General features: G+C 39.9%; 2 protein-coding genes across 3 annotated transcripts; both read left to right on the top strand.

Annotated features, from left to right (window-relative positions):
- The first annotated feature begins 16853 nt into the window (after positions 1 to 16853).
- TMEFF1 (transmembrane protein with EGF like and two follistatin like domains 1) lies at positions 16854 to 111743 on the top strand. Its single transcript, XM_027105356.1, has 10 exons — positions 16854 to 17410; positions 43366 to 43475; positions 60083 to 60212; positions 64037 to 64063; positions 66244 to 66340; positions 81327 to 81475; positions 83881 to 83946; positions 95961 to 96084; positions 106991 to 107149; positions 110642 to 111743. Exons 1-10 carry the CDS (start codon positions 17215 to 17217, stop codon positions 110724 to 110726), a joined length of 1143 nt encoding a protein of 380 aa, XP_026961157.1. The 5' UTR covers positions 16854 to 17214; the 3' UTR covers positions 110727 to 111743.
- Positions 110976 to 122626, top strand: CAVIN4 (caveolae associated protein 4). Of its 2 annotated transcripts, none has more exons than XM_027105357.1 (3): positions 110976 to 111076; positions 112187 to 112661; positions 120230 to 122626. In XM_027105357.1, the coding sequence occupies exons 2-3, from the start codon at positions 112254 to 112256 to the stop codon at positions 120908 to 120910; spliced, it is 1089 nt and encodes a 362-aa protein (XP_026961158.1). In that variant the 5' UTR covers positions 110976 to 111076; positions 112187 to 112253; the 3' UTR covers positions 120911 to 122626. The 2 variants fall into 2 exon arrangements, with proteins under 2 accessions (XP_026961158.1, XP_026961159.1); XM_027105358.1 differs by having other exon boundaries at positions 110983 to 111076; positions 112299 to 112661.
- The last annotated feature ends 1356 nt before the right edge of the window (positions 122627 to 123982 follow it).

Below are 123982 nucleotides of genomic sequence, written 5' to 3'. Positions count from 1 at the left end.
TTTTTTTACTTGTGGCACACGGGCTTCTTAGTTGCGGCATGCATGTGGGATCTACTTCCCCAACGAGGGATCGAACCCAGGCCCCTGCATTGGGAGTGTGGAATCTTACCTACTGGACCACCAGGAAAGTCCCTCAACTGGATTTCTTTATCTTGAGCTTCAATTCTTTTCTAGCTGGCATCCACAAATTTCAGGGTATTTTTTAAGTGTCCCATGTTGTGTAAAGGTACACTGGCTGAGAGGGGATGTTAATTCCCATGTATCCCTATTACAGTCTGTTTCCAAAAATCAAACATAGAATCCTACCTTATTAATGCATTAAAAATTAGCAAATATTTTAGGAACTTTTCAGGGAGAATCTTAAAATGCATTGGCTTTTTTTTTTTTTTTTTTAAGAAGAAAGAGAACAGAAGAAGAGAGGTATGGTGGGGCAGTGCATTTGAGTTGTCAACAGCTTCTGCAGTGTCAGGTCAATTACATCAACACTTGGTCTGGACCAGGGGAAAGGAATGGTTCTGCCTCCTGGGAATGTCAGAAGGACCTGATAATTATATTTGGCAAAGCCAAGAAGAGTGGCTCTGTAATGTCATTGCTAAGAATTACCCTTTTAATAGTATCTCTGGATGTCTGAGCTGTTCAAATGGAATGACGCTTCTTTTCTGCTGTGGCTTTCATTTCTGTTGGGCTGCTTCCCAGCTGGTCCTTTTGTTCTTCCTTGCCCTTTTCTATCTTCTGCCTTCCCAGCCCTGTTTCTCCAACCCCTCCTTCTGCACCCACAGCAGTTTTCACTGTCCCCCCTTTTACAGTTGGAGTCATGTGAGAATGTGTGTAAGGGAGATACTTGCCCAAAACCAGCATATTCAACATGTGGTATCAATAAGGTGAAGTGTAGCCTTGGACTAGACAAAATATCGACCATCTGCTTCCCTGCTGCATCCGCTACTTTTGTGTTGGTGGGACTCAGAAGTCACGGAAAAGGTCACCAGTGATTCATGTCTGTGACAAATTCTTTTCTAATTGTGCCGTATATTATGCCCTTCAATACAACTTACTAATCTCTGCCTCAGTTTTTCCATCTGTGAAAGTGGTGTAATACTTATCTACCTCCCTTGAATGTTGTAAAGATTAGTCTATGTTAGTAAAGCACTTTTGAAATAAAGAGTGATGTAAAGCATTTTAATATTATTGTTGTCATTGTGATGTGGATGCCCCCCTGTAGAGATGCTGCTCTGTAGGGGAAGTACCCCATGGATACCACGGTTTAGGAACACCCAGTACAGAAAACGTCCATAACAGACACAAGAGTGATTTCTTGGTGTGTGTGAAAGTTTTCAACATAGTATTTCCTTAAACAGCCCTTTGGTTCATTTAGAATGAGATTTGATTATAGAAGAGTGATTTATGTAAGATTTTTAAAGAACATATCTATTGAACCTTTATTACCCAGTATAATAGGGTTTGCAAGCTGATTATTAACCTAACAGTGCAGTTTGTCAACATTAGGTGGAAAACTTCCATTTCTACATTATCCAGATGCCCAGATTGTGCGTGAAGGTTTTTTCACTGTTGACACTGATTAGAGTGGACAGAATGGGGATCCTGCTACTTCTGAGTGAGGGGATCGCAGCTCCAGTTCCACTTGCAAAATATTCTCACAGCACCTCTAGTGTGGGGGGAAAAGACTCACCATGTGTGTTCATCAGAGTAGGGGGTTCTCTAGGCATAAACTTGGGCTCCCTTTCTTAACTCCCGATAACTGCTAAGAGATTTAATTAGGTTCTGGTCTGAATTTTCTCTTTTGTGGGTTTGTTGGGGGGAAAAAATTCCAAACCCTGTTATTTAAGAAATCGGTTATTTTTAATGAAAAGGACACCTGTTACAGTGGAACTACTGTAAATAGTAGCAGAAGTTAAGGTTCCAGTTCCTTTTTTTTTTTTTTTTTTTTTTTTGCGGTACGCGGACCTCTCACTGTTGTGGCCTCTTCTGTTGCGGAGCACAGGCTCCGGACGCGCAGGCTCAGTGGCCATGGCTCACAGGCCCAGCCGCTCCGCGGCATGTGGGATCTTCCCGGACCGGGGCACGAACCCGTGTCCCCTGCATCGGCAGGCGGACTCTCAACCACTGCGCAGCCAGGGAAGCCCCCGGTTCCTTTTTGTCTCATCATCTGGTTTAGCTTCCAGAGTAACCAAGAAGGAAACTCACACTGGTGCTCTGCTGATGAGGTGCATGTGGTTCTAGATTTTTATCCTTGAGTCTCAAAGAGTTTTGGGATGGGCTGGTGTTACACTTTCTGCAGGAATGGAAGGTGGTCACTCTAGTCACTCAGCCTTTGGGAAATCCGGGAGGCTGCTGGGGCCCATCTGCTCTCATGTGGTCACACTGAGCCCAAGGCTGCAGGGGCAGGAACTGCCCAGGGGAACCCCTTCTCATGGTGACGGCTGAAGTACAAGAGGGCAAGCCCACCTGTGGAAGCACATTTCAAGTTTCAGTGTCATATCTGCTAATATCTTCTTGGCCAAGGCAAGTCACGTGGCTGAGCCAAAGGTCAAGGGGAGGGAAGTAGACTCCTCTTAAGAAGGTGAGGGGAGGGTGTGAAAAATTTGAACAATAATCTCATTTACCACAGTGTCACAAGTGGGGAGGCAACGAGTGGAATACCAAGGAGTTGAGATTATATTATTAATTGAGGAACAGAGAATCTAGGGGGGAACTGCATCCCTGTTCCTTCCTCTCTTTCTTTTTTTGGAGGGGAGGCTTTAAAATAGTGATAATAATAGAATATATGTCATAGGGATGTTGGATTAAATGAGCAATATGTATTTAGTTATATGTATTTAGAACAGAGCCTGGCACACAAACACTGTAAGTTTTAGCCACTATTTTTTTCTCTTAAGGTCATATGGCTTCTAAATGGGCCAGGGATATTTGAACCCAAGTGGCCTGGCTCTGGAGCTCATGCTTTTAAGAATCAGAATGCACAGTGTTTCTATTCAGAGCCTGAGTTCACATCTTTGCTTTGCAAAGAATGTGGCCTCCTGAATATTAGATCATCATCTGTAAAATACTTTCCAAGACTGCTATAACGATTACATGAGAATATACACATGAAAGGGCCACATAAACTATAAAATCACCCCCCCCCCCAAAATCCCTAAACCTTTCTTCTGATATTCTGTGTTACGGGACAGTCCAAGACGCTCTTCTCCCGTTACAAAACTTCACCTTAATCTCTTCCTCCAGCCTCCCCACTCTGTGACAATCCCTGAACTCACTTATCATCTTGGTTTCAGAACCAGGCTCTGTGAAATTACTTCTGTTGATCCCTCTAACTGAAGTGCTCTCAGCATCTCTACAACCCCTTCCCATCACCTGTGCTGCTGAAGTGTCCATCCTTCAAGGTCAAGTGACACCAGGACACGCTCCTGTAACCTGAGCTCTGGTCCCAGCTTTGCTGGTAACTCATCACTCTCTGGATTAATATAATTTCCTTGTTTGTAAATTAAGGGTGTTGGAGGAGAGGATGTCTACATTCCCTTCCCCTGTTCTAATTAGTCTAATTCTGAAGTTAAACTAATCTTTTCAATTTACTGTATGCAACACAAGTTTTCAATGTAGCATTCTCCTTAAAAGATAATGTGTACATAAATGGAATTCTAATCATGCATCCAAGTGGATCAGCCCCAAGGTTGAAAGTGGTATTTGTGAAAGTTATTGATATTAGCATAGTGATTGTACTTAAACTGTTTCTAAAACAATCTAAATATAGGCAACACAAGAATTTCTATATAATGGGCACAGAAAGGTTGTTGCTTCCCAAAATGTAATTTTCCCAACAAGTTGTAACTGGCTGCTAGTTACTTTGGCTCTTTTAAATTGCCCATTTCTATAGATTATAGAATAATTCTATTTTACAGATTGCCCTATTCTAAGGCAATAATGTGCCCAGAATATGTAGATTTTTGTATTTGTTTTTAAAACTTTATCAGTTGATTTCAGTAGATGGTATCTGTTGTAAACATCCAGGGCTGCCTGAAAACCTACTTCAAATGGAAGGAAGTTAGCATTTATTGAATATTTTCTATGGGTGCTAAGAACATTCATATATTAGTTCATTTTATTCTTAAAATACTCCGCAGGAGTAGGTAATATTCCATATTTTAAAGATAATGGAATGAAGCTTGGAGAGGTTAAGTGTCTTATTCAAAATCACATACCCAAAGTTTTGGAGGTAGTTGTACAACAATGTGGATAAACTTAATGTCACTGAACTTTACACTTAAAAACAGTTAGAAGGGTAAATTTTATGGTATTTCACCACAGTAAGAAAAAAATCACATAGCTAGCTTAACTAGATTTAGATCCCGAGTTAGTATGCTTCGATTAGTCTGCTTATGGCTGGTTATGATTATCATCTGCTAGGACTGATGAGAACAGTCCTAGCAGAGAGAAACAGAGAGAAGAGCTAAGTGAGGTTAAAGGTATCAGCAACGGCAAAGGTGGTACCCAATTCTGTCTGACAGCAAGCTGAGAATCAGTGACCAAGGCAAAAAAGAGAGGTCGCCCATCAGTCTTGCCATTTAGTGCTTCTCAAACGTTAACGTGGATAAGAATCACCTGGGCATCTTGTTAAAAATGCAGATTCTGATTCAGTGAGTCTGGGCTAGGGCCAAATTTTACATTCCTAACAAGCTTCCAGGTACCAGTGATATTGATGATCTATGGACCAAACATTGAGTAGCAAGGATTTTAGATCACAGGAACTTCCAGGGCGGCTCTCTAAGTGTTTCAGATCCCTTGCATCAGAGAATCTGGGGTGCTTTCCCAAAGCAAGTTCTGCGCCCTTGCCCAGACCTGCTGAAATCAGAATCTCTGAGGGCAAGACTGGGAATCTAAACTTCTAACAAGCTTCCCTGTTGCTTGTTAGGTGTAATAAAGTTGAAGAACCGCTGCTAATAGGACATCACCATAGTATGATAACAAAAATCACTTTATTTCCATTCCCATTTCCAGTTTATAAAGTCTTTTTATATCCTGTTTCTCCTGTGCCTGTACAGCAGGATAATGAAGGCGATACAATTAGCCCCACTTTGCTGATGAGGAAACGGACACCTCCGGTGGTTAAGTGCTAGACCCAAAGGTCTTCAACTCCCAGAAAGTTTTCTTTTTATTATTTCATGGCTCTCTCTCCTACTTTACCATATCTTCACTTATAGTCCTACACAAATTAGAAGTTCTTTTATGTCTAAAAAGCTTTGCAGAGCAATTTTCTTTCTATGACGCTTTTAAAGATTTCAATCTAATTTAGCATATTAGGAAGCACAGTTTATGCTTAGAAGCATGAAGCTATCCAAGGTCATGGCAAAAAAAATGTTTGAAGTAATGAAATAGATTGCATAGAATTTTTAAAAAATCCTTTTTTTACCCCTCACCTAGATTCACCAGTTGTTAAGTTTGCTTTTCCCTCTCTTTGAACCACTTGAAAGTTGCAGACTTTGACACTTCACCCCTAAATTCTTCAGCGTGCATGTACTAAGAATAAGAACATTTTCCTACATCCACAATCCCATTATCCCACGTTTCTCCATTATCACACTGGAGAAAATTAATATTAACTCAGTAATATCTTCTATATGTAGTCTACATTCAAATTTATCCAATTGTCTTAAGAATGTCTTTTATTGCTGTTTATTTTCTCAGATCCAATCAAGGTTTATTGCGTTTGGTTGTTCTGTGTCTTTAGTCTAATTTAATCTAGAAGAAATCTCTCTCCTTTGTTTTTCATGACATTAAATTTCTTTTAAAGTCCAGGCCTCATCAATGTGCCCCACATTCTGGATTTATTTGATTACTTCCTCGTGATTAGGTTCAGGTTAAACTTCTTTGGCAAGACTATCTTATAGATAACTTCACGTACCTCTGTTTACATAGTTTCAGGAGCCACATGGTCGAAAGCTGCCCCACCGTTGGTGAGGCTAAATTTGATCACCTGGAGAAGGCAGCATCTGCTAGATGTCTCCATTATAAAGTTACTTCCTTTCACTCATAGTTAATTAGTTATATGTGGGGTGATAGTTTAAGTCTCTCTGAATATCCTGTCCCCAGCCACATTTCACCCCATGGTTTTAGCATCCATCAATGATCATTACTCAAATCAATTATTTCATGGGGATTTCAATGGTGATTAAACCAATCTTGGCCATTTGCCAGCATTTATACAGAAAGAAGGTATGCCAGATTGGAGAAAATCTGAATTTAGGTCACCTCAAGTCACGCCTGGCTACTCGGAAAGCACAGGGTCCACTTTGCTCCAACTTTCATAAGAGGCCATCTTCCTTAGAACTCCCGAGCCAGAGGTGAGTAATAAGAGGTGTTGTTTTCTTTTCCCAATGCTAATAAATGCCCACCTGAAAGGAAAGGCTCCCGATTTCCTTCTAAGCACGCCTACTCCAGGGTCCCTCTCGTGTCTGCCTCTGGTGCTGTCGATCTCTCCTGAGCGCTACTGGGGAAAATCATGTGCTTTCTCTTCCTTTATCATCAATAACCACTTCACAATTTTCTCTTCCTTCTCAAATCTGACCTCAAATTGCTGTGTAGTAGGGACTTGGGGCAGTAATCCAATTGAAAGGGAGGGGTCAGGGTACTTGATCTGAAGTGGTATCTGTTGTATATATTGCATGTCAGAAGTCAGTTTAAAGAGAAGTAACTTTTTACATAAGATTGAGAGGCTGCAACTGCTCACAGCAAAGATGGTAATGAAGATTGGGGTGGAAAGGCTGACGGAGTTGATGGAGATTACAGGGGGCCAAAGCTGCCTTCAGCTACCTTTTGATGCAGCCACTCCCCCACCCACTATCCCCACTCCACGCTGCCCTCCTTGCTCTTTGGAGAAAGAGACCCTGAAGCCAAGATCCAGGATGTTCCTCAGTGTCTCAATACCATACATACAACCCCCAACCCTACCCCCATATCAGCCTCCACTCTTCCCTCTTGTTTCAAAGAAGAAAGTGTCTTCCCTTAAAAGTCAGTCCCTCCATCCATGCTTTGAATTCCACGCCTCCTTGTCTTCTCAAGAATCTTACACATCTGATTATCCTTTTTCCTGTGTTGTATAGTCAATTCCCCCATCCCAGGATCTTTTCCATCATTGTTTAAATATTTTACAGTCTCATCTCAAAAAGTCCCTCCTCCACCCAGTCACCTCTAGCTTTGTTTCTCTTCTTCTCTTCACAGCCAAGCTGTCCAAACGTTCTGTCTCCACTTCCTACTTCCTACTCATGTCTCGGGAGGCTCCAGTCTGGATCCTGCCTCTACCACTTTACCAAATGGCTCTTGCTAAGATCAACGATGACTTCAAGTGACTCTATCCATTGGACACTATTCAGTACTCGTCTTGCTTGACCTTCTAGCAGCATTTGACCAGTTAGCCATGTCCTCCTTCTTGAAACATTTTTGTTCCTTGGTCTCTGTGACCCTGTTCTTTCCCTGGTTTTCCTCCTAACTTTCTGGCAGTTCTTTCACATTTCCCTCCATTGGAATTCCTCAGGGATTCAGGCTAGACCCTCTTCTAATTTTATAGGACAGTTGACCTTTGAACAACACGGGGGTTAGGGGGACCAACCCTCCTCACAGTTGAAAATCCGAGTATAACTTTACGGTTGGCCCTCTGAATCCACAGCTCTGCGTTGGAGGAGTCAACCAACCTCATAGGGTGTAGTACTGTAGTACCTATTTATTGAAAAAATTGAGTGGACCCTTGCAGTTCAAATCCATGTTGTTCGAGGGCCAACTGTATCTCATATACTTTTAAGTTGTCACACCCACTTCTATGACTTCAATTAATTTTTTCTCTGATGACTCCCACACTTACATGTCCATTGTAAATCTCTTATGAGCACCAGACTTATACATCCAACTGCTACTGGATGTCTTGTTACAGATGCCTCAGTGGCCCCTCAAACTCAGTGTGCCTACAACTGAGCTTCTCATCCTCTCTCCAAACTGGCTTTTTCTCCAGAGGTGGCTATTTTAGTAAACACCCTTGAACCTAGGGATAACCATGGCTTGATACGTTCTCTCCCTCAGCTCCCACATCTAGTTCGTCATCAAATTCTGTTGATTTTACCTCTTTAACCTGTCTAATTCATTTACTTATCCCCATCTTCCCTAGTTCAAGCCACCATCATCACTTACCCAGACCACTAATAGCTCTCCCATGGTTTTCTTGGGTACCTTTTGGCTTTCCAATCCATTCTGCACACTACAGCCCAAGCTATTTTTCAACAGTGTCATTGAGATACAATTAACATACCTTACAGGTCATGCATATAACAAAGTAATCTTTTTTTTTTAATTGAAGTATAGTTGACTTACAGGGTTTCATAACCAAGTAATCTTCTAAAAACATAAATCTGAGCAGGTTATTCCCTATTCATAATCTTTGGATCAAATCTGAATCCTTATTCTGGCTTAAAAGGCCCTGTGTGGTCTGGTCTCTAACTTCATCCTTTGTGTCATCTGACTCCTCACTCTCCAGGCTTCAACCACAGCTGCTGCTGGGGGCCTCTCATTGTTGTGGCCTTGGGCCCTGCTGCTCCGCGGCATGTGGGATCTTCCCGGACCGGGGCACAAAGCCATGTCCCCTGCATCGGCAGGCGGACTCCCAAGCACTGCGCCACCAGGGAAGCCCTTCCCTGTTTCTTAAACTTGCCCTATTCTTTATCATTCTTACGTGTTGAACTTTCCTCATAGAATATTGTTCCCTCTCTACCCCCCTCTGACTCTTCACCAGTCTCCCAGGTTTGGCTTAATATCACGTCTTAGGGGAAGCTTTCCTTGATACTAGTACCCAACCCCTAGGAGGTAGGGGTCCCTGTCTGGTGCTTTTACACCTCCTTTGCAAAACCCTTCATAACTGTAATTGATTGTTTAAAGTCTGACTTCCTGTTAGACAACAGGACAGGGACTGTGTCTATCTGATTCACATCTGCATCCTCACTGCCTAACATGGTTGCCTGGCACATAATGGGCAATCTCTACATATTGTTGGATGAATGCGGCTACTGTCACTGCTTTCCATGCCCTGCCCTGACCCCTGCTCCCATTGTTGTTGAAGTCACCACTATCAGAGCTGCCCAAAGTCTCATCACTATTGTTCTGCTTTGAGAGAAACAGCTTTAGAATGTGGTCTTGCTGTTTCACCTTTACAACTCTCTTAATTAGGAACCCAGATTAAGTGCCAGGTCTAACTATGTTGACCCTGATGCTGAGTCCCAAGGCCATCAGACTGTAGGGAATGATTTTCAACTGTTTGCCGAGGGAGAAGAGTTAGAAAACCACCAACTCAATTCAAGTTCACATGTACATGTACTGATGAGTTGCTGTATACAGTAATGTGTGCACGGATACACACATTTAAATGTGCTGCATGTACAAATACAGGGTCCAGCTGTCACACTCAAATATGCAGACATACACACTCTCCCAGAGGCAACCTCATATATACTCATTCCCTACATATGCACACAGAGAGTAAAAGGACATATGCTTGGCACTTATGCATATGTACAGAGGCAAGCTGATATACTCATTACATATATATATACACATAGGCAAATGACATATGCTCAGTACATATGTGTACATACAGAGTCAAGCTGACATACTTAAACATACACAGTGGTAAAATAGAATTATTTAGCTCCATTTGACTCACTCTAATTCCTCCGTGTACTTAACTCCTTGCTTTATCTCTCCTTCCTGATTCTTAGCCCAATGGATGCCATTCTCAAGTTCCCAGGCTCTTGCCTGTAACCTCATGTCCCTTCCCTTTGACCTACCTGGCTAACTGTCACAGCTTGCCCCTCCAGTAGCTTGGCTGCCCCTGCTAGGCACCAGGCTGCCCTCCTGCAGGTCTCTCTAGTAGCCAGCCAGGTCAGATGAGCTCCTTTGACTGCTGACTTTAACTCTTAAGGTGACCATAGGCTTTGGAGTCAGACAGACCTCGATTTGAGTCCCAGTCCTACGGCCCACTAGCTGTGTAACCTTGGACAAATAATTAAATGCTCCAAACCTCAGTTTTCTCATCTACAGAATGAGGATAATATTATCATAGCACCCTCCCCATTAGGTTTCTGGGTGCATTACATTAGATAATACAAGTGGCGCTCTTAGCCTAGTATATAAATGCAGTTAATGGCTATTGCCACTCATAACAGCTTACATTTATTTGCTTATTATGCCACTACTACCTCTAGCCAATTACTTATTGAATACTTACAATGTACTAAGCATTGTTCAAAGCGCTTTACCTGTGCAAACCCATTTTATCCTTACAACAACCCTATGAAGTAAGTAAAAATTCTGTTTCCATGTTACAGATTATGAAACTGAGGTCCAGAGAATTGAAGTAACTTATCCAAGGTCATTAAACTAGCAAGTGGCAGAGTCAAGATGCAAAACCAGATGCTTTGGTTCCAGAGCTTACACTCTTAATTACTATGCTATACCTCTTACTACAATTTATGTGATTGTCTTTGTCAGAGAAGCTATTTCTTTGGTACAATCCTTTATGAGTTAAACCCTTGGAGAAATTTTTGAATTGCATCTGAAAATTTCCATTTGCTGAAAGATGGAAAAAATCTTCATTCTGTATTCAGCGCAATACCGAACAACTGAATGACAAGAAGACCTGCAGGCAAAACCCAGAGATACCTCTTCAGTCTCTCTACCCACTCACAGGGACTGTTTGGGTGAGAAGCCTTTCATATTGACAGAATTATAGTGCTGAAGTCTCTTCTCCTCAGGCAGAGTAAGGCTACTCTTTGAATTCCTACAGCACTTTTTTGTTCAGACGTCTGTAACCCTGGCCTCCTTGGCTTCTGCCCGTCTACAGAATTGAGGACCATTAAGGCCATGTGGGTAACAAGAACGGTGCCTTCAACTGGAGTTGTAATTACAAGCAATGTAATCACAATAATCCCTGCATGTAATCACAAGAAGCCCCAACAAAAGTCTCCTGACGCGCTGGCAGGGGGCTCAGGATGACTTGTGCACACCCCTTGGTGGGTGTACTATTAGTGGTGCCAGTCTTTGCTCCATCTTGTATCGGGTGATGATGCCTCTCCACCTGCTCATGCTTGTGATGTGGTGGGGCTTTGGAGTCAGATGGGGCCAGGTGACTCCAACTTCCTAGCTTTGTTGTTTAGGTAGGTTACTTAACCTCATGAGCCTCAGTTTCCTCATCTATAAAATGCAACTAATACCTACCAGCAGGGTAGGTGGGAAAATCAGTGACAACAAATAGGAAGTGCCTGGCAGTACCTGGGATGTAGCAGGTCTTCAGTGAATTATAGTTACTATTGTCATGGCTCAACCCAACAATTATTCTCTTCCACCAATATTATTATGGAGTCTCTCCGACTAGACTATAAGTTCTGTGAGAAGCAGAGACTTTGTTTTGTTCAGTGTTGTTTCTCAGCATCTAGAACAATGCATAGGCCATAGTAGGTGCTCAGTAAATATTTGTCGAATGAAGTTTAAAGCCGGTTGATCTTGTTCTCTGTCCCCACTGTGCTGGCCAGCATTCAGACCCTCTTGTTCACAGGCCCTTTGCTCTGATGTTCCCTCTGCCTGGAACAATCCTTCTTCACCTAGTTAACTCCTACTCATCCTCCTGATCTTAGCACAAGTATCACTCTTTCAGATTTTGACCTTCCCTTTCATAGCCTCTGTCAACATTGTTGCAATTTTACTTTTTTTTTTTTTTTTTTTTTTGCGGTACGCGGGCCTCTCACTGTTGTGGCCTCTCCTGTTGCGGAGCACAGGCTCCGGAAGCGCAGGCTCAGCGGCCATGGCTCACGGGCCCAGCCGCTCCGCGGCATGTGGGATCCTTCAGGACCGGGGCACGAACCCGTGTCCCCTGCATCAGCAGGCAGACTCTCAACCACTGCGCCACCAGGGAAGCCCCGCAATTTTCCTTTTATTCGTATAACTGTTTGATTAATATTTGACAGTAAACTTCATAAGGACAGGGACCAGATCTGTTGTACCCATCACTGTATTTTCAGGGACTAGAAGTAGACTTTCGGTATAAATTTGCTGAATGAATGAATGACTTTATCCACTCTTTCCATTTTTTTTTTGTTTTGTTTTGTTTTTTGTTTTGGTTGTTACTGTTGTTTTTGAGGCTTGTGGGATCTCAGTTCCCCCACCAGGGACTGAACCCAGGCCACGGCAGTAAAAGCCCAAAATCCTAACCACTAGGCCACTAGGGAACTTCCCACTTTTTTCATTTTTTAAAAAGACCCCCCCCCTTCTCTAGGAAGTGGTGTCCAATTTCTTGAGTTGGGTCAGAGGTCAGTCCCAGGCTTGCACTGGGGCTGCACCATAAATCATTCCAGTGTTCCTGGACTGAACTCAAGTACTGTGATCCTCTCCTACCAGGGCCAATTTGTCAGTCTCAGAGTTCTCATTACTGCTTATCAGGGCTTCATTATGCAGCTAGACCCTCCAGCAGGAGATCCAGCAAGGCCAGAATTTTGGCTGGGTTGGGAGTGTGAAGTAGGATTTGCCACTTACTCCTCCTCTCCGCCCCCACTCTATGTCTGTTTGGTGTTTATCACACTGAGTTGTAATGATTAATTTTTAGATGTACGCCCTCCCCCTCCCCCAGCAAGGAAGGACTATCTCTTTCTCCCAGAGGCTATTGTGATGCCTAGCATGCAGCTGATGCTCACAAAGATTTCCTGAAGGAATGCAATGTTTTCCATGAATGAAGCTTTACTGGGGACAAAAACCAACTCGCAGGAGAGGGCACTACCTATGGCTTTTTTTTTTTAAACCTGAGCCAATAAATCTCTTTTAGTTTAAGTTAATTTGGGTAGTGTTTGTTTTCTATTACTTGGAACTGAAAACATGCTGATAGAGCATAACTAATGGTGTTCAAGTATGGGATCTCTGGTAGATTATTGTTGAAAAATATTCATTACATAGTCACTCCTTCTTACCTCCATAAAAAGAATAGACTTCTCTACCCCTTTGTCTTTGGGCTCAGCTATGAGACTTGCTTTAGCCAGTGGGATGTTAGCAGACATGTACAAACAGGGGTGTGAAAAGTGCTTGCACAATTGGGCATGCCCCTTGTACCACTACCACCTCCATAAAAAGAGGTTCCCCCAGGTAGCTTCTGCCCTTTCAGCTGGGACCCCAAAGTGAATATTCCTGGAGAAGATCAGAACTCAACCTGTACACAGGAGCCAAGACAAGCTGAACCTGTAGTTTAGAGCAGAGCCATCCAGCCAAGCCTATAGTCAACCCCCAGCCCTATGAGCAATGAGTGTTTACTACAGTACATTGCTGACATTTTGTGGTTGTTTGTTATGGAGCAATAACTGGTTATTAGGTTAGCCCAGGGGGTTCCAAACTGGCAGTGTATGTGAATTACTTAGAGAACTTTAAAATAAATAAGGGATACTTGAGCTTCCCCCAGAATGTCTGGAGTGGTATTCAGAAATCTATATTCTTTTAAAATTCTCTGGGTGGTTTTTATGTAGTGAGTCCCCCACTCTTTTGTTATCTGACATTTTGGGGTCACCAATATTAAAGCATATGATGGGGGTTCTATTAAACGACCACTAAGATTTTTTTAATTTGGGAGGTTGGGATTGACATATATACACTAATATGTATAAAACAGATAACTAAGAACCTGCTTATAAAAAAATAAAATAAAATTCAAATAAAAAAAGCAATAAAAAAAGAATTTTATTGAGTTATAGTTGATTTACAATATGAGTTTCAGGTGTACCACATATGGATTCAAAATTTTTATAGATTATACTCCATTTAAAGTTGTTATAAAATGTTGGCTATACTCCCTGTGCTGTACAATAGATCCTTGTAGCTTGTTTATTTTATACATGGTAGTTTGTACCTCTTAAGATCTTTTTTCGTCTCTGAGACTGGATGATTGAAGTCAGAGAACTCCTGTTTCTGAAGTACAATCCTTTTCAGTTTGAAAACTTTTGAGAAATCTGTGTTGAATTTTTCTTAGCTGATTTGGAGAAAGATGCAGAAGTAAATTAGCTGTGATTTATGGCCATAGGAGTTTTGTTTTTTATTTAAGGATTGTCTCCTCTTAGTATTTCTGCCTGGGCTATGGTTAGCAGTCAAATGAAAATTAAAAGCAGAAGACTGGGGCTGGGTGAGTCAAAACACATGGCAGGAAAAAATCACTGGTGAGGTCAAGTTTAGGGGAGAAGCTGCTGAAGGAGTGGTCTGAGAGGAGCCTTCAGCTGTGGCTTAACAATTAGGAACCTGAGATCACACCTGATGCAGAAGCCAGTTGAAGTTTAGCTGAATAATTGCCATGCCACTGCCCAGTTTAGAGGTTTGAGGCAATCTTAATAAAATGTTACAAATGTGAATTTATATAAAAAGCATGATAAAAGTATGATTTAAAAGAAAATAGCTTTTTAAAGTTATAACAATAAAAATTTTCATTGACAAAAATTCGAAAAATATAGAAAAGTATAAAGAACAGGAATCTTTTTTTTATAGTTTTTTGTTTGTTTGTTTTTAAATTTTATTTATTTATTGATTTATTTTTGGCTGTGTTGGGTCTTCGTTTCTCTGCGAGGGCTTCTCTAGTTGCGGCAAGTGGAGGCCACTCTAAATCGCTGTGCGCGGGCCTCTCACTACTGCAGCCTCTCTTGTTGCGGAGCACAGGCTCCAGACGCGCAGGCTCAGTAATTGTGGCTCACGGGCCTAGTTGCTCCGTGGCATGTGAGATCTTCCCAAACCAGGGCTTGAACCCATGTCCCCTGCATTGGCAGGCAGATTCTCAACCACTGCACCAGCAGGGAAGCCCCAAGAACAGGAATCTTTTATTCATAAGCCCACCTTTCAGAGATAACCACTGCTAATATATTGCTGTGTATTCTTCTGAACTTTTTTCCTATGGAAGTGTACACACACATGCCTATTTCAGAAAAATAGGATTTTCTTATACATACTCATTAGGATTTTCTTATTTTCTTATACATACTCATTAGTATCATTTTTTTTCCAATCATTTTTAACCAATCATCACTGTTAAAACTGCATAATACTCCATCGTACAAAGAGGTACCATACTGGGACTTACCTGGTGGCGCAGTGGTTAAGAATCCACCTGCCAATGCAGGGGACATGAGTTCGATCCCTGGTCCGGGAAGATCCCACATGCTGCGGAGCAACTAAGCCTGTGCACCACAACTACTGAGCCTGCGCTCTGGAGCCCACGAGCCACAGCTATTGAGCCCTCGCGCCTAGAGCCCATGCTCTGCCACAAGAGAAGCCACCGCAATGAGAAGCCCATGCACCGCAATGAAGAGTAGCCCTCGCGTAGCAACGAAGACCCAACGCAGCCAAAAATAAAGAAAGAAATAATTAAAAAAAAAAAAAAGAGGTACCATACTTTAGTTCCCACAGATGGATATTTAGAGTACATTTACTATTATAAAAAGGCTGTGGTGGATATCCACACAGACATTTTGTGTATTTGTCCAGTTATTTCTTTAGGCAAAATTCCAATATGTGTAATTGCTAGATTAAAGGATAAGCATTTTAAAGGTTTTGATACATAGTCGAATTGCCCTCCTCAAACATATAAATTAATAATGCTAGGTTTTGTCATTTCTTTTAACTCATTAGTCATCAACAGGAAAAAAAAGTTTTGTAAGTTTAACCTGCCTTTTACTAGTAGTGGGTTTAAGTATCTTTTCATATACTTATTGTCTGTATTTTATGTGAATAGGACATTAGCTTCCCATTTTTCTACTGTATCAACTTTTTCCTTCTGATTTATATTAAGCATATTGTCTCCTATTTATATTGAAGACATTATCCCTAATGTGGCTTTGCTTGTAGTGGCTTTCCACACATTAAAAAATTTTATGAGTCAAATTTATCAGTTTTTCAATGAGATTTTAAAATTCCTTCTGAGGTAAGAGGCAGCATAATAGAATGAAAAAAGTAGAGGAATTTCAAACAATTCAGTCCATACTCTTACTGCCTGTGGCTGGGTCTCATTTTGCACAATGGGGTAGGAAGAGCACTGGATTGGGAGTCATCACTTTACCTCTCTGGGTCTCAACTTCCTCCTTTGTAGAATGGGGATGAGAATGAAAACTCCCTTGCAGGCTGTAAAAAAGAACTGGAGGGGATTCATGTAAAGTACGTTGTCCAGGTCTCGTATGTAGCAAATCCTATCTAAATATTAGCTATTATTAGGGGGAGAGGGCAGTATAGAATTTTAAAAACTATTTTAAATTCATTTGGCGTTTGTGGGAATAGGGTAGGGATGAGGATCCGAGTACTTTAGCCATTTATCCCCATCTCTAAGAACTACAAAGCTGGAGTCAGAACTTGAGTTCCAATTCTGGGGTCCTGCCCGTTTCCTCGTAGGTGACCTTGTACAAGTCACCTTCACTTCTCCGCGGCTCAGTTTCTTCACCTAGAAAATAGCGATATCATAGACCACCTGCCCTTTTGCTGGGCCAAAGAAACGCTTCAAAAATGCTCACAAAGGGCGGCAAAAACGTCTGTTAGGGTAATGCTTTCGGAGCCTCCACGGCGCCCGCCAGCCCCCCGTGGCCGGACCGAAGGGCGACAGCACCTCCCACCCCCCTCGCTCCCGCCCCGCCGCAGGAACAATAGCTCCCCCGGAGGCGGCGCCGGCCGCGGGCGGGGGCGGAGCTGCCGGCGCGAGCGCTGGGGGTGTGCGCGGGGCGGGGTCGTAGCCACCCCTCCCGCCGGCGGCTCTGTCACGCTCCCCTCACCGGGCGGGCCGGGGTCTTTGTGACGCGGCGGCGACGGCTGCGGACACAAAGGGAAGGCAAGCAGGCGAGCGAGGGGCTGGGCCTGCCCCTGCCCCGCGACCCCCGCCCCACGACCCCCTCCCGCCGCGCGCGCGCCCGCTCGTCCCCCGGCCTCGGTCTCCCCGGCGCGGGCTCGAACCCTCGCGCGCACCCGTCCCGACCCTCCGACTCCGTCCCGAGCGCGGCGGGCCAGGGCCTGGCGGGCGCTGCGGGTGGGGCGGGGATGCTGGGGGACTGCTACCGGGCGCAGCGGCGCGGCTGGTAGTTGGCGCCGAGGCAGCGGCGGGGCTCCCGGCGCGCGGCTGGATGCCCGGGGCCTGCGCTTCCCTGCGCTTCCCGCCGTCCAGGGGCGCCAGTCATGGGCGCCGCGGCCGCTGAGGCGCCGCTCCGGCTGCCGGCCGCGCCCCCGCTCGCCTTCTGCTGCTACACGTCGGTGCTTCTGCTTTTCGCTTTCTCTCTGCCCGGGAGCCGCGCGTCCAACCAGCCCCCGGGTGGCGGAGGCGGCGGCGGCGGGGACTGTCCCGGCGGCAAAGGCAAGAGCATCAACTGCTCAGGTAGGACTGGCCGGAGCGCGCCCCTGCGGCCCCTCCCTCCCTCCGCTCCCGCTGCCGCCTCCCTGCAGGTCCCCGCGACCCGGCTGGGCCGGGCCCGGGCGTGGGGGTCCCGGGAGCTGGGCCGAGGGTGAGCGAGGGCGCGGGGCAGGGCGCAAGCGCGCGGTGCGGGCTTGGGGACCGGCGTGGGGCCGGGGAGTGGCTGTGCGTGAGTCCGTGTGTGCCGGGTGGCTGGGCGCGGGCGGCCGGGAGTGTTGGGAGGAGGTGAGGCCCGGCCGGCGAAGGGGAGGCAGCGGCCGGGGCCGCCGGTGTGATCGTGGGTGTACACGCGGGAGCGCGTGTTTGTGTTGTGAAGGCTCAGGGGAGGGAGGGCGGCCCCAGGCAGGGATTTTCTGTGTGTATGTGTGACGGTGAGGGGCCAGGGGAGTGAACGTGAGCTGGGGAGATTCCTTCTTCGGGCACTCGGGTCTCAGAGGGGTCGTGTGGGTAAAGGGAACGGGTGGCCCAGAGGACGCAGATTGACCAAGTAGAGTGATAGTGGATGTGTGTGTCTTTTGGGTTGAGAGGTGGGCGCTCGGAGCTTGTAGTGACCCCGGGTCTATGGATATGAGCAGGGAAGGTCCTGGGGCCCGGGAAGTGACCCTCTGCTTTTGTGTGTTGCGCTGGGTGAAGCCAGGAGCTCAGAGATGTGCCGGGGGTATGCACTGAAGAGGAAGGGTGCGGGTCCTGGGGTGAACCTCGTTTGTGTCGATTCAGAGGGAGGGTAGCTAGGGAATCATCCTGTGTAGGATTTGGCTAACAGAAAGAGGCAGTTAGGTCTCAGGGAGTGCCTCTGTGTAGCAAGGTGTGAGCCTGGTTAAGGTGGTGTGGAAAGAGGGAAGCGGTTCCGAGGGAGTGATCGTGTGCGTGCGTTTGTCTGCTTTGCGGGAGGGCCTGGAGGTTGGCAGCCACGGGAGCACTGAAGTGACCTCTCCCCTCTCTCCAAGGCCGTCTGCACCCCCGCAGCTGCTGGAAACAAAGAGCCTGCTGGGGACGAGACTGTGGAGGAGGGTATCCTGGCCGTGAAGTTCCCTTTTCCTTTCACAATGGGTCCCAGAGGAGCCCTGGGGCAAGGAGAGGCTTCCAGGTCTCATTTAGGGGTGGGTAGGTCCTCCTGGAGCTGGCCTGGCAGATGCTAGTGATCGTAAGCCACAGCCTTGCTAACTTGCCCTTTTATCAGTTCTCATTCTCCACTTGTCTTCTTTGAACCATGGGTGGGAGAAGCAGCATGGGGGGTGGGGGAGAGGGGGAAAGAGAGGGTGGACAGGCCACAGGGAATCCGGGTAGTCTGCCTGCCAGACAACCTTTGTACCCAAAGGGCTCTTGAAGGGGCATTTTTTTGGGGGGAGTGAGGAGGGAGCCAGAGGGCCTCAGCACAGATGCTTATGCTACCCTGCATGAAGAAAACCTTTGGCCTGCTGTTAAGGTTTGAAGGTCTAAAATTCTTTTAATAATTTTCATAATGACATGTTTTATGATCGGGGAGGGGTTAGCATAGTAAGCAACAGTGTGTCCATTAAAACTTTTCCACCCATGAAATAACTTTTACTTTATTTTTCTAATTTAAAAAAAACTTTATTTTTGGCTGTGTTGGGTCTTCGTTGCTGCGTGTGGGCTTTCTCTAGTTGGGGCGCACGGGCTTCTCTTGTTGCAGAGCACCGGCTCTAGGTGGACGGGTTTCAGTAATAGTGGCACGCGGGCTCAGTAGTTGTGGCTCGCGGGCTCTAGAGCGCAGGCTCAGTAGTTGTGGCGCACAGGCTTAGTTGCTCCACAGCATCTGGGATCTTCCCCGACCAGGGCTCGAACCCATGTCCCCTGCACTGGCAGGCAGATTCTTAACCACTGCGCCACCAGGGAAGTCCCTATTTTTCTAATGTTAAGTGGAATATGGGATGATATTTTAACCATTAATCACACTTTAATGGTTAAAAATAAAAGTCATTTGTATATTAGAGTGCCTTTTTGTAACAAATACTGGTTATCAAACTAGTAAGTGATCACACCATGTCAAAATATTTTATGGGCTAATGTGCTGTGGTTATTTGTTCTTGCTGAGATAATTTGTCCTTAGCAAAATAAAGTGTGTATTGACGGATGTTTTTGTGTATGCATTCTAACTCTTTATGGATAGTACAAGTTTTAAGAAAGGACATAGAGGGCTGGAAACCCACAGGGTGTGGAAAAAAGGGACTGATTTGGGGATTTTGGCCCTTGCTAAGCAACTGTGTGATTCGGAGCAAGTTACTTAATTCTTCTTAGTTTCCTCTTTTATTAAAAGAGGGATTTGGATTTAATAATATCTGAGTCTTCTTTCAAGGGTATATTGATATTTTGATATATATAACAGTAAATTAGGCTCATCAAATAAAATGTTTCCTAATGCTAAGATATACTTGAATAACTGGGTCTAAAGCTAGAGTTTTAACTAAATGATATTTGTAGATTCTTGTCATAACTCTTTCTAGGATGAAGATCTGGGAATGATTCATATGAAAAATAAAATTTTAAAAAATAAATTTATTTATTTTTGGCTGCGTTGGGTCTTCAGTGCTGTGTGTGGGCTTTCTCTAGTTGCGGCGAGAGGGGACTGCTCTTTTTTTTTTTAATAAATTTATTTTATTTATTTATTTTTGGCTGCATTGGGTCTTCGTTGCTGTATGCGGGCTTTCTCTAGTTGCGGCAAGTGGGCTACTCTTCGTTGCGGTGAGCAGGCTTCTCATTGCAGCGGCTTCTCTTGCTGCAGAGCAGGGGCTCTAGGCACATGGGCTTCAGTAGTTGTAGCACGCGGGCTTAGTAGTTGTGGCTTGCGGGCTCTAGAGTGCAGGCTCAGTAGTTGTGGCGCACGGGCTTAGTTGCTCCATGGCATGTGGGATCTTCCTGGACCAAGGCTCGAACCCGTGTCCCCTGCATTGGCAGGCGGATTCTTAACCACTGCGCCGCCAGGGAAGCCCCGGGGCTGCTCTTCATTGCGGTGTGCGGGCTTCTCATTGCAGTGGCTTCTCTTGTTGCGGAGCACAGGCTCTAGGCGCATGGGCTTTGGTAGTTGTGGCATGTGGGCTCAGTAGTTGTGGCTCGCGGGTTCTAGAGCACAGGCTCAGTGGTTGTGGTGCACGGGCTTGGTTGCTCTGTGGCACGTGGGATCTTCCCGGACCAGGGCTCGAACCCGTGTTCCCTGCACTGGCAGGTGGATTATTAACCACTGTGCCACCAGGGAAGCCCCGGAAAATAAATTTTTTTAAGTTGATTAATTAGAGAGCTATAATACTCCAGTCTGAACATAGGCATCTATTAATGCAGGTTGAGATTGTGCATAGATTTTTTTAGTAGCTTTTATTACCTAGGTATTTTCCACAAAGTTTACTCCTTTACATGTTTGAGTTTTAAAATCTAAATGCTGGCCTTGACTCCCTGTTGATTTTCATTTTGGGTTTTGGACCGTCATTTCAGCCTACTCTGACCTTTCTGAAGCCTGATTCTGTCTGGCTGTGTAAGTTGGGTCACTCACAGCTTTGTGGCCCTTGTAAATGTGAAGAGCAGATCTGTGGCTTTATTAAATTAATAGAAGTTGTCTAGATTGTGGAAAAGAATGGAACTATGTGATATTTTACTGCTGACTTGCTTCTAAGTCGGTTGATGTTGATACATTAATCAACCAGATGTTCAGCCAGCTATGCATCCTCCTAGTCGCATTTGACAGATTTTTGAGCTTCTGCTGTTCAACATTTTCCCATTTTGTTCGCCAGCCTATCATTAAAAGATTCTGTCAGATTGTCTTGTTTGAATCAGTATATATATATGTCTGTATCATCCATTTTCCATTTTAGTAATCATATCAAAAAGCAAATGTCATATAGTCTGCCTTAATCAAGAGCACATGGTGGCCTTTTCTTTTTATTGTGTTCAAAAACTTATTTACCCATTCTAGAGTTTTTCAGTGGATATGTGGCAACTTCACTTATGGATTTTTTTTCTGGATTTCCATTTCTCCTTTTTTGAAAATTGAGAATGCATTCTCTCATTTCTGGTCTTCTGGCACCTTGTCAAGACAGCTTAGATAATCAGCAGTCAGATCTTAAAGTTTTTTCAGTACCATAGAGTATGATTTGTTTGGATCAGAAAGCAAATTCTTTTGAACTAGCTCTCTATTCCATTACTGTCCACTTTCCATGCCACTTACCTTAGATGTTAGCTTTGTTTTATCAGAGTTCTACCTTTCCTAGTTTGAAGATCATGCTCTTTGGAGAAGATTACGTAAACAAAGAAGAAACTGAAAGGATCTGTATTATCCCTGTTATTTCTTGATATTACAACATCTTCCCTAAGCAGTGGGCCCTTTGTTTATCTCTTCTTGTTCTAAACAAGACTTAAAAAAAAAATTGTCCTCTGTCTCAGTTCTCCACTCATTGTGGACTTTATACTTACTGTTTTGATTTTATCTTTTTACTTGTACTTATTCTTTTAAAAATTTAACTTATCAGAAAGCTTCATGTTCATCCAAAGAGAAAAAAGTCTGGGAATACAGGATTTATGTGAAGAAAAATGAACCTTGAACCCAGGAGACCAGGTAACCTTAGACATGCCCCCCTCCCCTTTTTCATTTATAATGTGGAGATAATGATAATAGTCTTTTTTGGCTCTAGGGTGTTAGAGAAGAAAAAATGAGGCTGAACATGTGAGACATAGATGTCTTAGGGAATGGGGTTAAAGAGAAAGAAAAACATTCAGAGAGACCAACAAGCCGCACTGGTGAGAGAATTTGAAGTAGGTTTTTAAAATGTCACGGGAATTAGAAGTGGATCCTCTGGATTGTGGTGGTGGTAAGGATGATATAAATGGATGATATAAACTTCAGATTAAGAGAAGTGCCTCGTTGAGAAATTAAGGAAACACTCCCGTTTACCATCACATCAAAAAGAATAAAATACCTAGGAATAAACCTACTTAAGGAGGCAAAACACCTGTATTCCAAAAACTGTAAGACGCTGATGAAAGAAATTGAAATGACACAACAGATGGAAAGATATACCGTGTTCTTGGACTGGAAGAATCAATGTTGTTAAAATGACCATACTGGGACTTCCCTGGTGGCACAGTGATTAAGAATCCGCCTGCCCATGCAGGAGACATGGGTTTGATCCCTGGTCCGGGAAGATCCCACATGCTGTGGAGCAGCTAAGCTCGTACGCCACAGCTACTGAGCCTGCACTTGAGCCCGTGAGCCACAACTACTGAAGCCCACGTGCCTAGAGCACGTGCTCTGCAGCAAGAGAAGCCACCGCAATGAGAAGCACATGCACCACAACGAAGAGTGGCCCCCACTTGCCACAACTAGAGAAAGCCTGCACACAGCAACGAAGACCCAATGCAGCCAAAAATAAATAAATTAAAAAATAAATAAATAAAATGACCATACTGTCCAAGGCAATCTACAGATTCAGTGCAATCCCTATCAAGTTACCAATGGCATTTTTCATAGAAATAGAACAAAAAATTTTAAAATCTGTATGGAAACACAAAAGACCCTGAATAGCCAAAGCAATGTTGAGAAAGAAGAGCAGTGCTGGAGGAATTATGCTCCCTGACTTCAGACTATACTACAAAGCTACGATAATCAAAACAGTATGGTACTGGCACAAAAACAGACATATAGATCAATGGAACAGGATACAAAGCCCAGAAATAAACCTATGCACTTATGGTCAAATAATCTATGACAAAGGCAAGAATATACAATGGAGAAAAGACAACCTCTTCAATAAGTGGTGCTGGGAAAACTGCACAGCTATGTGTAAAAGAATGAAATTGGAGGGAATTCCCTGGTGGTCATAGTTAGGACTTGGCACTTTCACTGCCGGGGCCCAAGTTTGATACCTGGTCAGGGAACTAAGATCCTGCAAGCTGTGTGGCATGGCAAAAAATAAACAAACAAATAAATAAGAGAATGAAATTAGAACATTCTCTAACCCCGTGTACAAAAGTAAACTAAAAATGGATTAAAGACCTAAATGTAAGACCAGATACTATAAAACTCATAGAGAAAAACATAGGCAGAATACTCTTTGACATAAATTTGAAGCAATATTTTTTTGGATCCATCTCCTAGAGTAATGGAAATAAAAACAAAAATAAACAAATGGGACCTAACAGAAGTGCCTTGTTAGTGGCAATTCAGGATTTTGGGGAATAAAAAGTGAATTTTTCCTAATTAGTATAAAATCTTGATCAGGACACTTCTAGATCCCTGGTATGTAATATGTGGGTGTTTATTAACTTATTTAGTGAAACTTGATTGAATACCTGCCTAGTATAACCTAATATACTAGATATTAAGGGAAGATATGAGAGGTCATCTCTGCCTTCAAGGGCCTTATGTTCCAACAGAGGTGGTTAGTTAGCCTCTTACAAATATACACAGGAAATTTCTATTTACTAGACCTGGGCTTTCTCCCTCTTCCCTCCACCCCACTTAAAAGTAAGCTGACAGCATTGGAATTTTTAAAAGGTGTACAGTTAAGTGATTTTTAGTATAGTCACAAAGTTGTACAATCATCACCACTATCTAATTCCAAGACATTTCACCCCAAAAAGAAATCCCACACCTATTAACAGTGATTCCATGTTCCTCTTTCCCCCCAGCCCTTAGCAACTACTAATCTTATTTCTGACGTTATGGATCTGCCTATTTTGGACGTTGCATATAGATGGAATCATACAGTATGTGGCCTTTTGTGATTGGCTTCTTTCACTTAGCCTGACATTTTCAGGAGTCATCCATGTTGTAGCATGTATCAGAATTTTATTCATTTTCATGGTTGAGTAATATTCCACAGTATGGATGTATATGGCACATTTTGTTTTTCTGTCAGTTGATGGACATTTGGGTTGTTTACACTTTTTGGCTTTATGAAAAATGCTGCTGTGAACATTCATGTACAAGTCTTTGTGTGGACATATGTTTTCAATTTTCTTGTTTAACTCTAACATTTTGAGGAACTAGCAAACTTTCCTAAAGGAGCTGCAACCATTTTAGATTTTCCCCAGCACTGTATGAGGGTTCCAATTTCTCCACATCCTCTCCAACACTTGTTATTGTCTTTTTGATTATAGTCATCCTAGTTGGAGTCCTAGTTGAAGTTGTGGATCAATGTGGTTTCGATTTGCATTTCCCTAATGATGTTGAGCACATTTTTATATGCGTAACGGCCATTTATATATCTTGTTTGGAAGAATGTCTATTCAGATCCTTTGCTGGGCTTGATTTTAACTTTCTGCATTAAACATTCCCTTAGTAAACCATACTGTCCGAATCCCACAGCACACAGATGCTCCAGGGGTAGGTTAACTCTGGTTTGTCTGTGTATCATTTGATTTCTCTGCTTACCAAGAATCAGTTGTGTTTGTTCTCAGATTTACTTATACCACTGGTAGTTGTGAGTATAAATTAGTAAATATTACTCAAATAGATGAAATGTGAATGCACGAGGAATTGTTTTTATGCATTGCTTTGGAAAGACTTGATAAAGGCATGAAGCTGAAAGAATTGCCTTTCAGTGAATTACATTGTGGTAAAGACAGCTGAAACAGATTGGGGAAACCTTATAAATCTCTGGAAGGACTCTGTTCCTAGCAAACTTTGCAAGTATTTTTAAGTCCCGTTCTACTGTAAAAGAGAGGAAAACGGACATTGTAGATAACGGACTATGAGTGTGGTTTATCCAAGGAAGGGGGGGGGCTGCATTTGGCAGACCCGGAGGTCTTGATGGCACACGGGGAAATGAATGTACAATTATATGTTTAAAGTTAAAAATGGTTATAATATGTATGTGTCATTTTAAAAAATGATTCCTTGCTCTACCTGACTTTTATGATTAATTCATCAGTGAGAGTTTCCACTATGCAAGGTGCCCTAAGGAAGATACAGATACAGTGTTGAGGGAATGAATAATTCTGATTTCTAGGCATCAAAACAACACTTTCTCTGAATAAGTGGCACTCTAGCTGGGTTTTACAGGCAGAATGTGAGCCTGAAACACCAGCCCCACTTTTGCCCGAGGCCTTTGCTGTTGATGTTCCTTTTGCTTGGAACCTTCTTGTCCCAGTTGTTTATCCCCTCATCTCCTTCACGTCTTTAATATCACTTGCAAAATGATGCCCTAAAATTGCACGCTTTTCCACCTTCCACCCCTTCTGCCCCTCTTCCACTCTAATCCTCATTTATGTTTTCTTCCTGCTCCAAAGCACCTTTTCCTGGGTGACCTGTTATACATGTTACTTATTCTCCGACTACTCTGTGTAGATCCATGAGGGCAGGGATTTTTGTCTGTTTCTTTCACTGCTGTGTTATCTGTGCCTAGAACTGTGCCTGGCACAAAATTAGATGCCCATCTCATACATTTTTTAAAATTAATTAATTTATTTTATTTATTTATTTTTGGCTGTGTTGGGTCTTTGTTTCTGCACGCGGACTTTCTCTAGTTGAGGCGAGCGGGGTCTACTCTTTGTTGCAGTGCGCGGGCTTCTCATTGCGGTGGCTTCTTGTTGCGGAGCATGGGCTCTAGGGCGTGCAGGCTTCAGTGGTTGTGGCATGCGGGCTCAGTAGTTGTGGCTCACGGGCTCTAGAGCACAGGCTCAGTAGTTGTGGCGCACGGGCTTAGCTGCTCCGCGGCATGTGGGATCTTCCTGGACCAGGACTCAAACCTGTGTCCCCTGCATTGGCAGGCGGATTCTAAACCACTGTGCCACCAGGGAAGCCCCCCATCTCATATTTATTTGTGGAATTAATGACTGAATGAATGTAGAAACTGAGAAGAGTTGGAAGGGGTATTCTCTGGGCCATGGGAATGCTGTTGGAAAAGGTACAAAGATGTGACAGTGAGGGGAATATTTGGGGATACTGGGATGTGGGGATTAAGGCAGGAGGTGATCGCACAACTGCCACCATGTTAGAGGAAGGCCTTGAAGGCTGAGCTGAAGGTTTGGCACTTGCTCTGAAGACAAAGGGAAACTTAAAGGATTCGAGTGACATTGTGGTTTTGGAAAACAAAGTCTGGAATTGTTGAAGATGAAAGGGAGAAGGGAAGAGACTGGGAGCATGGTGAAAGATAACAGTAGTGGAAATGGGGAGAACTCAGAGGACTTGTTTGGCCTGCACTGTATTTTAAAAAATTGCATTGGTTGTTAACCATTAAAAATCTTGAGGTGTCACTTAAAAATCTGGATTGTGGTCTGCCCTTGTAAACTTGGAGGTATTGGTAACATTAGGCTCCTGCCACGTGGCAAAAATCCTCCAGAGTTGTCTAGTGGGGCATCAGCTGTTCACTTTGTTAGTCCCTACCCAGCCATCCTTTCATTGACCTTTTTCTCCCTTAGCTTCTGGATCACCTGCCATAGGAGGCGGGATGAACTGTGATGCTCTTGATTTGGGATGGAGAGCCTGTTTGGAGGAGGGTCAAATTGGTGTGTATTCCTTCCCTCATTCCTGTTACTCACCATCACCAACGTAAATGCAAATCCTTATTTCTGCAGTTTCAAACCCTTACCATCTGAGCACCTCTCCTGCCTGTACTCCTTGCAACTTCTGCTGCACTGTTCTTTTTTTTTTTTAACATCTTTGTTGGAGTATAATTGCTTTACAATGTGTGTTAGTTTCTGCTTTATAACAAAGTGAATCAGCTATACGTATACATACATCCCCACATCTCCTCCCTCTTGTGTCTCCCTCCCACCCTCCCTATCCCACCCCTCTAGGTGGTCACAAAGCACCAAACTGATCTCCCTGTGCTATGCGGCTGCTTCCCGCTAGCTATCTATTTTACATTTGGTAGTATATATGTCCATGCCACTCTCTCACTTCGTCCTAGCTTATCCTTCCCCTTCCCCGTGTCCTCAAGTCCATTCTCTACGTCTGCGTCTTTATTCCTGTCCTGCCCCTAGGTTCTTCAGAACCATTTTTTTTTGTTAGATTCCATATATATGTTTTAGCATACGGTATTTGTTTTTTTCTTTCTGACTTACTTCACTCTGTATGACAGACTCTGGGTCCATCCACCTCACTACAAATAGCTCAAATTTGTTTCTTTTTATGGCTGAGTAATATTCCATTGTATATATGTACCACATCTTCTTTATCCATTGATCTGTTGATGGACACTTAGGTTGCTTCCATGTCCTGGCTATTGTAAATAGTGCTGCAATGAACATTGTGGTACATACTCTTGTTGAATTATGGTTTTCTCAGGGTATATGCCCAGTAGTGGGATTGCTGGGTCATAATGGTAGTTCTATTTTTAGTTTTTTAAGGAACCTCCATACTGTTCTCCATAGTGGCTGTATCAATTTACATTTCCACCCACAGTGCTGCACTCTGTTCTTTTCCTTCTCAGCCTTTGCCTTGAATCCACCTCCGACCTCTTCGTGTTTGAAAGCTACCCTGCTATCTCTGACTATACGATTTTCCTTGAAACACTCTCTAACGATATTTTTATCATATTTAGTTTTCCTTTATTAAGTTTATATCTTAGTTTTAGTACTTCCTCTTTTTCAACTTTCCCTTTTTTTCTTTCTAAATTCTTGAGGTGGAAACAGATCATTGTTTTTCTTTTCCCTTAAGACCACAGGCATTTTTGATAACATTCCTTTCATCATTGTTGTAAAATTTATGAATTTAGATATGTTACAGATAGATTGTTTTTTGGTTTTGCATTATGGTCTAAGAATGTGTCATAGAATTTCTAGGTTTTCACATTAAAACTGGCTGTGTCTCTGCGTTCTAGTATGAGAACACATTTTATGAAATATACCTCAGAAAATAAAGTGTTATTTCCTTGGCTTCTTAGTCTCCTATTATATAACTTTTTAAAAAAAATTAATTAATTTATGTAGTTATTTTTGGCTGCGTTGGGTCTTCGTTGCTGCACGTGGGCTTTCTTTTTTCTAGTTGTGGCGAGCGGGGGCCACTCTTCCCCGCAGTGCGTGGGCCTCTCACTGCGGTGGCCTCTCCCGTTGTGGAGCACGGGCTCTAGGCGCCCGCGCTTCATTAGTTGTGGCACGTGGGCTCAGCAGTCGTGGCTCACGGACTCTAGAGCGCAGGCTCAGTAGTTGTGGTGCATGGGCTTAGTTGCTCCGTGGCATGTGGGATTCTCCCGGACCAGGGCTTGAACCCGTGTCCCCTGCATTGGCAGGCGGACTGTTAACCACTGCGCCACCAGGGAAGTCCTCCTATTATATAACTATTAATTTTACTTAAACTTAAAATTTTTTTTTGAATTTTAAACTTTGAGGTAAGTTGATGTAGTATACCCAGGTTTCCCAGTTAAGGTTTCACCACATATGCTCTATCATAGTCTCTTTCTGTATCTAAGTCTTATCTATCTCTATCTATATGTATGTATATCTCTATCTACCTTACATCTATATCTATATTGTATCTATATCTATGTATCTAAATCTTTCTTTTCTGAACCTGACTCTGCCAAGTTGGCTCCTACCAAGGGAAATGGTTTAATTTATGCTTTATATCAGTTCTGTACTTTTAATTCTTTGTGTAGTCGTCTATTGTTAATGAAACATTGAAGCCTCCAGTTATGATACGGGTTTATTTTTCACAATTTTTCTTATATTTTTGTTATTCTGTTAGGGACATATACATTGAATAGTTTTTGTTTCATTTTTTGTTGTACTTTTTATTTTTGTGCAAGGCAGATTTAAAGAATCTCCTGAAGTCATAATGTTGCCCATTCCTTTTTGGATTTGTGTTTGTTTTTTAGTTTTTAAGTGTTGGGATTTGTTTCCCAATGTATATGTAGACCATTCTGCTTTCATAGGTATTCAGCCCGTTTACATTAAGTGAAGTAATTATGATATTTGTGCTACCCTCCATGATCATGATTATCTTTTAAAATGTAAAATCCAGTTGTTTTTAGTATAGCCACAAGGTTGTGCAACCATCACCACAATCAATTTTGGAACTTTTTTGTCCTCCCCAAAAGAGACCTCATATTCTTTAGCAGTCACTCCCCAAACCCCACTCCCACAGCCCTAGGCAACCACTAATCTATCTTTTGCTGTAGATTTGCCAAGTTTAGACATTGCATATAAGTGGAATCATACAATATGTGGCCTTTGGTGATTGGCTTCTTTCACTTAGCATAATGTTTTCAGGGTTCATCCATGTCATAGCATGTTTCAGAATTTCATTCCTGTTTATGACCAAATAATAGTTCATTGTATGGATAATACCACATTCTGTTTATCCATTCATCACCTGATGGACATTTGGTTTGTTTCCACTTTTTTTTTTTTTTTTTTTTTTGCGGTACGTGGGCCTCTCACTGCTGTGGCCTCTCCCGTTGCGGAGCACAAGGCTCCGGACGCGCAGGCTCAGCGGCCATGGCTCACGGGCCCAGCCGCTCCGCGGCATGTGGGATCTTCCCAGACCGGGGCACGAACCCGTGTCCCCTGCATCGGCAGGCGGACTCTCAACCACTGCGCCACCAGGGAAGCCCCTGTTTCCACTTTTGAGCTATTATGAATAATGCCGCTATGAACATTCATGCACACGTTTTTGTGTGCACATATGTTTTCAGTTTTCTTGGGTACATACCTAGGAGTAGAATTGCTGGGTCACATGGTAAGTCTATGTTTAACATTTTGAGGAACTGCCAAACTGCTTTCCGAAGTGGCTGCACCATTTTACATTTTCACCAGCAATGTCTGAGGGTTCTAATTTCTCCATATTCTGGCCAATACTTGTTATTGTCTTTTTTATTATAACCAACCATCTTTTAAGTTCATATATGTTATCCCTCATTTCTCCTATATATGTGATTTCTCTAATGGCGTGTAAATTTTCAATTAAAAAATTAATTAATTTTTGGCTGTGTTGGGTCTTCGTTTCTGTGCAAGGGCTTTTTCTAGTTGCGGCAAGTGGGGGCCACTCTTCATCGCGGTGCATGGGCTTCTCACTATCGCGGCCTCTCTTGTTGGGAGCACAGGCTTCAGACGCGCAGGATCAGTAGTTGTGGCTCACGCGCCTAGTTGTTAAATGGCATGTGGGATCCTCCCAGACCAGAGCTCGAACCCGTGTCCCCTGCATTAGCAGGCAGATTCTCAACCACTGCGCCACCAGGGAAGCCCTCAATTTTGTAAAAGCTGAATTGGGAGATAATGTCAACCCATTTACCTCCTCCTTCCCTCTCCCCCCTTTTTTACATTATTAGAAACATTGTTTTAGCAGAACTATTTTCATTATTCTTACTATTAATTCCATCATTAGCTTCTCTCATGGGAGAAACGAAGCATTTAGGATTTTGCATATTTTTCTTCTCATGCACTTTGAAATTCTATGTTTAAATCTTAAAACTCCCTCAGTATTTGCTTTTAGTTTATTAGATGATTTACTGTTAATCTTTTGTTACTATTTGAATCTATTTCCTTTTTACAAGTGTCATGTATTTTTCATGGCTCAGTAGTTTCATCAGTCTTTGAATTCTAAAGTTCTTAACATATTCTTCTGCCTTCAGAAACTTTTCAGCCATGGCGCCATTTTTCTCATTTTTGTGCAAATATTCTGAGTCTTTCTTTTCCATGGTTTAAAAAAAAAAAGCAAAGAAAAGAAAAAAAAAAGGAAAAAAAAACCCCACACCTTTTTTCTTTGTTATAAAGGCAGTATTTGTTTGATATAAGAAATTTGAGGAATATGGAAAAATGTAAAGAAGAAGTCTGTGATGATTGCCATTCTCCTCTGCAGTATCGTAATGTTTATGCTGAAACGATTTCAATTTATACCAGAAAAAGTTTGAACTTTTTCCTTGATATGGGTGTTTGCTTTGGCATATGCTGTTTAACCTGGAGCCACTATTGTTCACAGGACAGATCTTTTGGAATTTTTCAGTTTACCTTATTTTGCCTTGTCAGCTTTCGTATAATACTGTTTTACAAGTGAATCTAAACTGCTGTTATTTCTATTTCAATTCTGTTGTTTCTAGCCTTATTGTATATTTAGATCCTCTATTGTTCACAAGTCAGCTCAGTCTTTGTTTAGTGTCTTGTGTTCATTTTTTCATAGTTTTTTTCACTTTAAAGTAGTTTGAGATATTTTTTAGGTGGTGCCATTATGTTTACCATTGTTTCCTTCTCCATGTTCAGACCATAAGTGCTTCCTAATTACCATTTAATTAAACTTAGTTTTAAAAAAATTATTCACTATTTTATAACAGTTTGCCATGGTTTAAGGTTGTGGTTGTATCAGTTTCTGTCCCAGAGGGGAGAAGTAACCTTTACAGTTTCCAGTGGTCTTTTGTAAAGATGTCATTTAATCTTTGCAACCCTCAGAGGAGTGATTATTATACCCATTTTTACTCTAGGGAACTGGGATTTCTCAGAGAGATTTAGTGTTGGCCAAGATTATATAGTTACTTAATCAAATAATCAAAACTCTGAATCTGGAACTCTTTCTAATGCACCAGAGTTTGTGAAGTCCTTTTAAAGTTCTCTTTTAGAATAGTTAATATCAGTTTCTTCCGTGCCAACTTGCAGGTTGTTTTGTAGATTTCTGTCCTTGTGGGTGACTTCTGGTTTCTGGCTACCTCCCATTCCATTTGGTATTGCAGACACTAAGGAATAATGGTTTGAAATAGAGCCAGAGATGGGAATTCCCTGGCGGTCCAGTAGTTAGGACTCAGTACTTTCACTGCTGTGGGCCCAGGTTCGATCCCTGGTCAGGGAACTAAGATTCCACAAGCCATGTGGAGCGGCCAAAAAAAGAAAAAAGAAATAGAACCAGAGAGTGTTTTTTTGTATTTAGATTTATTTATTGATATTTTAAATTTTTTGATGGAGGAAATACACTGAATATACATGCAGAATTTTAAAATACTTATGTAAACATGTATATGTTGCAAAATATAAATTGCATTATAACTATATAGTTTCTTTATTTTTCTTTATTTTTTTGGCTGCATTGGGTCTTAGCTGTGGCATGCAGGATCTTCGTTGAAGCATGTGGGATCTTTCATTGCGGCGAGGGCTCTTCGTTGTGGTGCGTGGGCTTCCTTCTAGTTGCGGTGTGTGGGTTTTCTCTCTCTAGTTGTAGTGCGCGGGCTCCAGAGCTCACAGGCTCTGTAGTTTGCGGCATGCAGGCTCTAGTTGAGGCGCGAGGGCTCAGCAGTTGTGGCGCGCTGGCTTAGTTGCCCTGCGGCATGTGGGATGATGTTAGTTCCCCGACCAGGGATCCAATCCGCCTCCCCTGAATTGGAAGGCGGATTCTTTACCACTGGACCACCAGGGAAGTCCCTATATAATTTTATAACCTGCTTTTTTTCACTTCATAATGGATTTTGGTCTTTCCATATCAGTGTATGTGTTTCTGCTGCATACTTTTATGGCTGCATAATATTTCATCAATAACTTATTTAATTAATTCCCAACATATGGACACTTAGGTTTTTTTCCACTTTGCTGCTATAAAAAAAAAAAGCTGATGTTACCAATCTTGTACCTACGTTTTTATATGTTTTGTCTTCTATCCCTATCATAATTTCCTAGGAATAGAATTGTGGGGTTAAGGCATAGAGACAATTAAAATTTCCGTGTATACAGCCATATTATCCTGAGAGGTTCTGCCAATTTATACTGGTATAGTTGGTTTGAGTGCTCATTTTCCACACCTTCTCCAGAGCTGGTGTTAATAAAAAAATAATAGCAAACACTTAACATAGCACTTATGACGTGTCATGCACTGCTCTCAGTGCTTTCCCTATCTTTATGTAATCCTTCATCAACATTGTGAGATGGGTACTGTTATTGTCCCTAGTGTTATTGTCCCCATTTTACAGATGAGGGAACGGAGGCACAGAGTGGTAAATTACTGAGGTGTCACATAGCTGATAAGTGATAGAGCCAGGATACTGATCTAGGAGGTCTGATTCTAGGGTCTGCCTCTTAAACACTGAATTATAATGCCTGTTCATTTTTTTTTTAATTTAGGTAACGTGATTATTTTTTCTGATTCTTAAACTTTTTAATTTTTTATTGAGATATAAATTCACATAACATAAAACTCACCATTTTATACAATTCAGTGTTTTTTTTAATATATTCAGTTATGCAACCATCACCACTATCTACTATTTAATTACAAAGCATTTCCATTGCCCCCAAAAGAATTTCCATACCTATTAACAGTCCCAATACTCTTCTGTCCCTGTCCCCTGGCAACCATATAGGACTTCAGTTTATATATCTGTGAGAGTGAAGCACACAGGTTTGCCAAGCTAGTGAGAAATAGTAAGGGAGAGAGTGTTGAAGTTCGAGATCTTTGAAAGGGCTAGAAAGACCCTGGGTACCATTAATACCCAGCTCGAGATCTAGGTATTTCTTTCTGATCCTGCAATAGACTGTCCTCCCCATCACCTTGCCTGAAGCATACTGACATAGAGGAATTTAGAATTGAAGTAGGCAGCAGGGAATGATTGTAGGTGTTGGGGTAGAGGATTGACATGATCAAAGTGGTGTTTAACAAAGGGTGGTTTGGCAGTAGTGTGCAGAATGGGATGAAAAGTATTGGAGTCAGATAATTATGTGGCACATGTGAATTTCCTTCGTTAAATATAGCTTAGAGAACTTTTAGTCATCTCTGCTGTGGATGCTGTTTAATATTAATGTAAACTGCTTTTGGTTTTATATCATGAAGTATGAGTGCAGTTTATTTTCCCCCTCATATCTTTATAGCAGAAAATCAGTAATGTAATATGGTTAATTTAGTAAACAAGTTGAAGAGAATTTAATTCCTAATTCATCTCATTTGCTGAGACTGAAGTCAACATTTTTTTAAAAAATAAATTTATTTATTTATGGCTGCATTGATGTTCGTTGCTGCACATGGGCTTTCTCTAGTTGTGGTGCACGGGCTTCTCATTGCGGTGGCCTCCCCTGCTACAGAGCACAGGCTCTAAGGCTCTAGGGCACCCAGGCTTCAATAGCTGTGGCACATGGGCTCAGTAGCTGTGACGCATGGGCCCAGTCGCTCCGTGGCATGTGGGATCTTCCCGGACCAGGGCTCGAACCCGAGTCCCCTGCATTGGCAGGCGGGCTCCCAACCACTGCACCACCAGGGAAGTCCCTGAAGTCAACATTTCCTAGATAGATCTGTTGTTTGATTTTCAATGATTTGTGTCATTAAAGGTATCTCTCAAACTGGTCTGGGGAAAGAGAAGAAGTGAATCTTTGTTGTATACCTACTTGTTCTAGGTACTGTTGCTTTTTAATACATTATCTCATCTAATCATTACAATACCTAGGGAAGGTGGTATACTCTACAATGTGAAGCACCAACATGTGAACCTGGCCCGTATTGACCCCCAAACTCACACTTTGTCCATTGTATGGCAAGCTGTCTCTGGGGTTGTTTGAAATCACATTGAGTCTTTTCCCCCATTAAATATAACTGGTATAGAAACTTCTAAAGAGAAAAAATCATCCATGTTCAACTGGTGCAAACACAGCCCCTGTTAACCAACTTTTGTTTTTTCCTGGCTGGATTTTCCTATATGTGTTTTATTATTATTATTTTTTTTGCTGTACGTGGGCCTCTCACTGCTGTGGCCTCTCCCGTTGCGGAGCACAGGCTCTGGACGCGCAGGCTCAGCGGCCATGGCTCACGGGCCCAGGCACTCTGCGGCATGTGGGATCTTCTCGGACCAGGGCACGAACCCGTGTCCCCTGCATCGACAGGTGGACTCTCAACCACTGCGCCACGAGGGAAGCCCCTTATATGTGTTTTTTATACATTAGCTTGGTGTATGTGTATAGCTTTGTCTTCTGCCTTTTCACTTGACATTCATCAGCTATTTCCACATTGCTATATAATATATACAACCTTTTAAACAGCTGTTTAATGTTCCATGGCTGTGTCACACCATTTCCTGGTGATATTTTAATGTTTAAATATTTAAACATTAAATATTCTTAATATTTCCACTGTTTTCAGTGTAGAGATCATGGAACTGTCTTGTAGGCAGTTGGATATGGGGTCGTGAACAAGCTGGGGTGTTTTTGGGAGTGAAAGCATCCTACAGGGGTCCTGTAAGACTGGATTGGTATGCAGGTTTTCCCAAATACTATAAACATCTAGAGAATGAGAATAAACCCATTGACATTTTCTTAAGAACGACGTACAGAGTTTGAACATGTCCTGGAGGGGAGTCAATAAGGAATCAACTGGCGATGAACTGAAAATTTCCACGTGTTGATAAGTACTTAAAGAATACTTATTGTTAAGTATTATTTATTCATTTATAGGACTTTGCCCAACAATGCTCTGAAGGCTGGAAATAGCATTGGCAAAAGCAGATGGAAGTGGCTTAATAAGGTTGGGGAAAAGCAACTGGAGACTTGAGTGGTGGGAGTGCATGAGAATGCTGAGAGAGAAGAAGTAAAATGAGATATCACAATGGGATGGCTGAGGGCAGAATATTTTTATATATAGTAGGAGCCGTCTTGTCTCAGTGCTTTAAGATTCTGGTAGTTGGTTAATCAAAGTTTTTTAAGTGTGGAGTGACAAAATAATTCATAAATGCATGTAGCGTTTTAACTTAAAAATATATATTTATTAAACAGTATTTTGAAAGAGGTCCCAGAATTTTTCTTTGAGAAGAGCTGGAATTTCCCCTTTCTTGAATAAACTAGATTCATAATGCATTGAGTACACATTCCAGTTCTAACGTCTTTAAAAAGGAACTTAAAGACTTGTGGATACAAAAATCTAGGTTTTTATCTTGCCTACACCTAAGGCAATAGCTATTTGTAAAAAGCAACTCATCTTAAGTCTTTCTGTAGAATTCAATTTTGCTTTCATAGAAACAATTTATTTTCACTCTTATGAAGAGTTGAAACCACAGAATGACAATAACAAATACAGTTGGCATACACAAGCTGTATAACATACATAACTGACTCTTGAAGCACAAGAGCTGCTCTCCTGGTTGGAGCTAAAGTACTCGTGAATGTTCTAGAGAGTGACCTAGTAGCCTTGAGGATTCATTGAGCCATGGGCATTGGTTTGTATGTTTTACAGAGAAAAGCACACTTTGGTTAATCTGGAGAGTTGATTAAATTGGGAATAAATTCTAAGAGTGACATGGACTGAGCAGTAGGAGAAGGGAAAAGAAGTGATTAAAAGGGAAGTGGTCAGAGAGTTGGGGGGATAATCAAGATGATTCGTTTGGAAGGGGAGGCCAGGTGTGTCAATTGCTGTAGAAAGGTCAAGAAAAGAGTTGTAAGACTAAGAAAAAAGGTATGGATCTTTAGAGTAGAGGTCATGTTGACCTTTGATAGAGTTTTGATATGAAGGGGGAAGAAGCCAGGCTTTCTAGAGGTTAAGACATTATTAAAGGAGGGGCACCCACTCTGAGCCAGGACTTGACATAAACTTGGAGGCAATATCTTTAGGTCCTCCTATTGAAATGAAAAACAGCCGTAGTAATGTGCAGAGATCTTGCAGATTGCTACTTATTTGACTCACTTTCTTTATAATGATTGTGTTAGAGAATTAAATGTAAAGCCTTTCATTTTATCTTTTATAGTGGATCTAACCCGGGAGTGATTTTGTTCCCTAGGGGACGTTTTGTAATGTTGAGACATTTTTGGTTGTTACAGCTGATCCTACTGGCGTCTAGTGAGTGGAGGTCAGGGATGTTGCTGAACATCCTGCAGTGAACAGGATGGCCCCCGCCCCCAACACAGAAGTAGCTAACCCAAAATGTCAGTAGTGCCGAGATTGAGAAGCCCTCAGTTCTGTCGTAACATTTCCAAAGTGAATTCACTTTTGGCTCCTGTAATTTCTAGCTAACTCATAAGATCCTCCAACTACCTTCTGTTTAATTGGAACGGTGGTAGGAAAGTCACATCATTCTGGAGTGCTAATAGGTCTCATTTTGAACTGCAGCCTGAACCTAGTTAGTGCTGCCGAAAGTTGGGGATTCTGGCAGTTCAGGTTCACAGTAAGTAGGGTTCCTTCGCTTACTGTGTATTGTTCCCCAGCTTTGAAATGTTAATGAGAATTGAGACAAGTTTTACATTTAGAGAATTATATGTCTGGCACATTTGTAACCAGAGCAAAGTGTTTCTGTTTTGAGCCACTCTGCTGAGTGATTCCTTGTGTAAAATATTTCTATTTGGAGAACTGAGTTTTGAGGGCCTTAGAAATGGCTCATCCTTTTTGCTGAATTTCCATTTTGGGCTCAGGAAGGCAGGTGTGTAATTATCATCATCACTGACAGGTAGTAGAGTGCCCTCTTGATGCCTGGTACTGAACAGAATACTTGAAAAGAAGTAACATTCAGAAGATGATCCCAATATAGAATTCCTACTATACTGAGTTTGAGCTAAGGCAGTAGTTCTCAAATTTGGGAGGGGTCAGAGCACCAGAAAGTCGTGACGCTCTTGATAATGTAATTTTATCATGTAAACTGTGATGTAGCACCAGATTATTTAAGACTTTCCTTAGAAACGTTTATCTTAAATTTACATGCGATCATTATGTCAGGATTGTCTTTAACTTACATGTATCAGTGACCTGACCAATAGTGGCTTAAATGATAAGGACTTTATGTGTTCATTTCCCGTAACAGTAAGTCTGGAGGGATGAAATCCAGGGTGGGTGTGGTGATTCCATAATTCTCTCCACACTCTTGCTCCGTCTGTCTGGTCTACCATCTTTAGCTCGTAGCTTTCACCTTCACGCATGTAAGATGGTTTCCACAACCTTAGGCAAGAGGTTTACTTTCCAAGCAGAACAAAGAATGGAATAAGGAAGGAAGAATGGACAGTGCTTATATATCAACTGTGGTACACAACAAGGGATCTGGGGAAATAGATTACTTAGCTGAGTACCTTGTTTCCCAGAACAAAATTGGGGTTCCCTTACTAAGTAAGAAGGAGAGAATAGATCCAAAGTAGGCAATTAGCCACGACGGCCACAATGACAAAACAATTTAAAGTGTATGTTTGTGAGCTTGTGACATTCATGATCTTGTGTTCTCATAAAACACTGTTGGAGGACTTCCCTGGTGGTGCAGTGGTTAAAAATCTGCCTGCCAATGCAGGGGACACGGGTTCGAGCCCTGGTGCGGGAAGATCCCACGTGCCGCGGAGCAGCTAAGCCCGTGTGCCACAACTCCTGAGCCTGTGGTCTAGATGCCGTGCTCTGCAACAAGAGAAGCCACCACAATGAGAAGCCCACGTACCGCAACAAAGGGTAACCCCCGCTCGCCGCAACTAGAGAAAGCCTGTGTGCAGCAACAAAGACCCAACGCAGCCAAAAAAAAAAAAAAAGATACATTAAGAAAAATAAAACACTGTTGGAATTTTTCTATTAATATTCTTTACCTATTTGTTGAACATTGGTTTTGTTGACAGCTAGCAAGGAAGTATCTCAGATAGTGAGGGTTTAAGAAATCTAAGTGAAAAAAAAACTCACTTAAAATGAGAAAATTCTCTCCATTGAAGCTTTTCCCTTTCAAATGAGAAACTGAAATTCTACTTGATTTTAATGAAGGTACATTATAGTCTAGGACACGAGTTTTCCTAAGGAACATGGTTTGGGAACCACTGATAATTAATATTTATGCATACTATTAAATTATTTGTGTCTCTGCTTTCACTTACATTGTTCATAGATAAGAACATTCTTTTCTCTCTCTTTTAATATTACCACATATTGTGGGCAATTAAAACAATGCTATTTCTAAATTTTGTGTAATGATACTATCTATATTAGTTTTATAATCAGAAAAAGTGTTACTAATTTTTCAAGGTCAGTGCAAGTCTTGCCATCTTTGACACTGCACCCTATACTTCAAATCTATTTTTATTTCCTACTTCTTGAAACTCCTAGAGCAAACATAGTCTGTACAACACAATTTCCCCCTTATTATAGACTATATTTATATTGAATTAATCACTTATTGTTCCACATGTTATTAGCAAGATCATAAGCTCCCTGTTATGTTCTTTCCAGTGTATCCCAAATTCTTAGCATAATATTAGATACATAGGAGATACATAATTGCTTCCTGATCAACTAACTACATAATCACATTTACCACATTAACACACATGAAAATAGCATGGATTTGATAGCACGATAGGTGTAAAATAAAACATGACAAGTAACCAGTATAATCAGAATTTCATGACTTTTCACCCTTACCTGTTAATGTAGGACCTCTAGCTCCCACAGAATGCCTCCTTGCCAAGTTTATTTTTGGAGTTACCCAGGGGTGTACCATGTAGGCTCACTAATGTATTCTGGCCGCTGCCACAGAGCATGTCTTGTTTTTCTTGTGATGTTAGCTGCCCCTGAAGTTGCGCATTGGTACCTGCCCCTAGACATCAGAGGTGCACCTTGGAGCCTGACACCACTGTCTCCTTGGCTTTGTGCTGGCCTGCCCAGGTGTGCTGCGCCAGGGGTGGTGAGGTGTCCTAGCCCCTTTTCTACCCCTCTTATATCTTGTCATGTGGGTATCAAAGTGGAGCTCTTTGTGTCTTGTTGCCTCAGAGCTTTGTTTGGTTTTTTTTTTTTTTTTTTTGTGGTACGCGGGCCTCTCATAAAACACTGTTGGAGGACTTCCCTGGTGGTGCAGTGGTTAAAAATCTGCCTGCCAATGCAGGGGACACGGGTTCGAGCCCTGGTGCGGGAAGATCCCACGTGCCGCGGAGCAGCTAAGCCCGTTGCTGCCGAGCACAGGCTCCGAACGCGCGGAGCACAGGCTCCGAACGCGCAGGCTCAGCGGCCACGGCTCACGGGCCCAGCCGCTCCGCGGCATGTGGGATCTTCCTGGACCGGGGCACGAACTCGTGTCCCCTGCATCGGCAGGCGAACCCCCAACCACTGCGCCACCAGGGAAGCCCTGTTTTTGTTTTTAACTTTTATTGAAGTATAGTTGATTTACAATGTTGTGTTAGTTTAAGGTGTACAGCAAAGTGAATCAGTTATACATGTATCCACTTTTTTTTTTTTACATTCTTTTCCCATATAGGCCCTTACGAGAGTATTGAGTAGAGTTCCCTGTGCTATATACAACAGGTTCTTATTAGTTGTCTATTTTATACATAGTAGTGTGTATATGTCAATCCCAACCTCCCAATTTATCCCTCCCCCCCATCCCCTGGTAACCATATGTTTGTTTTCTACATTCGTGACTCTACTTCTTTTTTGTAATAAGTTCATTTGTACCCTTTTTTTTTAGATTCTACATATAGGCGATATCATATGATATTTGTCTTTCTGTGTCTGACTTACTTCACTCAGTGTGACAATCTCTAGGTCCACCCATGTTGCTGCAAATGGCATTATTTCTGTTCTTTTTTATGGCTGAGTAATATTCCATTGTATATATGTACCACATCTTCTTTTTCCATTCCTCTGTTGATGGACATTTAGGTTGCTTCCATGTCCTGGCTATTGTAAATAGTGCTGCAGTGAACATTGGGGTGCATGTATCTTTTTGAATTACGGTTTTCTCCAGCTATGTGCCCAGGAGTGGGATTGTTTGGGTGCTTCAGAGTTTTTAGTGAAAGGCATTCTTTAGTTTCTCATTGTTAGCCTCTCGGTCTCGTCATGATGACCCTTTGGGGCAGTCTGGATGAGATACCACCCTGTGCTTGGGATCACTCCTCCTTTCCAACCAAGGCTTTGTTTATCAGGCTGAGCTTTTCTGCCTCACTTTAGTAAGGATGATTATTCTCTAAAAATGTTCCTTCGTCCCTCATGCAAACAGATGCTTGAACAACTCTCACAGAGATGTGAGAATCTTAGTGGCAGGGAGGATTTAGGCTCTAGATTGCAATCTCGTTGCACTTTTAAAATGCAACAGGTAAAACATTGCAACTCAAAAGAATCTCAAGCCAGGATAGCAAGTCTTAACTCAGAGCATGATCTTGACCCATGGACAAAATAAAAACTTTGTTCTTGTTTGGTATGTGTGATTGTATTGGAACCCAGTGTGAACTTTAAGGCTACAAAGAAAAGAAATAAGAGAAATACACTAAATTTTATTTCTCAAATTGTGCAATTGTTTTTATTTCTATGGTCCCTTAAATTGATGAAGCCTGTGGTTGAGCAAAGATATTATGCATTCTTATCTTCTTTTCCAGAGCAGTTCTTTATTAATGTATAGTTATCTTCCTTGGGTTTTACAATGTACGTTAGACAGTAATTGGAACCCGGACCTTGTGCAGGTTCCCAGTAGGAATGTAGGCAGATTGAAAAAAGCAACACCCACACTTAAGATTGAGCCTCAGGAGCTAATGCAAGAGGTTAAGCGGGGAAGAGAAGAACAAGCAAAAAGTGGGAGTTGAGGAAAACCAAGAACATAAAGCCTCCAGAGCCAGGATGAAAGAATAGAAAGATGGTCATTTGTGCCTTGAATAGTGAGAGAAACAGAGAGAGCAACAAAACAGCTGCATTAGTTTCCTGTAGTTTTCATTTCTACTCATCTTTTTTTTTTTTAATTTTACACATATGCTTGAACTTTAGAGCAATCCAATTTTGTGCACCTGATATCCACTTAAGGAAAAGAAGAAAAAATTTTTGTAACCAATAGTTACATAGACATATGCTTACTTTAGTGCAGTGCTTGGTGCAGAGTGGCTTCTCAAATAAGTACTGTGACTATCAACTCCTTGTGTATTTAGGTACTTGACTGCCAGCTCGTTGGAGGGTCAGCTAGGAGGAGGAGACCTGAGACACATTGCAGAGCACTGAGGACAAGTGGGGCAGAGAGAGGAAATGATGGTCAACCAGGACAGATGTCACTAGATAGAGAAGTAGAACGTCCTTGACTCAGTCCACCGAGTCCTGATTTGAAGTCTAGAAGTAGAAAACAACCAGGGAGGAAGGATTGCTGGAGAAAAGCTCGCTGAGATCTGTTTGCCAAGACCTTGTCTCCATCTAGAGCTTCATGAGATCTTGTGCTCTTTCCAGAGTCTCTCAGCTATTGAGCCACAGGGTCAGAAGCTAACTTAGGCCTCTCTGCTCCCAGACTCATGAGTTCACCTCTACACTGGGATGAATTTTTAAGCAACCATTTGTTTACTGTTTGTATAAGTGCATTTGTTGTTACAGCTCTCATTCCCAGTAGGGAGGATATGAAAATTGTCTTTGTAGTGGTTTTCACCCAATTCCATGTGATTGGCTGCTTTACTTAGCATTAACCTGGAAGCAGTTTATTACGTTTCCTAGAGAGATTATTTTGATAGTTCCAGAATAAGACTGACAGTTTTGGAACAGGCACAGAATGACCACAGAATACTAGTATTATTGATAGGCTCTGCTTCCTGTGGTAGTAAAATTAAATCAGTCATTTAAAAAATTTAAGTTGAGAAAGATTTTGAATCTTTCTTTGCATGTAAATGCTCCATATGTTCCTGTTGTATGAGATTCAAGCTTACTTCATAATTCTTCTGTAATTAAAACTGTTTATTTGTTCTAGAGTGAATAATGATCATCCAAAACTTATTTTGGGTACCAGAAGAATCAAGATTCTTTTTAGTTATTATTTTTTATCCTTAAAAGTAACTTAAACACTAGAAAAATAATCTAAAATGTTAAGACAGTAGTAAGAAGACTGTCTTAAGCTCTTGGCAGGAAAAATATAAAGATTCTTTGGATTTATCTTTGGGAATTATATGAAATCCTGAGTTTTATTTTTCTTTGCTTTTATATACTTTTAGGCATATTATTATGTAGGACTCTCTTTGCAGAATCTTGAACATTTTGTGTCCAGTAGAACTTGTTTTTTGTATGTTGTGTCTTATTATTATACTTGTGAATGAGGTGTAAAGATTTTTTCTTTTATCTATATATGTACCTTTGGATAAAAAAGACAAATATATATGAAACAATGTTTCCTCTTTTACAGAATTAAATGTGAGGGAATCTGATATAAGAGTTTGTGATGAATCATCGTGTAAATATGGAGGAGTCTGTAAAGAAGATGGAGATGGTTTGAAATGTGCATGTCAATTTCAGGTAAGGAAATCAAATCTCTTTTCAAAATTTTACATTTGTCATGTTTTGTAATTCCACATTTTTCAAATTAAAAAGCTTATTAAAACACCTTGAACCCCACAAGAAATTTGGGTTGACAGCCCACTGATTCTTTTTTGTCAGATGAAGCACTCTTATTTGTACCTTCCATGCTGCTTTTCTTGAATTACGGGGGCAGACTGGCTCTAATAGAATGTGAAAATGCCTTGAAAAATATATTACAGTTCTATTCAAATGTAAGGTATAATTGTCACTGAAAGGAAATAAAGTACAGATTGCAGTAGAGTCACTTATTTAAAATGTTGGCCTTTTTTTCCCATTTCCTTCTCTTTCTAGTCTATCTCCCTTCCATTCTTATTTGTTGCTGTCTCATCTTTTTAGGCCAAAGAACATGACTGATTTGGTACCTCAGGGTAGATCAGGGTTAGTGATGGACTAGAAAGGGGAACCTCAAACCAAGTGTGAATATCTTTGCTTTTCAAATGCTGTTTTAGTTGTGATTTTGTTGTTTAAAAACACAAAAGGAATGGAAATGAAATGTGTTACATTCAATTCTTCTTCTTTTTTTTTTTTTTTGGCTGCACCACCTGGCTTAAGGGATCTTAGTTCCCTGACCAGGGATTGAACCTGCACCCTAGGCAGTGAAAGCGCACAGTCCTAACCACTGGACCACCAGGGAATTCCCTCAATTCTTTTTTGTTGTTTATTTTCCGTGATTAAGTTATAATCTGGCTTCAGAATATTGTTCACAAGATGGTACCTTATTAAGGATTTGAGATGAGACAAAGAAGGAACTAGAATTTTTTAAACTCATAATCTTATTCTAACTGTACCCACATTTTGGATTTTAAAGGTAGGAAAGGGAACAGATCAGGAATAAAAGCATAGGATAGTCAGTTACTTCTAGTAACCCTATAACTTCAGGCATGTTTTTGTATGATCCATCTGAAAAGAGAAGGCGTATTTCCCACCCTTTCTTATGATATTGTAATGAGAATTAAAATCAGAAAGGGAGCTTGAATATGAAGCCTTTTTGAAAACTATTAACTATCATGTTTATTTTCATTAAAAGAAGTAGAAATTTTAAGTAAAGGAGGAAGTGTTGGGGAGTGTACTGTTGACCAGCCAAAAAGGTTGTTCTTGGTCAAAAGGGACTTTACAATCCACTATTTATTCACACTAGCCACCTTTGAAGTCGCTTAGCTAACCTTGTGCCCACCCCTCCATGGTTGCTCATGTAACAATAGTCAGGCCAGTGTAACTACTATATATAAAATAGATAATCAACATGGACCTACTGTATAGCACAGGGAACTCTATTCGGTAATAACCTACATGGGAGAAGAATCTGAAAAAGAATGGATATATGTATACGTATAACTGAATCACTTTGCTGTACACCTGAAACTGACACAAAATTGTACATCAACTATATTCTAATATAAAATAAAAATTAAGTTAAAAAATAGGTGGTGATGTGTCTGACCGCCCTCCTTCTCCCTAAACCTTCTTAAAAATGATAGTAACTAATGTGGGCTTCTTTCCTTAAAAGAAGGTGTTGGTGTACATGGTGTATACCAAGCCCTCGTGAACTTTTACTTCTTCCTATTCTTCACGTTATATAGGTTTTATTGACCTATCTCAAGGGTCACTAATCCTTTCTTCTGTCATCTCCATTCTGCCCATCCAGTGAGTCTTTAATTTCAGATATTTTATTAAGAATTTATAGTTTCTATTTATCTGAGATTTCCTGTCTTTTCATTCATTACAAGAATATTTTCCTTGAGCATAGATATTGCTGCTTTAAAAATCTTTGCCAATTTCAATGTCTGGGACATCTTAGGGATCATCTCTGTTGATTGCCTTTTCATTTGAGAATACATTATATTTTGTTGTGTTTTTATTCATATTTATTTTGAATATATCCTACACATTGTGAATGATATGTTTTCGAGTGTTTGAATTATGTTCCTCTGAGTATTGTCATTTTTGAAACAGTTAAATTGGCTGAACTTACACTGCAGACTCTGTTTTTCCCATTGGGGGTAGAAACACAAATATCATTTCTTTTAGTCTTAGCTGGGCTACTTGGAGTGTGCCTCATGAGTGCTTGGTTCAGAGGTCAGCCACAGAATCTGGGACTCTGTGCTCCCTCTCTCCTTTCTGGGATTTTCTCTCTCACTTTCCAGTGGCTTTGGTTCTTCATGCCACAAAGATTGCAGGTTTTTGTTGGTGTTTCAGGCATCCTGTATGGGGAAAACTGGGGCTGTTCCCTTCTTCCAACTGTCTTATATTTCCTTAGGTTAAATTCTTTGACATGGAATTGTTGGGCCAATGAGATGTTCATGTACAGATTAACATTCTCACTAAGAGCAGTGTATCAGGCTGCTTGTCTCCTTTCAACCTCTTGGTAGTGGATTTTGTCAGTCCTTTAAAATTATATAAATCTGAAAGGGAAAAAGCTTTTTTATTTGCATTTGATTACTAGGGAAATTGGAAATGTGCCATAAACTTATTGACCATTTTTTGTGAATTAATATTTCATATTCTTTGTTCATTTTTAGTATTTTCTTTTTCCCTTGTGTCGATTTGGGCAGACATGTGTATACACTATATATAATATACTATTTGTGTCCTTAAAATATTGCTTACTGTGCTGAGCATTTTATATCCATTGACTATTCTAAATATTTTATATATATATATATATATAAGTTTACATAACTCATAAACTCTCATGAGAACCTGTGATGTAGGTTCCATTTTGATACATTTTTTAGAAGAGTGATATATGCCCATAGTAAGCAACTGAAACATTTTATAAGATATATAATATAATGAAAAAATGTCTTCCTTCCATTCTAGAATACCAGTTGCAACATCTGTGAATTCTTAAACTTCCTTCTAGAAATATTCTGTTATACAAACACATAGGTGTTTTAATTTCTCTTTTAAGTACTAAATCACTTAATAGTATTTACCTTAGAGATGGTTACTTTTAGTTTATATAGATTAATAAAAAGAGTTCTGTGTTTTAAAAAAGTTATCCTAGTGTCATTTTAATTTTCATTTTGTTTATATTTTCTGATATAAAGAAGTTTAAAATTTTCATTTCATATTTATATTTGTCTTTATGATTCTGCTGTTCATTCTTTGAAAGTCTTTCTCTGCAACTCTAAGATTATGAAGCCTTTTTGACCTTTTGACCAGCTAGAGAATCTTCTCATGATCTGTCTGGAATCCCTTGTATTCTTACCTTGCGGCAAAGCAAGAAAGGAAAATAAAAGTTAGGAGTTTAGATCGGTAGACATTTATCCAGTGCTTACTTTGTGCTAGGCACTAGGCTAGGTGCTAGGGATATAAGGATGTTTCAAGACAAGTTGCTTGCCTTGTAGGAGCAAACTGCCTAAGGGCTTATAGTGTGATTTGATCCTGCTGCTGAGCGAACCTTCCTTTGACTCCTCTGCCTTCTTACAAGCTTATAAATCTGTTCAAGTTAGACTTAGGTTTGTGCCAGTTTAAGAACAATGACCTCACATGCCCATTAAACACTACTCTGCCGAATGCTTTAGCAGTATCTTTCGATTCATTTAAAAACCTTGCTTATGAGGAGATTGGTTCAAGATGTCGGAGTAGAAGGACATGTGCTCACTCCCTCCTGCGAGAACACATGAATCACAGCTAACTGCTGAACAGTCATCGATAGGAAGACACTGGAACTCACCAAAAAAGATACCCCATGTTCAAAGACAAAGGAGAAGCCACAACGAGATGGTAGGAGGGGCGCAATCACAATAAAATCAAATCCCATAACTGCTGGGTGGGTGACTCACAAACTGGAGAACAGTTATACCACAGAAGTCCACCCACTGGAGTGAAGGTTCTGAGCCCCACATCAGGCTTCCCAACCTGGGGGTCTAGCAACGGGAGGAGGAATTCCCAGAGAATCAGACTTTGAAGACTAGTGGGATTTGATTGCAGGACTTCTACAGGACTGGGAGAAACAGACTCCACTCTTGGAGGGCACACACAAAGTATCACACACAAAGTGTGTATCAGGACCCAGGGAGAAGGAGCAGTGACCCCACTGGAGACTGAACCAGACCTACATGCTAGTGTTGGAACGTCTCCTGCAGAGGCGGGGGGTGGCTGTGGCTCACTGTGAGGACAAGGACACTGGCAGCAGAAGTTCTGGGAAGTACTCCTTGGCATGAGCCCTCCCAAAGCTGGCCATTTGCCCCACCAAAGAGCCTGTAGCCTCCAGTGCTGGGTCACCTCAGGCCAAACAACCAACAGGGAGGGAACTCAGCCCCACCCATCAGCAGACAATCAGATTAAAGTTTTACTGAGCTTTGCCCACCAGAGCAACACCCAGCTCTACCCACCACCAGTCCCTCCCATCAGGAAACTTGCACAAGCCTCTTAGATAGCCTCATCCACCAGAGGGCAGACAGCAGAAGCAAGAACTACAATCCTGCCTGTGGATGAAAACCACATTCACAGAAAGACAGACAAAATGAAAGGCAGAGGACTATGTACCAGATGAAGGAACAAGATAAAACCCCAGAAAAACAACTAAATGAACTGGAGCTAGGCAACCTTCCAGAAAAAGAATTCAGAATAATGATAGTGAAGATGATCCAGGACCTCGGAAAAAGAATAGAGGCAAAGATCGAGAAGATGCAATAAATGTTTAACAAAGAGCTAGAAGAATTAAAGAACAAACACCTAGGAGAATTAAAGAACAAACAAACAAACGAGATGAACAATACAATAACTGAAATGAAAAATAAAATAGAAGGAATCAGTGGCAGAATAACTGAAGCAGAAGAATGGATAAATGACCTGGAAGACAGAATGGTGGAATTCAATGCCATGGAACAGAATAAAGAGAAAAGAATGAAAAGAAATGAATACAGCCTAAGAGATCTCTGGGACAACATGAAATGCACCAATATTCACATTATAGCGGTCTCAGAAGGAGAAGAGAGAGAGAAAGGACCTGAGAAAATATTTGAAGAGATTACAGTGGAAAACTTCCCTAACACGGAAATAGCCACCCAAGTCCAGGAAACACAGAGAGTCCCAGGCAGGATAAACCCAAGGAGAAACATGCCGAGACACATAGTAATCAAACTGACAAAAATTAAAGACAAAGAAAAATTATTAAAAGCAACAAGGGAAAAATGACAAATAACATACAAGTGGACTCCCATAAGGTTAACAGGTGATTTCTTAGCAGAAACTCTACAAGCCAGAAGGGAGTGGCACAATATATTTAATGTGCTGAAAGGGAAGAACCTACAACCAAGATTACTCTACCTAGCAAGGATCTCATTCAGATTCGATGGAGAAATCAAAAGCTTTACAGACAAGCAAAAGCTAAGAGAATTCAGCACCACCAAACCAGCTCTACACCAAATGCTAAAGGAACTTCTCTAAGTGGGAAACACAAAAGAAGAGAAGGACCTACAAAAACAAACCCATAACAATTAAGAAAATAGTAATAGGAACATACATATTGATAATTACCTTAAACACAAATGGATTAAATGCTCCAACCAAAAGACACAGGCTTGCTGAATGGCTACCAAAACAAGAGCCATATATATGCTGTCTACAAGAGACCCACTTCAGACCTAGGGACATATACAGACTGAAAGTGAGGGGATGGAAAAAGATGTTCCATGCAAATGGAAATCAAAAGAAAGCTGGAGTAGCAATATTCATATCAGATAAAATAGACTTTAAAATAAAGAATATTACAAGAGACAAGGAAGGACACTACATAATTGTAGTAGGGATCAATCCAAGAAGAAGATATAACAGTTATAAATCTCAGTACATAAGGCAACTGCTAACAGCTATAAAAGAGGAAATCGACAGTAACACGGTCATAGTGGGGGAGTTTAACACCTCACTTACACCAATGGACAGATCATCCAGACAGAGAATTAATAAGGAAACACAAGCTTTAAATGACACAATAGACCAGATAGATTTAATTGATATTTATAGGCCATTCCATCCCAAAACAGCAGATTACACTTTCTTCTCAAGTGCACATGAACATTCTCCAGGATAGATCACATCTTGGGTCACAGATCAAGCCTCGGTAAATTTAAGAAAATTGAAATCATATTGAGCATGTTTTAGGACCACCATGCTTTGAGATTAGAAATCAGTTACAGGGAAAAAAGCATAAAAAATACAAACACATAGTGGCTAAACAATACGTTACTAAATAACCAAGAAATCACTGAAGAAATCAAAGAGGAAATAAAAACATACCTAAAGACAAATGACAACAAAAATACGACGATCCAAAACCTATGGGATGCAGCAAAAGCAGTTCTAAGAGGGAAGTTTATAGCAATACAATCCTACCTCAAGAAACAAGAAAAATCTCAAATAAACGATCTAACCTTACACCTAAAGGAACTAGAGAAAGAACAAACAAAACCCAAAGGCAGTAGAAGAAAGAAATCATAAAGACCAGAGCAGAAATAAATGAAACAGAAACAAAGAAAACAATAGCAAAGATCAATAAAACTAAAAGTTGGTTCTTTGAGAAGATAAACAAATTTGATGAACCTTTAGCCAGACTCATCAAGAAAAAGAGGGAGAGGACTCAAATAAATAAAATTAGAAATGAAAAAGGAGAAGTTACAACGGACACCGCAGAAATACAAAGCATCATAAGAGACTACTACAGGCAACTCCATGCCAATAAAATGGACAACCTGGAAGAAATGGACAAATTCTTAGAAAGGTATAACCTTCCAAGACTGAACCAGCAGGAAATAGAAAACATGAACAGACCAATCACAAGTAATGAAATTGAAACGGGGATTAAAAATCTTCCAACAAACAAAAGTCCAGGACCAGAAGGCTTCACAGGTGAATTCTATCCAACATTTAGAGAAGAGCTAACACCCATCCTTCTCAAACTCTTCCAAAAAATTTCAGAGGAAGGAACACTCCCAAACCCATTCTATGAGGCCATGATCACCCTGATACCAAAACCAGACAAAGATACTACAAGAAAAGAAAATTACAGACCACTATCACTGATGAATATAGATGCAAAAATCCTCAACAAAATAATAGCAAACAGAATCCAACAACACATTAAAAGGATCATACACCATAAGGTTGCAGGATGCAAAATTAATGCACAGAAATCTCTGGCATTCCTATACACCAACAATGAAAAATCAGAAAGAGAAATTAAGGAAACACTCCCATTTACTGTTGCAACAAAAAGAATAAAATACCTAGGAATAAACCTGTCTAAAGAGGTGGAAGACTTGTACTTAGAAAACTATAGAACACTAATGAAAGAAATTAAAGATGACATAAACAGTTGGAGAAATATACCATGTTCTTGGATTGGAAGAATCAATATTGTGAAAATGACTATATTACTCAAAGCAATCTACAGATTCAGTGCAATCCCTATCAAACTACCAGTGGCATGCTTCACAGAATTAGAACAAAAAACCTTACAGTTCGTATGCAAACACAAAAGACCTTGAATAGCCAAAGCAATCTTGAGAAAGAAAAATGGAGGTGGAGGAATCAGGCTCCCTGACTTCAAACTATACTACAAAGCTACAGTAATTAAGACAGTATGGTACTGGCACAAAAACAGAAATATAGATCAATGGTACAGGATAGAATGCCCAGAGATAAACCCATGCACCTGTGGTCAACTAATCCATGACAAAGGAGGCAAGGATATACAATGGAGAAAAGGTAGTCTCTTCAATAAGTGGTGTTCTGGGGAAACTGGACAGCTACATGTAAAAGAATGAAATTAGGACACTCCCTAACACCATGCAGAAAAATAAACTGAAAATGGATTAAAGACTGAAATGTAAGATGAGCACTTTAAAACTTTTAGAGGAAAACATAGGAAAAGCACTCTTTGACATAAACCACAGCAAGATCTTTTTTGACCCACCTCCTAGAGTAATGGAAATAAAAACAAAATAAACAAATGGGACCAAATGAAACTTAAAAGCTTTTGCACAGCAAAGGAAGCTATAAACAAAATGAAAAGACAACCATCAGAATGGGAGAAAATATTTGCAAATGAAACAACAGACAAAGGATTAATGAAACAACAGACAAAGGAGGTCAATATCAAAAAAAAAATCAACAATCCAGTAAAAAAATGGGCGGAAGACCTAAATAGACATTTCACCAAGGAAGACATACAGATGGCCAAGAGGCACATGAAAAGATGCACAACATCACTAATTAATAGAGACATGCAAATCAAAACTACAATGAGGTATCACCTCACGCCAGTTAGAATGGCCAGTATCAAAAAGCTAGAAATAATAAATGCTGGAAAGGGTGTGGTGAAAAGGGGACCCTCCTACATTATTGGTGGGAATGTAAATTGATACAACCACTATGGAAAACAGTATGGAGGTTCCTTAAAAATCTAAAAATAGAGCTACCATACGACCCAGCAATCCCACTACTGGGCATATACCCTGAGAAAACCTTAATTCAAAAAGAGACATGTACCCCAATGTTCATTGCAGCACTATTTCCAATAGCCAGGGCATGGAACCAACCTAAATGTCCATCAACAGATGAATGGATAAAGAAGATGTGGCACATATATACGATGGAATATTACTCAGCCATAAAAACAAATGAAATTGAGTTATTTGTAGTGAGGTGGATGGACCTAGAATCTGTCATACAGAATGAAGTAAGTCAGAGAAAAACAAATACCGTATGCAAACATATATATATGGAATCTAAAAAAAAAAAAATGGTACTGGTGAACCTAGTTGCAGGGCAGGAATAAAGAGGTAGACATAGAGAATGAATTTGATGACATGGGGTGGGAGGGTGAAGCTGGGGTGAAGTGAGAGTAGCATCGACATATATACACTACTGAATGTAAAATAGATAGCTAGTGGGAAGCAGCAGCACAGCACAGGGCGATCATCTCGGTGCTTTGCGATGACCTAGAGGGGTGGGATAGGGAGGATGGGAAGGAGGCTCAAGAGGGAGGGGTTAGGGGGACATGTGTATGTATATGGCTGATTTGCTTTGCTGTGCAACAGAAACTAACATGGTATTGTGAAGCAATTATACTCCAATAAAGATCTATTTTAAAAAAAAAGGATCATACGCCCTGATCAAGTGGGATTGATCCCAGGGATGCAAGAATTCTTCAATGTATGCAAATTAATCAATGTGATACACCATATTAACAAATTGAAAAATAAAAACCATATGATCATCTCAATAAATGCAGGAAAAGCTTTTGACAAAATTCAACATCCATTTATGATAAAAACTCTCCAGAATGTGGGCATAGAGGGAATCTACATCAACATAATAAAGGCTGGGCTTCCCTGGTGGCTCATTGTTTAAGAATCTGCCTGCCAATGCAGGGGACATGGGTTTGAGCCGTGCTCTGGGAAGGTCCCACATGCCGTGGAGCAACTAAGCCCATGTATCACAACTACTGAGCCTGTGCTCTAGAGCCCGTGAGCCACAACTACTGAGCCTGAGTGCCACAACTACTGAAGCCTGCACGCCTAGAGCCTGTGCTCTGTGAGAAGAGAATCCACCCGATGAGAAGCCTGGGCACCTCAATGAAGAATAGCCCCTGCTCGTCGCTTAGCCTGTGCGCAGCAACAAAGACCCAACGCGGCCAAAAATTAAAATAAATAAATAAAATTAAAAACAAAACAAGACAGAAAAACATAATAAAGCCCATATACAACAAATCCACAGCCAACATCATTCTCAATGGTGAAAAGCTGAAAGCATTTCCTTTAAGATCAGGAACAAGACAAGGATGTCCACTCTCGCCACTATTATTCAACATAGTTTTGGAAGACCTAGCCAGGGCAATCAGAGAAGAAAAAGAAATAAAAGGAATACAAATGGAAAAGAAGAAGTAAAACTGTCATTGTTTGCAGATGACGTGATTCTATACGTAGATAATCCTAAAAATGCCACCAAAAAAACTACTAGAGCTAATCAATGCATTTGGTAAGGTTGCAGGATACAAAATTAATGCACAGAAATCTCTTGAATTCCTATACACTAACAATGAAAGATCAGAAAGAGAAATTAGGGAAGCAGTCATATTCACCATTGCAACAAAAAGAATAAAATCCCTAGGAATAAACCTACCTAGGGAGACAAAAGCCCTGTATGTAGAAAACTATAAGACACTGATGAAAGAAATGAAAGATGATACAAACAGATGGAGAGATATACCATGTTCTTAGATGGGAAGAATCAACATTGTGAAAATGACTATACTACCCAAAGTAATCTACAGATTCAGTGCAATCCCTATCAAATTAACAATGGCATTTTTTATAGAACTAGAACAAAAAAATCTTAAAATTTATATGGAGACACAAAAGACCCCTAATAGCCAAGCAATCTTGAGGGACAAAAATGGAGCTGGAGGAATCAGACTCCATGACTTCAGACTACAGAGCTACGGTAATCAAGACAATATGGTACTGGTATAACAACAGAAATATACATCAATGGAACAGGATAGAAAGCCCAGAGATAAACCCATGCACCTGTGGTCAACTAATCTATGACAAAGGAGGCAAGGATATACAATGGAGAAAAGGTAGTCTCTTCAATAAGTGGTGCTGGGAAAACTGGACAGCTACATGTAAAAGAATGAAATTAGAACATTCCCTAATAACATACACAAAAATCAAATCAAAGTGGATTAAAAACCTAAATGTAAGACCAGACACTATAAAACTCTTAGAGGAAAACATAGGAAGAACACTCTTTGACATAAATTGTGGCAAGATATTTTTTGACCCATCTCCCAGAGTAATGGAAATAAAAACAAAAATAAACAGATGGGACCTAATGAAACTTAGAAGCTTTTGCGCAGCAAAGGAAAGTATAAACAAGACAAAAAGACAACCCTCAGAATGGGAGAAAATATTTGCAAACGAATCAATGGACAAAGGATTAATCTCCAAAATATATAAACAGCTCATACAGCTCAATATTGAAAAAACAAACAACACAATCAAAAAATGGGCAGAAGACCTAAATAGACATTTCTCCAAAGAAGACATACAGATGGCCAAGAGAAATATGAAAAGCTGCTCAACATCACTAATTATTAGAGAAATGCAAATCAAAACTACAATGAGGTATCACCTCATACCAGTTAGAATGGGCCTCATCAGAAAATCTACAAACAACAAATGCTGAGGAGGGTGTGGAGAAAAGAGAAACCTTTTGTACTGTTGGTGGGAATGTAAATTGATCCAGCCACTATGGAGAACGGTATGGAGGTTCCTTAAAAAACTAAAAATAGAATTACCGTATGATCCAGCAATCCCACTACTGGGCATATACCCAGAGAAAACCGTAATTCAAAAAGACACATGCACCCCAATGTTCATTGCAGCACTATTTACAGTAGCCAGGTCATGGAAACAACCTAAATGCCCATCAACAGACGAATGGATAAAGAAGATGTATATATACTGTGGAATATTACTCAGCCATAAAAGGGAATGAAATTGTGCCATTTGCAGATATGTGGATGGACCTAGAGACTGTCATACAGAATGAAGTAAGTCAGAAAGAGAAAATCAAATATTGTATATTAACGCATGTGTGTGGAATCTAGAAAAATGGTACAGATGAACCAGTTTGCAAGGCAGAAATAGAGACACAGATGTAGAGAACAAAAGTATGGACAGCAAGGGGGGAAAGTGGGGGGAGGGTGGTGGTGGTGGTATGAATTGGGAGATTGGGGTTGATATGTATACAGTAATACATATAAAAGAGATATTAATAAGAATCTGCTGTATAAAATATAAAATTCAAAAAAAAACCCCTTGCTTATGATTCCTCATGCTTTCAGTGTTAATATAAGCTTTCTGGGACATAATTTAAACACATTTTAACAGATAATAACAGGATTTAAAATTCTAAAATCGTTTTGTTCAGCCTGTTGATAAGAGCTATTGTATCTTGCCACATATATAAACAAAGCTGCTTTTATTAATGTTGAACAAAGAAAAATGATCAGTATTGCATCTTTTCATTAAAACCTGGGTAATATACAAAGAGGAGTGCATATGGCTTTTTCCCTGTTTTCTTTCTTCTTTCTTTCTCTTTGTTCTTCTGACTGGAGTTCTTGGGCCTATGTCTTTTTTCCTGAGTTTTTTAGTGTCTGCTCTTGCTAGGTACTGTGTCCACTTATTAGACCTTTGTATTAGTCAGAGTTCTCCAGAGAAACAGAACCAACAGGATATATAGAGGGAGAGAGAGAGGAGAGAAAGAGATTATAAGGAATTGGCTCACTCAATTATGGACACTGAGAAGTTCCACAATCTGCAGTCCGCAAGCTGGAGGCCCAGAAAGGCTGGTGGTGTGGTTCCAATCTAAGGCTGAAGGCCTGAGAATCAGGGGAGCTGATATATAAGTCCCCATCTGAGTCCAAAGGCCTGAGAACCAGGAGAAGACCAAGGTCCCAGCTCACCAGTCAGGCAGAGAGTTAATTCTCCCTTCGTTCACCTCTTGGTCTATTCAGACCCTCAGTGGATTGGATGATGCCACCCACATTGGAGAGGGCATTTATTCAGTCCACTGATTTAATGCTAATGTCATCCAGAGACACCCTCACAGATACATCCAGAAATAATATTTAATCTAGGCACCCTGGGGCCCAGTCAAGTTGACACATAAAATTAATCCATCACAACTTTGTTAATATTATTTATTGTATTCAGCACAGTTCCTGACACACAGTAGGTATACAATAAATGCTTGAATGGATGTGGCTGCAGAGTTGTACACTGCTGCACCTTTGTAAACTACTTCAAATCACTCTTGCAGCTAAAGAGAAGGTGTAGGGGAGAGTTCTTTCCCCCAGCAAGAGTGGCAGTATAGAGGAGGCAGACCTTAGGTTAGAGTCAGTGCCCAAGTCAGAAGTTGTATGTTGTTAAAATTGCCGAAATCCCTTAATTTTTCCATAGCATAATGAGAGGCTTTTAAAAGAGACTTCTGGAAACAGGCTGGCCTAAGAACTGTAGGTCTGCTTTTCCCATCTCATGCTCACTCCTTGGTATGTGCTCGTTAGGTTGCATTTCAGGGACATTGCCTACACCGTTTTAAGCCCCCTACTCGCTACCACCAAGTGACATATAGTGAGATCCTGCTGAAAAACTGGTGTGTAGTGGTTAGAGAACATCACTTGTCAGGAGTTGTGGGTCTTCCATTTGTTAGCTGTGACCTTGGGCAAGACTTAAGACTCAGAAATGATAATAGCAGTAGCAGAACCAGCTGATGTTTGTTGAGAATTTACTATGGCTAGATGTAAATGCTAAAGATGGATTTCTCTTATTTAATCCTCATAACAATTTTATTAGGTAGATACTACTATAATTACCATTTTATAGATAGGGGAAATGGCACTGGTGCTAGCCCATAGTCATACGGATGGTCGACCCAGGATTTGAAATCAGCATTTTGCTTCAGAGCCCCAGCTCTAAGCACTAAGTCATGTGCTTTGCAGGATTGTTATATTTAAGTTAGTTTAGGACATTTAAAGTTGTAGCCAGTGTTTACTAGATAGAAACTCCTCAATAAATCTTAGCTATTACCATATAGATTCTCAGCCCTATCAGACTTAATAACCCTTTTTTATAACCAATAATTTATATTCCATTTCTTTTCTATTCTTAAATGAAATTTGTATATAATGTAGCCTACATAAACACATAATTAAAGAAATCACTATAATATACACTTGCAATGTAAAGGAGAAATGAAAGTAATTTATAGTAAAATAAGTATTTCAAAATGTAAATGTTTGGGCATGATTACACTAGAAGACAATATAGTAGATGCTTATATTTACTTATAATGAACATTTGGATTTTTAAAAAGATCAGCAGCAGCAATTTCATACTAGTAGTATTTGAAAACAAAAAAGTAGAGGTATGGTGGATGCTAGAATAAAAGCTATTAGGAGAAGCTAGAACAGTCTTATTTGTATATGGCCTTACCATAGTTCCTACATGAATGGCTAGAGATGCATTCAGAAATTGTATGGTATGTATGTTGTGTGGAACTATCCTTTCCTTTGCAGTACATCGAGCACCATTGGAATCCATCTGCTAAATGACAGTAATGTCCCTTTCTCATTATGACAACCAAAAATGCCTCCATAGGGGCACCCACCCCTAGGGGGCGATATTAGCACCTTTGCAAGCACTATGTTAGAAAGTTATTAAATGTTTGTTGAGTGAAGAGTTGGCTTGAGAAGTCCATAGACTTAGCATTTGACATCTTGGAGCTTATGGTCTTTTTTGCTAATTATACATTGTATAATTACAGAGTAACATTGATTCCTGCAGACATCATACAAGTTATTGTGTACATTTTAGGGGAGAGAATAAAGCAAGTGATCCTTGAAGAATTAGAGGAGTATAGGAAGGCATCCTAAAGTAAAATTTTAATTTTAACTAAAGTTGAGGTAGGAGTCTGCTGATATTGTATAGCAAATCAACTTGGTTACAAAATATTTTATTAGAAATTGTTTTTACCAGTGTATGACCTGGGGTAGCATGCCATATTTATGATTCATAAAGTAAGTTGACCACTTTTTAAAAAGTAAATAAATGATAAAAATAAGCCTTGTTCATTGCAGAAAAATTGAGAAATACAGAAACTATATACATGGAAATAAAAAACTCTGGTGACAAGTAATGTGAAAAATTTATTGGTGTTTTCTTCCAGGATTTACTCTATGAATATTTATTTTTTCTAAATAATTGAGATATATATGTGTATATATATGTAATTTATTTTCTTGCTATATTTTTATTTTATATTATCGAATTATTTAAGAAATTTGCATTCAGTTTTGTGGACTAGATAATACATTTAAAAATGGCAGGGACTTCCCAGGTGGCGCAGTGGTTAAGAATCCGCCTGCCAATGCAGGGGATACGGCTTCGATCCCTGGTCTGGGAAGATCCCACATGCCGCGGAGCAACTAAGCCCGTGCGCCACAACTACTGAGCCTGCGCTCTAGAGCGTGTGAGCCACAACTACTGAGCCTGCGCTCTAGAGCGTGTGAGCCACAACTACTGAGCCTGTGCTCTAGATCCCATGCTCCGCAACAAGAGAAGCCGCCAAAGTGAGAAGCCTGTGCACTGCAATGAAGAGTACCCCCCCTGCTCGCCGCAATTAGAGAAAGCCCGCACGCAGCAACAAAGACCCAACGCATCCAAAAAAAGAAAAAGGGCACAAAATTCTCAGAAGTTACGTATATGGTATTATCACCTACTTTTCACCTAACGTTATCTTTTTCTGTCACACAATATTCTTATAAAGGGTAATGCTCAGTGACTCCTTGAACAGATATAGCATGGTTTAAATAAATATTGCCTTGTTGGATATTTAGGTTGTTTTTATGTTTTAGATATGAATACATTTCTATTTGAAATGACTGTAATAAATTTTCATCTACAATAGTTTCCTTCAGATATATCCTTAAATGTGTAATTCTAGATAAAAAAATCACATTTCTTTTTTAGAACTCTTGAAACGTATTGTTAAATTATGTTCTCAAAAGATTGAGCCAGTTTAGATTAGCACAACAGGTATATTGGTATGTCCACCAAATTGAATTTTTTGTTTGTCTAATGACCAGCTTTATAAGCTAAAAACAGCATCACGTTTTCATGTACCACTCTGATTGCTAGTGAAACTCAGCATTTTTTATATATTAATTGACCATTTGTTATTTTTTGTAAATTTATCTTTTGTATTAATTTGTACTGTCTCTCTTTTAGTAATAAGTTATGTCATATTATACTATTTTCCCCAGATTTTAAAACTTTAGTTCTTTATGATATTTTTGACATTTAGAAGTGTTAAAGTTTTTTAAACATACCAATTCAGTGTCATTTCTCAAACATGAATCATCTTTTTTCTTTTCATCTACTAATCCTTCAAGGCCCAGTTCACATTTCACTTTCTCTGAGGAGGCTTTTCTTGAATACTTCAGTTTACAGTAATGGGTATTAGATATTACACTTATTGTCTACACTTTTGATTTAGTACATGATCATATATATGTATTTCTTATTTATATGGTTCGCTAACAAGATCGTAAGCTCTCTGAGAACAGAGTTCATTTTTCTTCTATAGCATTTACCTTGAGACTTTGTGTACTAGACGTATTGAATAAGTGAATTTTGATAATAATGAAATGACATTACATCATTAGTGCTCATGACAAACATTGACAAGCATTTCCTTTTATATTATCTCCCTGGATCACAAGCAAATGATGTAGATAGGATAGGGATTTTCATTCTCATTTTTATGGATAGTTGATAGTTAATTTTCCTTATGAATGTGAAAAAAGGTATGAGAAAGAAGCATAACTCTTCTTTTTAAAAATCAAATAAAAGAACAAACTCTTTTGTAGTAGAAGTATGTCATAATACTATGGTATTGCATTCATGAATATGAAATGAACTATTAATATTCATGCCTAGTCTGAGAATTTATTTTTGTTTCTTTTGCAGTGCCATACAAATTATATTCCTGTCTGTGGATCAAATGGGGACACGTACCAAAATGAATGCTTCCTCAGAAGGGCTGCTTGTAAGCACCAGAAAGAGATAACAGTAGTAGCAAGGGGACCATGCTACTCTGGTATGTGTGATATTCTTCTGACATAATGTTAGAAATGGTTCTCCCATACTTTTAAGAGGAAGTTTCCAGTCAGAGCTTTATTCCCAAAACTGCTGTATGGATTTGGTGATGATTATGTGGGGAATGGGGGAGCTCTTTTTTGCCTCCATTTCACGTTGCCTTTTTTTTGGTGGGGGGTACGCGGGCCTCTCACTGTTGTGGCCTCTCCCGTTGCGGAGCACAGGCTCCGGACGCGCAGGATCAGCGGCCATGGCTCACGGGCCCAGCTGCTCCGCGGCACGTGGGATCTTTCCAGACCGGGGCACGAACCCGTGTACCCTGCATCGGCGGGTGGACTCTCAACCACTGCGCCACCAGGGAAGCCCTCACGTTGCTTTTTTTTGGTTTTTTTTTTTTTTGTGTTACGTGGGCCTCTCACTGCTGTGGCCTCTTCCGTTGCGGAGCACAGGCTCAGCGGCCATGGCTCACCGGCCCAGCCACTCCGCGGCATGTGGGATCCTCCCGGACCGGGGCACGAACCCGCGTCCCCTGCATCGGCAGGTGGACTCCCAACCACTGCGCCACCAGGGAAGCCCCCTCACGTTGCTTTTTAACCCCTGGTAGTCTTGTACTGACTGTTACTTCTCAGGACGTTTTTCATGCTTAAGGCTTTTTTTTGGTGGGAACTTTGCATATCTTTTGCCTTATGGTTTGAATATAAGACAGGATAAGATTTGGGGTGGGAAATGCTATGGGATCCATTTTGTTGATTTTTATCTTGGGGGATGGGGAAGGAGTGGGGAGTATCCATAGGAAGTCATTAGTGGCATCCCAGGATGTGTCTCTATCCAATCTCTTTTCTTTTTATATCTTCTCATTTCTGTTTGCTAGCCCTAGTCATCCACCTCCCCCAATTGTTTGTATTTACTTCCTTGTCTTTTCCTTCCTGAATTGGTAATGGTTAATTTTGGAAGACATTAATATTAGTATCTTACTTGCGTTTGTATTTGGGGGCAGGGATGCAGAGTGAGGTATTGTAATAGAATTATTGTAGGAAGGTTAGCAGTAAAGGTGGAGACTATTCTTATACGATTACTCCATTTCCTTTCTCTCCTTGTATATTACAGTGCCTCTGTTTTTATTGGGGCTCCATTACATAAGTGTAATTGATTGATGGTCCATGTGGTTGATCTCAAACTCTGGGTACACTAATACCACATGACTCAAAGCCCCCACTCTGAACTGTGTGGTTGGTATTTCTGGTGTGGCCAGCCCCTGCCCTAAGAGTATTGAGTGTGGCCTGTCCCACCCTAAGGTCTGATGTGGTCAACTCCCTTCCTAAACATCGATTGCCTTCCAGAAGCTGAGGGCGAAGGCCAAAACTCTCTTTGGGCAAGGCCAAATTCTTTTCCATACACTAAATAATTAGATGCTCTTAGGCCAATAGACTATCATTTGATATGGTTCTTATACACTTCTCTAAGTACATTATGTTTCACAGACTTAATTTAGTAATTAAAAAGGAATATGGAGTTCTTTATAATCCCAAATTAATTATGCATCCTTTATGAGAAGTTTAAGACACCAACTGCTTTGATAAGCAGTGAATATTAAGCATTGGGAGGCAGAGTGGAAAGAGCTGGAAAGAGCACTGCACTAGGGTTACAAGACTTGGCTTTAAAGTAACTCCAGCTCTTGTTTACTGTATGACCTTACACAAGTCACTTAGCTGCTTTGAGCCCCAGTTACATACCTAAATTGTGATGGATGTCATCTCCTGGGGTTAAATGAGAATTGAATGAGCTAAGCTATAAGGTGCTGTATTGATTTTGTTATCTTCTGGCTGGGGCCAGAGTTGTTCATGTCATTTGGTCTGGTGTTGGTCCTATTCCCTGTGCTAGGAACAACATTCTCCTTTGCTTATTTGAGAACTTTTTTATGCTTTAAGATTGAGCTTAAGCCTTTTCTACTCTGTGAAATCTTTCTTCTCTGGTATCTCCTGGCAGAGTTTATTCACACTTTGTGCATATCTCTATGTAAATATCGTACTGTTTTTCATTTATCCAACACATCTGCCTTTGGCCAGATCCTGTTTCTCAACAGGAAAGTACTATATCCTGCCTAGGGAGGTATATCATAATCCCAGGGTTGGGGCAGGGGAAGGCGTGTGTCCAGTGAAAATATGATTGACAAGAAGAACTCAACCTCATTATCAGAATAGTCACAGTATATCTAATTTATTTCAGAATTTTAAATGACCCTTAAGGAAGGTGTGAGATATTATATTTATTAAAATTGGACATTAGTTGGAAAAAAGATTGGGAGTAAGTATGTCATGCACTGGAACTGTCTTATGTATCAGTTTATATCTACCTTTTACTTATTATGTGTATGTTGTCTAACACATAATAAGTACCCAGTCAATGTATATGGAATAGAAGGGAAAAAGAGAGTTTTCCTAAGCAAAGTTTGGTAATAAAAATACTTTTGAGTTCCCTTTTTCCTTGTCTTTTTTTCTACTCTTTTACTCTTTCTTTTCCTCTTTACTTTCTCAGAGAAGATATAATTATTTTATGGTTGATCAATCAAAATGAATACAATGTAAGACTTTGTATAAAATCCCATGAAGAGTTGAAGTGGATGCTACATAAAATATGTATTTTTTCCCCAGTTCTTCCTGTTTCTACCACGTTTGGGACTTTTATTATAGTCTGCAGGAGATTGAAGGGAAGGGGGGAAGGGAGCGATATTGTTGAGGGTGTCTCCCACTCTAGAGAACTATTTGAAGAACTGGAATGGATTCTCTAGGAAATCCTTCTCCCTAGAAAGTGCTGGGTAAAGTGTTAAGTTCATCACTTGCCATCTCTGTTCCACACTTATGATACCACACCATTGCCCTCTTTTCAGCATGCTCTGCGCCATATGTTGGTTCTTTCAGGATTATAAAATACATATTTTAAATTAATTACATTTTACTCTGGCTTCTTGCTGGTAACTTTGAGGGAGGCTCTTTAATTTGACTAGTAACAAGTTTCTCACCTACACCTTGGTGAGATTCCTTCTGGTGAGGTTTCCTAGAGGAAGTTAATTTCATCAGTAATATGAAAACCTCAACCTTGAGGTTCTTTCCTTCTAAACCTTGGGGCTTTTCATATCTTTTGGCTTTTGGCTGTTATCCACAGATTTAATGAAGAAGATTTTTGGAGCAAGACCCAAAGCTCTTCTCCTCCCTTTCTAATAAAAGCAGTTTATTCTTTATTCCTTTCAAGCTTCAACAAAATTAAAAATTTCTTCTACCTTTTAAGTGAGTTATTTAAATTTATTTCTATTTAGCCATTTACTTTATAATATTTATTGGTTTTTACTCTGTACAAGGCACCTGGGTATTTCCTGAATGGGCTACAAAGATGTATGAGGTATGGATTATGTGTCCAAGTAATTTATATTTGAAGAAAGGTACAAAATAAGTATATAAGAATAAACTGTTAGATATCCAGAAAAAATGAGAAAAGGGGCTACATGAGAATGGATATCACAGTTTGATTTTATTTATTTATTTTTGCGGTACGCGGACCTCTCACTGTTGTGGCCTCTCCCGTTGCGGAGCACAGGCTCCGGACGTGCAGGCTCAGCAGCCATGGCTCACGGGCCTAGCCACTCCGCGGCATATGGGATCTTCCTGGACCAGGGCACGAACCCATGTCCCCTGCATTGGCAGGCGGACTCTCAACCACTGCGCCACCAGGGAAGCCCCACAGTTTGATTTTTGATAAGAAATTTTACTACTTGATAATATGAGATTTCCAGTAAAAGTATTCATATTCATTCTTTATTTTTCTTCTCAGATAATGGTTCTGGATCTGGAGAGGGAGGTAAGTTTCAAATACCCCTTAAAAAAGTATTTTTTTTCTTTCACTTTTTAAAAACAGCCCTATTGAGATAAAATTCACATACCATGCAGTTTGCCCATTGAAAGTATGTAATTCAGTGGCTTTTAGTATATTCACAGAATTGTACTTTCATCACCACAGCCAACTTTAGAACATTTTCATTACCCCAGAAAGAAACCCTGTACCCCTCAGCTATCACCCCCAATCCCTCTATCCCCCTTAGCCCTTAGCATTCTTTTTCTCCTGCATTTATTTTTCATTATAGGTTTGTTGTCAGACAAAGGGGAAATGTTGCTCCTGTTAAACTGAAGTTACACCAAGGTGCCCTCCCCTTAGGATCATCCCCAGATGATTTTAGCTTGGACCAGAGTATATGTAACACTCTCCCATCCCTTGCTTACAAATTTTTGCTCATAAGGAATTTTCAAGGTACAATATTTAAAAACAGTTTGAAAAACTAATATTTGGTAATTCAGTTTACTCTGAATTATTAGAATTGAGAATGACTGATCTATTTAATGGTCTAATGAGGCTGTAATTCTTAATGAGTATCCACTGTATGCAAAGTAAGTTTGAGGTGCTCTGGGGATGCACTAAAAGAAAAAACATACTCTGGTAAAATTCACCCTTATGCAAATGAAAACTACAGTTGTGATCGTTTCAGTACTATCTGAAACCTTACTCCACCCTTCTACATTTCATAGAATCCTAACATTTTAGAGTTGGAAGGGACTTTGAAGGTCACCTAGAGAGTAGAAGAACTGTTCTGAGAAAGAATTTCAAGGATGACAGTTTGACCTTAAAAAAAAAAGATTTAAACTGACCAACAATAGAATTTAATTTAAATGGACATGTTCAAGCAGAAACTTCGTGATTACGCGTGAAGGATGAGATCATAAATTCTGGATCTTAGAGCTGGAAAGGACTTTAAAGGGTCATGTGGTCCAGCCCCTGTGGTCAGATATTCAGTTAGGAAACTGTCATTGTTACTATGTTAAAGAAGTGGAAGTTGATCTCCAGATTTGCTTATATGGTACAAATACTGGATATCTTGCCCTGAGGATGTTGGTTGTTGGCAATTTTTTTTTAGGGAGTATGAGTTAGAAAGGCTAAGTGGTTTGCTCAGATTAATATACAAACTTTAGTGAGCTCATGATGGCTGTATGATTTCTAGATCTCATTATGTTTCTGAGGCCTTAGAAATACTTAGGATTATGCTCCCTGGAATTGTTTCGGGAGTATTCATTAGAATTCGGGGAGGATTTCTACTTAAAGTGTAGGCAGACACACAAAATGGCGAGTTTGATAATAGTACCAAACAGGCACTTAGGTTTGTGTGTGCTTTCCTTACAACATCTTCTCTGCTGATTGACACCCCCTCAGTAAGGTGTGCTTTCCCAAACCAGACTGGGAAATCCCTTGAGTAAACTGTAATCCCTAATTTGGCTTCAGAACTGATCTCCCTGCACAGTTTGAGGTTATCAGGATAGGATCCACTCTAGTTAAGACCCAGGAGTATAGGGTTCCCTAAATGTGGGATATGAGCTGAGTTGGGGGCTGGTGGTATGCACTGTTGTTTTGTGCTGGGTCATAGGAGACGCATACCCTTCTGTATTCTGGGTGTTGCTGGCTGTGCTAGGTGGTAAAGTAGAAAAGGGCAAGTCCTTTGTAAATAGACCCCTTTCCTTTTCAAAATTTGGAGATAATTTTTAAGGCAGGTGTGAAACTGATGTGAGGAAAAGGTAGTGGTTAGACTCTGCTTTGTTTAATCACTTATTTGCTAACCTGGATTGCACAGGCTATTTCAATAGGGTAATCACTGGACTAAATTTATTGGCTCATGTTTTTTTTTTCCTCTCTCTTATTTAATGTTATGGTAATTCTTTTAAAGAATCAACCAAATCTAGCATACTGTTCCGTTGTACATAGGTTAAGGGATTATTTTTCTAGCCCCAATACTTTTTTTTTTTTCACAGCATATGTTGTACTCTTGTACTGACAACATTTTTGGACTCAAGCATTGATAGATTTTTGGAACTGATTTTTTTCAAGAGCTTGGGTACATTTTCCCCAGAAATAGGATAATGGCTGCTGAAAACATGAAGCATATCTGGAAAGGGTCCCAACTTTTGGTTGAAAATTTAATTTTTCTTTTTAAACAGAAGAGGAAGGGTCAGGGGCAGAAGTTCACAGAAAACACTCCAAGTGTGGACCTTGCAAATATAAAGCTGAGTGTGATGAAGATGCAGAAAATGTTGGGTGAGTTGATTGAGGGAAGGGGATACACTTACTTGGAGGTTAATTATCAGCATTATTATATTATAGAAAGGTATCATCTAATTTGCTTCTGTGTATTTTGTGTGTGCCGTCTGTGTTTTTTTTGTTTAATGCTAGTCTACTGTCTTTTAAATTGATATAATACTATAGCTATTTAAGTGTTTTAGAATGGAAATCCATTTATAATTTTTTTCATTTTACCACTGCCTTTTTTCCACTGATAGTTTTACATATTTTATACCAAGTGCTAATTTTATTCATCAGAATTGCTCTTATTTGGAATTATCTTACTATTATATTTTTAACTAGTATCAATGATAAACAGTTTTTCTTAACTTGTATTTTTATACACAAACTTTTCATGTATTTCAGTGTATTAAGAAAAATTCAAAACATTCAAAATTTTAGAGATAATAAGTAAATATTATATAATAAGTAAAAATTATTTCTGGAAATCTCAGCTGCACTGATTGACATTTTGTTTTATTTTCTCACTCATGTTCAGCCTTCACTAAGGTGGGTTTTGTAGCTGGACAGCATTGTCTGTCCAATTTCCTGTGCACTCCCTGTGAGAAGGGTGTTGTTTGGTGGAGGAGTAACAATATAGACCTCATCAACACAGTTACGTTTGTTTCCTCCTTTCATCAGGTTCCTGTTTGTTTATTCCCAGTCTCAACCTTCTTTCAATTCTCTGAGGTGCTTGCTTTTTGCATAGGTGATTCTAAAAGCTTTAATGCTGCCTTTAGGGCCTTATGTAACACAAATGGATCTTCTTCACTTCCTCAATTTTCCCTTAGTGCATATTTTACAGCACTTATTTTATAGAGATTTGCATGTTCTTTCTTACTTATATGTATTTTCACTGTGAATTTCCAGATTCATGTTTTATTCAGCCCTTAAATGCCTATTTGAGCCTTTTACTGATCAATGGTAGTATGGTTTAATTAGCATTTATGCCCGGAATGAGTTTTACACATCAGGATAACCACATTTTCAGTATTTTGGTACAGAAGCACCTATTTGTCTGGCACTTGGTAAAATTAAATGTCTGATAATTTACTTGATATATGTTTGAAAGTAGGTGAGAATTGGCAAAAGACACGGTCAATAAAAAGTGAGTTCAGCAAACCCTGAGTTTACTCTGTTTCTGCATATTGATCACTTGGATTGACATGTCCCTCTGTTTCAATCAGAGTGGATTGGTTTGTAAGAACATGTTTTCCAAAGTAGATTTTGGCCTGTAGAACATGAGAGAAATGATAGCAATGGGGACTTGCAGAGAGAACAGGTAGTAGGTATTATGTTCTCTTCTTCTCTCTTTGTACTGATGATATGCATGATGAAACACCAGCATTTGTGTGTGTGTGTGTATTTTTGTAGATATTTGGTTCTTTTCAGTATTTTTCCTCAGGACTGTTCTATAATAGTGTTCAGATTCAGAAGAGCTGTCAGTGATTGATTGGCTTGATCAGTTGATCTGTTGTTATTCCTTTGACAGTACCTGTCTTCAGTCCTATTTTTTACATTTCTCTGCTTTCATTTTCCATCCCTTAATTGAAAGAAATAGAGAGCTTTTGCTGGGAAGTAGAATGGATTCTGTGTAGTTTCAGAGGTGGCCTCAAGTATGACATCTATATGATAAAATACACATCTTTCTGTGTACCCCTTTTCTTGATGGAATATGTAGCCTATGCCCAGTCAGAGCAACTCTGTTGTATATACTAAATTCATTTTGTGTGTGTCTATTTGAGAACTTGTAACTGCAGTTCTTGCAGGTACAGGCTCTAAGCATAAGAAAGTGGGCATAGACCAGGGAAGGGCTTACCAATAGGAAGGAGCATGCAGGCTGAGGAGCTTCCTAAGGAGCACATGGATAGACTGGGACAGGCAACCAAGACCAGGCCAGGAAATTGATGCAATAATAGGAGAACATTAAGGAAGCAAACTGTACCTTTACCTAGAAAATAAGTACATATATACATAGTAATAATAGATATTAAGTAAAACAAAATTCTATAAAATAATACTTAACCTTTACTAAAAATAATGTATTCTAATATTTTCCATACTGATTATGACCTACAGTTAAAAAAAATTGCTCTGTAATGTAACTATAATAGATATTTTATTTCATGTTACATTTTTAGATATGGGTATTCATTTTCATTTAAAAAAATATTTTATCTTTTCTCATTTTGAAATGTCTTTCCTATTAAAAGAAATGCTATATATAACCTATCTGGTTTCCAAAGGGCAGCTAATCTTTGTTTTTCCTTTTGTAGTTGGTTAATTTATTATTATTTTTTAAAATTTCTTTTTTTATTGAAGTATGGTTGATGTACAATGTTGTGTTAGTTTCAGGTGTACGGCAAAGTGATTCAGTTATACGTATGTATATAATCTATCCTTTTTCAGATGCTAAAATCTTTCTCTTGCTTTACAACTCTTTCTTTTCTTCTTGCTAATAGTAGGAAAAAAAACTGACTCTTTGGGGGAGGGGATAAATGGTACCATGTAAGTTAATTTTCTGCTATTAAGAGAAGTGTAGTTTTTTATTTAGCCATTTAAATAGAAATTGATTTAAATGTATTGTCTTAAACAGTGTACAAAACATATTCTAACATATTCTTAGAGTCATATATTGTATAGTTCGTTACATTTTTCAAATGCTGTTATATAGATTATTTTTTCAGCTCTTTATGGCAGTCTGTCCAGTGGGTAGGGCAAGGAAGTATTATCCTGATTTTACTGGGGGAGCTGAGCTCAGAAGAAGCTGAATGGCTGTGATCAAGCAACAGAACCAGAACACAGGTCTCATGACGAGATTTATCCATTCTGTTGTGCACACACGTGTGTAATACGATGATCTTCTCAGAGGCCACTGATGTTTTTAGTGGTAGCTGTTTCACGCCTACTAAAGGCTCCATTCTGCTTTGTGTTTTGGGTTCTACATTGTTTTATAAAATTGATTTTTCTTCTCCCATGTCAGGCTCTTCGCTGTTGCATCTGAGTGCTGTCAGTATGCCTTGTCAGTGATTCTGACTGTAGATGACTCCAACTTATTAATTGCCTCTCTGCTTCCCTGAAATAGGAAACAGTATGCTTATAGAAACTATATCTAATGTAGGAATACATTCTAAATGTAAAATCAGAGTAAATAGGTTCTTCGTGGAGTGTATGAACGTCAGATATTGCATGAATTTTGTCTCTCTTGTCTGCTCAGTGGCTATTTTATTTATAATTTAAATTATTTTTGCTTGTGAGAGGCTTTTTTCCTCTTTCTTCCCGAAGCACACTGTGTCTCTCTAATGGCATCGTGGGGCTTTGCATGGGTTTGTGATGGCTATCTTCATTGATGCTTACCTTTTGAATTTATACCTAGGGCGAGGTAGTTGAGCTTCCAAGAAATTTGACTCCCACATGGGTGAGGTTTCAGTATTCCACTGCGACCGTTGTGACATACAGTGGCTAGACTTTCTGCTTAGTCTTTTTTTTTTTCCTGCTTAGTCTTAAAACTTGGAAACAATACCTGCTTTACAGAAAATTGTATTTCTTAAACTACATAATCGTAGCAACCACACCCCCTCTTTATCTAAACAATATTTCTAACCTGTCCAAGGCTGAGATTATTGCTGCAAGGTAGCCCTCAGCTGTTTGTCTGGACAGTGGGACCAGATAATCATAGAACTCCTTCAGCCAGGTAGACCTTTTATATACCTGACCTAAATCCCTGCCATGAACGATTTGAATAGTCTGTAAAATCATCTGGCATAATGTCAGTACAGGCGAGTTATAAAAAACCTCCAATTATTCCTTTGAACTTCGTCTGCCATGTGCTTTATGGAAATTGTCCCTGCTCTTCTACCTCTTTGATGTCAGTCATTTTGGAGATGCTGTTTCCCTTTTCCCCTGAGTGATGTAAGCTGTCAGCGTTGCTCAGAGAAAGAATCATGTAGGTGTGCAGTATGACAGACAACGTTGAGAACCAGTTAATTCACCTGTTGGACATCTTTGTCATTTATGGTACCATTTTCTGCTTGGACACAGTTGCTGGCCACTATCACAGTCTGATGAGTCTCTCCCTCAGAACGTGGAATGAAATTTTGTTGCTGTTGTTTAAACAGAGAGAGTAATGCTGTACATCTGTCGTCTCCATTAACGTCCTCCTTTCTGGAAGTTGCATATACTTTTAAAAAAAAAGAACAACCAAAGGAGTACTTTTCTACTGTTATCTACTCTGCGCTTCTGCTTTCCTCCTAATCAGAGATGACAATAATTTTCATCATTTAACATTGCTTGACTCTGGATATTTGGAATCTAGACTTTTAAAACTATTTATGTTTAATAAATTTCTACCAAGGCCCCTTAGATTATAATGGGAAAATAATTGTATGTTGTCCATTAGGCTCTGATAACAGGAAATAAACACTATTAAACGTTATTTTATACCAAGTATAACCCAGATGTTAATAATGACAGGCTCATTTGTCCAGAAATGCAGAACACAGTATCCCCATGGCCTCCTGCAGTTTGCTGGATGCTCTGTTACTCTTTGATGATTTGCGTCTGTTATTCTGTCTGCCTGAAGTCCCACCCCTGTATACCTACTTGTTTAATTCCTACTCTTCCTTCCAGCTTGGATGAAGTATGACTTCAGCACCTCTTCCTAGCAGCCTCCCTTGCTGTTTCTGCAGTCCCTATGAGTTAGGTGACTAACTCTGTGTTCCTCCCTTGGTCTTGAGAAAAACAACCTCCACATAGCACTTACACTGTTGGGATCACTAACAGATTGTGGGCTCCCTGAGTACAGGGACTTTGTCTTGCTGGTTTCTATGTTGGATGAACTTGCCATAAGGTTGGGTATCTTAGGGTCCCTCTATAGGTCTTGTTGAACTCGTGGCAGTTCACACAGGGCTTTCCTGTTCACTTAGAGCCACACAAAGGTTCGTTGTGAGGGTTTAACATGTGTGAAAAGGACTAGTAGTATTGTGAGGAATTTGTAGCAGGTGAACTTGTTGCAGTCTTCGTTAGGTGTTTATGAAATCTAAATAACTTCACATGAATTAGTTGAAGCCAGTGTTTTCCTAACTGCTAAATAAAACTTACCATATGGAGAAGGAATGACACTTTCTATGCACAGTAAGGGGAAAGGAAGAGACAGGATAGATATTTTTCAATAATAATACCTTTCAGATATACATAGTATTTAATTATTTCAAAGGGCTTTTTACAAAAGCTTATTTGATTCTGTCACCAGTGTTTGAGGTATTATCACTATTATTAAAGACTCAGAGTTGTGATTTGCCAAAATCCTAGAGCTAAATCAGAGAAGTCATTGAATTTATTCATGTATGTATGTATGCATTCATGCCTTTGAAATTCATAGTGTTAGAAATTCAAGAAGCTTTAAAAGGCTTTACAGTAAAAGGTCTGTTTCCCACCCCACCCCTGATCCTCAGCTACCCAATTGTCTTCACTAGAGGCAGTCACTGTGATCTGTTTCTTCATCTCCCAGAGGTATTTTTTGCATGTACAAGCATGTATGTACACGAATTCTCTTTCTTTCCTTTTTTTAAACTAATGGCAGTGCACTATGCATACTGCTCTACTCTTTATTTAAAACTTTTTTTGTAAAATGTACATTTTGCATACAGATGTGTTTAAAACATACACATGCAATTTAGAGAATACTACATCTATATACCTCACATCTAGGGTACAAAATAGAATATTGCCAAATTCACAGTACCGAATGTTGACTTAGCTGGCACTGTTAGGTGAAGGCTTACGGAAAAAGACACATTGAACAGTCTGTGTCAGAGTCTGGCTTTTGGCTTCCTGGTTTACAAGATTCCCTTCTGGGGAAGTGGGTGGGCAAGGCCCTGAGTGTTATGGGGAATGTCATAGGGCTCATAGTTGAGACATCTGGTAGGATTCTCATGTCACCAGGTATGGATGATAGGCAGAAATGTGGTCAGAGAGTGGACTGCTCTGTGTTTTCTACTTCCAGTCTCACTGTAGCTGACCTCCAGCTCTCAGGAGCACGTCAGTTAAATGAGTGTGCTCGTTTGGTTCAGGTAGTTGACATGAAGGGGAGAGCAGGAACTTCATCAAGGCAAGTACAATTAAGAATCTGAGCCAGGCTTACCTGGGCATTCTCTTCTCTGGCTAAAAAGAGGGCAGTAGTGGCATCTTGGTAATGGCATCTAGCAATACAACTGTCCACAGAGTGAAATTATCAATATTTCAGTGTGGGGAACTCCCTGGTGGCTCAGTGGTTAAGAATCTGCCTGCCAATGCAGAGGACATGGGTTTGATCTCTGGTCCGGGAAGATCCCACATGCCATGGAGCAACTAAGCCCGTGCGCCACAACTACTGAACCTGCGCTCTAGTGCCCGCGTGCCGCAACTACTGAGCCCCTGTGCCGCAACTACTGAAGCCCGCGTGCCTAGAGCCCCGTGCTCTGCAACAAGAGAAGCCACTGCAATGAGAAGCCCGCGCACTGCAATGAAGAGTAGCCCCCACTCACCGCAACTAGAGAAAGCCCGTGCGCAGCAGTGAAGACCCAACGCAGCCAAAAATTAAAACAAAACAAAAAAATTCAATGTGGACTGGTTACCCTCTTAATATAGCTGTCATCTTGGAATCTTCCTTCAATGTTGTGTCTTTTCCAACAACAATCAGTTCTCCATTTCTCCTTCACCAACTGGGTGTCCTACAATTCATTTCTTTTATGCACTTCTTGGAGTCAGCACAGCCCCACAGGGCTTAGACTCACAAATTGCCCCCGTTTTAGACACCAGCTGCAAATGAGGTTCCCTGCACTTCTGCCCAGGATACTATGAATCTGGAGGTTCCTAAGACCTCGCTTAAGGTTCTATAATTTGCTAAAATGACTTAGAATTAAGGAAAGAGCTGAGTCATCTCATTAGCATACAAAAGACTCTTTTGTCAAAGTTCCAAGGGTTTTAGGAGCTCTGCCAGGAGCAGGGGACAAAGACTAAACATATTTTTTGTTATACCACAAGCATCATCCAAGAAATTCCTTTACCTCTCTCCTACATAGGATATCCTGTTTCTTGCTTTTTTTACCTTTAACTTTTTTGTTTTACTCTTCCATTATAGTATATCTTTCAGTAGGTTCTTGAGAAAGGGTACAAGGTGAGACCTTATATTTAAGGTGTTTTTATCCTACACCTAATACTTGACTTATGACTTGGTGAGTGCATAATTCTAGGTGGCAGATAATTTTCCCTCAGAATTGTGAAAGCATTGCTCTGTTGGCTTCTAGCTTCCAGTTGAAGTCTGAAACCACTCTGATTCATGGTCCTTTGTATATGATTTGTTTTCTCTCTATTGAAGCATGTAGAATCTCCTTTTGGTCCTCAGTATAACGAAATTTCACAGTTCCTAGAATCTTATTGACTTCTGATTTGAGAAATTTTCTTCAGTTAGTTCTTTGATGACTTCCTTTCCTCTCTTTTCTATTTCTGGTATTTCTGTTATTTGGATGCTGGACATTCTGGACTAGTCCTTTAATTTTCTTTTCTCTCCTATTTTCTATTTAGAAAAATTTTTGCTGTTTTTTTGAATTTGTCATTTCTCCTGTACTTTTCAATTTCTAAGAGCTCGTTTTTGTTCTCATGGTGCTCTTTTTTCATAGCATCCTATTTTTGTTTTATGATTGCAGTATGTTTTTGTGGCTTGCATTATTGGTATTCTATCTGCTATAAGTATGAGGTTTTCTTTTATTCATTTTTATTCAGTGAGTTTTAATCTGTTACTTTAACTTGTTTTGGGGGTCATATGGCCTTATAAAATGAATTAGTAAGTGTTCTTTCTATTCTCTGGATGATTTTGTGTAAGAATAGAAATGTCTATTTATTGAATGACTGGAATGAATGTGTTCATGAACTCTTTTTAAAAAAACACCTGGATCTGATGCTGTCTTTGAGGGACATTTTTTAAACTGATTTCTTTAATGATTTTAGTACCATTCAGCTTCTATTTCTTTTTTGGTCAAATTTAATAGTTAATATTTTTTAAAGGCTATTCATTTCACCAAAGTTTTCAAATTTGCTGGCATAAAGTTGTTTACAATAAACTTTTATTATCTTTTAAACCATAATCTGTAGTCTTTTTAAGTCCAGATACTATTTTTTCTCTCATCCTGCTTTGTTGATTTGAAAGTCTTTTCAAAGGACCAACTTTTGGCTTTATTGATCTTCTCTGTTGTAACTTTGTTTTCTATTTCTGTTTAGATGTATCTATAAATCTGTATCCATATCCGTGTCATCTATATTTTTCCCCTTCTTTTTTTGTTTTCACTGGATTTATTCCATTGCTCTTTTTCTGATTTCTTAAATGGATGCTTAGTGATTTAACTTTTGGCTGTTCATTTAATATTTTGAGATAAAACTTGAAAAAGGTGAGGGATCAAACCGAGTGGATGTTTGAGGGAAAAGTGTTCTGGGAAGAGGGGAAGCCCTGAGGCAGGAGTGTTCCTGGTGTGTTTGAGAGAAAAGCAAGACCAATTTAGCGAAAAGATTTTTCATGATATAAGTGTGGAAAATAACTACTTATCTCCTTTCATCTGTCACTTTCCTTGCTGAGATGTCTGTTTTATGTGACAACTGTGATGAGTGGGGAGAACACCATCTCAGTCACTCATTAGATTTGTGATCTAAGGGTTTTTAATGTCTTTCATATTCAGCTTCCCTGTTCATAATTTGTTGTCATGATTAAAGAGGCAAATGTGACTATCCCTGCACAGTAGGTGCAGAGTAAATGGTTGTTAAATGTTTTGAATTTGACGTGTTTGCTGAAGCGATTTCTTTCCATTTTAGTGCACACTCCTGTGCTTGAGCATCCTGCCCTCTGCTGCCGTTGCCAGTCTGCAGACACGGGGAACCGCTGTAATCAGTAGTGTCAGCAGCCTCTAGGGTCTAATACTGTCCTCCTCTCCTCAGTGTTTCACTGAGCTGGACGTTCCTTGAGATGGTGGTTTCATTTTCTTTTGTCACGTGCTATTGAAAACATTAGCAATGGTTGTTCTCACAGCTCTTGGTCTTACATGGACCTTTTCTACACGTGATCAAGGAGGTTCCTGTTGAGCTGTAGTGCCCTCTTCTGAGTCACTCGTTTCTCCTTACTAGATTGGTTCGGGATCTTGCCTTTGTTGCTCAGCCTTTTCTCATCCCTGAAACTGTTCTGTAATACTTTCTTCCATTGGCCACCATTTATTCCTTAAACCTGGAGTCGGCAAAATTTTTCTATAAAGGACCAGATGGTAAATATTTTACATTTTGGGGGCCACATATGGTCTCTGTCACATATTCTCCCTCCCCACCCCTTTAAAAATGTAAAAGCCATTTTTGACTTGTTAGTAAATATTCTTATGAATTTAAAGTTTTTTTATGGTGCCTTAATTTTTAAATTGTGAAACAGAGCATATATTGAAAAGTTTATGAAAAACTTACACATTTAGTTTAATGTGCAAAAATGAAACAAATTGTGACTCCTGCCTTCCAAGCCAAGAAATATAGGGTATTGTCAATACTTTAGAGCTGCCCCCAGCCCTGTGACCCTCCCCAACTGCATCTTTCTTTGATCCACCCACTCTATTGCATTTTGTGGAAATCATTCCTTTGCTTTCCTTATAGTTTTATCACATGATAACCCTCCTAATGATATATTACTTGGCTTTTGTTTGATTTTGAGTTTTATATAAGTGGAATCATACTATGTGTATCTTCTTTTGCTCAGCATTATGTTTTTAAGATTTATTCACGTTAATGCTCATAGTTGCTTAGTTGAATTCAGTTGCTTAACGTTTCCACATCCTTTTATAGTCCATTTTAATGTTGATGGACATTTGGATTGTTTCCAGTCTTCTGTTCTCATGAATAATGCACTGTGAACATATGCATGTCTTCTGGTGCACATGTGTAAGAGATTTTCAAGGGCCTTACTCAGGAGTGGAATTATTGGGCATGTGCATGTCTAGCTTTTCCTGGTAATGCCTGTTTTCCAAAGTGGTTGTACCAGTAAGTTCTCCCTTCAGCAGAGGATAAGAATTCCCTTTGCTCCTCATCCTTGTAAACACTTGGTATTGTTCTCTTAATTTTTGCTGTTTAGTGAATGTGATGGTATCTCATTGTGGTTTAAATTTACATTTTTTTGATTATTGAGCAGATTGAACACCTTTTTACATATATTGTTTTTATATGCTTCCAAGTTCTATGTCATTTTTTAAATTATTTATTCATTTATTTATTTTTTTTGCGGTACGCGGGCCTCTTACTGTTGTGGCCTCTCCCGTTGCGGAGCACAGGCTCCAGACGCGCAATGCTCAGTGGCCATGGCTCATGGGCCCAGCCGCTCTGCGGCATGTGGGATCTTCCCGGACTGGGGCACGAACCCGCGTCCTCTGCATTGGCAGGCGGACTCTCAACCACCGTGCCACCAGGGAAGCCCTAAATTAATTTTTATATGTATTCTGGATACTGATTATTTGCTGGTTACATGGGCTGTAGTTTTTTTGTTTGTTTGCAGATTGTTGTTTTTATTCTCTTTGTGAGGTGTTCTTTATTTCAAAGTTAAATTTATTGGTCTCTTATGTTTGATCTTCTAAGTCTTTTGTAGTTTTGCCTTTCACATTTAGGTTTTTAATTCACCAGGAATTAACGAAATCTTCAAACATGTAGAAGAGGAGAAAAAAATAAAGTGGACCCCTCCCCATATACCCATCACTCAGTTTCAGTTAGTGTAAAAAATCCAATTTTGTTTTATCTCTTTTTCCCTCCACTTTTTTTTTTTCTCTTTTTGTGGTACGCGGGCCTCTCACTGTTGTGGCCTCTCCCGTTGTGGAGCACAGGCTCTGGACGCACAGGCTTAGCGGCCATGGCTCATGGGCCCAGCCGCTCTGCGGCATTTGGGATCCTCCCGGACCGGGGCACGAACCCGTGTTCCCTGCATCGGCAGGCGGACTCTCAACCACTGCTCCACCAGGGAAGCCCTCCCTCCACCTTTTTTGGGGGCAGTATTTTAAAGAAAATCCCAGCATTATGTCCTTTCATCTCTAGTTATTTCAGTTTTACTGATATTTTATCTGCTTGATATATGAGTTACAGAGAGATGCACGTTCAAATCTACTATGGTAGATTTGGCTGTTTTTTATTGTGATTTTATCAGTTTTTGCTTTATAGATTTTGAGGCTGTTTAAAAATATTTAGAATTATATCTTCCTGGTGAATAAAATTTTTTATTTTGAGGGATCTTCTTTCTCATAAATCTTTTCTGCCCTGAAGTCTCTTATGTTTGACATATATATAGATATATAGCCAAGATATATAGCCATACTAGGTTTCTTCCATTCCAGGTATGATATATCTCTCACAATTCTTTTATTTTGGTACAATACACATAATAAAATTAACCATCTTAACTATTTTTAAGTGTGCTGTCCAGTGGGATTAAATATATTCATAATGTTGTGCTATCATCACCACCATCCATCTCCAAAACTCTTTTAATCTTGTAAAACTGAAACTATATCTATTAAACAGTAACCTCCCCATTCCCCCCTCCCCCAGCCCCTGGCAACTACCCATATCATTACAGTTGAATATGTACCTTTCAAGCAGCATATAGCTGGCTTTTGTATTTTTATCCAGCCTAACTATCTTTGTATTTTAACTAGAAAGTTTAGTTCACTTAAATATATTATAGGGAATTCCCTGGTGGTCCAGTGGTTAGAACTTGGTGCTTTCACTGCCTTGGGCCCAGGTTCAATCACTGGTTGGGGAACTAAGATTCCACGAGCCCTGTGGCATGGCCAAAATAAATAAATAAATAAAAGGTAAGAATTAAAAAAAAAAAAAATATATATATATATATATATAAAATAAATACCGATGTACTTTGATTTTTAAAAAATCTTATTTTGTACTTTTGTCTTGCTTTCTGTTCGTTTCTCCTTTCTTGCATTCTTTTGAATTTTTTTTCTCTATTAGTTTCAGTGTTATACATATTCCTTTTGGTGGTAAGCTTAGCATTAACATGCTTATTCAACTTATCGCAGTCTAAAATTCATCAATATCTTTGCTCTTCTTAAAATACTGTAATTTCAGTCCCTCCCAATTTGTATGCTATCAATATTTTAATTTACTGTTTTAAAAAAAATTTAGCAGCACCTAGCATTGTTGTCATTATTTTATATTGTCAGTATTTTGTTAATATTACCTATATATTTACACTTTTGTTCTTCATTTATGTTTGCATCTCAGATCTTACTTGTAGGATCATTTTTCTACTGCCTTTATAATTTCCCTTATTGACAGTTGGCAGGTGACAAACTCTAAATTTTTACTTCTTCCAAATTATTTTTATTTTACACTTAACCATGAAAGTTAGATCTTTTACATAGAATTCTATTTTATCCCAGCACATTGCTGGTATTATTTCACTGTCTTTTGGCTATAAATAAACAATTTGGCTTCAGTATTGCTTTTGAAGACACCTGTCTCTCTTGTTGCTTCTTTGAATGTAATCTTTCTCTTCTTTCTGGCTGCTTTTAAAATATTATTTTGTTGCTGTTGTTACAGAAATTCCACTGTGATATTTCACTGTCTGGATTCCTTTTTAATAATCCTGTTTAGAATTTATTAAGCTTCTTGGTTATTTAGATTAGTATCTTTCTTTAGTTTTAGGAAGTTTGAGAAATTGCTGAGAATATTGCCCCCACCTTATTCTTTTAACTCATCTGGAACTCCAATCAGATTTTTATTAGCTCTTGTGACTCTGTCTTCCATGTCTCTTAATTTTTTTTTCATATGTTCTGTCTCTTTGACTCTGCCATGGTCTGAGTAGTTTCCTCTGACCTGTCTTCCAGTTCACGGAGTCACCTTTAGTTTGTCTAATCTCCTGTTAAATCTGCCCATGAATTTTTTATTTCTAACAGTGCATTCTTTATTTATTAGAAGTTCTCTTTGTTTCTTTTTCATATCAGCTTGCTCTGCCCATGGTGTTTTATTTCCTTGTCTCTTGTGGGTATGAGAGTGAGTGAGCATGTGTGTGATATACTTGTTTTGCTCAGAACTGTATCTTGGAAATGTTTGAGGTCTAGGATAATAAAGTTGGGTTTCTACAGAGAGGATTGCATTTACTTTTGTCAGTTGTCTAGGGCCCCTTCCAGTCTTTGACTCTTAAAATAAATGCTGGACTTGAGGTTTTTCAGAACACCCAAGTAGTATTTTAAGTCGTAATTACTCATGTGAGGGCTGGCTTATACTTTTGAATTCTTGGGGAGATGTTTTTTTCCCCCTCTCTTCAATGCTGTGTAAACCACAGCAGAATATTTTTTTCCTTTAAAACAGTCCCCTTGGAATATGGCATCTCATTTATACTCTACCCTCATGCTTTTCTCTAGAGTCTTTAGACTCTCTACCTTAGGTAGGTCAGTATTATTCATCTTCTGTTCTCAGAGGCCTACAAAACCAAAAAATTGATAATTGAATTTACCTAGTTTGGTAAATGCCTTCAAGGTGAAAATCAGCTTTAGTAAACTTAACTGACCTTTCTCTATTCCTGTCTTCATATAACTTTTGTCTTAAAATTCCTTGCTTTCTTGACAACTTATGAATGCATTTGAGGACGTTTTGAAATATTTCGTCCAGTATTTTTTGTTGTTTTCATTAGGAGGATTAGTACAGGTTCTGAGTTCACCATGTTGCTGGAAGCAGGAGAGTCTCTGTGTTTTTTATTTTTATATTCCCAGTTAGATTTTACTGTCCTTGAGAGGAGTGACGATACCTTGGACTTTCTTGGCCTTCTCTATAATGCAGTCTCAGTGTTAAGTGGACACTCAGTTTTACAGGTGGATGTGCAGCTAGGAAACAATTTTGAGGGTCTTCTATTTTACATGTTTTATATCTATTATGTTTTTTAATCTTCCCAATTATTTGGTAAGGTTACATATATTATTACCTCTGTTTTACAGATCAGTAAACTAAGACTTAGAAGGAGAATATGGACACAAATCTGGTTATTAGTTGGGCTAGGATTTAGATTCATGACTTTTTAAATAAATTTATTTATTTTATTTATTTTTATTTTTGGCTGCATTGTGTCTTTGTTGCTGTGTGCAGGCTTTCTCTAGTTGTGGAGAGCGGGAGCTACTCTTGGTTGCAGTGCACGGGCTTCTCATTGCAGTGGCTTCTCTTGTTGTGGAGCACGGGCCCTAGGTGCGCAGGCTTCCGTAGTTGTGACTCGTGGGCTCTAGAATGCAGGCTCAGTAGTTGTGGCACACGGGCTTAGTTGCTCCGTGGCATGTGGGATCTTCCGAGACCAGGGCTTGAACCCATGTCCCCTGCATTGGCAGGTGGATTCTTAACCACTGCGCCACCAAGGAAGCCCGATTCATGACATTTGACTTATAATTCTGTGTCCTTTCTGCTATACTATGTTGCTTTCTAACTAATGTTGTTGACATTTGACATTCCTTGATTATTATCTTTAGATATGAAAATTTTAGAGAAACTACTGGATTAATAATATCTGGATGAAATTATCTCTAAATTCTCACCTGAAAGAAATTGTTAGCTGAGCAGTCACTTTGCTTAAACTTTTATCAGTGACTTAAAACAATGTATTGACTTCTGTTACAGAAAGCAGAAAAAGAGAATTGCTTACAAACTACTATGTATAAGATAAATAAGCTACAAGGTTATATTGTACAGCACCGGGAATATAGCCAATATTGTATAATAACTTTAAATGGAGAATAATCTCTAAAAATATTGAATCACTGTTGTACACCTGAAATTAATGTAATACCGTAAACCAACTATACCTCAATAAAAAAGTTAAAAAGTAAAAAAAAAAAAAAGAATTGCTCATTTTTGCTGTTACAGCATTGTGAAATACTTTTGTTGTAAAATATAGGTAATTTTTGTTTTTTTCCAACAGGTGTGTATGTAATATAGATTGCAGTGGATACAGTTTTAATCCTGTGTGTGCTTCTGATGGGAGTTCCTATAACAATCCCTGTTTTGTTCGAGAAGCATCTTGTATAAAACAAGAACAAATTGATATAAGGCATCTTGGTCATTGCACAGGTAAAATTCATTCTACTTATCTAGAGACCTGTCTTTAATATTTTTTTTTTTTTTTTTTTTGCGGTACGCGGGCCTCTCACTGTTGTGGCCTCTCCCCTTGCGGAGCACAGGTTCCGGATGCGCGGGCTCAGCGGCCATGGCTCACGGGCCTAGTCGCTCCGCAGCATGTGGGATCTTCCCGGACCGGGGCACGAACCCGCGTCCCCTGCATCGACAGGTGGACTCTCAACCACTGCGCCACCAGGGAAGCCCTGTCTTTAATATTGAATATCACATGTCTGCAGTCTTATTTGTACATTTTGGTAGTGTTCCAAATTTGGAAAATGAGAAATCTTTGATGCTTTATTTTTTTATTACTATATATTTTAGAATTTCTTTGTTCTGTTACTAACTTAGCTTTTTTTTCCCACTTATTTTCATTATCTCAAGATACAAACAATGGTCTTGGTTTACTTATTTAGTTACTAAGCTGATCCTAACATGGACTTGTAGATATATTTATAGTTCTTGAAAGTTGTCTCAAATTTGTAATGATTTTAGTTGCTTAAGAATTAGCTTTTTTTTAATTATAGTAAAACTATAAGTATTACCATATTTTTTTCTTTGGCTGCGCCATGTGTCATGTGGGATCTTAGTTCCTGGACTAGGGATCAAACCCGTGCTCCTTGCAGTGGCAGCACAGGGTCATAACTACTGGCCCGCCAGGAAAGTCCCAACCATATTTTTTTTCATCTTTTTTTCTAGAGAATAATAGTTTACTTTGTTTTCACATTTTCTCTGTAGTTTTTGCTCCTACATATTATATACTGTTAGAGATTTTGGCGTGAATTTATAGAGTGTAAGGAAAAATTACTACCTTCAGTTTAAAATTCTTTTTCTCTTCTTGCCATCATTTAGAAGCCATGATATCAACTAAGAATGAATTTTGGTTTCTTTTCCTACTAGAAGTATCCAGTCACTAAAGGCACAGTTTTTCAACCTTCTTCCTCAGTAATACACACATGGGCTGAAATAATATATCATTTCCTAGTAACAAACAAGGGCCCCACACATTCTCATGGCCTAGGATTGTGCATCTTTCCTGCTTACGAGGTCTAACCCACCCTCCCTCTAAGCCCCGTCCCTTTTTTGGACTTATTAAAGGGATATGTTTTTATCTGAGCTAAGGGAAGAAAGTTGCAAGCCAAAGTTTGCTACTTTGTACTGATAGCAAGCTATTTGTGAAATACTGAACAACTGATTGCAATATCTGTGGTCTAAGCTACCGAAGAATGCCCAAGAAGCTCATCATAGGGTTGCCACGTGGGGGTCAGGTGTGCACATGGTACAGGAAACTGCTGATAGGGACCCCTTATAGGTGGAAGAAGTAGTATGGTTTGCTTTTCTTTCATGGGGTGGCATTTAGAGTGTAGGTAGGTTAAAGAGTAGCTTAGAGAGAGAATATCTTTTCTGAGGAACTGGTACGTGATTGAATGGTACTATCTGGAATTTCAAATTCAGAACAGTTGGTCGTTTGAGGATTTTGTTAATTGAAACTCATGCCGATTTAGAAGTGAGTTTGGAGTAGCTGGTACTTAATTTTTTTTTTTTTTTTTTTTTGCGGTACGCGGGCCTCTCACTGTTGTGGCCTCTCCCGTTGCGGAGCACAGGCTCCGGACGCGCAGGCTCAGCGGCCATGGCTCACGGGCCCAGCTGCTCCGCGACATGTGGGATCTTCCCGGACCGGGGCACGAACCCGTGTCCCCTGCATTGGCAGGGGGACTCTCAACCACTGCGCCACCAGGGAAGCCCACTGGTCCTTAATTTTTGTCTTGGTACCCATTTACACCTGAGTATTCCTCCCCCCAACCCCACCCCCACACCCGCTAGTACTGGGAAGCTGAAGCTTGTGCTTCTCAACAGGTGTTTATGGTTCATGTACAGTCTTCCTGTCCTACTACAATTAATCAGTCAGCGGTCATTTTTATAGTAAATTTTGTCTGATAACACATTTGAGGTTCCACGTTTATCTTAATCTGATATTTTTCCAGGGAAACTGGTGGGAGAAGGTAAATCTTGAGACCATTGTCCCTTGGAGAAAGGACTAATCCTTTCTCTTCAGGGTATGTGTTATTTCAGTTAGCACAGGGAAGACTTTTGTTTTTTCAGGGAAGACTTTTTAAGGAGATGATATTTGAGCTGAAGTCTGAGTGAAGTTAGACTGTTCATCACGCAGAGTGCGTTTATATCTGGGATGCCTTGAGGCTGAGATAGAAGTGGCACAATAGATCAAGAGAGTGGTAGAAAATGTGAGCAGGATAAGTGGAGAGAGTTGGGAAGGACCTGGAGCATTTGGAATGTTTAGGAGTTTCGTGGTGTGAATTAAACATCATATGTATCTTAATTTGAAAACTTTTCTCTTACAGACACAGATGACACTAGTTTGTTGGGAAAGAAAGATGATGGACTACAATATCGACCAGATGTGAAAGGTACTGAATCACAATTTCCCAAATTTTGGCCAACTACTGAAATATGGTCACTAGCTGTCCTTAGTAGTTCTATTTCCATTATAAGGACGTTTCTAACTTTGCTCTCTGTAGCAATATACAGTTGAATATTAGTAATAATACTGAAACAGTTAAGGTACCTTTCAGTTTACAGAGTACTTTCACATATGCTTTTCTTTAATTGAAATTTTTGTTTTTGTTTTTGTTTTTTTTGCGGTACGCGGGCCTCTCACTGTTGTGGCCTCTCCCGTTGCGGAGCACAGGCTCCGGACGCGCAGGCTCAGCGGCCATGGCTCATGGGCCCAGCCACTCCACGGCATTTGGGATCTTCCCAGACCGGGCCACGAACCCATGTCCCCTGCATCGGCAGGCCGACTCTCAACCACTGTGCCACCAGGGAAGTCCTAAATGGAAATTTTTATTGAGATAATTATAGATTCACATGCAGTTGTAAGAAATTATACAGAAAGTTCTCTCATATTTGCTTGTAAAATCCTTTTTACCTCTCTAGAATCTACTGTTAACACTTACCCTCTGTGCATGGGTCTTTGAACCTTGTTCCTTCTGCCTGGAACTCTTCTTTGCCTAATATTCATCTTTCCAGTCTCACCGTAGAAGTCATTTCCTTTTGGGAACTATCCCTTGACCCTTAAATCTAGATTAGGTGCCTCTCCTGCATACTCCCCTCTCCAACCCCTTAACCTACTCTAAGTATAACTGTCTTTTCTACTCATCTGTGTCCCCCTCTAGGCTATGAGTTCTGTGAGGACAGGAGACTGTATCTCTCATGTTCACTTTGGGATTCCTAACACTTAGCAGAATGTCTGGTACTTACATGGATGCTCCACACTTGTCAAAAGAATGGATGCAGCTCAAAGAAGCTGTAGGGTTTATTTGTACAAAGTCTTACATATAGTAAAGGTCAGATTCTTAGGTCCTTTGACAGCAGGTCCAGTGCTCTTTCACTCCTCATTTTCATATTCATTATTTCATTTGATTCTTACAACTACTCTGAGGGGTAAGGACCAGTGGGAACATTGAGGCTCAGTGAGGTTATATCTAGTGAACCAAAGCAGGTCTCCATCTTGGGATCCTAGACCAAGGCTTCTGTATAATTGCTTTTCCATGTGTGCATCTTCTACACATTTGGTTATACTAATGGACAATTTTTTAAAGATATGTGATCTACCTTTTATGCCTAATTTCTAAAAAATATATAAAATGAGAATAACAGGCCCTTATGTCATGGAGTGTCATAAAAGTTAAATGAGATAATGCGTGTCAAGTGCTTTGAATAGTATCTGACATACTCATAAGTGTGCAAGAAATGGTAGCTGTTATTATGTTTGAATAATTTGTTATTTCTGTCACTTGAATCAGTTATATCCCATGAGCCTCTGACATATCAGTTTCCTCTGTTGATACAAAGTGCTATATTTAAATAAGAAGTCTCTGTATTCTCATAGGAGACATAATAGATCGGTGCTAGTTTTATTCTTTATACTGATAGTACATGACCAGAATAGGAAGGCTCTTTTTCAGTAGTTAGAAGCTCCTACTTAAGGCAATTTGGGGAATTGTGTATACCCAAAATACTTGTCTGCCTTTGATAAAATTACAGGGATAATTTAGTGCCTAAGCCATTTTTGAGATACTGAACATTCTTTGCACATAAGAATTTGTCTATAATGCAAATGAAATTATCATACTCAGCAGATATAATTTACTAAGTGCCTACTTTATACTGGTTATTTTACTAGGAATTATTGGTGGATAGAAAGATATCTAATACATGACATCCATCTTTAAAGAGCTTGTGATACAATAAGAAATGAATATAACCTAATTCTAACAAAGTAGAAATGGGTTATTGTCATAAATGTAGTGCTGTTGAAAAGTGCAGTGAGAACTCAGAAAAGAAGCGATTACTATTTGGTGGGGGTTGGTGAAGATCTGAGAAACTCATGAAAGAGGCAGAATTTGAGCTGAACCTTGAAGGATGGTTAGGATTTGAACAGAGGTCAGAAGGGTATTTAAGGGGGATGGAAGAACATGAGTAGTGGTATGGATGCAGACGAACATTGTGATAGAGAATGTATTGGAGAATGATAAGGAATCCGTTTTTGGCTGGAGAGTAGGGGGCTTAAGAGGCAGAAGTGGAAGGCAAGACTGGAAAAGTAGCTTGGGGCCAGATTGTGTACAGTCTTTTTTTTTTTTTTTTGGCTGAGTCCTAACCCCTGGACTGCCAGGGAATTCCCATGTGTAAAGTCTTGAATGCTGTGTTATCCTAGGGCGTTTAAACTTCATTTGTGGGCAGTGGCAAAATCATTATATATTTGAAAAAGGCAAGACAAGAAAGTTAACCAGTTGAATGCATTATATCTGGCAGAAATTGTGCTTATTATATACTTTGGACTAGAGGCAGGGAGATCAGTTAAGTAAACTCTGAAGGAATAGATTCCTGCTTAGATATGGGGGATAAAGAGTTCAAGCTCAGATGACTTAGTTGATGGATTCTATTTATAGAACTAAGAATGTTGGGAGGGGAAAGGTGTTTGGGGTAAGGTAAGGGAGGAGTTGACGATGGAGGTGATTTATTTTGTAGTTTGAGTTGCTTGTGGAACTCACCCAGGTGACTTTGCTTATTAGCATAAATTTGTGAGTCAGTCGAGGTGATAACCGAAGTCATGAGAACAAGTGAGAGAGATTATAGAGCTGTATTGTGTAGTAGGGTGGCCACTGGGCACATGGCTATTTAAATTTAAATTTATTAAAATAAAATAAAATTAAAGGTTTTGTTTCTCATTTATACTAGCCATATTTCAAATGTTCAGTAGGTCCATGTGACCCGTGGCTACCATATTGGACAGCATAGAAATAGAACATATCAAGAGTTGCAGAAAGTTCTGTTGGACAGCATTGTTATTTAGAAAGGAGAGGAGGCTAGGGACTTCCCTGATGGTCCAGTGGGTAAGACTCCATGCTTCCAATGCAGGGGGCCTGGGTGTGATCCCTGGTTAGGGAACTAGATCCTGCATGCATGCTGCAACTAAGAGTTTGCATGCAGCAACTGAGAAGTCCGCATGCTGCAACTAAGAAGTCCACATGCCACAACTAAAGATCTCACATGCCACAACGAAGATCCTGCATGCCACAACTAAGACCCAGAGCAGCCAAAAATAAAAATAAATAAATATTAAAAAAAAAAAAAAAGAAGGAAAGAAAAAAGAAAGGAGAGGAGGCCAGGATGAAGCAGAAAGAGGATCCAGAGGAAAAAAATCAAGAGTGCAGTGGCACAGAAGTCAAACAGAAATGTTGGCTAGTAGTTTAAAACGCTGCATAAAGGACTTAGATGACAAGCATCAAATCTGAAGACAAGGGGATCATTGGTAATCTTGGACCAAGGAGTTTCTATAGAGTTGTGAAGATGAAATCCAGATTGTAAGAGTTAACACATGTGCTAGTAGTAAGGAATAAAGGTCAGAGGTAACTCTATTTTGTATGTTTACCCCATTTGCTTTTGTTTTTTTTTTGTTGTTCTCACAAGCATTTATAGGAGCCCCTTAGTAAATATTCGTGTCCCCAGTACACAACCAAGACTAGGTAAGCAGGATCTAGGAATGGAGGCTACAAAGTGAAAAGCAGGGACACAGCATCAGAAAGAAAAATTGGAAGCTAGTGCTCAGTAAGAATGTTGTAAAGCTGAGCTAGCTCTTGGAGAAGGGTGCTCCCAGAATGGAGTATTGGAATGTCCAGCAGGGTGGCTGAATCAGTGCCTTTCTTGGGCTGTTGGAAAACCTGTGGTAAATATTGAAATCGCAGTGTTAGAAGCTTGGTTGCAGATGTTGACGTCATAAAGGGATATGATGGCAGAGCATGAGGTGTGTGGGAGCTGGGTATGTGACATTTTAAAAACTTGATTGTAGAAAATTTCAAACATGAACGAACAGGATAGTATGATGAAACCTCATGTACCCAGCCACCATCAATGGTTAAGAGCATTCTGTCTTTCTTGTTTTGCCTATATATCGCTACCCAGTGGATTATCATTATTCGTATTTTACAGGTTTTTTTTTTTTTTTTTGCGGTACATGGGCCTCTCACTGTTGTGGCCTCTCCTGTTGTGGAGCACAGGCTCCGGACGCGCAGGCTCAGCGGCCGTGGCTCACGGGCCCAGCCGCTCCGCGGCATGTGGGATCCTCCTGGACCAGGGCACGAACCCGCGTCCCCTGCTTCAGCAGGCGGACTCTCAACCACTGCACCACCAGGGAAGCCCTACAGGTTTTTTTTTTTTAGGTGTAATGTACATACACGAAATGCACAAATGTTAGCTATCAGTTTTGACAAATGGATATACCCCATCTGCATTACACCTTATCGTAGTCTATAACATTTCCATCCACCCAGAAAGTTCCTTTGTGGCAAATGACATTTTAATGTGGCCATTTTTATCCAAAGATGTTTTCATACAGCCTAAAATCTAACCGTATTAATACAGCTTGTTTGATATGCCCTTTTAAAAATGGTCTTGATAAATTTGCCTCATCAAAAGGTAAGCCTGAGCCAGTTGCTAAAATCACTGAAGGAAGGTGAGAGTGTGTGTTGTGGAGCGTGGTGGAGAGTCATGATGAGGATGGTTAGAAGGCTGCATAGGTGGATGGTACAGACCCCCACGGGAGGGCCTTCGTTGGGAGATGAGAGTGGGATGCTGATCTGGAGGTGACAGGTGGTGAGCACAGCAGGGGAAGATGAAAGGAAGGGGGATGGAGGAGTAATGTGATTTTGGTATATCAGGGAGATGAAAGGAGTACTTCCTAAGCAAACAGCTGCGGAGATGGATGAGTTTATGTGCATTAGAAAAGGTGTTTCACTGGGCAGAGTAGAAAGACCAGGAAAGAAAGAGTTAGGGTTGATAAGGAAAAGAGTGGGATTTAGACATGAGAGAATAGGGGGTGTTGGAGGGTAGGTAAGAGTTTCTACCTAGGTAAATATTCTCTGTTGGGGTCCAAGGAGACTCAGGTTAGGGAAGGATGTGTTAGTGGTGAAGCTTGGGGTGCAGGGTGGTATAGGGGAAGCAAGAAATAGTATACTGAATTTCTTAACTGTAGGGATTTGTGGAAATAATGAGCCCTAGAGTTACCTTGGCAGCATTGATGTTGTTTCCGCCTCAGCAGCATCTTCTAGGTGCATGTCTTGGTTGTTAATGGCAACTCCTGATGCTTTATTTGAGTGCGGCATGGATGGACCAGGACAGGTTGCCAGTGAAACATGGCTTTGCAGATAAGCCATCTGGAGCTGGGCTTTCTTACAATATAATCACTTAGAACCATACTCCCCTTTGTATTTGAAAACATTGCCGCTGGTGGCAGATTTGTTTCTGCATGCCTCTGTGGGTGGAAGGAGCCGATGGGTGACCAAGCACACTTTTTATAATTGTTCAGAGACTAACAGTTGCAGCTGTTGTTCATGGAGCCTGTCACCACTTGCCCGAGGGCATTGTTTGTTCAGGACTGTGCCCAGTTCTTGCTGTGTGAGGCTCCATCTCTGCTGTGGTTTCTGAAACTGTGCTTTATTACATCTTTAATGCCTTTTAATCTTTCCTTTTTGAAGTTATCTAATTTACTTGGCCTAGAGAACAGGTGCTTGGACATTCCACTTATGTCCATTCCTTACCCATCTCCCAGCATAGCTTGGTGAAGTAATAGTGTGATGGTTAAGAGCTTGTGCTCTGAAGTCAGACTTGGTCTACACTTTAAAGGCTGTGTGGCCTGATTTCTCTGAGCCTCAGTGATCACTTCTATAAAATGGGGGCAGTGATATCTACTACCTAGGATTACTTTCAGTATTAAATGCTGTGTCACTGAATTCCTTATCAATGTTATTATGGTGATTGTAAATATTTTTGTTTTCTAATTTCATTGTTAGAAGCCTGGCTGTGTTAAAAGTTCTCGCCATTGGTGAGTCTACCTGTCTATAGCATGTTTCATGTGGTTCATGAGTGACAGTAGGGTGTTCATCCACTCAACAATTCTTAATCGGCACCGCCCTACTGTGTGCCAGGTGCTTACGCATATTTAATCCTCATCACAGCCATATTATTGTCATTTTGCAGATGAAGAAGCTGAAACTGTGAGAGTTTGTGGCTCATGTAGAATGGCAGAGCAAAGATCAGAATTCAGACTTTCTGACCCTAAGCCCTGGTGCTCTTTCTCTTGTATCACAACTGTTCCAGAATTCTGCACATTAGAAAAGGTATTTCACTGGGCAGAGTAGAAAGACCAGGAAAGAAAGAGTTAGGGTTGATAAAGAAAAGAGTGGGATTTAGACACGAGAGCATAGGGGGTGTTGGAGGGTAGGTAAGAGTTTCTACCTAGGTAAATAATTCTCTGTTGGGGTCCAAGGAGACTCGGGTTAGGGAAGGATGTGTTAGTGATGAAGCTTGGGGTGCAGGGTGGTATAGGGGAAGCAAGAAAGAGTATATTGAATTTCTTAACTGTAGGGATTTGTGGAAAAAATGCCTGCTTTCTCTTGCCTACTTTCTCTAATTTTCTTCAGAATATTTAATCTGCCCTCAGCTATCACCTTGGCGAACACTTGTTCTCTAGCTTTAATCTTTCTCTAAGAACTAGTTTCATACGTTCAGCTGCCTAGTGGGTCTTTGCACTTACGTTTTGTTTGAACTGCCATTGCCTGAACCTCCAGGAACTACCATCTTGCCTGGAACATGATAGGTGCTTAATAAATACCTTCCGGAGGACTGGAGGTCTAAATTTGAACTCAGTTTACTACATTCTCTCTCCTGTCGTTAGGCTCACATTAGAGTCATTTGTGCAATTTTTTTATTGTGGTGAAATATATACAGCAACTCGTACCATCTTAATCACTTTTAAGTGTTTAGTTCAGTTGTACTAAATAAACTTATGCTGTGGTGCCGCCATCACCACCATCCATCTCTAGAAGCCTTTTCATCTTGTGAAACTGGAACTATAGCCATTAAACAGCAACTCTTCATTTCCCCCCTCCCCTCAGCCCTTGTAACCACCATTCTGCTTTTTGTTTCTATGATTTTGACTACTCTGTGTACCTCACATAAGTAGAAATCATACAGTGTTTGTCTTTTTGTCACTGGCTTGTTTCAGTTAACATAATGTCCTCAGGGTTCATCCATGTTATAACATGTCAGAATTCCCTTCCTTTTTAAGGCCGGAATAATGTTCCATTGCATGAATATACCACATTTTGTTTATCCACTCATCCATTGATGGACACTTGCGTTGCTTCCTGTTTTAGCTGTTGTGAATAATGCTACCATGAATATGGGTATATAGCTATCTCTTTCAGACCGTGCATTCAGTTCTTTTCGGTATATATCCAGAAGTGGAATTGTTGGATCATAAGGTACTTCTACTTTCAATTTTTCGGGGAAGCACCATACTGTTTTCCCTGGTGGCTGTACTGCTATATATTTTCACCAACAGTGCTCAAGGGTTACAATTTCTCTACATCCTTGCCAATACTTGTTATTTTCTGGTTTTGGGGTAGTAGTCATCCTAATGGGTGTTAAGGTGCTATCTTGTAGTTTTGACTTCCATTTGCCTAATGATTAGTGATGTTGAGCATCTTTTTGTATGTTTATTGACCAATTGTTTATCCTCTCTGAAGCAAAGTTGTCTTACACAACTCTATATTAGGAGCATCTTCAATAAGGAGGACAGTTCTGTTTTACTAAGCACTTAAATGTTAGTGAGTTGGTTGTTGCAGACTATATAAAGGGTGGAACTGGGGAAGTTTGACCTTAAGAAAAAAATTCGTAGGCAGTGGGTTAGGTGGTGAGCAGACATGGGGAAATCCACACAAAGTTAATGAGAGAGAGATTTCACTTAACATGAGGAGAATTTGATAGTATTGGAATTAACTGTATTATGTTGAGTTCCTTATCTCTGGAAGTGTTTAAGTAGAAATGGGATCTCGAGGCTATAACTAAAGAAATTCCTTCATCAGACCAAATGGCCTCCAAGGACCCTTTCAGATCTGAGTTTCTGAGCTCATTTACTTTCCAAAGCATCTTCCAGCCATATTTATTTTTTTCTGTGTTTCTAATATCTATTCCAACTTCTGAGCTCAAGCTTTTCAGTGCCACAGTTTGGATTATGTAGTAACCTCCTAATTGGTCACCTGGTTTTACCTTTATCTTCCAATTAATTCTTAACAGCTTTTTGAGATATAATTTACATACTATTAAGTTCACCTGTTTAGAGAGTGCAATGCAGTGTTTTTTTTTAGTATATTTGCAGAGTTGTACTAGCATCACATCATAATCTAATTTTAGATCATTTCTCATCACCCTCAAAAGAAACCTCACACCCATTAGTCACTCCTCATTGCCTCCGAACCACCAGCCCTAGGTAACCACTCTCAGTTAACTTCTTTTGTAAAACGTGGCTTTCATTGTGTTGCTTTCCAGCTAGGAGGAGTTCAGGGTCCTCCCTGTCCATATGATTAAGAAAACATTTCTCACCTGAGGTTCAGATTTTTCCGTACTCTGATTTCAGCTTATTTTTCCAACTTTGACTTACACCTCTCTCCAGTCTGAATGTACAGCTCTTGCTAGGTCCATTTAACTCTCGTTCTTGAGAGTGAGAACAGGTGCGTTATACCTGTCTTTCAGTTTCCACCATTCCTCTATCTAAATCTGTCTATGCTTTGAGACCTAACTTGAGTCCTACCTTTTCTATGACTCCTTCCCTGGGTTATCTTGCCTAAAATGAGTTCTCCTTTGCATGTGAACTTCCATAGCACCTAGTATTATAAAACCTTCTTTTGGTATTTTGCTGTACACTCTCATGTGGGACCCCTTCCCTTTTGTTGTTCAGCTTTTTGTGTGATTCCCTAAATTGATTATAAGCTTCATAAGGGTAGGGACTGTGACCACTTTTTCTTTATACCTTCTGCAGCTTAGCTGAGCATATGGATGTGCACAGAAATAGTATGTAAGTAGAAAGGAATGAATAGTGCCGGCCCTGAGCAGGATGCTGAATTTGGACTCTGGAATAGACACAGATTTCAAAGTCTCAATAGACGTGTCCATGTTTTATATGGCTTTGCTTTGTCTAGAGCTTGATACCACATTCTTTATTAATTCATTCAGTAAATGCTATTGGTGTCATACTTTGTCTATTAATTTCTCAAAACCCATTATTAATTTAGTTAACTTTTTCTTATTGCTATCGTGCATATGAATTCTCTGATCGCTTTCAGCTCAGCATTATTCTTGAAATTTCCTGCTGTTTCTAGGACTCTCTTATGGTAGATTAGTACATTACCACAGCCTCTAAAGACCAATATGGTCTTTTTGTTATACACTTTATAGGACTTTGTTATTATAGGTTAGTACATAACCTCAGTCTCTATAATCCCATTATTATATACTTCCTGGTGTATCATACCATGAAAATATCATGTTCTGAGAAGTTGCAGGGTGGTGATAAGCACTATGGGAGACAGTTGCATTTCTCGAGTCACTTAATGGCTTGATTGCGAAGGTAGAATAGTACTTTTGGCTTGATACCATAGCAAGAAAGTACTACATGCTAGGTGTCAGGAGTTATACAGAAATGAGTAATACAAGCATCTAGATTCTCAAGGAGCTCACAGTCTTATGGTAGAGTCTGATTTAAAAAACCTAAATAGTTATAAGACAATATCGTGAGTATTGTAGTACAGAAGTGGGTGCTAGAGTTATAGCAGCCCAAAGGAGGGATTGATTTCTTTTGCCACAGCAGAATTACAGTTTGGGAGCTGGAGGAGACCCTATACGCCCTTTGAGGACAGGATATATCTTAACCGTTTTTCTATCCCTGGCACCTGGCAGAGTGCCTGACATATGGAAGGTGATGAATGATGATAAATGAGTAAGTCATCTATTCTGTGCTGTCCAATACGGTAGCTACTAGCCACATGTGACACTATTGAGTATTTGAAATGTGGCTAGTCGGAATTGAGATGTGCTGTGAGTGTGGAGTGCTCATCAGATTTTGAAGACCTATTTGAGAAAAAAGAATGTAAACTATCAAAATTTTATGTGTTGATTATATATGTTGAAATGCTATTTATTTGATATATTAGGTTAAATAAAATATATGATTAAAATTAATTTATTTCTTCTTACTTTTTAATAATATGACTACTAGAAAATAAAAAATTATGTACATGTCTTGTATTATACTTCTGATAGACTTTGCTGATCTCATTCAACTCTCTTAGAAATGATTTGACTAAGGTTACAAAATAGCAGAGATACCCTTAAAATTGAGACTTTACGTGTTGGATTTCTCCTAGTTTAGTGCTCTTCCTAGGCATAAATTAGTATAATGTAAATATATAAAATTTGAGGTAAAGTGATGTAAGTTTGGTCTTGTTAGGGATGATGTGATACTCTCTGCTGTAGTTATCATATCTTTGAGCTTAATAGTCATTAATTTTTTTTTCCTTTTGTATGTAAATTTTGATCTCCAGAGAAATCTGCATGTTCAGTTCTCAGTTTCTTCACACTTGGTACTTCTATTCCCATTTCTTCCTTGCTTTTCCTCTCCCCACACTTGTATAAACAGATATACACATAGCCTCCTATTTATTCCTTCTTAATTTGTCTCCATTAACTTTCTTCAGATTATATTAACACTTTTTGTATTTGGGGGAGATAAGCCTTTGCTGTTGCATGATCTGGTACATGGAGAGCTGGTTGGTTTAGTGGTCTTGTACGTACATTAATTATCTCACATAATCCTCTCGAAACTGCATTAAGTATAGTCCTGTTGTGGTCCTGACTTTACAGTTGTGAAATCTCAGGCTTAGAGAGGGTGGTATGTTCAACGTCACACAGCTAATTATGCACAGAATCTGTAAGCGGGAACTGTACGAAATGGCAGGAAGCCTGGGAATTTTTGCTACACATGGACAGGCCTGTAAACATTGGGGAACTCTGGGTCCATAGAGCTGAGGACTAAAGTATTAAGTATATGCCAGAAAAACAAATAAAAAAAAAATCGATTCCAGATTGTGTATGTGAATGAGTACGTGCGTATGTAACTATATGAGAGAAAGAGACAAATAAGGATAGAGAGAGAAATGAATGAATGAATGAATATCATTGATTTAGAAGACTGGGTCTCCATGCCTTCATCTTTCCTGCCCTTTTCTATCTTTCCTTCCTGACTCTCTTCCCATTTCTGATAGTGGTATTACTCACCACCCTTCTTATTTTCTTCAGTTCAACACAGTTCAGTTCAAATCAGTATGCCTAAGTCCAAACAGATGTTCATTAACACGTTTACAATGGTTCTCTTTGGTTAGAGGGATTTCAGGTGATTTTAAATTTCTTTTTTATTTGTTCTCTATATTATTTGAATTTTTTTATAGTAACATATATGAAGAAAAACTATATAAAAGAAGAGCAAAACTATTTTCATTTGGGAAAAAATCAGTATGCTGGATAGTTTTCATACCAAAATAAACCTTTTATCCTAAAATTTCAGAATCTCATGCTTGTTCTCTGCCATACCAGTGTTCTTTGGCCTCAGTTTCATAGCCTCAAGGTGAATGGTTACAGTAAGTCAGCTTTCCAAAAGCCAATGCTGTATACACCATCCCTCTGTCAGGGAAGTGAGATTTCTTTTAGAAGTAACATTTATTTTTATAGCAAAGATGTTGAAGGTTTGTTGGTTCTTTTTTTTTTTTGGCAGATTGTTTTTAAACAGCAGTAGCTCACAGTGGTCACATCCTGCAAATACTTTTAAATGCTTTGAGTCTAAAGAGCCTACCTGCTGTGTTTGTGGCATAATGAGACTTTGGTTCTTGTCCAGCCTCCTATCTGATACATTTCCTTTCCAAATTACCCAGCAAGGGGTGAATTTATTTGTTGCCTTAGAACCTTTGAAAAGTCCATATTTTTCAGTTTGCTTTTCACTGTTTATTGACCTGTTTTATGTTCTTGTAAGATGCTAGTGATCAAAGGGAAGATGTTTATATTGGAAACCACATGCCTTGCCCTGAAAACCTCAATGGTTACTGCATCCATGGAAAATGTGAATTCATTTATTCTACTCAGAAGGCTTCTTGTAGGTAAGTCAGAGTACCTCCAGATCAGAGGTGAGACATTTTTTCCATCATTGGTCACTGCTCTATAGAAGGCAATGAAATGTGGATTAAAAATATTACTAAAAGGTAGTATTTATTTACAATTGAGTTAAAAAATAAATTAGCAGCATCATTTGGAAAAAACTGGCAAGTAATATGCAAAAACAAAAACAGATGTTCTCTTAGGGTTTTGAGATGGACTTAACATTTTTAATATTATGCTATGTATTTTTTAATATAAAAATATGCCATAAACCAACATTATTCTGGTTTTTAAGCAGTCTATCACAGAGTGGTTTGAGGGACTAGAGAATGTGTTAAGAACCGAGGACATGTAACTCAAATAAAATTTATAGTAAAATAGATTTCTAAAAATGAGGGAATGTGGATGTAGAATCAGGTGTGATATGAGAGATGGAAACAGAAAGGGTGTGAATCTTTAACTGTGTGATTCCAGAGAGGTTATGCGACTTGTTGAAACTCAGCAGCAAGTTAGAAATAGAGCTGAGACAAAACTAGGTCTCAAATTTCCTGATACTCAACCTGATGATCTTTGTGCTTTTTGCTCCTCTGTGTCTGTACTGATAACACTTCTTGCCGCTGCTTCTGGGAGCTTGTCCTCCACCTCAGGATGGTCTAGTGGGCCAGGCAATGTTTCCAGACTGGGGGAGATTGCTCTCATTCTGCTCACTCCTGCCCCCCTGCAGTTTGGCCAGTGAATCTTTCTCTCAAGAAGTAAAAGAAAGCTGTGTGAAGCCAGGTCTCCTGGTTCCTCTATTCCTTTAGCTCCATTCTCCTGACTCTTTACCCCCCTGCCCCACTCTCCTCCTACTTAAAAAATAAAACAAAACACTATAAACTGTTTTAATGGTTACTAAGAATTCTTTGTTAAGCTTTCTGCTTCTTCCTGATTGAAAGGTTTTCTTGTCTTTGAAGGAGCTAGCACCAGCCTCCCCCCCACCCCACCCCTTTTCCTGAACATTGAAAAAAATACAGCCATGCTGTGGTACATATATGCAATGGAATATTACTCAGCCATAAAAAGAAATGAAATTGAGTTATTTGTAGTGAGGTGGATGGACCTAGAGTCTGTCATACAGAGTGAAGTAAGTCAGAAAGAGAAAAACAAATACCGTATGCTAGCACATATATATGGAATCTAAGGGGAAAAAAAATGGTTCTGATGAACCTAGGGGCAGGACAGGAATAAAGATGCACACATAGAGAATGGACTTGAGGACACGGGGAGGGGGAAGGGGAAGCTGGGACGAAGTGAGAGAGTAGTATTGACATATACATACTACCAAACGTAAAATAGCTCGCTAGTGGGAAGCTGCCGCATAGCACAGGGAGATCAGCTCGGTGATTTGTGACCACCTAGAGGGGTGGGATAGGGAGGGGGGGAGGGAGGGAGACACAAGAGGGAAGAGATACGGGAACATACTTAATAACTGATTCACTTTGTTATAAAGCAGAAACTAACACACCATTGTAAAGCAATTATACTCCAATAAAGATGTTAAAAAAAAATACAGCCATGCAAGGGAGAACAGGCCAGTTTTAAAATAAAATCATACAGTGGATTCCTCATACTTGTCTCACAGTGACATACATACCTTGAAAGAAGATCAGATCGTGTTGTCCTCTTAGGATAGAGTGTCTTTTAAGATACCTAACATTGAGGGATGAGAGAGGATGATGTCCTGATAATGAAATGATACCAGGTCACTTTGTAGTATTTCACTCATTGACAGTAAGAAGACTGAATGGGGGCTTCCCTGGTGGTGCAGTGGTTGGGGATCCGCCTGCCAATGCAGGGGACATGGGTTCGAGCCCTGGTCCGGGAGGATCCTACATGCCGCAGAACAACTAAGCCCGTGCACCACAACTACTGAAGCCTGCACACCTATAGCCCGTGCTCTGCAGCAAGAGAAGCCACTGCAGTGAGAAGCCCGTGCACCGCGGTGAAGAGTGGTCCCCACTCGCCGCAACTAGAGGAAGTCCTGTGCACAGCAACGAAGACCCAACGCAGCCAAAAATAAAAATAAATAAATAAAATAAAAAAACAAAAACAGAAAAGTGAACTGAAGAATAGACCAAATTTGTTTAAAAAAAACAAAAGAAGACTGAATGGTTTAGTAGTTAAAGGCTTTGGAATCAGGTATATCGGATTGGCCAGTTTTTGGCTATGCCCTTTGGAAGTTACTTAAAATTTCTAAGCCTCATTTTCCTTATTTGTAAAAAAAATAATAATGGTACTTGTTTCCTAGTGTCGTTAAAATTAAATGAGCTAGTGTATGCAAAGTGCTGAGCACAGTGCCTGTTACACAATGTGTGTTTAAGAAATAGCAATTGATGTTATTAGACTGTACACACCATTAGGTTTGGGACTCTGCTCTGCCAACCACTCTCTCCCTAGTGCCTAGCATAGGGCCACTTCCAGTAGCTACTCAGTAAATGGTTTTTGAATGACATGTGATGATGGCCAACTTTTCCCTCTTCCTCAGACCAGAGGTGTTTCTTAAATGCTACAGAATCTCTTTTCTGCATTCTTGTAACTCCAAAAAGCAGGTGATCTTTTTTTTTTTTTGTCTAAGCATTTATAGTGTCCACAAGAACCAGGCCATAGTATCACGTGCATTTCCACTGGTGTATGTGTTTGAGTAGCAGGAAACAGGCAGGGATGAACACCCTTTAGGCACAGTCCTATTATTAGGTTAAAATCTTTTAGCATTGTCCCATCATTAGTTTGTTTATTTATTGCCTATTTGGTACCAAATCTTACCTGGCACTGGGGTCTCAAATTCAAATATGACATGGATCTAGCCTTCAAAAAAACACACAGTCTGGTGGCAGCGACTGACAAATAATACACAATTAAAATATAATATGAAAAATGCTGTCATACATAGATATGCATGAGGTGATTTGGGACTTCAAAAAAGCACTTCAACCTGAAGGGGGCATGGAGGACATTGCAGGAGGAGGGACAAGTCTTACAGGGACATTTGTGCCAACCCAGGAGGTTGTCCTCTGTCTTAAAGGCAGTGAGAAGCCATTTAAGGATTTAAATAAGAACGATGTGGTCAGATCTGAAAGCCACCCTGGTGGCTTGGTGAAAAATGGATTAGAAGACTGAATGTTAGGAGACTGTGTATGAGTGAACAGTAAGAGCCTGAACCAAGTAAAGAAGTTGTAGTGGGAATGAGATGAGGAGATAAGTTGCAGAGGGAAAATAGGTGGCCGAATCCATAGGTTTTGGTGACTAGTTGGGTATGAAGATGGGAATGTGGGAATTGGTGGAGGATCATGGGAAGGAAGAATCAAGAGTCTCCCTGGTTTCTGGCTGATGCAGAATTGAGTGGGGAAGGAGAATGGGGGCAGGAGGTTTGCGGGGACATGATGTACTGAGCTTAGTAATGCTTGGTCTCAGGTGCCTGTGGGCTATCCTCTTACCTAGTAGGCTACTGGGTATCTGTGGTTTTGGAACTCATGAGACAGATGCACATTGAAGGTTTTTTTTAGGAATCATTCCATCTCTAGCGTATCCCTTCTAATTCCTACTCAGCAGTCCTTCCACCCCACTGGGCCTCCAAGTAATTGACCTCTCACCCTGCATGTCCTCATCGCCTCCTTACTCAGCTTAACTCGTGGTCAATCCTTGCAGTCCGTCTCTTGTTTCATCATATACTCATTTGACAAAACTATAATCCAGGTTCATTCCAGCTTCCCGCCTGCTGTATACCTATACTCACCAGACTGACTGGTCTCACTGACCTTTATACTCATTGGGCCCTGTATACTGCCTGCAGTCACTCTATAACTGCGGTCCATTCATCCTCCTGTCCTAGATAAGGTGACTGCTTTATACCGTCACCCCTCTCTTCAGACTGTCAACACCTCCTCTCTCATCCTCACTCTCAGCTGATGATCTTGTTTCCAAGTTCACTGAGAAAACTGGAGCAATATGAGGAGAATGCCCACAGACTTTTTACTATCACTGCCAGCAGTGCTCCCCCCTTTTCTTCTTATCATATATTCTTGTGTACATATATTTTTTAATATATTTGTAAATATATTATTTCTTTTACCTTGAAAGATATTTGTCATTCTTACCTCTACCAGCTACTGTCCCATTTCTGTCCTTTCCTTTGTAGAAGAACTCAAAACAGTTGTCTATAATCTGTCTTCAGTTTCTCACTTCCCATCTCTCATGAATCCATCCCAATAGGCTTTTGCCACCCAGCACTTCACTGAGACTGTTCTTGTTACTAAATTCATTAGTCAATTCTCAGTCTTAAATTACTTTTGAACGATCAGTGGCGTTTGACCTCCTGTGTGATAGACATTCTTCACTTGGCTTCCAGGACGACACTCTCTTGGTTTTCTCCTACCTCACTGGCCATTCCTTTCAGCCTTCTTGCCTGGGTCCTCTTTTGCTTCCTGGTCTCTCAGTGTTGGTGTACCACCAGGATCCAGCCCTGGTCCTTTTCCTTAGTGATTCCATCCAGCCTCAGGCTTTACATGTCATATGCTAATGACCCCCATCCCAGACCTCTCTCCTCAGTGTGGGACTCACAGATCTCTCTCCCTCACTGCCATTTTCACATGGTTGTCTGACACCCCAAGCTAACAGGACCTAAGCTGATCTCCTGATCTGTCTACCCTCCCGTAAACCTGTTCCATCTATAACTTCTCCATCTCAGTTGATGCCAACTCCATCTTTTCATTGGTTTAGACAAAACACTTCTGATACATCTTTGACTTCTCTCTCTGTCATACTCCATATTTAGTCAGTTGAAGAGTCCTGTTCGCTCTATTTCAGAATATATCCAGAATTTGATTACTTCTTATCATTGTCACTGCCATTCCTAGTCTAGGCACCATTTTTCCCCTCTGGCATTATGCAGTAGCCTTCCTGATTGTATCCTAAATAGTCCATATTCAACACAGCAGCCAGAGTGAGACTTTTAAAATAAAAGTCAGTTCATGTCCTTCTTCTGCTAACGCCCTTCCAGCAACTCCTCCATCTTCTGAATGAGGAGAACTTCACAGATGGGCCCCTTTACCTCTCTGTCTTGGTCCCCTGCTTCCTTTCGGCTGGCCCACTCCAACCATACTTGCTATTTCTTGGACACACCATGCACTTATGCTCCCACCTCAGGGCCTTTGTGCTGACTCTTCCTTTGCCTGTTATGCTGTCCTCCCACTTGTCCACATGGCAAACTCCCTGACCTCTTTCACATCCTTACTCACATGTCTCTTACTGAAGCCTACCTTGACCACCTTACTTAAAGCTGCAGTCCTCCCTTCCTGGCCCATACCTGGCATTCATGTTATCCCTTAGTTCTCTCTCTCCTCTCTCTTGTGTAGTACATGTCACCTTCTAACATAACCATTTAATTTGCTTAGCGTGTTTCTTGACCCTCCCTCCCTGACTAGAGGGTAAACAGGCCAGAGATCTTTGTTCACTGATGTAACCTAAATGCCCATTATAGTACTTGGCACATGTCAGGTTCTCAATAAATGTGTTAAATGGATGAGTGAATGAGTCAGCCCATGAGGCCATGGGAGTGAATGAGATTACTATGGAGGGTATGGGGATGAAAGAGTAGGCAGTAGAGGACCAAATGTCTGGATCTGCCTTTAATCAGCAACAGAAAAAGTAGTGCTAACCTAGAAGTTAATACTCTGGGTATTTGGAGAGTATAACCCTAAAGTCAGGTGCAGAAAATAATGTCCAGGGAGGATTGCCTGAATCATATATGGCCTATACATTTTTTTTGATATTCTGATTTTTTTTTTTTTTTTTTGCGGTACGCGGGCCTCTCACTGTTGTGGCCTCTCCTGTTGCGGAGCACAGGCTCCGGACACGCAGGCTCAGTGGCCATGGCTCACGGGTCCAGCCGCTCCGCGGCATGTGGGATCTTCCTGGACCGGGGCACGAACCCGTGTCTTCTGCATCGGCAGGCGGACTCTCAACCACTGCGCCACCAGGGAAGCCCGATATTCTGATTTTTAATCTTTGGGTTAAGCTAAAGTGTCAGCTGAATAACTAGGACATTGTTATAGCTCCCTATGGAACTATTTTTATTTCACTGAGCTTTGAGTTTTAGCTGTTAGCCTACCATGAAAGGCATTATTTTAAATAATCCTATGAGACTTCATTATTGAATTTATTGCAGCTATATTATTGAGGGAAGTTCCCTGTATGAGAAAGTACCCTCCTTTTTTTTTTTTTTTTTTGGTCACACCACACGGCTTGTGGTGATCTTAGTTCCCCGACCAGGGATTGAACCTGTGCCCTTGGCACTGAAAGCACCTAGTCCTAACTACTGGACCGCCAAGGAATTACCAGAAAATACCCTCTTTAAGTGAGGACTAATGAGATAAAGTTCCCTTAAATTTATTAAAAATAGTAACTGTGATTCTTTATTTTTTTAAATTGAAGTATAATTGATTTACAATATTATATTAGTTTCAAGTATACAGCATAGTGATTCAGTATTTTTATACATTATACTCCATTAAAAGTTATTACAAAATAATGGCTATAATTCCCCGTGCTGTACAATATATCCTTGTTGCTTATCTATTTTAAACATAGTAGTTTGTATCTCTTAATGCCATACCCCTATCTTGCACCTCCTCCCTTCCACCTCCCCTCTGGTAACCACTAGTTTGTTTCCTATATCTGTGAGTCTGTTTCTTTTTTGCTATCTACATTCATTTGTTTTATTTTTTAGATTCCACAAATAAGTGATATCATACAGTATTTGTCTTTCTCTGACTTATTTCACTAAGCATAATATTCTCTATGTCCTTCCATGTTGCTGCAGATGGCAGAATTTCATTCATTTTTATGGCTGAGGAGTGTTCCATTGTATATATATATATAGCACATCTTCTTTATCCATTTGTCTGTTGATGCACACTTGGATTGCTTCCGTATCTTGACTGTTGTAAATAGTGCTGCTATGAACATTGGGATGTATGTATCTTTTCAAGTTAGTGTTTTTGTTTTTTTCTGGATATATGTCCAGGAGTGGAATTTCTGTGTCATAAGGTAGGTCTATTTTAGTTTTTTGAGGAATCTCCATACTGTTTTCCATAGTGGCTGCACAATTTACATTCCCACCAACAGTGTAGGAGGGTTCCCTTTTCTCCACATCATTGCCAACATTTGTTATTTGTGGACTTTTTGATGATTGCCATTCTGACAGATGTGAGGTGATATCTCTTTTTTTTGTTTTACATTTTGTTAATAAATAGAGATGTTGAGCATCTTTTCATGTGTAAGCCATCTGTGTGTCTTCTTTGGAAAAATGTCTATTCAGGTCTTCTGCCCATTTTTTTTTTTAATTTTTAAAATTTATTTTTATTTTTGGTTGCATTGGGTCTTAGTTTCGGCACGCAGGATCTTCATTGAGGCATGCGGGATCTTAAGTTGTGGCGCGAGGGCTCCTCGTTGCAGTGCGTGGGCTTCTCTATAGCTGTGGCGTGTGGGTATTCTCTCTCTAGTTGTGGCACGCAGGCTTCAGGGCACGTGGGCTCTGTAGTTTGTGGCATGCAGTCTCTCTAGTTGAGGCGCGTGAGCTCAGTAGTGTGGCATGTGGGTTTAGTTGTCCCATGGCATGTGGGATCTTAGTTCCCTGAGCAGGGATTGAACCTGCGTCCCCTGCATTGTAAGGCCAATTCTTTACCACTGGACCACCAGGGAAGTACCTTCTGCCCATTTTTTGATTGGTTTGTTTTTTTGATATTGAGTTGTATGAGCTGATTATATATTTTGGGTATTAACTCCTTACAAGTCGTATTATTTGCAGATATTTTCTGCCATTCAGTAGGTGGTCTTTTTGTTTTGTCTGTGGTTTCCTTTGCTGTGCAAAAGCTTTTAAGTTTCATTTGGTCCCATTTGTTCAGTTTTGCTTTTATTTCTTTTGCCTTGGGAGCTATATCCAAAAAAATATCGCTACGATTTATGTCAGAGTGTTCTGCCTATGTTCTCTTCTAGGTGTTTCATGGTTTTCAGGTCTTATGTTTAGGTTTAATCCATTTTGAGTTTATTTTTGCATATGGTGTGAGGAAATGTTCTAATCTCATTCTTTTACATGTAGTTGTCCAGTTACTGTGATTCTTTTGAACAACTGGCTTGATTTCATTTTGTGGAGATTGTATTTTGTATCAGTGATTTTATCTCTTTTCCTTTTCCTCTTCCTTTTTCATTTTCTTTTCCTTCTCCCCTCCCCTTTCCTTCTCCCCTCCCCTTTCCTTCTCCCCTCCCCTTTTCCTTCTCCCCTCCCCCTTTCCTTCTCCCCTCCCCTCCCCTCCCCTTTCCCTCCCCTCCCCTCCCCTTTCGCTCCCCTCCCCTCCCCTCCCCTTTCGCTCCCCTCCCCACCCCTCCCCTTTCCCTCCCCTCCCCACCCTTCCCCTTTCCCTCCCTTCCCCACCCCTCCCCTTTCCCTCGCCTCCCCTTTCTCTCCCCTCCCCTCCCTCCCCTTTCCCTTCCCTCCCCTCCCCTCCCCTTTCCCTCCCCTCCCCTTTCCCTCCCCTCCCCTCCCCTCCCCTTTCCCTCCCTTCCCCTCCTCTCCTCTCCTCTCCTCTCCCCTCCTCTCCTTTCCCCTTCTTTCCTTCATCCAATGGTTTTTAGTGTATTCACAGAGTTGTGCAGTCACCACAGTCAGTTTTACATTTCATTACCCCAAGAGGAAACTCTATACCCTTTAGCTATTACTCCCAAATCTCCCCATCCTCCTCAGCCTTAGACAACTAATAATCTACTTTGTCTCTATAGATTTATCTATTCTGGTCATTTCATTTAAGTGGATTATATTCATATAATATGTGGTCTTCTGTGTATTTCACTTAGCATACTCTTTCCAAGGTTTATCCATGTTGTGGCATATATCGGTATGTTGTTCCTTTTTGTGGCTGAATAATATTTCATTGGATGGGTAATACCACATTTTTTAATCCACTTACCAGTTGATGAATAGTTGGACTGTTTCCACTTTTTGGCTATTATGAATAATGCTGCCTTGAATAATTTTGTGCAAGTTTTTGTGTGGACATATGTTTTAATTTCACTTGGGTAATTGCCTAGGAGTGGAATTGCTGGACTAAATGCTAACTCTATGTTTAACTTTTTGAGGAACTGCCGGACTATTATCAAAAGTGGCTGCATCATTTTATGTTATTTACAGTAACCTTGCCATCACTTGTTATTATCTGACTTTTTGATTTCTAATGGGTATATTAGATACCTCATCATACTGCGGTTTTGATTTGTATTTCCATGATGACTAATGATGTTAGTGCTTATTTGTCATTTACCTATCTTGTTTGGAGAAATGTCTATTCAGATATTTTGCCTATTTTGTATTTTTTGGTCTTTTTGTTAATGAATTGTAATAGTATTTTTATATATTCTAGATACAGTCTCTTATCAGATATATAGTTTGCAAAAATTTTCTCCTGTGGGTTATCTTTTCACTTTCTTGATAGTGTCCTTATGTACAAAAGATTTAATTTTGATTTAGCCCAATTTAACTTTTTTGTTGTTGTTTTTGTTGTCATATGAAGAAATCATTGCCTCATCTAAGGTCATGAATATTTACTTTCCTTTTTTCCCCCCAAGAGTTTTGTAGTTTTAGCTCTTACATTTAGATCTGTGATCCATTTGACTTAATTTGTGTATGTTGTGAGAAAGAGGTCCAGCTTCATTCTTTTGTATGTGGATGCCCAGTTGTCCCAGCACCATTTGTTGAAGAGACTGTTCTTTTCCCATCAAGTTGCCTTAGCACCCTTGTCGAAAATCAGTTGACCATAGATGTATGGGTGTATTTATGGGCTCTCAATTATGTTTTCTGATCTGTATATCTACTGTACTACTATTTTCTGTCTGCTAGGAAGCTTAGAACCCAGTGTGCAACCTTCTGGCAGGCGGCTAGGAACCTCAAGGGTAGGAATTGTGGACTCACATCACCCCTGGCTTCCCCTGTTTACTTCCAGGTTTCTTTCTTGCTATGTGTGTTTTATTAAAAATTATTTTTTTGTAATGAAGTGTGGGTCATTAATAAATATCCTTATACGTCAGATGTTTTATTAATCAGTTCTAACCGAAGGCTGGCTAATTTACACATTTTGCTTCTGTCAACTAAAAAACGGGAATTTTCTATTAAGTATCTTAAATGTTTCCCCCTGTCAAGCTACTATCATCACCTGATGTTGCCTTTTTATTTACTCTTAATTGGAATTCAGATAATTTCTAAGATTCACACCTATTTGACTGCTTGGCTGTGTTTCTGTCATTAATAACTTATTTTCATCTCCCCCCCTGCATTTTAAGTGATTGTATTATGTGTACTGAAAAGTTATCTTGAATATAATTTGGTGTTACGTTCAGAGAACTGTAAATGTTTATATCTATTTATTCAATAATCCCACTTCCAAGTATCTAGCCTAAGGGATAACACTAAATATAGAAAAGTGCACATTCATCATAATATCCACCACACCTAATCCATAATTCTGAAAAATGGAAAATAACTGATACGTCTAAGAGCAAGGAATAGATAAGTTAGCTGTATTATAGCCACCGAATGGGATATTGTGAATCCATTTTTAAATGGCAGTAATAAAGTAGTATAAAGACTACTTAGCAGCTCTAAAATTAATGTGATATAATGATAAGTGGAAGAAGCACTTTATACAATAGTCATATTAGAAAGAGTAGAAGGAAATACAATGATGGCAATGTTTTTTTTTTTAGATGGTGGGAGAGTGCCTGATTTGCTGTTTTTGTTTAAGTTTGTCATTCTTTTGTATGTTTTAATTTTAAAACCTGGAATTATTGAAATTTATAGGAATCCTTTTTTTTTCCCTTTTTCAGATGTGAATCTGGTTACACTGGACAGCACTGTGAAAAGACAGACTTTAGTATTCTCTATGTAGTGCCAAGTAGGCAAAAGCTCACTCATGTTCTTATTGCAGCAATTATTGGAGCTGTACAGATTGCCATTATAGTAGCAATTGTCATGTGCATAACAAGGTAGGTAATGGCCTAAGAAACACCAACTTTCAATTAGAGGTGGGTAGCTGTGTTCAAGAACCTTGAAACACTCAAAATGATAGGGACTTTACGTCCACCAGCCTATTAGGAAGAAATCCTAGGATCAGTTCTCTAAGGTTTCCACGTAGGTCTGACCTCTCAGTGTCTTGCTGCTTTCGAATTTGGTCAAGAACTCACTCCCAGGGTTACAGGCTGCAAGCAGAGGAAGCGTGAGGATATTCAGTGGCATAAAGGAATTTCGAGATCTTAGAACTATGTGTGTGCTTCAAGCACTGAATTTAGGGACAGCGATGGTAGCAGAATGGTCTGCACATGCACGTAAGAGCCATGCAGAAACTTTTTAAGTCCTGCAGAACTGACTAGGTCTTATGCCCTAAGAATATACTTTATCCATAGTAAATATAATAAGGGAAGAAATCAGAGGTTAAAGAAAACTGATTTTTTATATGATGTCTTAACATTACTTCATTTTCTGGAATACAATCATAAATATTAAACTTCAAAATTCTCTATCATAACTAAAACTGTTGGAGTTTATCATAACTAGCCCCCAAACTAAAGGATGTATTTGGAGTGCAATTAGCCTAAAAATGGGTGTTTTCCAGGCTGAGTGGAAATATGTAAGTCAGAACTGAACTGGACCTGGGAGAAGTAAAAGCAAATTAAGTTCATCTTGTCTTTATGCTTCCCAGTCTCATGTCTTTTCTTCTTGCTTGCTTTGTCCTACCTCCTTTAAGGCTTGGTTCAGAGTCCAATAAACATCATCTCTATAGTTTTCTATATTATTCTGGGCAGAGGGTTGGAATTTATCAAGTGCAGATATTGGCAGGCCATAATGGATTTATGGCTCTTCTATCCAAAGACAGGATAGAAGCAGCTCTTCAGTGGTCTCAGCCACCTGGAGCTAAAATGATAAATCTAGAAATGATAAAAAATATTCTCTGAGAAGCAGATATTTTTCATAAAATTTAAGCACTAAAGCCAGTGGACTTTTATTCTGTAGAACAGATGATCTGCCCTTAGGCAAGACTACTGAGTGTAAAATTTGACAGTAGATTAAAGTAGAGACATAATATTATAAAAAATAATGACAGCACAAAGAGAAAATAGAAAAAAAAACTACCATGTAACAGCAGGGCTGCCTGTGGCTATTTAACATAGGCTCAGAGGTTAAGTAATTTGCCTGTGGTCATCCAGCTAGCCAGTGGAAGTGTCTGGATTTGGATTTGGTGCTGCCCCATTTCCTAAATCATTCCTCTTTCCACTGAACCACCAAGAGGAAGAGGGTCTGTGTTGAGTCATCTTGGGAAATATATTTGCCAAGTATGACCATTGCATGGGAGCAAGGTTCAAACTTGATTTTGTAGTGGTTCAGGGTTTTTGAACAGGGGAGGGACTTGGTATGAACCATTTTTCCAGAGCATTAATCCGAGTGTCATCTGAAAAATTCACCAGAGGAGAGAAAATGTGAGGTTGGGGGAGACCATTTAGGACATTATTAGAGTAAAGCAGGAGTGGAGTAATAGATGATTTTGAAGATGAATGAAAGAAATAAGGTAATTAGGTAAAGGGAAGGGAAGATTTTGAGACCCAGTGACAGTGCCATCTTTAAGATCAAAGGATGTTAAAGTCAGCAGGGAGTTATTTTGCATTCAACCCCTTCATTCTAGAGAAGTGAGGAAACTGGAGCCCTGGGATGGGAAGTATCTTAGCCAAGATCACAGAGATAGTTCAGCCCTTTTACAGATCGTATCCAGCCTTTTGTCCAGCTCTCTGCTTTGATTCTCACTGTGCTGTAATCCTCAACGACTAAATTAAAGATACCCGGCAAGTAGTTTTCAAGGTAGTACCCCCGCCAATTTATACCCCAAATGCATTTACTGCCTTCACAGACACGTCAGCATTGCCATATACTTATTTTTAACTGTGTTACAGTGTCTACACTGCCCTCCATCTCTATGTCTGAAGGGTCATCTCATTGAATTTATCATAGATCTCTCCCTGAGGGCTTTTTATTGTGGCATTTTCTCCTCTAGAATGTCTTGCTCATGTGGATTTAGGATATTATAATTATGCGCCTGGACTTATCTGCATTGCATTTTTAAGGAGTGCCTCTCCCACATAGTCCATTACGGGACAGCTGTTCACTTATCCTGGGGTGGCTGTTACATATGAGGAATCTTCCTTTAAAAGGATGTTCTCACTGACCCACTTATCAAGACTGCATAAGTGAAATTTTCTTCTTTTATGCTTGTAATCTTCTTTCATGTTGAACATCACCTTAGCCAGATCCCTTTATTGTATAGATGAAAAAACCGTGGTCCCGGGAAGTTGGAACTTGTCCAATGTCAAGGTGAGTTTGTGACAGTTGCAGAGGGTTGCTTGCCCTCTCAACCAGTGTCCCCATTTATGAAATGGAGATGATTCCATCACTGTCTACCTCCAAGTGTTTTTATGAGGATGAGTAAGATAAAATCTGTGAAAAACAGTTATGTAAAATGGAAGTGTTACCATCAAGGCTTTTAAGTCAAGACAAAGTAGTGCTCTTTGAAACTGAATAAAAACCTGGAACCTTACAGTAGAAGCACTCATTCTCTCAAGACTTTCTTTTCATTAGATTATAAGTTCCTTGCTGGCAGAGATTTTAGAGGTTAGTCCAACTTTAATATTTGCTTATAGGAAGAGGAGGTTGCACAGCTAGTTTCTAGCAGAGCCCAAACTCAGAATTACTGGAACTCATCTCAGTCCCTTTATTCCATGTTGTGTAGCATAGCACTTTGTGCACAGTAGGAGCTGATATGTTTGCATTCTAGTGGGCAAGCACAAGAGCAGTGACGGCACGATGAGCTTTATACCCCCGCGGAGGAACATGTACGGAACAGTGAGAGCAGAGTCGAGGAATATCCCTTATGCCCCGGAGGGCAGTTCTATTCTGGGTTCTGTGGTGTGCCCTAGAAGGGTGTGGAACGACTTCTTAGTTACTGTCTGAAATTGCTAGGCGTTTCCTGTGTATTCTGATCTGAGGTTAATAAGCACATTTCTTCCTGATTTCTCCTTCATTTAAGCTGTCCTTGTCATTTTTGGGGGTGTCATCATGCTCAGGGAAAGTACATAAGCCAGGAGCCTTTCTACTGTCACGAGTTTATATGTTAGCAGTCACTGTGTCTTGGGAGCTGCCAGGCCAGAAGAAGGGTGGGGATTCCTCTCGGGGATGCACATGCACCAGGGGAGACTCCAGGAGTGAGTTCCATTTGTATTCATACGTGCATCATATATCAAACCCTCTTACCTCCCAGCTTTGTAGAGAAGATGGCAGTCTGACATGTTGGTCTCTCATCAAATAGCGTCTGTTTCCCTTTCATGTGGTCACATGCAGTATGGCTTTACATGTGAAGTGTGTGTTACTCTGGAAACATTTGAAATATCCTAAACAAAATGACATTTTTCTTTTTTTTTTTCTTAATTCAACAGAAAATGCCCTAAAAACAATAGAGGACGACGACAGAAGCAAAACCTAGGTCATTTTACTTCAGATACATCATCCAGAATGGTTTAAACTGATGACTTTTATATGTACACTGACCATGTGATGTACATTTGTCTTTTTTTAAAGAATGGAAATATTTATTTCAGAGGCCTTATTTTTGGACATTTTTAGTGTAGTACTGTTAGCTCGTATTTAGAATATTCAGCTACAACAGTTTTGGACTGTTTAGTAGTCTTTGTTTTATGTTTTTAAATACAGAAATTGATTTCACAAATTTGTACCACATGGTAATTCTAAGACTTGTTCTTTACCCATGGAATGTAATATTTTTGCAAAGATGGACCACTTCACAAATGGTTATAAAGTCAGACCCACTTCTTCCACAATGACCACAGCAAATGACCAAGCATGAACTGAAGGTAAAGATGTTTACAGATTACTTTTCTTACAAAAGAAAATCTAGAAGACTCTGTGTTTAGACATTTCAATGTTTTTGAGATTTATTAACCGATTTTTTAGACACTGCCTATCGCATGAATTGTAAAGCTGTGTGTGTTAGATGTAAAATATTTATAAGGTGTATGGACTGGAATTTGATCCTTTCTCTCCTTGAAAAAATAATTCTGAATTTTTAAAAGTATATGGTAGCAATGATGGAACGGATCACTGAAAAGTAGATTTAGATGTTGTGAAAATAGTCTGTTTAACAAACAGATTGGAATAAAGCCTACACTATCATTTAAACTTCTATACACATTCATTTTTAAAGAAATATTTGTTTTAACATAAATAAACCAATTGTATCAGTGTTTGTGAATAAATGCAAAAATGATTGTTAACGATTGGTGCTCTTCACATGAGCTTAAAAATCATCTAAGACCTCTCTCCAAATTTGTCCTGTAGTAATAGCTATACTAATAGATTGTTGGTGTTTAAAGATCTGAAGTGTGAATAGAATGTATTCAGCTGTTTAACATGTAGTTTAGGTATTCAGAAGTATGCATGTAGAATTTAAGAATATGTTCAAAATATTAATTTTAATATTTGGTTTGGAAAAGCATGTTATAATATAATGTTTTCACTATACGGCCTCTGTTTTGGTGTGTTTATTTACTGCATTCTTTGATACTGACATATCAGTATGTTTAATATGTGAAATTAATAGAAAAAGCAGATTTCAGTTCAAAATTCCCATTTGCTTTTACAAATACTGCTTGAAATTGTCTAAAGGTAGAAGCTTCACCCAGCGCTTGGAGTTTGCTTTTTTGGTTATTTGGCTTCGAGGCTTAATATTAGTAACATGGTGGCCTTAGGGAACTTTTTTTTTTAAAAAGCTTTCCTCTTCTACCCACACAGTCTTATTTGAGTCCCTTAGTCATCAGTAAGCATGTTTGGAACAGCACCCAGTGCTTTTGCAAGGGTTCATATTGCAGAACAGTCACGTATGGGTATTTGTAGTTACAAATACTTGACCAGTCTCCAGGGGTGGGGTTTCCAACCCTTTAAACAACCCTGTTCCCTGTTATCAGGCTAACTTTTTGCTCTCAGTGCCAGAATTGATTGCGCTAAGACATCTTTCACTGAGAAATAAATAAAATGGAACATAATGGGTCTGCTTCAAATGCTGATAAAATCCACCAGAATCGCCTGTCGAGTGTGACAGAAGATGAAGACCAAGACGCTGCTCTTACCATCGTGACTGTGCTGGACAAAGTAGCTGCCATCGTGGACAGCGTGCAGGCCAGCCAGAAGAGGATAGAGGAGAGACACAGGGCAATGGAAAATGCCATGAAGACCGTCCAGATTGACCTGCTGAAGTTTTCGCAGTCACACAGCAACACAGGTTATGTCATTAACAAGCTGATGGAGAAAACGCGAAAGATCAGTGCTCACATTAAAGAAGTGAGGGCCCGAGTGGAGAAGCAACAAACTCACGTCAAAAAAGTTGAATCCAAGCAAGAGGAAATAATGAAGAAGAACAAATTCCGTGTGGTAATATTCCAGGTAAGCTGGCACCTGTGTTTAGCTCGATTACTGCTGTCTGTTGCGTCCTTTAATGGCCAACAGGTCTTGTCAGACCTGTCACATGGTAACTATTGTGTATATGCGTGTGGTGGAGTTCTGTATCATCAGAGATCTCAGGATAAAACCATTTCTATGTTAACTGGTATACTATCATGTCAGTGTTTTGAGCTTCTCAGCCGTTTCATGTAATATGAACTGTGGATCATAGCTGAGTCTATTTCTTGCCTTTGAAACTTAATATTGGTAAGCTGCTTTCAGCATATTAGCCGTATTAGGATGATGCCCTCTCAAAGCCTTTGAGAAGGTTAGGACTAGAAGATATCTAAGAAGCCTCCAGTTTAAAACACCTCTTTGTTATAGAAAAAAAGAAACTGAGGACCTGTAGCTCTGCAAAGTGGTTCTTTCCCTTATTATGGAGAGCCCAGAAAGCCCTAAACAGTAAAATGTAAACTTTTCAGAATATAATTTGTCTATTGGAATTTTTACCTATAATAATGTATAAGTCACAATAATAAGACAAACGGTCTATTTCTTAATGAACAGACAGTTGTTGTTTTTCTTATAGTTATATAAATGTAGGAGTCACATAAGTAATTCCTTATATTTGATTACCAAGTCTTTACTTAGCTGAATTCTTTTAGCTGCACTGCACAGCTTGTGGGATCTTAGTTCCCTGATCAGGGATCAAACCTGTGCCCTCTGCAGAGGAAGCACAGAGTCCTAACCACTGAGTGCCTGGGAAGTCCCTACTTAGCTGATTTTATATGATAGTTTTTGTGTGGCGTTGTGTGTTGAGATAATAAGTTCCTATCTTACTCTGCACTTGATACTCATATTTTTTGAAATAGGAACACATCCATGGCAAATGCCTAATATCTATAATATATTTTAAAACTCTTACAAATTAAAAGGGAAAAAGTTGAACTTTCATGGTAGAAAAATTGGAAAGTCATTATCAGTCGGTTCACAAAAGACAAAGTAAATGAGCAAAATTCCATTTTCACCTATGTAAATATTTGCAGTTACTGAAACATTCGCAGAGTTTAAGAGTAGGAAATAATAAGCACTTTCATATTCTGCTGGTAGAATATTAAATGGTACATTTCTGGAGGGCAGTTTTGGTATTAGGTGTTAAGAACCTTAAAAATTCGCAAACCTTTTGGCCCCAAAATTTAATGTCAAAGAATTTGTTGTAAGCATAAAATCAGGAATGTGTGCGGGCATGTTCACTGGTACATATATGCAGTGTTATCACACTGTATTTTTAAAATGAATGTATGCCCATATGCATAGAGAAAAGGCCTAGAAGAATAAAAACAAATTGAAATGGGAACACAGTTGGTAGGTAGTTGAAAGATACCAGGGATGTGGGCCATAACTCCCGGGGCATTCTTTACACTTTAGTCAATTCTCCATAGCCCACTGTTGGCTGATAAGGTTACACGGGGATGGCAGAGTGGTATTTTGGATCTGTATTTAAGAGCTTGTTGGTTATTTAGGAGGAAGAATGGGAGGAGAGAGAGGGTTGCTTACTTCAAAGGTAGTCAAGTTCAACTATGCCATCTGAAGGCCTTTACCATTTCCCTCTCCTCCCAGGTCCCTGGAAGTCCTTCTCCAGACTTAAATTTTTGAAAAAAAAAAATCAGTCATCTTACTCTCAGAAGCCAGTTGTAGTATATGTAATGGGGATCTAAATTTAGTACTGGAGAATGTAGTATCCATTCTTGAATTCACTTTTCCACGGGCATTAACAGTTCATTGCAGCTCTATTTACAATAGCCAGGACATGGAAGCAACCTAAGTGTCCATCAACATGGAAGCAACCTAAGTGTCCATCAACAGATGAATGGATAAAGAAGATGTGGCACATATATACAATGGAATATTACTCAGCCATAAAAAGAAATGAAATTGAGTTATTTGTAGTGAGGTGGTTGGACCTAGAGTCTGTCATACAGAGTGAAGTAAGTCAGAAAGACCATATGCTAACACATATATGTGGAATCTAAGAAAAAAAAAATGGTTCTGATGAACCTAGGGGCAGGACAGGAATAAAGATGCAGACATAGAGAATGGACTTGAGGACACGGGGAGGGGGAAGGGGAAGCTGGGACGAAGTAAGAGAGTAGTATTGACATATACACACTACCAAACGTAAAATAGATAGCTAGTGGGAAGCAGCCACATAGCACAGGGAGATCAGCTCGGTGCTTTGTGACCATCTAGAAGGGTGGGATAGGGAGGGTGGGAGGGAGGGAGACACAAGAGGGAAGAGATATGGGAACATATGTATATGTATAACTGATTCACTTTGTTATAAAGCAGAAACTAACACACCATTGTAAAGCAATTATACTCCAATAAAGATGTTTAAAAAAAAAAACAAACAGTAATGGGTATAACTCACCCTCCACTTGCATGGGGCATGCCAGGAAACATTCTTGATATCCAGCATGTCTCCTGAGAACCTTTGTGTGAAGAGTAGACCAGGTTAACAATCAAGATTTACAAAGGCTAAAGAAAGCAGAGGAGTTTCTGAGAAGTTCTAATTGACCCTTTTTGTCTATTGACATAATTCTTTTTTTTAAAAGTTGTTTCTATATTCACCTGTTTATTCCCTGAAAGTTGCTATTTTTTTTCTTTGAGCACCTACGGTTACTTGAATGAATAGAAGATGGTATGAAAAAGGAAGCGAGAGGCACTAGTGAGAGACATAATGCTATGAAGAGTCTGTGAAATTAAGTTGTTCAGAGTAAGCAGCACTTTATCTATAAGCAGTGGCTATCTCTTGTAATGGGAGAGCATGTAAAGAAAAGATAAATACCAATGGATTCAATGATTCATTAGATATTAGAACACTGTATACAGCATTCATATGGGTTTGTTTAACAGTTAGAAGTCATATGCTTAACAGTTAAAAGTCATATATATATATGTGTGTGTGTATATATATATATATATTTTTTTTTTGGCCAAACCGCGCACCTTGCAGGATCTCAGTTCCCCAACCAAGGATTGAACCCAGGCCACAGCAGTGAAAGCTCCAAAGCCTAACCACTAGACCACCAGGGAACTCCCAAAATTCTTATAATTCATTCTTACAGTTAATATGTTTAAGTGGCTATATTGAGATTGCTCCTTCCACTAAAATTAACTTGAAGCTGAGTAATTCAGCTCTAGTATACTTTCATTTCGATTTGGGTTTTTCCTCAAAAAGATTTCCCTAGATATATCTTTTGGTGGCAAGTCTTTATTGCTTTTATCTCCCACCGTTGTGTACGGCAGAGCTTTCACCTAATTGTGGACATTGGCATTGAAAAAAATGATCTGCTCTTTATCATACAATTGTGATTTCTCCTTGAACATGCTTTCACCTTAGCAACCTCCTCACCATGAAAGAAAGCCAGGAGGCTTCCCATATCTTCTAACAATTTTGCTTACTAACCACATGCCCGTGCCTCCCAAATGAGGTATTTGGCCATTCCCTAATGATAAGTCCCGGACTTCTAAATATTTGAAATTCTCTTAGCAGTATTACTTTGATAATCAAGGCCATTATCCTCTGACTCATAATACTCATTTTGTTACAAAAATCATCTTTTTACCTAGAATTTTACATGAAAAAATGTATAATAATTGTATTTGGAAATAACTGTAATTCAGCCCTATAATTTTCAATTATTGTTACAGTGTATTCACCACTAACTCATGGTATCTTTGACTCAGAGGAGTTGCAACAAATAGATTTACATAGCAGGTGCTTTCTCTGTCTCTACCCCTGTTTTGTTTTGTTTTTAAGCCTGAGTTTGTTGTGCAGTTGAAGAAGGGTTTGTGATTCTTGAGTTAAGCCATAACTGATTTCTTCACAGCAGGATTGTGAGGGTTTTTCCATATGAAACAGTAATTATTGTTTGGCTCCTTTTCTAATTATACCTACTCAGTCCATACCCACCCACTCAGTGCTGCTGAAGCTACTCCCTGTAGTGGGTGTCAGGAAAGGAGAGGAATAATGTTGCTGCTTCTGATTCATCAGAGAGCTATGAGATACCCACTCTACCTTTTTTTTTTTTTTTAAGTTCCTAGACTCTCCAATCCTGTAGCCAAAGAAGTTAATTTTAAATAAGTATCCAGAGAAGTAAAGTTCTGGGGATACGTTCTTGACTATCAGGATGATAGGTTTTGGAATACATATAAATGTATTTCTTACACAGTAAATTTTTTGGTTGAACAGATTTAATCTGGATCTCAAGTAGCAGCACAGTTTCTTTTAGAAATTTCAACTCGTGGATTCAGTTAAAAATCCCATGATCTTTAAAGTTTTTCCTGTTTAGTTTTAGAAATAACCCCGAAATAGAAAGTTGGGGTCCTTTAGCAGCCATGTTTCTGGCCTGGTTCTCAAGGTTACCAGTGTCTGCCATGTTCCCAAATCCAATTTGATGAGTCCTTTTACCTTTTTGACATATTTGTCATAGTTGGTCCCTCCCTCTCTTCTTGAAACTTTTTTCCCCTTGGCTTCTGGGGGTGCCTCTCGCTCTTGGATTTCCTCCTGCCTCACTGGCTGACATTTATCCTTTTTGGTTCTTTCTCATCTCTTCCTTCCTCTTCTTTTTTTTTTTTGAATTATTTATTTATTTATTTGGCTGTGCTGGGTCTTAGTTGCGGCACGTGGAATCTTAGTTGCCCCGTGCGAGATCTTTGTCGCAGCATGAGGGATCTTTAGTTGCAGCATGCAGGGTCTTTAGTTGTGGCATGTGAACTTTTAGTTGTAGCATGTGGGATCTAGTTCCCTGACCAGGAATTGAACCCGGGCCCTCCTGCATTGGGAGTGTGGAGTCTTAGCCACTGTATCACCAGGGAAGTCCCTCATCTCTTCCTTCTTATCTTCAGGTCCAAAATCCATTTATGTATCAATAACACCAAAATTCAAAAATCTGTAAAAATAAAATTTTTATCGTAACTTATTTGGCAGCAAGACCTAGCTTTACCTGAACTCAGTGGATGCCAAAACCCAACCTCAAGTAGCATGAGGCTGTTTATACACTTTGTCCCACCTTAGAGTGAATATTTGTATTTTTTTGCCACAAAAAGGTTTTTTCCCAAGATCTCACTGGGAATGTTATGTAATATATTATTTTCCCCAAATCTGAAATATTCTGATTTCTGAAAGGTAGCTTTGTTCCAAGGAGTTTTGAATAATGGAGTGTAGACCCATTCATTCAATCTCTTGGTGATCTCTTTCATCTGGTCTCATGATTTTTAGTTTCATCTTTATGTTAATGATGCCTAAATTTATCTCTAGTCCAGATCTCTCTCCTGAATCCCAGACTTATGTACTCAGCTGTCCACTCAACATCTCTGCTTGGATGTACAGTGGGCATCTCAAAGTCAGCATGTTCAGATCCCATCCTTCCCCATCTCAGTGAATGGCTAATCTGTCCTTCAGCTGCTCAGGACCTGGACTAGAGAATCATCCTTGACACTCTCCACATCTCAATCTAGCAGCAGCAGATCCTGTTGGCTCCTACCTTCAAAGTGGATCTGGAATCAGGCCACTTCTCACCACCACCTCTGTCCACACCCTGATCCATCTCCTACCTGACTGAGCTCAGTGGTCTCTAACTGCTGTCCCTGCTTCTCATCTTGCCCTCGATAGCCTCGTTTCAGCAGGGTGACCCTTTTACAACATAGGTCAAGTCATGTCACTATCCTCCTCAAAACTTTTTAGAAGGCTTCCTATCGCACTCGGAGTAAGAGCCACGGTCCTTATGATCACATACAGAGCCCTACGTGAGCTGGCCCTCCCACTGCCTCTCTTATCCTCTCTCCTCCTCTTGCCCCTTGGTCACTCTGCTTCAGCCACACTGCCTGCCTTGCTGTTTCTCGTTTCCTCCCAGTTATATGCATTACCTTCAGGTCTAGGCTTGGATGTCACCTTATTAGTGAGGCCTTTCCGAGCGTCCTCCCCAGTCACTGTGTATCCCCCTGCCCTGCTCTATTTTTCACCTTAGCACTTATCACCATCCAACATACTATGTAAGTAACTTGTTTATTTCTCTCTTCAAGAATACAAGTTCTTTTACTCTGTTTTTTTTTTTTTTTCTTTTGCGGTACACGGGCCTCTCACTGCCGTGGCCTCTCCTGTTGCGGAGCACAGGCTCCGGACGTGCAGGCTCAGCGGCCATGGCTCACGGGCCCAGCCGCTCCGCGGCATGTGGGATCTTCCCGGACCAGGGCACGAACCCGCATCCCCTGCATCGGCAGGCGGACTGCCAACCACTGAGCCACCAGAGAAGCCCTTTTACTCTGTTTTATTCAAAGAGGGAGGTTCTCAGTTCCTAGACTAGTGACTGGTGCATGGTAGGTGCTTAGTAACAATTTGTTGAATGAAGGCGTATGCTTCTTATTTGTTCCAACCGTCATTTGTTGAGTATACCTACTATGTACAAGGCACTCTGATAGATGCCAGGCATAAGACATAAATAAGATACGTCTCTGCTTTCCTGGAAGCTATTATTTAGTGAAGGCCTCAGGGAGACATATATAAATGAGTAGAGTTCTGATTCAATTCAGACTCTGATAAATGTTATAAGTAGAGGAATGCATGTGTCATTTTGGTATAGATTGGAGACAGGTTTGACCTCTGGGGGAAGTTGGGGATATTTGAATTGACTCGAAGAAAGATTTTATTCACAAAGCTGGAAAGAGGTGAAAGGTAGCAAAAACCACGTTTATAAAGGCATGCAGGGATGAAAACAGTATGTGTTTAAGGAACTCAGAGGGGTTGTGTTGCTGGACTGGAGGAGTGGGAAAGTAGGTTTTGCTCAAACTGAAGAGCCTTCTAATTATACTGAAGAATTTGAACTCTATCCTTTGAGTATTGGTGAGCTCCCCAATGTTTTAAAGTAGAGAAAGCATGTGATCAGAGCTATGTTTTAGAAACATTTCTCAGGAAGTACTTTGGTGATGTTTTAGAGGTATAAGTATTGCACGAGTTCAGGCCTGAGATGACAGGGCCTGAACTAAGACGTTGGTAGAGGCAAGGAGGAAGGAGGCGGGAACAGAAGAGTTAGTAGTTATTAAGCAATATTATCGACAGCGCTTAGTGACCAGTTGGATATGGGATGAAGAGAGGGAATATTTGGGACCATGCTTCTGAGGTTTTTCTGGGTGGCACCTGGAGGTATTGGTGCTGAGAGGTCCAGGAAAGGATGATGGCTGGGCCTTGATTTTTGGATATGTGAAGTTAGAGGTTCCTGTGTTACATCTAGGTGGAGAAGTCTTTCTGACATGTAGAAATGGGTTTTCATCTTAGGGGAAGAGGAGAGATGAAGGTAAAAGATTTGTGAGTCTGCTTGCCTGGATGTGAAGGTAGAGCAGTGGATAAGTTTGCTCGGGGTGAGCTTGGGAGATGAAGAAAAAGAAACCCTGAGAAATGCCAGCATTTAGGGAGTGGGGGCAGGATAAGCAGCCCGTGGAGGAGATTGAAAAGGCGTGGCCGGAAGGTTAAAGAACCCATCACTAACACGCTTGCTTTCTCTCTCCTTCAGGAGGATATTCAGTGTCCAACGTCCCTGTCTATCATGAAAGACAGAAGCTTGACTGCTGAGGGTCCAGAGGAGGAGGACGATATCTTCGATCCCCCAGTTGATCTGTCTTCGGATGAAGAATATTATGTTGAAGAGAGCAGATCTGCCAGGCTTAAAAAGTCAGGCAGGAAGCGCATTGATAATATCAAAAAGGCCTTTTCCAAAGAAAACATGCAGAAGACACGGCAGAATTTTGACAAGAAAGTGAACAGAATTAGGACTAGAATAGTGACACCAGAGAGGAGAGAGCGGCTAAGGCAGTCAGGGGAGAGGTTAAGGCAGTCGGGGGAGAGGCTGAAGCAGTCAGGGGAAAGGTTTAAGAAATCTATTTCTAATGCAGCTCCTTCAAAGGAAGCTTTTAAGATGCATAGCCTTCGGAAAACTAAAGACCGTGCTGCGGCCGAAGGTCCCGAAGAGGTCAGGGAGATAGGGGTGGACATCATTGCCAGGAGCGAGTCTCTGGGCCCCATCAGTGAGCTGTACACCGAGGTGCTCAGTGAAACAGACCCCAAGGAGGCCAGAGCCTCACATCCTCCCCGAGAAGGTGGGGAAATCTCGACCCCCGAGCCTTTAAAAGTTACTTTTAAACCCCAGGTGAAAGTAGAGGATGACGAATCTCTTTTGCTAGATTTAAAGCAGTAATTATAAAGAGGAATTAAGTATATTATAATTGTAAGTCTCCTTAATCACACAGTTTTAGTTTAATTAGCATAGTCATTTACATGTATATGCCATATAGGAAAACATAAGTGGTATGGCTGTCTCATTTCTTAGGTTTAAAATTTTAAAGGTAATACAATTATTAATATATATTTGCTTGATTAATATACACTTCCTGGGGAATTCTTTTTTTTTTTTCCCCTCCCCCAGGACTTACATGATTCTATCAGCTTCCTCTCTTAGGTCACCTCTCATGGCAGCTGTGGATTTTTAAGTTCCTTTCTCTTGCCCATCAGAAAAATAGTTTCCTAGTGAGGCCCAGTTAGGTGTTCGGTAGTCTACAATAAATGAAGGCCAAATTTATGGCCGTCATTTATTTGCAAGTGAACTCTCGATTTTGGTCTAGATTAATATTGTGGCCAAGCTCAAAGGGGAATAAGTCACATGTGGATTTTATCTATATGTTCACATCAATAGATTTTTTAGTAAATTAGCAGTCACACCCCTTTTTGATGCCTTTGCGTAAAAACGTTGAAGTGCTGGACTTGAGCGTTTAGTTCTGGCATCACAGCTTTGCTTACAGGGAGCCACTTGGCAAGTCGTCTAATGGTCTGGTCAGTACAACGGAGAGGGTTCGCCTGTCCTACCCTTCTCAGAGGACTGTTGTGAAGATAAGGAAATGTTATACATTCTGGGGGAACAAGAGCTATTTCCAGAGAAAACAAACCCCACTGGTTCCTCAAAAGCAGAATCGAAATAATTCCATCTTCTGAAAAAGTCCTGAGCTCCAAGCAGTGAGGACCTAGGTCGGACAGACACTAAAGTTGGTCTTCAGAAGCGTTTTCACAGAATCAGGAATCAAAAGTCAATGTTTGGATGACATCTTTTTTGTCAAAGACTAAAACCAGACCTTGGGTTTGAGTTGGGTCTTGAAACGTTTCCTGGAAAATTCTTTTCTGATTTTCTTCTGATTCAGATCTCTGGTGGACTGGAGCAGCATTGTTTCGAGCAGCATGAAGCCTGCAACTGTGGCTGTGTCTTCCAGAGGCCTTTCTAAAGTCAGCCCTTGTGCAGTGCTTGGAAATGACCTCAGATGCTTCTGATTTCCAGAGTGAACCCCTCAGGGCCCATCCGTCCAAAACAGTATTCGTAGGTGTTCATCATAACTGCTTTGGGAGGAAGCCAGATTCCACTTATTTGTTAGCTGTAGATCTAGCCAATCTAGAAGTAGATATTATTGCTAAAGAAAGAGAAATGGTCATACCGGTCCTGCACTTGTGTATGTTTAAATCTTCTGGTTTGTAAAAGGGAAGAAATGATGGAATTGTGGAATTTGAAGAGTTTGGACAGCAGTCAGCTTTCAGTCAGTTTTGGATGCTCAAGTAGTAATTAAAAATTGTACACACACACACACACACACACACACACACAGAATCAGCTTTGAAATCTTTAACTCAGTTACCCAGCTGTTTGGGTTTGGGAGTTTGATTCAGCATCATTTCCTCTTCACTCTGCGTGAATACATAAAATCATGAATTGTTAATCTCATTATCTTTTTTTATTGAAAACTAAAGTGTATACAGCTTTGAACAATACTTTAAAAGGAATAATTTTTAAAATGTTAGAGTTTAGAAAGAGCTTGGATGCCTAATCACACATTTCCTTAAAGCCATAATAAATTTGAATTTAAAAAAGACATTATTACAAAGTTTGATGTCAGTGTCCTTTTTGTAAATATTTTTACTAATAATGAATGCAAACAGTATGGCATGTATTTGATATAGTAACCCTACTCATAATAGATATGTTTCTAGGTTAAGCAGAATGTAAAGAAGTTATATGCTTTTTTTTTTCCGGCCCTACACAGTCCTACAATTGAGCAAAATATCACTGTCAAGGAATTTTTGTAAAGTCCATTTGCTTACTGACCCATTATATAAGCAGACTTGATATGTTATGGAACATTTCCCACATAGGTACGTTTGAATTTTGATTTAGAAGGCATTATAGCCTGGCCAGCTCTTCATCATGGTAGACTCTGAACAATTTCATGTTCCCAGAGGTTCATTGTAACTTACACTGCTTTCTTGGTACTAGGATTTTTCCCTCCGTGTCACTTCTGTCTCTCAACATTTCCCCCCATGTTTAGAGCGTTCCTCAATTCCACATTCATGATTTTTTTCTCCTTTCACCCCATTCTCTTGACGTAAAGAATGTCTTTATTATAGGCTGCAGAATCATACATCTTCACTTAATGCAAGGAATATAGTCAACATTCTCTATTTTTAAAGTTTCAGACAACACAGATTTTCTCCTCATTTTACTCTTCTGTGTTTTTGAAATTATATGTTAGATTTTAAACAGTTTATTGAAATAAAACCATTAGCAGGATTTATCCCCTTTTCTTTCTGTGAGGCAGAACAATGCGACATCCATAGACACCCAGGGCATGGAGCCCACTCTCAGGCTCTACTTTAGAATAGACGGACGAGAAGAGGAAAGTGCAACTCTGTCTCCTGCACATGATGGATCCAGAGGCTTTCCTCTCAGGGTCTATGGTGGCCTGGTTCTGGGCCATAGGTTAGAGAAAAGGGCCCAATGTGAATGGTGATAAGAGGAGCATGAAAATTCAGCTTTTTGAGAGCGTATTTGTGGTGTGTGTAAACTCCCTTGAACAGGTTTTCATAAATTAAAAATACAAACCAAACTACAGTGTTTCATTTTGACTTTATTGTTTACCTTCCATGTACGTATAAGGGTTTGGTTCAGAACAGTCTGAAGTTCACTGTGATTCTGTCAGCTAGAGAGCATGGGTCATGTTATGTAAAATATTTCACAGAATCACTGTTAACTCTACAGTCCCCAAACATGAAATTATTGGCCCTGTTTTTCTTCTGAGACATGTTTTCTATAGCTTTTATTGAACCCTACTAAAAATATTATAGGTTACAATCCCCCAATAATTGCTGTGGCATATCTGGGTCAAGACTAGGGAGAATGACCGCTGTGGTCTCATCCTCAGTTCTGTTGGAATTTGGGGCATGCTAGTATCTG

This window comes from Aethalodelphis obliquidens, unplaced genomic scaffold, assembly GCF_003676395.1.
Source record: "Aethalodelphis obliquidens isolate GAN/ISIS:26980383/991018 unplaced genomic scaffold, ASM367639v1 scaffold7, whole genome shotgun sequence".
NCBI lineage: Eukaryota > Metazoa > Chordata > Mammalia > Artiodactyla > Delphinidae > Aethalodelphis > Aethalodelphis obliquidens.
Note: the sequence above shows the minus strand (reverse complement) of the source record. Positions and strands in the feature narration are given on the sequence as shown.

Excerpts from the sequence above, each read along its gene's own strand:
- CAVIN4 (XM_027105357.1), top strand. The coding sequence starts at position 112,254 with ATGGAACATAATGGGTCTGCTTCAAATGCTGATAAAATCCACCAGAAT. Across the intron at positions 112,662-120,229 it reads TCCGTGTGGTAATATTCCAG|GAGGATATTCAGTGTCCAAC; the intron begins GTAAGCTGGCAC and ends TCTCTCCTTCAG.
- TMEFF1 (XM_027105356.1), top strand. The coding sequence starts at position 17,215 with ATGGGCGCCGCGGCCGCTGAGGCGCCGCTCCGGCTGCCGGCCGCGCCC. Across the intron at positions 60,213-64,036 it reads AAGGGGACCATGCTACTCTG|ATAATGGTTCTGGATCTGGA; the intron begins GTATGTGTGATA and ends TTTTCTTCTCAG. Across the intron at positions 107,150-110,641 it reads ATTGTCATGTGCATAACAAG|AAAATGCCCTAAAAACAATA; the intron begins GTAGGTAATGGC and ends TTAATTCAACAG.